Source organism: Urocitellus parryii, chromosome 1, assembly GCF_045843805.1.
Source record: "Urocitellus parryii isolate mUroPar1 chromosome 1, mUroPar1.hap1, whole genome shotgun sequence".
NCBI classification, from domain to species: Eukaryota; Metazoa; Chordata; class Mammalia; order Rodentia; family Sciuridae; genus Urocitellus; species Urocitellus parryii.
Window position 1 is genome coordinate 139305946 of NC_135531.1, and position 144179 is coordinate 139450124.

The 144179-nt window shown below is 42.1% G+C and overlaps 1 protein-coding gene across 2 annotated transcripts; it reads right to left on the bottom strand.

Annotated features, from left to right (window-relative positions):
• Nucleotides 1-257: 257 nt before the first annotated feature.
• Glra1 (glycine receptor alpha 1) lies at nt 258-83876 on the bottom strand. 2 transcript variants are annotated; one of them, XM_026388314.2, is made up of 9 exons: nt 83821-83876; nt 48333-48460; nt 42441-42508; nt 14629-14852; nt 12018-12100; nt 10632-10769; nt 8795-9009; nt 7210-7356; nt 258-545 (listed from the first exon to the last, which is right to left on the bottom strand). In XM_026388314.2, the coding sequence occupies exons 1-9, from the start codon at nt 83874-83876 to the stop codon at nt 258-260; spliced, it is 1347 nt and encodes a 448-aa protein (XP_026244099.1). The 2 variants fall into 2 exon arrangements, with proteins under 2 accessions (XP_026244099.1, XP_026244098.1); XM_026388313.2 differs by having other exon boundaries at nt 258-569.
• Nucleotides 83877-144179: the final 60303 nt, after the last annotated feature.

Genomic DNA, 144179 nt, shown 5'->3' on the forward strand with positions numbered 1-144179 from the left:
GTTGGTTCCTATATTAGAAAAGTCCCGCCCGCCCCATCCCCATCAACCCACCCCAGGTTAAATAGATAGTGCCACATTCTAGAATTCATGCATTAGTGCATTTTGCTATTGCACATATTGCAGAGAGAGAGAGGGAGACAAGAGTTGTGTATGTGCCCCTCCCTCTTCCCCTCCCTTCCTTAGGCTCCCAGATTCCTGTGCGCTTCCCCACTGCCCTGTCCCAGCCTCCCCCAGCATCCCCCCCACATCCCAGCCCTTCACTGGTTGTGGACGTCCTCTCTGCGGACAATCTTGTAGATGATCCAATAGAACATGTTGAAGATGAGGAAGGCCATGGGGAAGCCAATGCGGGATATTTTGTCGATCTTCTTGGCCCTCTGGATGAAGAGTTTTCGCATCTCCTCTGGGGACTTGGATGGTGCGGGAGGCGGGTTGGTGGTGTTGTTGTTGTTGGCGCCTTTGACCGAAATGCCATCCTTGCCTTGCAGACAGGCTGGGCCCATGCCATAGGCAAAGTTGAAGCGGCCCTCTCCTGCCTCATCCTCCTGGAACAGATTCAACATGGGGCTCTACTTAAAATAAGACAGGGGCTGGGCACCCTCCCTGCAAGGCACTCCCCCGGGGCCAGGCCATGCCCATCTGGCTCTCCCTGACCCCCACACTGTACTCTCCCAGGTGTCTGAAGGCTTTTTGGCTGGCTGGGGAGTTCTGCCTTATAGAGGGGCGCCACTTGCATGTGGAAACAGGTGCAAACCAGGGGATGGGAACATGGTTCAAATCCTGGAGATCCATGCTAGATCTCAGCGCCATCGTGGGCTGGCAGATCCCTGCCTTCTGTGAGTCTCAGAGTTCTTCCACTTTTTCCTGTTCTTACCTCACTACCTTTCAAGGCTTTGACCCTCAGACATTTCATTGGGTCAATACTCAGTGCTGTGTAATGGATTTTGGTCTGAAGTTCAGAGGACAATTTGGACAGATCCCCTGTTTTGCCTCTGTTGCTTCCTTGCCCTGGTCCCCACCCCCTTGTTACCCAGGAAGAGAACAAGAGCTCTCTACCTTCCTGTTTCACAAGCCAGGGAAGCCATAGCTTCTTCCTGCCTCATGTCCCCACATCTCTGGAAGTTGTAACCTCTGGGTTTTTATGATGATCTTGTTCATCATTTGGTTCCAACTTACCTTTTCAGGGTGCCCCTCCCCCATGTGCTTTGCACCTCTGCCAGCTTTGTTGGACTATTTCTGTTTCCCTTGTGCAAAATGCCTGTCTCCCTTATCCTACTGGCTTGTCCCTGCTCCCGGTCAGTGTGATCTCGCCCTGGCGTGAGTCATGGAAGCACTTTTGTCTGCTCTCGTCACATCCAGCCTTGCTATCTCTCCGTGAAAATTCTGCAGTGGCATTGAAACTCCAGTATTTTGGTTTCAGCTGAACTGTTTGTTGATTCATTGTGTGTTTCTGGGAACGTTTTATCAGCTCACATGGCCTTCCTAGATATGGAGCGCTTTTAGGATAGGAATTCTGTCTTTCGCTTGTCTCTGTGCAGGACAGGGCTAACCGAGAATAAGATATTCAATACAGAACTTGCCGGTGCCTCTCTGTCTCTACTTGTGCCACCCTAGGATGGGGCAGCATCTGGATTTGTTGCAGCAACCTTTAGCTTAGTCTGGAGGCTGCCAGCCTCCCTGCCCCCCCTACCCATCTGGATTGTTATAAAAGAGATCTTATTGGTTATCTTTTTCTTGGAACTTTTTAATAGGGCTGCCATTGACTTCAGGAAAAAGAAAATCCTTAACATGGTGAGCAAGGCCTCAGATGACCTGGATCCTGTCTACCTCCAGTCTCCCTGTGGCATTCTCTAGGTAGCTTTCTATGCCCCAGCCACCCTGCAGTATTTCCATATATTTGAAATATATCTGCCTTTTTTTCTTTGGATCTCTGTTCAAGTTGTCCTTTTTTTCCTGTAATACAACCTAGCCCTAACCCTTGCCTCTGACTCCTCTTTTTTCTTCTTCTTTTCATTTTTTCTTTTCTCTTTCTTTCATTCATTCTTTTTTTTTTTTTTTCCCCCAGCACTGGGAATCACCCCAGGGTCTCATGTACTCTAGGCAAGAGTTCTGCTACTGAGCTATGTCCCCTGTCTCTCTCTTTCTTTCGCCTAATTTCTTTCTCAGAAGTTCATTGGATTAGACAGAGGGGAATGAAGGGAGGAGTGGGGGGTGAGAAGAGAAAAGAGTAGAATGAACCGGACATCACTTTCCTATGTTCACCTATGAATACACGACCAGTGTAACTCCACATCATGTACAACCACAAGAATGGGAAGTAATACTCCATGTATGTGTAAAATATCAAAATACATTCCACTCTTTGGTCACGTGTAAATAAAAATAACAAGAAAAAATATTATTATTATTTTTTTAAAGCCTTCCCTAAGCTCCTAAGCATAGGTTAGCTATGTGCTCAGTAAAAGTGCCCCCGACTCCCCGGCACTTTTAAAGCTCTTATTTCCTGAGGTTTTTTGCCAAGAATGCAAGAGGCTCTAGGTTCCACCCCCAGCACTGGAAAAAAAAAAAAAAAAAAGCTCTTATTCCACTGTACCTCCTTGACCAATGTCTGTCTCTCCCATTCGATTGTCAGCTCTGTGAGAGCAGAGGGAAAGCTTGTCATGGTCACTACAACCTCAACACATGTGAACAGGTCCTGGCACATGAGCTCAAAGTTGATTGAATAAATAAATGGTTACTCATACTTCTTCATTGTCACCAGCCTTAGCTTCCTGGTTTTTGTTCATTTGTTTAAATGGGGTTGTATTCCTGGCACCGGGAGGGTCTGAGACGCATGATAAATGCCAGGGAAATGTCGGTCAAATGAATGAACCTGGTCCAACACCCGCACCACAGAAGTGGAGGAAAATAGGCAAACTCTGTTACACATAGGTTCTCAACAAATATTCATTCATGAGTAGGGCAATAGAAGAGGGCTTATTTCAGGCCCAGGAGAGTAGTACTCGTTGGCCAGATTACTAGGCTCCATACATGAAAGGGGTCTAGCTCTGACTCTGTGACATTTAAATATAAATCTGCCCTTGTGGAGTGATGAAGTACACTCAACATTTGGGCTGGATGACTGTATTTATATGTAGGGAAGTACCACCACATTAACTTTCTATGTATCTTAGGAATGAATTATTCTCTGCCTTTCTCATCTGTTAAACACTAGAATGGAAGGAGCTGAGGTTTGGAATTGAAAGTTCCTCTGAGTCAAAAGATTATCAATTTCACATTGTATCTGGGAGAAAGGAAATTCCTTAGGAATGACTGGAAAAAAGCTTGCTATTCCTATTATAACCAGCAGGTGGCAGGAAACATCTGCCTATCCGCTGTTGGGGTTGAGGCTGGGGTGTGGAGCTGGGGAATCTGGTAGTGTACCCTGGAACCTGGAGAGGTTGCTCATGAACCTGCTGAGTCTAGGCCTCACAGAATTTTCTAATAATCTGCCTAATGAGGCTGCCTAGGGATTGGAAGACTAGATGCTTTCTGCCCAACAAATGAGGTAACATGGGAGAATGGTGGGAGTTGGGGAGTTTGGCCAAGATCACAGTCTTCCAGAAATTTAGGCCTGTGTCTAGTTCCTCTCCAATCACAATCTGGGGCCTAAAATCCCTTCTGCATACTACTGCTAAAAGGAGATTTCTGTGACCCACACTTGGATACCTCTAATGTATAAACCTCAGCTGGAATGGCTTAACCCAAAGGAGATTCTTTGCTATGGTGAGGCCAATTCTGTGTCCTTGTAGTTTCTGAGATTTGGGCCAAGTTCAGAGTCCTTATGAATGAGGTCACATAAACTCAAATGTGCCCAACAGGACAGCGGAGAGAACTGCAAGTGCTCAAATGAACTGGGGCTGAACAATCTGTTAGAAGAGGCGGTGGTAACCTGGAGAATGCATTTTGTACCCAAAGACAGTTCCGGCACATGAATTTCATGTGGGATTGTGTAGCCAGTATGGCCAGATGCTGTGATTTTGTCAAGTGACACCAAAAGTGTGGTTTTAAAAAGATCTGAGCACCTTATTCTAGATTTTTTTAAACGCTGCTGGCTAAATCCAAGATATTTGCATTTTGGATTTAGCCTTCTTAGTACCAGTCAGTGACCTGTGCCTTGAGTTACGCCTTACTTCTTGTTTATTATCTCATAAATTCAGGATTATGTTTATCTGCTTCACTGCTTAACAGATAAGAGCTCATGGTGTATGGTTAATGTTTTGGAAAGAACACCTTGAGCACTTCCCCTGCCTGTGCCATTTGTCCTTGCAGTGGGATCCTGGGGGCTTGCTCTGTCTCACTGTGGTCAGTGTCTCTCTTCAGTTGCAAGAGAGGAGAGAAAGAGATGATTTCTGAGATTCTCTTGCAGGAGGGAGATGAGCAGGAGAATGTGATCAATTCTGGATAGCGGTTTTGTTCACACCTTACCTGGCTGGAGATAAAAGTTTTTGCTTTCCTCTAGGGGGGAATTGGGTATGGGGATGTTGGAGATAGCCTTTGGGAGTACAGTAGCCCACCTGGTAAACCACAGGGGACTCATTTACACTGTAGCCTATGCAAATACACCTCCTGGAGTTGTGTAGTGGTGGTACCCAATTGAAAGGTTTGGTTTAGTCACATTTTTGGACATAGTCTTTCCAAATAAGTGTTTCCAACAAGTGTCTTCAGCAGAGGAAAATGCAAAAAAAAAAAAAAAAAAAAAGTAAATAAAAATGAATCCCAGAGGACTGGGTATATAGCTCAGTTGGTAGAGTGCTTGCCTTGCATGTACAAACCCTGGGTTCAATCCCCAGCACCACATAACAAAAAACAAAACAAAACAAACAAACAAAAAAATTCCAGAGACAATTGTATTTGGTCAGTTTCTTTCTTACATATTATTATTATTACTTGGTGCCCAGGGATTGAACCCAGGGACTTAAATGCTGAGTCACATCCCCATCCCTTTTTATATTTTATTTCTAGACATAGTCTCACTGAGTTGCTTAGGACCTCACTAAATTGCTGAGGCTGGCTTTGAACTGTGATCCTTCTGCCTCAGCCTCCTGAGCTGCTGGGATTACAGGTGTGTGCCACCAGGCCTGATAGTCAGGGAGTAGCTAGGAATCTAGTGTACAGTATAAAAAGGACTAAGGCTAGGGATCTTTTAAGACTGTCTAGCTTGCAGAACCCAGGGTTCCCTTTCCCAATACATGGTGATGTCTTAACTCCAAGGGTTTCCTCTGTCTCAGAAGGGGTGCCTCTTCCCTTTAGCATACTGCCAAAAGTCAACTGAATCATGTCACTGATGTTTAAGAAACACATTGATGGAAATGTGTGTGTAGTAACCATTTTAATTCAAAAAAAATTTTTTGTAGTTGTAGATGGACAGAAATGCCTTTATTTTATTTGCTTTTTATTTTCATGTGGTTGGCGCTAAGGATCGAACCCAGGGCCTTGCACATGCTGGACGAGCACTCTGCCACTGAGCCACAGCCCCCGCCCTCATTTTACTTTTTGACACAGCTTCTCTGGCATCCTCTAATTTGATCCCCACCAGTCTCTCCCATTTGACACATTAAGTCCATTTTAAGGCTGGTGAAACTGGGCCCAGAAAGAGGCTAACTTGAAGTCATATTCTAAAGAAAATCCAGGAGACAGTTTTTTTTTTTTTTTTTTTTTTTTTTTTTTTTGTGATTGATAGCATTCAGTGGTTATTTTAAATAGGTCTGTCTGAAGCTTGTAAGACCTTGGTATAACACAGGTGAGTGGTGTGACCTGATAGATTATAGTGTCTGGGGTCCTTGATTGCCCTAATCTGCCACTGGAAGTATTTCAGGGCAGGCTGTCTGACTGGAAGGCTTCCTCTTTATCCATTAGTGTGTTTCTCCCTTTGTTCAATTGTTTAATAAGACTTATTGTACGTTCATAATACATCAGGCTCCGTGTTAGGTACCAGACATGTAGTACTGAGCAAAACCAGACGTGGTCTCTGTCCTTATGGGCCTTATAACTCAGTGACTAAGAGAAGGACATTAAACAATCACATGGTAGAACGTGTAACTATGGACCAACACAATGTTTAGAAGGATAGAAATCGAGTTCATTTGGAACATGGCCTTGGTTAGCATACACAGCACCTTTATGCTCATTCGGAAAAGAGGGGTCCCTTTCTCTGGGCATGTGCACTGGAGTCCTTTCAGATAAAGTGTCAAGCCAGAACACGGCTTAGGAAGAGTCCCTCCTTGGCTAGGGCCCTTGTAGGATACAAACTGCACGAACACACCTGATACCCTTATATGAAAGCCTTGACAAAGGACCTAGGCCTTCAGCAGCTGACAACTAGACAGGAGTGGGTTGATATCAAGTGTGGTGGTGCACTGGTACTGGAAAAGCAAGAAGAGAAGAGAGAATGAGATGTCTGATGTCCTTTGTGTATGAGGAGCTAAGAAAAAAGCTATTGTGGTTAGTGATCAGACAGCAAAGGGATGAGGCTAGAGAGGGAAGTGGAGTCTCTGATCCCCAGGAGAAAGGTCTTGTGGGGAGGTCGATATGGTCCAGGGCAGGGGGTGGTTGGATCCAACAGGTTGCCCCCTCCCCAATGGCATTTAATAACCTCTGAGTTAACAGATGTTGGTGACTTTTAAAATACAGCCTGCCAAACGTCCCTTTATTCAATCCCCACACTGGGAGGAGGATTTGCTTGTGGCCCCTCCCTGGAGACAGGCAATAAAGACTTGGAACTTGGACATTCTGATTTAAGATCCTGTCTTTTCTAGCACAGTTTCCTTCTGGAACCAAGCCCAACGAAGTAACGTAGTCTTGCAGAAAAAACAAACAAACAAACAAACAAACAAAAAACCCAACACACGTCTCCCACCCTCCCGTCTTTAGGTATATAGTTAGCTATTACCTTGACCCTTCAGCTTTTGCTCCATTAGTTCTGCCTTTAGGTAACCTGGTAATTTCTGCATGGTTGCCATCATGATTGTAGGAGTGACCGCCTGTTGACCCAACTAGGTCATTATGTGGGATGTGGGGCGTGAAACTAAAGATCTCTAGGACTTTAATTCCTATTTCTTGCTTGCCTGGCCCAATGAGAAGGATGGCCCAGGGAAAAAAGGTATCCCAAGACAAGACTTTCCACCCACTGCCAGCTGTCCCTCCTTAGGTAGTGACCCAAAGGCCTACCTTGTGATGTCTCCGCTTCCTCCTGAATCGGAGCAGCTCTTTGTGTTGCCGAGACACAAAGTTGACAGCGGCATACTCTAGCAGGGCTGAGAACACGAAGAGCAGGCAAACTGCCATCCAAATGTCAATGGCTTTCACGTAGGATACCTGGAGTGAGGGTAGGGAGAAACACAGCGGGGTGAGAGCCCAGGAGAGTGGAACAGCAGTCCCCCTTTACCTCCCATTTTATTTTCCACAGTTTCGGATGTGACCATGCTCCTAAAATATTAAATGGAAAGTTCCAGAAATAACAATTTATCAGTCTTAAGATGCACAGTGTTCTGAACTGTGTGATGAAATCTGGCATGATCCTGTCCCATCCTGTCCAGAACATGAAGCATTCCTTTGTCCAGCGTATCCATACTATCTGTGTTACCCATCCACAGGCCACTTGGTAGCTTTCCTGGTTATCAGATTGAAAGTCAAAATATTGATGTCTTGTGTTCAATATTTTTTTACTTAATCATTGCCCCAAGGCACAGGAGCAGTGATGCATATGCCAATTTGGATATCTCTCACCATAGCATATATGAGGCTGTCGTTTTAAAAAGGACTTGCTTGCAAGGTTGACCCAGGACTGGTGTCTGGGATCTTGCATTTGGGGACGGTTCCTACTTTCCCTAACTGATGAGCATGGCTCACTGTGCTGTAACTGCTTATACAAGAACATGCTTTATGCTGAATATTTGATTTCCACCAAGGAGTCTGAAATTTTGGTACACGCTAGGCAGAAAATACCAACCCCCAGTTAAAACTTTGGGTGCTCAGTACCAAGAGAGTCTCTGTCTCTCTGGACAGATGTATCATGCATCTACAGTTTTGTTGTTTGAATAAGTAAGCTCTTTGTGACTCTTCATGGGAGGGAGAGAGTTAAGAAGCCAGCACATGGATTCTTGTGTCTGACTATGTTATTATAATCTAACAGTGTATCCTTAGTTTGTTACTATGATAAATCTTAGCTGGGAGTGCAAGGGTATACTGAGTCCTGAGTCCTGTCAGCTCTCTGAATGTGGCGATGGTCTTGGAGATCCCTGACACAAGTATTTACTACTTACCGTGAAAGGAGAAGAATATGGTAATTAGCTCTAAATGTGCATGGAGGAGAATGCGAAGTTAAGAATTTGAGGTTTTTGGAGACAGGGTCTTGTGACGTTGTTGCTGAGGCTGGTCTGGAACTCCTGGGCTCAAGAGATCCTCCTGTCTCAGCCTGTGGAGGAGCTATATACCACTGCACTTGGCAAGTTTTAGTTTTCCTTTTGTGTGTGTGTGTGTGTGTGTGTGTGTGTTTGCAAAGTTGAGTTTGAATAGTAGATGAAACAGAGTGTGTGTCTAGTGATAGTAGAGAATGGAGCAGAAGGTGGTGTCTGGCAGCCTGTATGGAATGCAATGTTGAGCCTGGTGCAAGGCTGGATGGATTAGAACACTGGACCGTGAACATATAGTAGGTAAACACCACTGATAAGTTCCATATGCTCCCCTCGTCTCTGGCAGTCTAGACAGATGAGTGCTGTCTTTTTCTATGCAGGTGTTCTGCAGTGTCACTTACCTTGGGCAGGGATGCTCTGGAGCCAGAGCTCTGAGTGGTCATGGTGAGCACAGTGGTGATGCCCAGGCCCACACGGGCTGGTGCTGCATCCATGTTTATCCAAAACGAAATCCATGAGAGGATGACGATGAGCAGGCTTGGAATATACATCTGGATCAGGTAATAGCCCATCTGCCGCTCCAAATGGAACCGGGCCTCAATACAGGTGAATTTACCTGTAAGAAATTAACACAAGTTAGGCTGGTGGGTGGGAACAAAGGGTTTGGGGTCAAATAGCTTTGAGTGGAGTTCTGGTTCAGCCATTTGTTAGCGGTGTGCTTCCGCAAGAGTATGAATGGCTCTGTATCTGTTTCCTCATCTGTGGTTAATTGGGGATAATACAGTTTGTCCTCTATAACAGCAGGTTCTACATTCATGGATTCAACCAAATGTAGGTAGAAAATATTCAGGAAAAAAAATGCACCTGTATTGAACATGTATGGACTTTTTTTCTTGTTATCATTCCCTAAATGGTAAAGTATAACATGTATTTACATAACATTTGCATCGTATTAGGTATTGTAAGTAATTTAGAGATAAAGTACCCAGGAGGATGGGTGTAGGTTATGTGCCAATACTACACCATTTTATATAAGATTCTTCATTCTTGGATTTTGGTGTCCAATGGGGGTTCTGAAACCAATCCCTTGTTGATACCAAGGGATGGCAGTAATAGTAGTAGTAGTAGAGTAGTAATACCTACTTCATGTGGTTATTCGTATGGTTATTGTGAGGATAAAATGAGATGATGCTTTTGAAGAACTTAGCACAATCCTCACATATTATAAATGCTCAGAATTGTTACTTGTCTCCATCATCATCATCATCACCAATATCACCATCCTTGACCTTGGTCCCCACTCCCTCCCTTGTTGTGAGCATGTCCTGTACTTTCACTTGCTCAGGGATGAAGAGAGTGACTTTGGAGGCTCTGAGACTTCTCTGAGCTGACTCAGAAGAGGATCCCAGATGGACCAGAATCCAGGCTTTCTGTCCCTTCAACTGGGATTTCAAGTAGCACGAGAGCCTGCAGTGGCTTCTCTCAGTCCCTCCCCTTCACCCCTTCTTCTCTGTGACCTGTCACCAGTCAATGCCTTTCCTCTCAGCTGGGTTCGGACAGCAGCTCCCCACCAGCCTGCCAGCTGGCATGCCAGTTCACTGATTGTACCCCACAGTGCATCCGTGAGCTCTCTCCCAGTCTGTGACAGGGCATGCAAAGCTAGTCTTGATCCAACACCAGTTCATTTCCGTATGGATCTCCCCGCCAAGGCTGTGCTAGTCATGGAGACAGGGTGTGAGCTAAGCAGTTGTGGTTTTCCTGTCTTCCTGTGGCTCCCAGGTGAGTGGACCCCTTCTAACTAGTTACTGATCTGAGCCGCCTCCTTGTAGCTCCCTCTTGCTGAGGTCTCGCATGAGTATTCTCTATACTTTTGCCCTATCAGAAATGCCAATTCCTGGGTGATAGGGACTGTCCTCCCAATATGAGCTCTTCCCCTTCAGCCTTAGGAACAGGATCCATTCTGCTACCTGGAATAAAGACTGTATTTACCAGCTTCCCTTATAATTAGGTATGGCCTAAACTTAAGTTACTTACCCTAGGACTCACGGGGAGAAAATTTCAGAACCACTTTTTGGTTTCAAAACCTATTCTCTTAACCACTAGGTGATAAATACAGATCTGTGAGCACCACGGGCACTGTACAAGCACTATAGAATCAGTGATAGAATATGAGCATTTGAGATGACCTCTGGTCCTGGTTGGGGGTGGGATCTGAGGACAGCGACCCTGTATACCTACCTGTGTTGTAATGCTTGGTGCAATATCTCAAGTCCTTCTCTTCCTTCAGGATAAACTGGGGCAGGGTTAGTCCATCTGCCACCTGTACAGCTCCTTGCTCCTGCCACTCAAAGATGAGGTCATTCATGGTGTATCCAACTGGGATGGGATGAGAAGAAGTGACGGTGATCACCCAGGGTCACTTGTTTGAAGCACGTTGTGGTTAGGGTTAGAGGCTGGGCGAGCCATCAGTCACTCGATGGAACTCATGGGATCATGCAGCCTTCTCTTTCTCACAAAGGAGGGCAAAACTTTGTTTACAGCTACCCCACAACCCTTCCCTCTCCCTCTTTCCTCCTCGTCCTGCCTTAGCTTGTCCTGGTGCCCTCCCCCTCCAAGCTGCAGAGCAGTTGACACCTGATGCCTGTACCCCATCCTGGCCAGCATCCTCTTTTTCTTGCAGCAGATTTTCTTGGGGGCGGGAAATGACTCTACTGTTCAAGCTCATGGTAGGACTATCTGCTGGGAGGGGATAAGGTATGAAATAGTGACCCAAGCTAGACTAATCAGACTCTCTGCCCCAGGACTTTTGACTCTTGAGAGAGGTAAAGAAGGTTCTGAGTTGGCTGGTACTGATTCCCCTCGGAGGCCGTGCTCCAAGCAAGTGGTCCATTAGTTCCCAACACTTAAATACTGTGCTCTGGTTCGTGTACTTTTAAGTTAATCAGTTGGTTTCTATATTTGCAATGTAGGGAGTCAGGTTTTCTTTCTTTTTTTCTTTCTTAGCACTACTGGGAATTGAATCCAGGGAAACTCTACCACCGAGCTATATCTCAGACCTTCTTAGTTTTATATTTTGAAAGATTCTCACTAAGAATCTCATGAACTTGTGATCCTCCTGCTTCAGCTTCCAAGTTACTGGGCTTATACACATGGGCCACCTCACCTGCTTCCAATCTGTTAAAATCCTGGTCCTTCACAAAGCCTCCAATACCCTCTCCTTCCAGTAGAGGAAAGGACTCCTTTGCCAAGTGGCTGCAGCATTTGCATGTCTAACAACATTCTTAGCACTGGCTGCCCTTAGTAAGAGTTACTTATGCAGTCAGTCGCCTCTCCTCCGCTGAAGTGAACATCCCTGGGAGTTCATGGACCTTGGCCTACTCGAGATCTTTCTCCTCAGTTCCTGATAAGCACAGTCACAAGAGACATGGAACAATGCTTCTTTGGAGAATGCTGCTGACTCCAAACTTGGGCCTCGGTTGAAGAAGGTAAGGGCAGTTATATTTCTAGTGTATTTTCTAAAAGCAAAGCCCTTATGTAGTGTTTTGAGTTTTTACAGTGTTTTTTTTTTTTTTTTTGGTAAATGGGAGCCTGGTTCTCTAGAAAAGATGCAAGCAAAGGACTCACAGCTTTCCAGTTGCATGATACAGGTCTGGACATCCATGGGGAAATTCTTCAAGTCCATGGGGCAGGCCAGTGTCAGAGTGATTCTAGGAAGAGAGGGAGTTAAATGATGCTGAATCCATATTCAGAGAGACTGCGTCTCCATCCTAGTTACTAGCAGAAAAGCAATTATTCCGGACAGGGAAAGAAGATCAAAAAACTAGTGTTTATTGAATAAATGTATGTATAGTTCCAAGTTCCTTATATGGAAGTAGAGGCTTAGAGAGGCCAAGTAGCTTGTCTAAAGTCACACAGAGTCAGAGGAACTTACAGGTTTCTTTGGAGTCTGTCTGGCTTCTAGAGACCCATCTTTAATAGGTTGCCTGGAAGTCAGGGACTGTCCCCTCACCCCCCTATTCCGACTCTTCTGAAGAGTCCTCAGGTAGAGACCGAGTCCAAGTTATCAATGGAGCTGTACCAGGTTCAGGCATCCTCCCAGGGGCTGTAAGTGGATCCTGACTGCCTCCCCTCACATGCTGGGCTCCTTAGAAGTTATTTCAAAGAGGGCCCCTGTCTGCTGAAGATTCACACCCAGCTGACACATCTGTGGGCTTCTGCCAGGGTCAGGTGGCAGGCGGCAGGCTCCCCAGGATTCTGGGCCAGCTATTTATTTCGGGTTGTTCAACCTTTGCCAGGGCTGCAGGCTTTCCCCCCTCAGGGGAATGGACGCCTGTGGCTCGGGCTGGGATATGAGACTTCCGCTGGAAAGGCTTTGCCAACATCAAAACGCCCACTGCAGGTGGCAAGGAAGAAAAGCTCTCAGATCATCAGGCCAACTCCCTCTTCTGACAGGTGGGGACACTGGAGTGCAGGGGAGAATAGATTGGGACTTATCTAAGGTTGCAGAGCAAGCTGATGGCTCAGCCAGGAGGCAAAACCATGTCTCCGAGCCTTTGGACTCAGACTACCAGTGGGGTTGGCTCGTGTGTTGTTGGCTGGTTTTCCTGCAGCGCTGTCCTGAAATGTTCCCCGTCACACCCCAAGATGACTAACTGATGCTGTTCTGGGGAGACTTAGCTGTGTGCATCTCAGCTGTGCATGGGGAAAAGGGCCCTTTGTGAACCTTCTCCCTCCAGCTCACACCCACAGCTCTGCATGTGGGTCCCTTCAAGTACAAAGGAGAAGCAAGGAAGGGAAAGGGGGAAGGAAAAGGGAGGGGAGGAAGAGGGGAAAGGAGGAAGTGGGGAAAGGAGGGGAAAAACAAAGGGAAAGGGAATGCAGTGGAATTCTGAAGATAAAAAGCTCCAAAGTGGGGCAGCTGTCACACTGGGTTAATTTCCTGAAGTTGAATGACCTTGGGAACATCACTTTCTGCTGATTTGTCCTTCTGTCATGCAGCACTGGGACTTAGCTTCCTGGAGATAGGAAACTAGCCTGGCAGCAGCAAAACCCAAGCAGGGTGGCCCACTCCTCCCCCAGCCTGCCAGGGCCTCGCCATCCGTTTCCTAAAAACCCATGGCTCTCCCCCTCTGCATGCATATGGCGCTGAGGGAGGTAAGCCTGCCCCTGGGGGTGGGTTCCTCAAACCCCCTCCCCATCTGTCCCATGGAAAACTGGGTCTAGTTGCACCTGAGGGTTAGGTGTAACCTCTCCCACAGGCCTGACCTTGAAGGCTCATCTCCCAATGGAAATAAGGTCCATTCCCCTGAAGAACTGAGTCATTTCTGACCAGTGTCCTTTAAAGCACTTTGAAATAAACACATATTCATTCGTTGAATATTTAAGTACCTATTGAATATCATTCCCTGTTGTAGGCTTTGAGATTAGCCCAGGTGGGAATCTGGGTTCTGTGATGAACTAACTGTGGGAATTTAGGCATGTTATTTGAATTTTTCAGACCCTCACTTGCCTCATCTGCAAAATGGGCATAAGAAAACCTATTTCACACAGGTGTGGAAAGGATTAGATACATAAAAAATACTTAGTACAGTGAGTAAATTCTCAACGAATGGTAGCTGTTAGTTTTGCATGTGTCAGGCCATGTCTTTACCTCTTGGCCATTGGTCATTGTCCCCATGCCTTGGGGGAGGAGATTTGGGTCTAGGTGGGGAGGAGTGGCAGGGCACTCTGAAACCTTTGCCCCTATCCAGTGTCTTCAGAATACCCCGCAGCTGAGGAAGGGGGTCTAGCCTCTTGAGTGCCAGCTCTGTGGGAAGGGGGTTGACAGAGGACAGAGCAGCCCTGCCCGAGCTTGTGGCAGCATCATCCACCCGGCAGGCCACCAACTTCTTGGTTGCTATGATTTTTCAAGCTTTGTGCCATTGCTTCTGCCGATGACGATCGTATTTAACTCCTCTTTCTGTTCTGTTGAAATGCTGGGTTACTTTAACAACACCTTTTCTAGGATCCCTTCCCTATCTCCTTGGTTGTGAACCACCTGCCCCTGGGACTCCAGGTGGTGTTTTGTTCTTACTCATTGAGCTTAGTTTACTATCCTGGATGCCTACGCTGCAGAGGGATTGAGTTGCAGGGCCTGTTCTTCTCTGTCGGACCCCCACACTGATGCCTGCTTCCGGAGGGCAGTGGGCAAAGGCATGTTCTCAGCAGGGAGTGGACGGACCTGTAGGGAACTCACCTGATGCTGTAGAGGACATTGCCATTCCGGGAGATTCTCAGCAGTTTGTTGTCTGTGGTGATCTCGTGGAAGTGGGCCCCCTTCTCGTTGGCAAAGAACAGGTCAGGTTTCCAGATGGAATCCAGCATGGATGGGTCCAGGTCCAGAGAGTCATCGGGGTATTCATTATAGGCCAGACGGGGGTCGTTCCACTGTTGCCGCAGAAAGATGTTGACCCTATAGTCCTGGAGCCAGGAAACGAGGAGGAGGAGACAGGGTCAGGCCAGGGGACGCCAACTCTCAGAGGGCTGTCACCTTTCAGCCAGGGTTCCCCCCAAATCCCTCCTGGGGGACATTATTGGAGTGTGGTTGCATCTTACATGGGGTAAGAAGTAAAGTCTGTGCCTCAGGGACCTTGAAAGTTGGAATGACTCCGGACAATTCTCTCAATACCTGGCTAAGTATACTCGACTCTGAACTGAGGTTATTTAAGTGTTATTATTTCTCTTAAAATTTTTAAAAGGTTTTGGGGCTGGGATTGTAGTTCAGTGGTAGAGCGCTTGCTTAGCATGTGTGAAGCAGTGGGTTTGATTCTCAGCACTGCATATAAATAAATAAATAAATAAAATGAAAGTCTATTGACAAGTAAAAAAAATTCAAAAGGTTTAAAGTCTAATGTAATATACACCTGTTTTCATCATCCTCTTTTGTCATGTTTCCTTCATTTTCTTTTTGGATAAAAGAAATGACAGATCAAGTTGTATCATTTAAGCACGGTAACTTCTCTGGATCCCATGTGACCCAGCTCTCTGCTGAGGGCTTAACTGTCCCTGCTGATCCTGGTGGAGCTGAAAAGAGTCCATTTAGTTTCCATTCACAACTAGAGGAGGCAATAAATAGTGTGTGTTGGTCTCAGTGGCAGAAATCTGGGTAATGCGATTAAATCTTTCATTAGGAAAACTTTTGTATTTTGGCAGTGATTCATGTACCATGAATCTTGTGGCACTACAAATAGAATTTGGGGTTTCCCAAGGAAGAAGGGCACAGATTCTGTGTTGGATTCTCAAAAGGTCCTCTAGTTCCCCCAACGACTTTTTTTTTTTTTTTTTGATACCAGAGATTGAACCCTGGTGTGCTTAACCACTGAGCCACATCCACAGCACTCTAAATAAAATAAAAATATTTTATTTAGAGACAGGGTCTCACTAAGTTGTTTAGGGCCCTGCTAAGTTGCTGAGGCTGGCTTTGAACTGGCAATCCTTCTGCCTCAGCCTCCTGAGTTTACCACCACCCTTATATCTCCCAAATTAATAACCTCATTTAAGTCCAACTTTATATTCTTTCCTTCAAGAAATAATGTCCAGGGCTGGGGATGTGGCTCAAGGGTAGAGATCTTGCCTTACATATGCAAGGCTGTGGGTTCAATCTCTGCATCTCTGCCAACCCCTCCCCCCACCAGAAAAAAGAAAGAAATAATGTTCACACATGAGGGCTGTTATTGCTCTTTTTCTGAGAGTGATGTATTCATGAGGTCATACTATGTGGTTTTTTTTTTTGGTGTGCTGCTTCTAAATCCTCATTAGTTTCAGCCCATCATCATGGGGGAGGGCTAACAACCTTCCCACTGTGGCCCTCACCCCTGCCTGATTCCTCCCTCAGCACATGCCTCACTGTTTTTGCCTGCAGAAATATCAATAACTTCATAAAATGTTCCAAGGTATTTTATAGGCTTTTCCTCTAATTTAATCAAAGGCTCTCCCTCCAGCGCCATAGAAAGTGACATTTGGTCTCATAATCTCGTGTCTTATAAGTCCCGTGGTGGAGGGAGAACTTGAGGCCAGGCCTAGATGTAGGTACTTTGTGTTTTTTTGCTGATGATAATGGACACCTCTGAATCTGGCCCCACCTGACCAGGGGGTTGGAAACAGCCCCTCTCCCCCGCTGTGGTTTTACATGGTGTGTGTGTGTGTGTGTGTGTTATGATAAGGAGTGATGAGGAACGGGAAAAGTCCCATCAGAGTGAACAGAATATAAATGGTTCGGCAAAAAGAGTCTTCAGTCCCCAAACCCCTGCTGTACTTTTGATGTTCCTGCCAGTGACATGTCAAGACTGTTTATGTAGCTGGAAGGAAGAAAAGAAAGTGACATTTCTTAAAATGGTCTGTTAGGCACCAGGCGCTGTTCTAGATACTGTCACACACATTTAATTCTCACAAAATCTTTGCAAGCAAACATTCAGATTCCCCGCTGCGAGGGTAAGGAAGCAGGTTTGGAAAGGTGGAGAAAGTGTCTAAGCGTGGGGTGAGTGAATCGCAGGTTTGGGATCAGAATTGGCATGGGTGGAACCCTTTAGTGAGTACTCCCACCTGACCTCACATGGGTGCGGGGAGTCGATTCTTGCTGGGGACACCCTCTCTTGTCCTCATTGCTTGGGCAAATTCTGCCTGTTCAGCTTAAGCCTTATCTCCTACAGGAACCTGGATGCCCTGGCACCTGTAGGTTTTTTTTTTTTCCCCCTATCTGATCTCCTAGGAGGAGGGAATCACCAGAAGCATTTAGCTGAGCACTTGCTCCCTGTGTGTGACTTATTTCCTCAACTTGTTTGGTAGCAATTTGAAGGGATGTAGCAGATTTAGTTTCTCTTGCTCCATCCCTCCTACCCTCCCAGTCAGTGTGCCTATCAGCTGCCCAGACCCAGGAGAAGGGGAAGGAGAAAAAGTCAGAACAGGTTGGAGCATCATTTGATAGCTGAAGACCCTGAGACCCTGAGGGGGAAGGCCTTATTTAAGATCATGTATCATTTCAGGAAAGGACTTGGTATTAGAATCTGGCTCTGTTTCTCTGGACCTCATTGTTAGAAATTAGGTGAGATGGTCTCTAAGAACCTACCCAAATCCAATTGCTGAGTGTCATGAGTTTCATTTTACCCAAGAACACTTAACTTAGCAGCTACTAAGTGCCGGACACTGTTCTACATCCTGGGGAATCTTCTGAGAAAAAGAAAGGTCTATTTATTCAGTTACAGAGCTTACAGGGTAATAATGTTGGTACCATGCTGAGGGCTCTGGTGGGGGCTATATATGGTGTTGGGACTACAGAAAACAGGTGTTCTGCATCTAGATGCAGGGCTGGAGGTCAAAGAAGTGTCCAGGAAGAAGCAATGTTTAAAGTGAGACCAGAGGTTGAACCAAAGGGGAAAAGCATCTCAGTCACTCGGAAGTACATTTGTGAAGGTCTTGAGGCAAAATAAAAGGGTGGAAAGACTGACAGGTAAATGATGAAGGAGAGGAGTGGGAGAAAGCAGAAAGGGTCTTGCAAGCCATCCCGAGAAATTCAGATTTTATTGCAACAGTAATATGAATCTTTTGAAGAGTTTTAAGTATAAACGGACATTATTCCACTTGCATTTTATTAGTAGTATTTAAAAATATTATATTTTTTTTAATTGCAGAAGTAATGCAATTTGTTGACAGTAAAAATATTAAAATGTTCATTATCTACAAGAAAAAAATAGAACCTGTAGTGTCTCTTTATAAGATGACGAATGAAAATTTAAAGCAAGAGACCTGGAGAACATGCTCAGAGTCTGTCCCCAGGCAGCTTGACTCCTTCTGCGGTAGCAGCCGGCTCCTTCTTTCGGCAGCTGCTACCCAAACAAGTTGCCACCATTGATTTTTCTCCTCCCAAGTTGGTAAATAGCAGTGGGAAATGCAGTTCAGAAGAGATCAATGTAATTGGTGTAATAGGCTGAAAGCTAAATGCTGTATTGCTGACTTTGCCTTGTATTTCTGTTGGTTGATGTTCGACATGCTGGGGATCCATGTTCAAGTTCAGGGGCCAGAGAAGCAACATTTGAATTCTTCAGCCCAGAACTCCAGCTTCCATTTACAGTAGCTGGTTTCTAGTTCTCCCAAGGTAGCCTGTTACCCCGAAACAGGGAGATTTCTAGAGTTCAAGTCCAACGGTCTTTAGCATCAACTCACTCATCTTGCCTTGAGATTCCTTGATGTTCTGATTTCTGGTAACTGGGCAACTAGCTGTTTGGCTTCTAGAGCATAAGCTCATCATTTGTTCATTCTACAAACACATATCAAGGACTTGCTATGTGTCACCTGCAGTTAGATCCGTCCCCATCCATACACTTACTGTGTCTAATTTGAGATTCTAACTTCTAATAAGCTCTTAATTTAGTATTGCAGTAAAATAGAATGAAGCGCTTTTAATAGGAAAAAGCTACGAGTTGTGAGTTGGTGGGAAGGAGATGTGGAAGGAATGAGGCCTGTCCATTGCCCTCAGAACCAAGAGACATGGCACCGAAAGGTGGACCCCAAGAACCAGATTCAGAGACCTTTTGAAGTCTCAACTTCCAGCTCTCAAAGGGATATCTCTTCTCTCCACACCCAAATCCACAAGCATCTGTAAGACTGAGTTGAAGTACAACGGGGTGGTGTGTGGAAGTAGAAAGTCTTGGTTTCTACACTCAGAGCTCAAATTGTCTAGCAGGAGAGAGAAAATTTATTCACAAGTACTTGCCATAGAAGACGGCAAGCGACAAGGGTCATGAGAAGTCCTAACAAACTGCCGTTACGTATTCTCTCAGGTCTCAGCGATTCATTCCAGCCAGGAGGGGTGAATCGGGAAAAGCTCTTGGAGAGAAGGTGGTCTTTGAAATGCCCCCTTTCCATTTGTTCTTCTGCTAGCATCTCTAGATCTCGAATTGTTCACTGGGAAAGGAGCCCGGTGAGTGAGAGGAGAATGACAGAGGTGACACCTAGAGGCTTAGAGCAGGACCGGACAGAGGGAGCAGGGCCACAGCCTCAGAGCATTTAGGATTGGGATGCGGAGCTGGGGTAAAAGGAATCTCATATTTTAAAAAATAGGACAATTAAAACTAAAGCTGGGGGCTGGGGATGTGGCTCAAGCGGTAGCGCGCTCGCCTGGAATGCGTGCGGCCCGGGTTCGATCCTAAGCACCACACACAACCAAAGATGTTGTTTCCACCGAAAAACTAAAAAAAAAAAAAAAAAAAAAAAAAAAACTAAAGCTGCTCTAAAAAATTAAAGTCATGACAATAATAAAACAATGGGACAATCAAAGGAGTGGAGGCATTCAAGTGGCTCCTCCTTGCTCAGTCACTAGGAGTAGAAGTAATACCAGCACTCTCACTGAGGACCTAAGCACACGATTTAGCTTATTTTATCCTTAAAATAATCCCATGACATAGCTGTGTTCACCCTGATACTATTTTGTTCACATCCCACAGTGGTAATGGGTGAGGAGGGCTGGATATTGAACCTATTTTATCTCAAGATATAGAGTCCTTGCTTTGCACCACTGGGCTGTCATAAGGCGGTGAAATGAAGGGACGTGAGCTCTGGATATGGTTGATTGTCAAACCAGAGTATTTGCCTTTTATTTTGTAGCCCATTTGACACCGTTGAAGACTTACAGGGTGGACCGGTATCAAGGTTCAACTTCATAATCAGCAGGGCAGGACTGATCATGAGGTATTGGAAATGAGAGGAAACAGATACAGGGAGGTCTGGTTTGAGGCCGTTTGACAGTCCCATTGAAAGGTTAAGAAGAATCTAAACTAAGACAGTAGGAAAGGGAACTGGGCATAGGCAAGAGAATCGTAGTTATTGATGATGACGATCATCATCATCATCATTTGCACCATCAAATATTATAGCTAGAAAGAACCTTGGGGACCTCTGTCTTCTTCATTTTACACAAGGCTCAGAGAAGGAAAGTGCTTTTCTCCAGGCCCCACATCAATTAAGTGACTAAGATGGAATGCATAGGAAGTCATTTTTACTTCTATCCTATTTCTTTCCGTTTCTATATTGTATACTTTTGTAGGTAGCCCCAGGCCCAGGAGGAAGAGGACACAGATGAATCTGCTGTCAGGCTGGCTCAGCTTTCCTGGAGAAGTTTTAGCATGGGCTTGGCTCTGACAGGGTTTGGGATTAAGATGCATAAGAGCTGAGTCAGTCTGCCAAAGACCAGGAGCCATGGGGTTCATTCCGAGTGGGGATGCTCAGGCTTGGTTTATGACCTGTTGCTTCCTTTCTTACTCACTGCTCTTCTTCTCACTTTCCTGGACCTCTGAGAAGCACTATGACATGAGTGCTTTTTTTTGTTTTGTTTTGTTTTTTACCCTGCAAATATGGTAAGAGCCTCATTCTCTGCACTGTCCTTTGAGCATGTGAACCTGGCTCAGCTGGCGCAAGTAGGGTTTACTAAACCATCGCAGAGTGGCAGGTATGGTGTGAAACACTTTATAGGGAACTTCTCACCAAATTCTCACAGTGACACTGTTTTGCAAATAAACTGAGACCTGGGGATATTAAATGCTTTGTTATAAATTGAGTGGCAGAGCTGAGATTCAGCTCCAGGACAGTTGGACTTCAAAGTTCTATACTTTTAAGTAACATACTTATTGGCTCTTATTACTAACAATGTCTTATTATAATTTGCTACTTTTTGCTTTTCCAAGCCGTCCTCACATTAGATTTTGTCTGTGAAGTTGGTATAGAAAAGAAGATTCTTCTCCCCATTGAACATATGTGGAAATAAGCCCTCAAAGCTCAAGTTCCCATTGCCAGGTATTGGTAGATCCAGGACTGATAGTAACAAGGTAAATAAGACTAATACATCGAGACTTTACCATGCACAAGAAATAAGAACTTGTGTATGTGTGTTATTTTATCTTTACACTATTCCTGTAATGTATGTTATATTATCATTCCTGTTTTACAAGTAGGGAAATTAAGGCATTCATAAATTGAAATATCATTGCCGACATCAGACAACTAGTCAGTGGCAAAGCTGGAATTCGAACCCAGGATGTTAAAGCCAGAGTCTAGGCATTTAAACTGTAGAGCATCAAGCATCTCCCAGAATTGCCTTGAGAATTCAAGACACCACAGTGCTATCAGTTATGGCCGCTGGCTGCTGTTACCTACCTGTGGGTTTGTGGTCACCCACAAGTAGCAGGAAGTGTCACAAAAGGCAAAGAACAGAAAGCTTTTGCCCCAGGTTTAACAGTGCCTTTTTCCTTATTTGGCCCACAGATTTGACTCATGGTCTGGTTATACTCAAGTCCAGTGCTGGCAGACTCCCCAGATCAGGCCTCTTGTCTCCTTGTCCAGATGCCTAATTTGTGCTTAAACCTCTCTAAGTCACCATGCTGTCTGGTGCATGCTCATTTGGAGATCACACAGTCAGAGCTACATTTGTTGTTAAGAACTGTAGACATTTGGACCAGTGGAGCTGAGCATCGTTCTAGGTCTATAGGGAATCACTAAAGCCCAGTATGAGTTTAATAATCACATAAAAATGCTAATAGCTGCTACTTTTATTGGATGGCTAACATTTGCTAGAACTGTAAATGTATTTATAAACTTTTCATCAACCTAACATACTGGGTATTACTATACTCATTTTATGGATGAGTAAACAGTGAGGTTAAAGCAGTCATGTAGTTATAGGTACTAGAACATCTGTACAGATACATGACTTATGGTTTCCAAGTTCACACTCTTTTTTTTTTTAAATATAATTTTGTTCTGTTTATTTCCTTTTTTGTAAAAAAAAATCTAAGCCAAGTTCCATCTACTCTATTCTAAATTATCTATTTAAAATATTTATAATTATTATATTTAAATATTTATTTGAACTAAATATTTTAAAATTAAATACTATTTAAATAGTAAACATTTTATTAAATATTTAAAACATCTCATTAAAATTTTTATTCAATATTAGATATAAAATTTAAAACAGTCTCTGGGGTAAATGAAGGAAATATAGTAGACTGAGCTCATGTGACAGGTTTGCTCATAAATATTCTCATAGTCAGTATCAGACGGACAACTTTGGATTGTGATATTGAACCATGGGGTGGATTTATAATTGGTTGCCAAAGGATGCAAACTGAAGGGTAGATATTAACTCAGAAAGAGGAAGAATGACACTGTGGCAGTGAAGTCCACAATCATGAGACATGCCACTAGAAAACATGGAAGGAAAATCATCAAGAAGGCCCAACAGAGGCGCCCAGTGCTCATCTCCTGCAAAGAACCCCAAATAACAAATAGATAATAACTACACTGTGAGGAAGTGATCTAAGGAAAAACACTGGAATTTGGCAAGGGCCAGATGGGAACACTGTAGGACATGAAAATTCAGATATATAGGGAAGGGACCAAAGTACTCTGCCTCTATGACACTGGTGTTTTAGTCAGATTTTGGATTACTGTGTACAAAAAGACCAGACAAGAACAACTTAAAAGACAAAAAGTTTATTCTGGTTCATGGTTTCAGAGGTTCAGGTCATGGTTGTCCAATTCTGGACCTGAGGTAAGGCAGAACATCATGGCGGAAGGGTGTGGTGGAGGAAAGCAACTCAGGACACAGCAACCAGGAGGCAGAGAGAACTCTTCGCACCAAGGACACAGTATAAAAGCCAGAGGCACACCACCAGTGACTTACTTCCTCCAACTAAGTTCTACCTGTCTATAGTTACTGCCCAGTTAATCCATATCAGTGGGTAGATTCACTGATTAAGTTACATCTCTCATAAGAAAATCATTTCATCCTGAAAATTCTTGCATCTTCCTACCCAGAAGCATTTGGGGGGCACCTAAAATATAAACCATAATAACTAGTTTCCTAGATGGATCAGCTCAGAGGCGGGAGAGACTTCTTAATGTAGGGAAAAGGTAAGAAGGAGATTTCCAATGCTCCCCATTACTAGTGCGATCACTATAGTCCTAGCTATAGGAGAGTTCATTGGCCCCAAGCTCTGTTTAGGGAACTTCCTGGAGTCCATATAGCTGTACTGCTTCAGAACAGAAACTCGTATAAATTGTTCCCCTTACTCAGCGGGACTCAAACTGCTATAGCATAGCACCAAATTGAGAACACACATTGATTACGCTGAATAAGTCATATGGAGACTATGTTACTGTGATCACCCAGAACCAAAGCCACGGCACCCTACTCAATCAATACCTTAGTCCCTAACTACAGGAAAAGTCCCTACAAAAGCTAAAAAGAGATCACAGTTCCACCATATGTTCATATATCAATAAACACACACACACACACACACACACATACACACACACTCACACAAAACATGAAAAGGCAAGGAAACATGACACTTCTAAATGAACCAAATAATTCTCTAGTAACAGGCCTCAAAGAAAAGGAAATCAACAGATTGTCTAAAAGGAAATTCAAAATAATAATTTTAAGGAAACTCGGTAAGGTATTAATGAATAAAGATAATTCAACAAAATCATAAAATAATTTATAATATGAGAAACGAAATAAGAAATTCAACAGAGATCAATATCATGAAAAAAGACCTGAACAGAAATCTTGGAGATCATGATTGAAACTCATTGAAATAAAAATGTAAATTGAGGGCCTCAACAACAGATTAGATTAAGCAGAACAAATTGCTGAATTTACCAAAAAAAGAAAAAAAAGAAAAAAAAAAAGCAAATGAAGAAAACTTATAAGACAAAATGTAAATGTGTAAATGCATTATGGGCATTTCAGAAGGAGAAGAGATGGGGAAACGTGTAGAAAACTCAATGAAATAATAGCTGAAAACTTCCCAAATTGTGGAAGAGATGTGGATATCCGTGTTTAGGAAGCTCAAAAGCCCCCAAATAGACTCAATCCAAAAAGGTTCTTTCTGAGGCACATTATCATCAAACTATCAAAAGTCAAAGAGAAGAGAAAATTCTATAAAAAAACAAGACAAGCGGCTGTGTTTGTAGCTCAGTGGTAGAATGCTTGCCTTGCTTGCATGAGGTCCTGGTACGATCCTCAGCACCACATGATAAAATAAATAAATAAAAAATAAAGATACTGTGTACATCTACAACTAAAAAATAAATATTAAAAAAAGAGTCAGGTCTTACATAAGGGAATCCCCATTAGATTAACAGAAGATTTCTTACCAGGAGGGAATGGGATGCTAAATTCAAAGTGCAAAGACAAACTTGGAAATACAGGAAAGAAGGTCACTTTCTGAAAGCTAAACTGATAACAGAGATGAATACAAACTAGAGGAATTTGGAGAAGGCCCAGCATCAATCAAAATGGTGCACATGTAATCTCCATGTTTTAATACAGGCACTCATTTTAATTGAATAAGGGGAACCCTAATTTTTTATACTGCATCTCATTTAGAGATCTATTTTATAAACATGTGTGAATTCATAATACGGTACAAGAAAGGGCAGATCAAGAAGCAGAAATTTGTAGTTGGAAATCTAGCATTATCTGGGGGACAGCATGGCCATGTGTAGAGGAACCAACTTTCTTGTCACTGGAAAGAGGGTATCTGTGTGGTGAGTTCAGCATGGTTTCTTAGATCTCCCTCTGGCTTGAATCCAATTTCCCTCGAGGAGGTTTACCTCCCTTTCCTCCACTGGTAAAAGCAACTTTTGCTTGACTTTCCTGGTACCGGATAATGGTACGGGGCACACTTATAGAGGACATGAACGTTCCTATTATTAGAATGGGAAGGCCCGTTGTAGATTGAAATAACTCGGCAGTCTGATTTCACCACCTTAGTCTTTTTGTGGATTTGATTTCCTGAATTTGATCTCACGGAAAGCTGCACTCTGACCTGCCATAAAGTCATGATTGTGATGCCTTCTTTGGTGGTGTACTGAGATAGAGTCATCCAGCAGGGGAGGCTAAGACTCCTCTTAATCCAATTTTCTTCCTGTAACAGAATCTATTGGCCTTTTTGAGGGCTTACTCCTCGGCCCTCATTTACCAAGGCTTTGTGGAGTTGAGCCATATATATGACTGAATGCCATTTAATAGACTTTCTCTTGGATCTCCCAAATCCAAGAGTATCGAAATAAGCTAATAAAAGCTGTGTAGAAAGGTGGAAAGGGTAGCGGAAAAAGCAACAACCAAAAAGATCTTGTTGACAACAAAAACCAACCTCACAAAATATCTAGAAATAAACCTACACAAGAAATGTGTGCATTGTGTACATTAAGAAACCCAACAACTACAAAACTTTATGGAAAGCCATAAAGGAAAAACTATATAAATGGAGAGATATACCATGTTTATAAAATATTGCAATGGTATTATTTCTCCCCAAGTTAACCCATAAACTCAGTGTAATCCCAATCAAAATCTGAGGGGATTCTTATAAGCCTCAAAAAGCTGGTTCTACAGTTCATAGGAAAGAGAAAATCGACTGGCAAGTTCAAGAAAACCTTGTAAAAGAACAACGGAGGGCTTTTTCTATCAGATATGGACATAAAAGTTTAAGTCATAGTGATTAAAGGATTGGTGTTAGTCTAGGAACAGGTAGAACAATGGAGCAAGGTTGCGTTATGGTTTGGAGGTGAGGTGTCCCCCAGAAGCTCATGTGTGAGACGATGCATGAAGGTTTGGAGGAGAAATGATTGGTTTATAAGAGCCTTAACCAAATCAGTGAATTAAGCACCCGATGGGATTAACTGAGAGGAAATTAAAGGCAGGTGGGGTGTGGCTGGAGGAGGTGGGGACATTGGGCGTTTGTCTTTGGGCATATATTTGTATCTTGCTAATGGAGTTTCTCTCTGCTTTCTGATCATCATGTGAGATGCTTCCTTCTGCCACACTCTTCCGCCATGATACTCTGCCTCACCTCGAGCCTGGAGGAGTGGAGCCAGCCTCCAAGGACTGAGACCTCTGAAACCATGAGCCCCTAAATAAACTTTTCCTGCCCTCAGATTGTTCTTGTCTGGTCTTTTAGTCACAGTAGCAAGAAAGCGGACTAGAACAGGAAATAAACTGGAACTAGAAACTAAAAATGTATATATGGGGATTTAGTGGATGAGAAAGGTAAAATTTCAAATTGTTGGAGAAATAATAGCTATTTTACAAATGGCATTGGAATAATTGATATCTAATCAGAGAAAAATAGAATTAGACAACTAACTCCATAGAAGATTAGATTCCAAATGGAGGTACATATAAAAATCGTCTCTATTATTCAAAATGCTCACTGAACTTATGCAAAGATACTCAAATTCACTAGGAATTTGGAGTATAAATCAAAAAAGACAATCATGCACCATTTTGAAATCACATTTGATGAAAAAAAATAAAGCTTGATAATGTCTTGGATTGGCAAGGATGGAGAGTAATGAACACTACTGAAGGGAATGTAAATTATTGAAGTGTCTCTGGAAGGGAAATGGGTAATAATATCTATCAATGCACATTGGAAATTAACATAGAATTATGCAGCAGAATGTTCACTGTGGTATTGTTCATAATAGTAAAAATCGAGATGGACCTAAAGGTGCACCATGGGGAAAGTATTTGAAAACCATGAAACAGTGGTGTGTCCACACCATGGAATGTTATAGGGCAAAGTCCAGAAACATAAATGGCATCATTATATCGTGTACTTAATGTAATATTAATAAGTCATTTGTTACGTCCTCTCCCACATTTCCAAATTTCTGACCTGAAGAGAGTTAAAGAGAATGAGGTAGACCTAGATGTGGTGATGTTGACAGAGATGCCCAGCCAGGGTGGAAGGAGGAAAAGCAAATTGTGTTATTGAAAGGCGTGCATGTGTACTTAAATGTATGTATATTCAAGGGAAAGTGACTGATCGGGTGTACACTACATTTTATTTGTAGTGGTTACCTCAGGGTAAAAAAATAGGAATTGAGGGGAGGGTAGACCAGGAGTGTTCTTATTTCTCTCTTGCTCTATTTTCCTTCTTTCCTTTCCTTCCTTCCTTCCTTCCTCCCTTCCTTCTCTCTTTCTCTCTCTTTTCCTTTGGTACTAGGGATTAAACCCAGGCATGCTTAGTCACATCCCCTTTTAATTTTTTATTTTGAGATAGGGTCTCACTGAGTTGCTTAGGGCCTCACTAAGTTGCTGAGACTGGTTTGAACTTGCGATCTTCCTGCAAGGAGGGATTACAGACGTGCACCACATTGCCTGGCTCTTGCTCTATTTTCTTTTCTTTTAATTTTTTTTTGTAATTGTAGATGGACAAAATGCCTTTATTTTATTTGTTTCTCTTTAAGTGGTGCTAAGGCTTGAACCCAGTGCCTCACACGTGCTAGGCAAACACTGTGCCACTGAGCTACAGCCCCAGCCCATCTTGCTCTATTTTCGATTGGATTAATTGCAAATGATTGTTTTCAAGTATTACTCAGGTACATATATAATGGAGTTCTACTCAGCCAGAAAAAAGGATGAAATTATCGCATTTGTTGGTAAATAGATGAAAATGGAGAATATCAAGCAAAGTGAAAAAAGCCAAACTCAGAAATTCATATGCAGAAGCTAGAGTACAATGTAAGAGAAAGGGAAGGATAGGATAATATAAAGAACCAATCAAATACAAATTAATAGATGAGTGAAAGGAAGTGGAGTAAAGGAAGGAGAATAGGAAGGGAAGGTAGGACAGGAGGGAAAATGGAGGGGCGGTCATGAACTGAAATCAATTTCCATTCACGTATGAGTCTCTCAGGATGAACCCAATTCCTATGTAAAGCTATAAAGCTCTAATAGAAAAAGTAATGCTTTGCACAATTTACAATAGCTAAATTGTGGAACCAATCTAGATGCCCTTCAGTAGATGAATGAATAGGGAAATTGTGGCATACATACACAATGGAATATTACTCAGCATTAAAAGAAATAAAATCATGGCATTTGCCGGTAAATGGATGGAGTTAGAGAATATGATGCTAAGTGAAGTAAGCCAATCCCCAAAAAACAAATGTCAAATGTTTTCTCTGATATGTGGATTCTGATCCATAATGGGGACTGGGGGGTGGGAGCATGGGAAGAATGGAGGAACTTTGGATAGGGCAAAAGGGAGGGAAAGGGAGGGAGGGGACATGGGGGTAGAAAAGTCAGACATCATTACCCTAGATACTTGTAGGAAGACACAAATGGTGTGACTCTACATTGTGAACAACCAGAGACATGAAAAATTATGCTCTTTATGTGTACTATGAATTGAATTGCATTCTACTGTCATGCATAACAAACAGAATAAATAAATAGATTAATTCAATATACCAGAATAAGGATGATGATGCCATCCCTTTGCTCTGCTCTGACCACTCCCGGGTGTCATGGATGCAGTCTAAGGAGAGGGCCCCACATGCATGGTGAAGCGATTGATATCTAGAGAGAATGGTTGAAGAGGCCAGGCTTGGGAGGTGTCCAGAGAGCCAAGTTCATTGACTTAAAGGGTCGTCAGGTAAATAGATTGTTTCTGTGTAGCGCCTGGGTCAGGACTCAAACCACTGGTAAGTAGAGATTTGAGAGTTGTCCAAAGAAGAAAGGGCTGCTGTGTGAGGTAGTAGAGTCTCTATCACTGGCGCTATGCAAGCAGGAACTACTTGGCCACGATGTTTGTGGCAGGGATTCCACCAACAGATGAAGGTCAGACTAGAGAATGTCCAAGGTTAATTCTTTTCACAAACACTGATTAGCTCCTATGATTCAAGCCATGTGTTGGGCCCTGGAAATGTAGAGCTGATTAAGAGGAGAGACAAGGTCCCTGCTCTTGGTAAAAAAAAGTAAACAAGTCAATGGATGGACAAATAAGAAGCTTCAAAATTTTAGGTATTGCTCTGAGGATAGAGAACATGGTGGTGTGATAGAGAGTAGCTAGGAAGGGGAGCAATTTTTTAGGCAAGAGGGTTGGGATACCTGAGCTGAGAGCTAAAGGATGAGAAGGAGCCAATCCTGCAGAGATCTTTCTGGGTAGAGGGAACAGAATAAGTAAGAGAATTAGGAGGCAGGAGAATTCTGTGATCTGACCTGGGGTTTCAAATGAACCCCCAACCAACAGTCGGAACTGGAAGGGGACAGGAGGAGCAGACGGAGGGAAGTCAGGCGACTGTTTCTGTCAAGCAAGAGAGAGAGATGATGTCAGTTTTAACCAGAGTTGACAGCAGCAAAGATGGAAAACAACAGATGGATTCCAAGGATTCACAATATCTCTTTCGCTCAACCCAGTTGAATGGCAACGGGCAGTGAATGCTTCCTAGCCAAGTGTTAATATTTGTGGTTGGGCTGAAGGGGTTTAGTCTCCCTGTGAGGAAGCCTTTTCCTATATCTTTTTTTCCCCCTGTTTTTCCTATATCTTGAGGTCTTGTTTGCAAATACCCAAAGGGATGGATGGGCAGAGTCTTCTCATAATAAATGTTCTGATAGAATTAAATAAATACCATTTAGTATTTTATTGGAAAAACCCTGGGGCAGAAGACCCGGGTGGGGTTATGTCGTCATGTGGTTCTGCCATCTCATCTCATCTCTTTACCTTTTGTGGTACTGGGGTGGGAACCCAGGGCCTTGCACGTGAGAGGCAAGTGCTCTACCCTGGCACTACACGCCCAGCGGCCACCTCCCTCTTGCCTCATGCTTAGCAATGGTCCCGGCCAAGGACAGGCCTCCAGGAGTCAGGGGGCCTGGACATCAGAACTGCCTTTTACCAAACTTAAGAGTCATTGGGATACAGGAAGGCACAGAGCTCCAAACCAAAGGATTAAGCAATCTATTCAGTGAAATAATACAAGAAAACTTCCCAGACTTGAAGAATGAGACAGAATCCCAAATCCTAGAAGCCTACAGGACGCCGAATGTGCAAAATCATAAGAGATCCACACCTAGACACATTATAATGAAGATGTCCAACATACAGAATAAGGAGAGAATTTTAAAAGCTACAAGGGAAAGGAAGCAGATTACATTTAGGGGTAAACCAATCAGGATAACAGCTGATCTCTCAACACAGACTCTAAAAGCTAGAAGATCCTGGAATAACATATTTCAAACGCTAAAAGAAAATGGGTTCCAACCAAGAATCGGGTATCCCTCGAAATTAAGCTTCAGGATGGAAGATGAAATTAAAACATTCCACGACAAACAAAAGTTAAAAGAATTTGCAGCTAGAAAACCATCTCTTCAAAAAATCCTGGGCAAAACACTACAGGAAGAGGAAATGGAAAACAACAATGAAAACCAACAGTGGGAGGTAGGACAGTAAAGGGGGGAAAATAATCAAAGAGGAAAACAAATCAGGTTTAATAGCATTAATAAACAAACTATGGCTGGAAGAACAAACCATATCTCAATAATAACCCTAAATGTTAATGGCTTAAACTCACCAATTAAGAGACACAGGCTAGTTGAATGGATCACAAAACAAGACCCAACCATATGCTGCCTTCAGGAGACACATTTGATAGGAAAAGATATACATAGACTGAAGGTGAAAGGTTGGGAAAAATCATATCACTCATATGGACTGCGGAAACAAGCAGGAGTGTCCATACTCATATCAAATAAAATAGATTTCAAGCCAAAGTTAATCAAAAGGGATAAAGAGGGACACTACATACTGCTCAAGGGAACCATACACCAACAAGACATAACAATCATAAATATATATGCCCCAAACAACGGGGCTGCTATGTTCATCAAGCAAACTCTTCTCAAGTTCAAGAATCTAATAGACCACCATACAATTATCATGGGAGACTTTAACACACCTCTCTCACCACTGGACAGATCTTCCAAACAAAAGCTGAATAAGGAAACTATAGAACTCAATAATACAATTAACAACCTAGACTTAATTGACACATATAGAATATACCACCCAACATCAAGCAGCTACACTTTCTTCTCAGCAGCACATGGATCCTTCTCAAAAATAGATCATATATTATGTCACAGGGAAACTCTTAGTCAATATAAAGGAGTAGAGATAATACCATGCATCTTATATGATCACAATGGAATGAAACTGAAAATCAACGATAAAAGAAGGAAGGAAAAATCATGCATCACTTGGAGAATGAACAATAGGTTACTGAATGATCAATGGGTTTTAGAAGACATCAAGGAGGAAATTAAAAAATTCTTAGAGTTAAATGAAAACACAGACACAACATATTGGAATCTATGGGACACATTGAAAGCAGTTCTAAGAGGAAAATTCATTGCTTGGAGTGCATTCCTTAAAAAAAGAAAAAACCAACAAATAAATGATCTCATACTTCATCTCAAAATCCTAGAAAAAGAAGAGCAAAACAACAGCAAAAGAAGTAGAAGGCAAGAAATAATTAAAATCAGAGCTGAAATTAATGAAATCGAAACAAAAGAAACAATTGAAAAAATTGACAAAACTAAAAGTTGGTTCTTTGAAAAAATAAATAAAATTGACAGACCCTTAGCCATGCTAACGAAGAGAAGAAGAGAGAGAACTCAAATTACCAGCATACGGGATGAAAGAGGCAATATCACAACAGACACTTCAGAAATACAGAAGATAATCAGAAATTATTTTGAATCCTTATACTCCAATAAAATAGAAGATAGTGAAGGCATCGATAAATTTCTTAAGTCATATAATCTGCCCAGATTGAGTCAGGAGGATATAGACAACCTAAACAGACCAATAACAATAGAGGAAATAGAAGAAACCATCAAAAGATTACCAACTAAGAAAAGCCCAGGACCGGATGGGTATACAGCAGAGTTTTACAAAACCTTTAAAGAGGAACTAACACCAATACTTTTCAAGCTATTTCAGGAAACAGAAAAAGAGGGAGAACTTCCAAATTCATTCTACGAGGCCAACATCACCCTGATTCCGAAACCAGACAAAGACACTTCAAAGAAAGAAAACTACAGACCAATATCTCTAATGAACCTTGATGCAAAAATCCTCAATAAAATTCTGGCGAATCGGATTCAAATACATATCAAAAAAATTATACACCATGATCAAGTAGGATTCATCCCTGGTATGCAAGGTTGGTTCAATATACGGAAATCAATAAATGTTATCCACCACATCAATAGACTTAAAAATAAGAACCATATGATCATCTCGATAGATGCAGAAAAAGCATTCGACAAAGTACAGCATCCCTTTATGTTCAAAACTCTAGAAAAACTAGGGATAACTGGATCATACCTCAACATTGTAAAAGCAATCTATGATAAGCCACAGGCCAGCATCATTCTGAATGGAGAAAAATTGAAGGCATTCCCTCTAAGATCTGGAACAAGACAGGGATGCCCTCTTTCACCACTTCTGTTCAACATAGTTCTCGAAACACTGGCCAGAGCAATTAGACAGACGAAAGAAATTAAAGGCATAAAAATAGGAAAAGAAGAACTTAAATTATCACTATTTGCAGATGACATGATTCTATATCTAGCAGACCCAAAAGGGTCTACAAAGAAACTATTAGAGATAATAAATGAATTCAGCAAAGTGGCAGGTTATAAAATCAACACGCATAAATCAAAGGCATTCCTGTATATCAGCGACAAATCCTCTGAAATGGAAACGAGGACAACCACGCCGTTCACAATATCCTCAAAAAGAATAAAATACTTGGGAATCAACCTAACAAAAGAGGTGAAAGACTTATACAATGAAAACTACAGAACCCTAAAAAGAGAAATTGAAGAAGACCTTAGAAGATGGAAAAACATACCCTGTTCATGGATAGGCAGAACTAACATCATCAAAATGGCGATATTACCAAAAGTTCTCTATAGGTTTAATGCAATGCCAATCAAAATCCCAACTGCATTTCTTGTAGAAATGGAGAAAGCAATCATGAAATTCATATGGAAGAATAAAAGACCCAGAATAGCAAAAACAATACTAAGCAGGAAGTGTGAATCAGGTGGTATAGCGATTCCAGATCTCAAACTATACTACAGAGCAATAGTAACAAAAACAGCATGGTACTGGTACCAAAACAGGCGGGTGGACCAATGGTACAGAATAGAGGACACAGAAACCAACCCACAAAACTACAACTTTCTTATATTTGATAAAGGGGCTAAAAGCATGCAATGGAGGAAGGATAGCATCTTCAACAAATGGTGCTGGGAAAACTGGAAGTCCATATGCAACAAAATGAATCTGAATCCCTTTCTCTTGCCAAGCACAAAAGTTAACTCAAAATGGATCAAGGAGCTTGATATCAAATCAGAGACATGGCATCTGATAGAAGAAAAAGTTGGCTACGACCTACATGCTGTGGGATCGGGCTCCAAATTCCTCAATAGGACACCCATAGCACAAGAGTTAACATCTAGAATCAACAAATGGGACTTACTTAAACTAAAAAGTTTTTTCTCAGCAAAAGAAACAATAAGAGAGGTAAATAGGGAGCCTACATCATGGGAACAAATCTTTACTCCTCACACTTCAGATAGAGCCCTAATATCCAGAATATATAAAGAACTCAGAAAATTAGACAATAAGATAACAAATAACCCAATCAATAAATGGGCCAAGGACTTGAATAGACACTTCTCAGAGGAGGACATACAATCAATCAACAAGTACATGAAAAAATGCTCACCATCTCTAGCAGTCAGAGAAATGCAAATCAAAACCACCCTAAGATACCATCTCACTCCAGTAAGATTGGCAGCCATTATGAAGTCGAACAACAATAAGTGCTGGCGAGGTTGTGGGGAAAAGGGTACACTTGTACATTGTTGGTGGGACTGCAAATTGGTGCAGCCAATTTGGAAAGCGGTATGGAGATTTCTTGGAAAGCTGGGAATGGAACCACCATTTGACCCAGCCATTCCCCTTCTCGGTCTATTCCCTAAAGACCTAAAAAGAGCATGCTACAGGGACACTGCTACATCGATGTTCATAGCAGCACAATTCACAATAGCAAGACTGTGGAATCAACCTAGATGCCCTTCAATAGACGAATGGATAAAAAAAATGTGGCATTTATACACAATGGAGTATTACTCTGCAGTAAAAAATGACAAAATCATAGAATTTGGTGGGAAATGGATGGCATTAGAGCAGATTATGCTAAGCGAAGCTAGCCAAGCCCTAAAAAACAAATGCCAAATGTCTCCTTTGATATAAGGAGAGTAACTAAGAACAGACTAGGGAAGAAGAGCACAAGAAGAAGACCAACATTAAACAAGGATGAGAGGTGGGAGGGAAAGGGAGAGAGAAGGGAAATTGCATGGAAATGGAAGGAGACCCTCAGGGTTATACAAAATTACATACAAGAGGAAGTGAGGGGAAAGGGAAAAAACAGTACAAGGGGGAGGAATGAATTACAGTAGTGGGGGTAGAGAGAGAAGAGGGGAGGGGAGGGGAGGGGAGGGGGGATAGTAGAGGATAGGAAAGGCAGCAGAATACAACAGACATGAGTTTATCAATATGTAAAGCAATGAAGTGTAACTGATGTGATTCTGCAAGCTGTATACGGGGTAAAATGGGAGTTCATAACCCGCTTGAATCAAAATGTGAAATATGATATATCAAGAACTATGTAATGTTTTGAACAACCAACATTAAAAAAATAAATTAAAAAGAAAAAAGAACTGCCTTTTATAATCTTCCCATGTTTTTTTCCCTTATGTTTTTATCCTTTTCATGTTTTCATCAGCTGGAAAAACTTGGGTGTATCAAGACTCTCTGAGCCCCATTTTCCTCATCTATAAAATGAGGCTGTTGTATTATATGACCTAATTACCATAATTCATTAACCACAGTTATCTGGCTTTCAGAAAAGTATTCAATACATGACAAACACCAATACAAAACCTCACACTCCATTCACCACAGAGCTTGTAGAAAGACCTTATCTGTATGCCGTCTTTGTATTCATTTGCCTTTTGCTTTCTTTATGCCTCTGAAATCACTTTCCCTAATTTCGTACATGTTCCCTCCTCCTATGTCCCTCTGCCAAACCTACGGATGCTGTTCTCTTTTCCTCTATGTATCTATTTATTTTATTCATCCATTCGGTGTTGGGGATCAAACCGAGGACCTCACCCATGCTAGACAAGTGCTCTACCACTAAGCTACATCCCCAGCCCTTATGCTATAGTCTTACTGGACCTTCCTCCTTTTTTGGCACTACTGAGCACAGACCCGTTTTTTCAAAGCCCTCATCCTTTGAGTCATCCCCTGAAACTGTTCTCTCTTGGAAGATTTTAACCTGGAGAATAGCACGATCAGATTGCTCCGGTAGCAAAATTACTCCAAATCACAGAGCAGCACTTTTCACAGTGCTTGGCACATGATACGCATTCAGTAAGTACTAGCTTGTGGTACTTTTGGTTATTAGTATTCTCTGTGTTCTATAACACCCTGTGCATACCTCTGTAATCTCACTCATCAGACTCTACTATTATCTTTGGTTTCTTTGCCCAATAGATTCCTTGAAAACGGAGACCTACTATTCCCTGATGTCTTGTTCCTGTTTATTTCTAAAAACTTGGGAGGAGTGTACTCTTCAGGCAGGGCCATGTGTCTTTATTTCAGTGGTAAAATGGAAGCAGATGTGGCCGATGTCACTTATAGGTAAAAAGCATTTACTTGTCTCTTGTTATGGATTGAATGTTTGTGTCTCTCCAAAATTTATAAGAGGATTTTCTGACACCCAGTGGGAATGTATTGGAGAGTCTTTCAGGAAGTGAAGTGAGGTCATAATGGTGAGGCCCTAATCTGATAGGATTAGTGTCCTTAGAAGGAGATGAAGGGGTGTGTGTGTGTGTGTGTGTGTGTGTGTGTGTGTATGTGTGTATGTGTGTTGGTCTGTCTGTCTGTCTGTCTTTCTCTGCATGCAGAGAGAAGTAGCCCTGCAAGGACATAGTGAGAAGAGAGCTGTCTACAAGCCAGGAAGAGAGGGCCTCGCCAGAAACCAACATTGATGGCACCTGGATCTTGGACTTGTAGCCTCCAGAATGGTGACAAAGTAAATTTCTATTGTTCGGCATTTTGTTACGGTGGCCCAAGCGGACTAATGCACCCGTGCATCCTGCCTTTAATGGAAAATGTGAACTTGTGAGTTGATGTGGAAACGCAGCGCCGAGCCACTGCCCTGAGACAGTAGCCCTGGGGAGTCCTCTAGATCTGCAGCAGGCTTTGTAGGAGGGGTGAATCTTTGTTGTTTTAAAGCACTGAGATTTGGGAGTTTATTTGTTTCTGTGAAAATGCTTAGCTTAAAGACCGAATTGGAACTCCATCCCTAGAGCCTCAACCACACTGAGCACATATAGAACCTTCATAAGTAGGGTGAAAAGAGCCCCGGATTGAAGAGAGAATAGCAAACAGATACAACCAACCAACCAGAAAGGCATTTCCCCATGTGTATGGGTTGGAGCCCTTGTGTGATTAGTTCCGTGGATAATAATGTTCTACATCTCTGTAGCAGTCACCGAATGCTTACATCCCCATTGCTCTGGGTAATCTACACACCATTGTTAGAACAGGGTGCCTGGGGGACCCGAGCCTCATAGGTGGCGGCAGGGCTACAACTCAAACCCTGGTGCCGGGGGTTTGGATCACTGTCTCCCAGGGCACACACGACGGCGCCTTCGTAAGCACACGTGTTCAGAGAAGCTGGCTTCTATTTCTAGATCAGGACTCCTTTCTTCCACTCTCTTATGTATTCCTGCATGTACTTTTATCTACTTTACATTTTTAAAATCTTTTTTTAGTTGTTGATAGACCTTTATTTTATTTATTTATATGCAGTGCTGAGAATGTCTCTCACATGTGCCAGGCAAGTGCACGACCCTGAGCCACAGACCCTGCCCATGGACTTTTACCTTCCTATAGGGCAGATTCAAAAAGAGCCCTGGGAAGGTCAGATGAAGGACAGGCCAAGTCAGGCTTCCCTGGGATGGGAATGGACCAAGACCCCGTGGCTTTGCTGGCTGCCTCTCTCTGCTCTCAGGTCTGCTAGCTCCAGTGAATAGAGCCAAGCCCTGGGAGGCAGACACTTAGGCCTGGGGACTCCAGCTGTCTCTGGAGCTGCTCTGCATCCTGCTGCTCCTGGGAAGCAAACCCAGTCTGGAAAGTTTCTGACACTGGGACTATGTCCATGTGCACAGCCAGATCTGTGTGGGTGGAGAGCCAGAACCCAGGGCTGACCGCAGCACCTATTAGCTCTGGGTTCACGGGCAAGTTCAATCCTCTCTCCAGCCGCCTGTTTCTGTGTCTGTTCAAAGGAGTACCCTTTCTCTTCTAATTCCCTATAATCGAAGGAGACAAGCAATGGCTGGGAAACCCCAAACATCCAGGAATCAGATATTTCTATTTGGGTTAGGAAACCCTGTGCTGGGGTCAGAGAGCTCTGATTTCAGGTTCTACCTCTCCTATTCGTTAGCTATGTATCTTTGGGTAAAAAACCTAACCTTTCTGATCCTCAGTTTTCTCACTTATAAACTGGGTATATAACCTTCCCTACTTTCTGGGGGTTATTGTGAGGCTGAAATGAGGTGATATACACAGAATTGCTTCACACACTGCCTGACACAGGGTAGCATCTGAAATGTTCTTTGAGAACAAGCTGTTGTTCGTGTTGTTATATGAATACAGGTGCAGCATTGCTCCCCAAGCACACTTTGAGTGACAGGTGAAAGGCCCCAGTGGGAAAGTGGTCCAAAGTAGGTTGGTAGGGTCTTGGGGAGAAAGAAGATGAAGGGAGGAAAAACCTAGAGAGCATGGGGCCTGGCTTTCTGTCCCCCTGTTTCATGCCATGTGACCTTGCTCAAGGGACTATATCACACTAGCCATCAGATTCTCTCTGTAAAACTGGGTTAGACAGTTTCTAAAGCCTCCCCCACCCCCAGGTTTGAGATTCTAGGTTTTTTTTTTTTCTTCTAAATTGTCTGCAAAGAAAATGTAACACATACAGGTAATTAAGAAGCTAATGAAAAAATTCACAATATCACCAAAGGTGCAAGCTGGAAATGGCGCCCCTGCCCTGCCTTGGATTACCTTAATAAATAGGAGGGAGCAACGTGAACCGTGAACCTCTCCTTAGGGAGCTCTCACTGCCCAGCCTTCAGTTCCTCTCTAAAGATGATTAATCTTCACCAAAGGGGCCATCTCCTCTGGGCTTCTTTTATTGGTCATCTCCATTATCAGTTGGTGTGTGAGCCGGCATAATCTGGGGTTAGATTTCTTTTCCTTCTCTTTCTTTTTCTTTTTTTGTTCTTTTTTTTTTTTTGGCGGGGGGGGGGGGTGGATAGTACTGGGGATAGAAGCCAAGGGTGTTCTACCACCGAGCTACACTCCCCAGCCCTTTGTATTTCATTTTGAGACAGAGTCTTGCTAAGTTGCTGAGGCTGGCCTCCGATTTGTGATCCTCCTGCCTCAGTCTCCTGAGTAGCTGGGATTACAGGTGTGTGTCACTGTACTCACAATGGATTTCCACTTTTGAGAACCCTTTGGTTTTTGCTTCTCTGTGATTTGCAGGTCTCTGGCCCCCGGTTCCTTGAGCTCTTCGCTGTTGTGGCAGTGTGGTAGAGAACACTTATCTATGGGTTCTGAACATCAGGGCTCATTCTTTCTTGGTCTCTAACTGCCTGTGTGATGTAATTTCTCCATCTTGGCTTCCTCAGCTGTAAAATGGGGTGTAAGCCAGGTCCACTTCACAGAGTGGTGGGAAGACCCAGCATTTGGTGAAGGAATCAAGTGAGCAGGTGAATGTGAAAAACGTGCTGATGAAGGCAGGTGACGTTTAGTAACAACCGCCGACTTGCATTGCCTGTGTGCTTCAAGTCAGGTCCTGTGCTTAGCACTTTTCACACTGTCTCCTCTGACAACAGGTCACGAGATGAGGCCATCTGTATTTCCATCTTACAGTTGAGGAAGCTGACTTAGGTGGCCTTGCCCAAGGTCACAGTGCTGAGTCTCAGATTTTGTCTGGGTTTTGAAGACAGTGCCTTGATCACTGTGCTATACTGTCTCTCTAGAAAGCAAAAAGTGGCAAGAGGGAGCGGGTAGAAGACATGGGGGTAGGGAAGGGAGAAACCAAGGCTCAGAGAAGTCTAGGGATTGTTCAAGATCACACAGCTAATTAGTGTAAGTGTTGGGGCTTCAGTGTCCAGAATCTCCACCACCATCATCATCATCGTCTTTGACATCGTCATTATCTTTAGCCAAAATATTTAGTAACATTCATAAAGCATTTACTGAGATGAATACTTTCCTGCATATGGTACACGTAATAACCTGATGAGGTCGGTGTGATAATCACCCCTGGGGTTTTACAGATGAGGAACTTGAGGCTTAAAGACATGAAGCAAATAAACTCCTTGCAGATGGAGAGTGAATTCAAATTCAGGTCTGTGACTCTACAGCAGGGGCTTTTAATCTCCACCCAGACAGAATAAGGATATGCTCTTATTCTTTCAGGAATCTGTAATAAGGAGATAAATCTGTTGGGTCATAAAAGGAAACCAGTGTGAGTAGGGGTGGGAGGGTGGCGTGCAGATACCTGCCCTGACCTCAAAGAGCCAGGCCCCTTACATAACCAGGCGGTCCAGACTGTGACTTGGTTTGCTAACCATCTACCATGGAGGAAGAAGAGTGCAAAGGTAATGGGTAGTGCAGGTGCCAACATGTTTCTGATTTGGGAGGAGAGGAAGGGAAGCAGAGGGCTCCTTCACAATTTTTGTGAGACAGTCTTTCAAGGGGTAGAAAAACTCGGCTCTTTGGCCTGGACACTAGGTGAAAAGCAGCCACGGTTATTCCTAGTTCACAGCTGCCCTTCCTGTACAGGGTCTTCTTGATCGTATCCAGACAAGTCTCCTTGCAAAAGAATAAACTCTGGGGACATTTGCTCCATGACCTGCAGAGCCTAGTGATTTTTGCCAGTCTTCGACTAAAAATTTAAATCTAATCTTCATAAACGTTTTTAGGAGTGAATAATGGTTGGAACTCACAAACAATATATCCTATTTGCTTTATTTATTTAAAAATTATTAAGTGCCTACTATTGAACCCTAGCTAGATGCTGAGGTGGCTCCAGGAAATGGAGTAGATTCCAGCCTGCAAAGAACTTACGTTATAGTCATAGGAGGGACAAAGAATACAGATGGATACAGTGGCAAGTGCCATTGAGGGAGTAGTAAAATGTGTCTTGACATAACAGAAGAGACCCCTGGCGTCTAAACCCACACACGCATGCACACATATGTTGGAGAGGGAAGGCGTCCTGTGGAAGGACTTCTAAGCACTGTCTTGAAGGAGAATAGGAGTTGGTGAGGGAAAGATGTTGAAGCAGGTGCTTTAGGCAGAGGCCTCAGGACATCAACCAAAGCCTGTGAACCCGAGAGAAGCCGTCTGTGTGGCGAACGCTGAGCAATGGGCATAACTAGCGTGCGGTGGGCGAGAGAAGAGATGAAGCGGATCAGGATCACAAAGGGCCTTAAAGGCTTTGCAAGGAATTTGGGTTTAGAGCAGAAGCGGGTGGGCAGCCACCAGGAAGGCTTAAGCAAGGGAGTGGGTGGCTAGATTTGTGTCTGAGAAATGCTGCTTTGCGGGATCGACTGGAGTGGGGCAAGAAGGCTTTGTAGGAATGTGCGCAAGCCATGACAGACGCTTCAACTGGAGAAGGGGCAGGTGGGTGGAGAAATGGATGAGTTCGAGAGCTCGGGGCAGCAGTATACTGCCGGGTTTCTGATAGCGACTAAAAGGCTCAGGGGTCACTCCAGTTGAACTGGGCTGACTGGGCTATGCAAAATAACCACACAAGAGACACAAATACCTTTTTCTTTGGGGTCGCTGTGACGGCTCCTCTGACCTTAAGGGTCCGCAGGAAGAGAGAGAGCGAGAGCACGCGCTGACCCCTTTTATTGAGAAGCTATTCAAATGAGGCAAGGGGTCAGGTTTCAGGGGGCTGAGTATCTTCATGATGTCCACTGTCAGCAGGTTGACTGACACCTGGGTAAGCCACACCCAAGGGCACAGTAAGAGGAGGGGACACACACAAGGCACTTCCTTGGAAGATTCTATCCTAAACAGGGCAAGGGGTTAGATTACAAAGGAACAGGTGAGCGTAGCTCCACCCAAGGGCTGTAGCAAGACACACCCATGCACGAGACACCGACCCTCGAACCCAAGAAGGGTGGGGAAAGCTCTGCCACATTTCTGCGACTGAGCACCTCAGCACCCAGCCAGGGAGTGTGACTCAGTCAAGTGCAAGGTTGGTCTCCCACAGTATACATGGCACTTGGCTTCACTGGCTGCCTGTCTCTCTGCTCAGAGGGTTGATTTTTGGTTGCTCTGATTATTTTTTCACATTCTAGATCATTCTGTTCACATGAGTACAATTGATTTATTTTTTGTTTGTTTCCAAAGGTTGAGAAAAATGTTAGTCATTCAAATATATCTGTGATCATTAATGTAATATTCACTCCTTGTAGAGATTTGAAAAATACAGCAATACTGAAAGAATAAAATAAAAATTATCTGTAAGTCAGTGATTCGGAGACAATTGCTATTAACACCAATTTTTGCTTTATGGTCTTTTTTCTTCTTGTATAATTGATCTATTTTAAGCTTTTATTGCAGAAAAATTTTAAATACTTTAACAAATGGAGCAAATCGCGCAGTTAACCCAACATATCATTTCAGCTTCTAGAACCAGAAGTCTTCTGCCATTCTGCAGTCAAATTTTAAACATATGACCAGGTTTTCACATTTTCTTGTAATCTAAAAATTTAGCTTGTTGAATAGTTTTTTTTGTAATCCTGGATATTTGGCAAGTGTTAGCCCTGTTATTATCATTATTATTTTTTTTATCCATTTTCATATGTTATGTATATACCCACAGCTTTGAATAGTACAGTAAAAACACTGGAGCCCTGTGGTTTACCACTGAGACCTGACAATAAAACACTGAGTCTCTACCTCCTTGGGGAAGATCAATACAGAGGATAACTGTTTCCGGGAGAGACATATCCCCAGCGGGAAGGAGCAGCTTGTATTTTGACTCACTCACCATGGTCGTCTCAGCAATGGATCCGAAGCTGTTGATGAAAATGTTGCAGCTCACGTTCACCGGAGGACCTGCCAATCAAGAGAGATTCCTGCTTAGCCTCAGGCCATGGAGAAATCCACAGTTTAGGACCAATTCCAGAACACTGACTTCAGGGACGGGTCCCCTTGATGGAAGACCTCCTTACTTGCCTGCTACCCCACCCTGAAGCACGGGAGGGGTGGGGGTGGGCTCCATTTAACATCTCTATGCCAGACTTCCTTGTCCCCAGGTGAGCAGCAGGTATAGAACACCAGAGGCTGAGCTGAGATGTGCTTTCATTAACACAGGATGATTCATCATGCTGCCATATGGTTGAAATCCCTTCCCCAAACCCCACTGGCTGCCTCCTAATTTATGTCTGAAATGTATTTATGGCTCCAACATTTGGAGGCCATCTTGGGAATCGCAAGGAACAGCAAGTTCCTTGCCTTGAACTTATGAACTAAGAATGATTGCCTGAAAGGGCGATGATAGGAATTACCAGTGGAGAATCCAGAGGGAATCTCAAGGAAAGTCCACATATTTGTTAAACATTTTCAAGGCAAGTTTTTTTTTTAAATTAAATTAAATTTTTTTTTTTTTATCTTACAGCCAAAGATAGGAAGGAAGTGGAGGAATATTTACTGCATTGGTATCTCCTTGTTGGAGAGCATTCTGTCTAGCTGGAGCCCAATTTCTTTCCTTTATCATATTTATTATAGCAGTTACCACTTACCAAGCAATATTGCATTTGCTGCTGTGCTAAGTTTTACTAAAGATCATCTCATTGCATTCTCCCAACAACTTCATGAGAAGGAATGGTTATGTTCGCTGATGAGGAAACAGAGGCTCTGAGAGGTTAAATTATTTGTCCAATGGCCACCACTGTTAATCAATGGTTGAGCCAGAGTTTGAGTTCAGATTTGCCTTTACCAAAGGTGGTCATCATAATGTCTACACTCTAGGAGAGATTCAGGGGAAGGAAGAGGCATGCTTGAGTTACAGACAGTGGCAGAATCCAGAATTTTAATCACTGGGCTTCCACATTTGCTGACAAGAGCATCAGTGTAAAATAATAAAAGAGGAATGCAAGACCTTGGGTATGGGTGATAAAAACAGCAGGAGTCAGGCTGGAGTTTGTAGCTAGAGAGCTTGCCTAGCATGTGTGAGGCACTGTGTTCTTGATTCTCAGCACTGCATGTAAATAAGTAAAATAAAGGTACATCAACAACCAAAAAAATATTAAACAAAACAAAGCAGCAGAGTCTAGGTGAGAAAGGTTCTGAAGATTGAGACAGGGAAGACTTTGTAACAGTGATGAACTTGAGCTGAACTTGAGGGTGGTTAGAGCTTCCATAATAGGTCATAATCCTTCACAGGATGATTGTAATTTGCAGTTTTTGAAAAATTTTTAAAGTCCAATTTCATGTTGATCCCCATGAGGGACTGAGGTAGGCAGAAAGGAATCATTGTCCCCACTTCATTGATGAGCACAGAGTTTTAATAATGGCCTCAGTCTCATTTAGCTAAAAAGTAGTGGGGGTGAAACTTTGGACTTGAACCAAAGTTTGCTGAGAGTGGAAAGAAGGAAGTAAATCTCTGTTTGTCCTCTGGTATCCAATCCATTCTGTTCTTCTTTAAAAGGTGCCCCCAATTATTGTACCCAGACTTAGCCAAGATCTCCTCCTGTTCTGAGACCTTGGTGCATAGGAGGAGACTTAGGCTTGGGTTAGAATCCGGGTTCTTCCTCTGCAGGAGTGTCAGGACCTATGGAATTTAGGCATGACTCCAAGCACTCATTGGCTGTTTGACCTCAGGAGAGCCCCTCCCATTTGACAGGCCTCAGTTTCCCTATCTATCTGGAGAGAGAGTAGCTCTTGAACTAGGTAGCCATTCTCAGCCCCAGAGGGTTGGGATTATCTTAGGGAAGCTCTCCACTAAAAATTGCTCTGCTTCAAGATCCTTTTGAATTTCAGAGTTACAAAGTTTCAGGGCTGGAAGATTTCTTACAGGTTACCTCATCCTTGTCTTTTAAAACAAATGTGCAGACCAGACTCTAATGGGCAGTAGAATTACCCAGGAAACTTGTTATATTGCAGAATTCCTGGCCCAAACCCACACTTGGTGATGCCAAATCTCTGGAGATGGGCCCTGAGGCTATTGTTCAATGAGTTTCCTGGGTGATGCTCATGCATAGCCAGGTTTGGGGACCAAGGCAATTCAGCAGCTCTCCTCTCAAGACTGATACCTACGCACCCCCCAGTAGGGTGATGCTCATCCTGTCTTGAGCCCTTTTCCTAGCTGGATAGCTCTCTGTGTTATTTTTCTCCCCCTTCGTTGAGTGGAAATGTGCCTCATTGTTACTTCCACGTAAACAAAAGCTTGTTCTTTTTTTTTTTTTTCTCTCCCTTGTTTAACCTCAGACTTCGGTTTTTCTTTTCATTTTAGCCTCATACCATTAAGATGCCCCAAAGAGTTACTGCCCATGGCTAGAAATGACATGCAGGGTTCCCACCCAGGCCCTGCAATTGTCTGGTACTGTGAAGCCCATATAAATTAGATCCTGATTTATGTGTGCGAGAGGGCGCCTGCCAAAAGGACCCCATGGGGAGGTGCGGTTCATTGACATAAATCTGAAATTAAATTATCTCAAGAAAATTGCAATCAGGCTGCCTTTGGCAGCAGGATAATGTATATATTTCATTAAATATTAAAGTTTAATTTTGCTTTTGTGTGAGTGTTTGCATCGGGCTGTGCCCCTAATCCTGGGAGCCATCGTAATCCACGAATTCTTAGAAAAAGAGGCAGAACATCAGAGCTGGAAAGGCCTAGTCCTACTGGCTAATTTTACAGATGCTGAAAAACAGAGGCCCAGATACAGTGAATGATTGATTCAGGGTCACACTCATCATGTACATGGAGGAGGATTACAGTCCAGTTCTAGTGCTTTACAGCTGCAGTATGATTTGCATTACCGTTGGGCTCTGTGGACCATGCCTGTGGTTCCTGGCCACCCCTAGCTTTAAGAGCTGGGAAATTTCTGATGCCTTAAGGAAGCTGCTGAGTGATTAATCATCTGTAGAGTTTTTTTTTTTTTTTAAATGCTGGCTTCTCCCTATGTGTTGAGATCATTGGGGGCCTGACCTACGTGCCCTTTTCAGGAGCCCTTTGGGGAACCTTTTTTGGGCCTAAGTGGAAATGCAAAGGAGATTGTGGGGCTCAGGGGTGGGATATCGCTTCTTACCAGCTTTTTAAACTCTCACCACAGAGAAAGTATCAAACCCGTCCTTCAGTTCCTAACGTGTCGCTCCAGAGTGGGAAGGGGAAGGGCCCTGATTCAGTGGTCTGGATGAAATAAAGTGTTATTTCTTTTCTTTTTCCTGTGGTACTGGGGATTGAACCCAGGGCCTTGTACATGCTAGGCAAGCACTCTACCAACTGAGCTATATCCCCAGCCATAAAATTTTTATTTCTTACAAGTATTCCCGCTAAGTAAGTAAATAAATAAATAAATGAGTAAACAAGCGTTAGATAAAGAAGGGAATCATAGTAGCTGGATTAAGATCCCTGGTCTTGACAGCATGGATTGGGAAAGTCATTTTACAGCTCTAAGCCTTCACCTCGCCTATGTGTTGACTCATTGGGTCACTCACTCATTTATGGAGGGTTTATTGAGGGCCTTTCCTGTGCCCGGATAAGTGACCCACCCTGGGCACACCCACGTGGAACAAATGAAGGAATCTTTGTTAGGAGAGCAAGACCATGACCCCAGAGGATGAAGTTCTGAGAGAGTCCACCAGGGGGCGTGGTGGACTGGAATTCCTAAGAAACCTCTAGTGGTAAAGGACAGGACCTGGTGGGGAGGCTTGTAACTCATTCCCCGTGGGTTGGGTTTAGTCAATGATGTTTTTAAAGGTGGTGACTTAATTGTCAATTTAGAGAATATTGGATAAAACCCTAGATTTAAGTCCTATGTCAAGGCCTGGCATCCCAGGGCCCACATTTCTTCCTGCCAGGAGCCACAGGCAGGAGTTAAAGAGAGGCCACCCTTCGATAAGCTTGCGTCTTCTGATATTTTTTTTCTCCTCATCCTGTTTCATTCATGAAAAATTCTTGCCTGCCCCATCAGGGTATTTGAGATTGTGACCCTGGTGAAGGAACTGGGTCAACGGATTGGGTCAACTGTGCTATGCCTGCAACCTCAGGCCTGACTCACCCGTCTTGCTAATGATGATGGAAAATATGGCCTCAGAGGCAAGGGGCAGGGGCAGGGGTAGTGTAGGAGTGTTAAGGTGAACAGGGTTGGGGGGGGGCAAACACAAACCTGAGTGCATCTCATGGACTGTTTTCTATTTGCAGAGACTTGTGGATAGAGCCCTCTGAGAAGGGGACTCAGAGAACAGGGGCAACCTGAGCCAATATCAGAAAGCCATTACAGTTGTCACATCCCTTGTTTGCTCTTGGACTGGAGCCCAGAGGAGCTGAGGAAGGGCATCTGGAATCAGGAGTTGGTTTGGAGGTTGACCTGCAGGTCCCTGGAGTAAGATGTTTGCAGGGGTGCTAGGAGGAAGGTCATTAAGACCCCCAGACTTGAACGAGGCAGTTTAAGGTGATTACACCTTCAAGGCCTCAGTAGACATAGAGAACTATTCTCTTGTTATAGACATTGAGATCTCAAGGCCCTATGAGAGCTCAGAGAACCTTCTCAGATCGCCTGGACTAGAGTTTGCAATTTGACAAACCACAGGTGTATCTAGGTCACAAACATGCTTCATTTGCATTGACATGTTTTAGATTAGGAAGTCTCACGTAGATCTTGATTTCTGGTTCTTCTCAGACGACTGGGTTCTTTAGTAACACGGGGCCAACATTCCTACAGGACCTGCAGTCTGGGACTTAGGGGAGGCCTCTCCATTCAGAGAAGACTGCACTTCATTTTGTCTATGGTCTGCACACCCCCTATTTTTTTCCATGGGAACCTTTCAGCAGATGAATTTGAGTTGGAAGACCTTTATCCAAAACAGACGGAAGTGGAGCTGCTTGGGAAAAGGTGAGGTGGAATTGATGATTATACCCTCTTGTTTCTCCATTTTGGGGTACCTGATGATAACCCCAAAGCTCCACAAAGCATATGTTTTAAAAGCTGCAGGTGTTGTCAATCACGTCTCCCAGAGAGGGGGAGTGGCTTATTCAAAAATAAATTTGTAGCTGGGTGCAGGGGTGCATATTTGTTTTTTATTTTTTAATTTATTTTTATTTTTTATTTATTTATTTTTATTGGTTGTTCAAAACCTCACAAAGCTCCCGACATATCACATTTCAAACATCAGCTTCAAGTGAGTTATGAACTCCCACTTCCAAGGGGTGCATATTTGTAATCCCAGAAGCTCTGGAGGCTGAGACAGGAGGATCGCTAGTTCAAAGCCAGCCCCAGCAAAATCGAGGTGTTAAGCAACTTAGTGAGACCCTGTCTCTAAATAAAATACAAAATAGGGCTGGGGATGTGGCTCAGTGGTTGAGTGCCCCTGAGTTCAATCCCTGGTACCCCCTCCGCCCCCAAAGAGTAAATTTGTGCCTGAGCCAAAACTAGAAACTATTTTTCCACATTCTGTGTTTATCCTCTGTCTACACCAGAGGTAGCAAATAGATATTAATGTACTTATCGACTTCTAGTAGCCAGAAGTACAGTTGAGTCAGATTCTCTGAGGTTTTGTCTGGGCTTGGTGGGAGAGGAGACTGAGGAGACTGAATTGATGAGCAATGTCTGTCCTGGGTACAGAAAGAGTCATGGGATTTTACCATCTGCATAAATACCATGTTGTAATTTGGGAAAGCATTTTCTTATGGATCTGAAAGGAATTTTTTTTCCTCTACCTTTAAAATTGGGCCTGATCCTGGCATCATATCCAGAAGTTCTGCCCATCAGCTTATCCAGGAAATCCGAGGGTGACATCGGCTTGGGCGCAGAGCGGGCGGCTTCAGCCTCCTTAGAAGCAGCAAGGCTAAGAAGAGCAAGAGAAAAGCAAAGGTTAACGGTGACCCTTTCTGCTGTGGTGATCAGATCCCAGCCTTGTCCAGCCCTGTGGGACCTCTGGAGTGTTCTAGCCCCAGAAACAGTCATATGGTCTCTAATGAAGGACGGCCCAGGCTACATTGTTTACCTAACCCAAATATAAACCACTGTGGGATTCTGGCAGGCAGCCAAGTGTCTGACTGATGCTGAGAAACTACTGACTCCTGTAAGGTGTCATCTCTGGGATTTGGAGGAAATCACACTTGGCTGCTGTGTTTCCCTAGGGGGTGAGATTGAAGGGTTAACCCCTTGACACCCTTTGCCTGGGTATCTGCCCTCTCATAGGTCCATGGAGCAGATAGCTGAATGAACCTTGGACAGGGAATTATCCAGGCTCTCTCCCCAAGGCATCTTTTTAGAATCACTGAGTTAAAAAAAAAAAAAAAAGTTGCCAATGTCAAATGCATTTGGCAATACAAATCGAACCAGGCATCCTCACCTCAGGTCTACACAGAGCTTTTAACAAATTTATATGTGTGTGCTTCTGGGGCTACTATCTCATGCAACACGCATTTAAAAAAGTGCTTAATTGGAAAAGTTGAGACCCAGCTCACAGGAGAAACTAATGTAGATTCCAGAGTCAGTCAGTGGTCTTTGTCTCAAGAGTTGGGTACTTTGAACTCAAACTCTTGGGAATGCCTCACATCATTTCTGTCCCCCACTCCCTCAGCAAAGCAGTTTCACATCCTCACAGTCTGAATCACTCATGTCTAGGAACAGTGACCTTCCACTTGACAACCTCTCAAAGGTGCACAGATTTCAATAAAGTCAAGATCGGAGGCTCCAGGTTGAAGAACAATGGTTGGGTTGCTTGGGCCACTGAACTCTCCTAATCCTGAAATGACCCCCAGGGCAGAGCCGGAACCAGGTGCAACCCGGAGCTCTGTGCTTGCGGGGCTGATGGGTTGGAGGGAGCGTGGGGAGAGAGGTGTGTCGGGGAGTTAAGTAGGACATGGCGGTCCCCAAGGATTCCTTCTCAACTTGTTCTTCAGGCCAACTCCCTTTCTGATCTCCTCAGTTGTAAGTGTTCAAGTGGTCTGCTCTAAAGGATGACTCACACGTCTCTCTCTCGACTCTGGGCTCTCCCTTGAAGGCCCCTTTCCTCAGGTGCGAACACCTGCAGGGCCTGTGCCTCGAGTCCACCTGTGACTGCCACAGTTTCCTTCCCAAACTTGCCCTTCCAGATCCCAGTTTCCCCAGAGGACGCCAATGATCCCTGTTCTCTAGGACTAGAAGACCCTCTCTTGTCCCCCTCTCCTGGCTCATCCCTCCTCTAGCAGGTCCCTTCAAGGCACAAGCCAGGTCACTTTGCAGCATCAGTATTTGTGCTTGTCTTACGAGAGTGGAAATCGTGGTGGTTTTATTTATTATTTGTTCTCTTAACCCCCCACTGTGTCTACCATGATGTCTCACCACACTTAGTTGGTGCTGGGTAAGTGCACGGTGAATGAATGAATGAATAAGATGCCACTTTAATCAAATATCCTGGCTAGTAGGAAGCGTTCATAAATATTTATATATGGATTAACGATTTAAAAATAATGACACTGTTTTACACAGTCATGAAAACACTGACACCATCTGGTATTCTTTTGAAGATTCAGAAGGTATTCTAGGATTAGACAATCTGAAGATACCTTATGCATACCCCGAAGAGCTAGTTTTGATGGACAGGATGAGGGAAAGGTGCATTTTTCTCTGTGTGTGACTATGGAGGCAGGTGAGTTTCTGAGATGTGGGTTTCTAGGTGTCCTGGGTATGATGTGCGTTATGTGTACAAATGGACAGACGTGCAGTATGTGTGCCGGGGTTAGAGCATGCACAGGAGTGTTTGTGGCCGTGCGGTGGGTTGTTACATAAATATGTGCAAAACTATGGATACCTGTGTTTGTGATAAGGGTGGCATTTCGTATGGGCATTTTTGTGTGTGTATGTGGGGTATACAGTCTGAATATATAAAATGCCTCTGTAGATTTTGTATCTTTGGTGTGTTTGTTTTTGAATGGACTGTGAGATATAAGATAGCGCAGAAGAAGAAAAGAACAGGTGATTTGAAATCAGTTCTACCTCAGTTATTAGTTAGGTGTGTTACCTGGGGAAAGCGAAGTAACCTCTCTGAACTTCAGTTTACTCATCTATCACATTAGCTTCATACAAGGAGTATCTGAAATAGCACTGTAAATCATATCCAGGACAGTTCTTGGCACACAGGAGGCCCTCCACACAGTCTTCTTTATGCTGTGTGTGTGTGTGTGTGTGTGTGTAACAGTTCAGAGCCAGCCTGAGGGCTTCTACTCTCACACTGCTCCCAGGTGCACCATGGACCTGCATGGCTAAGCCCTCTCTCCAGGTCTGGCCATCAGCCCCACAGTTTCAGCCTTTCCCTATTCAGCAGGAGACTCCTGGCCACTCTGCAGCTCTGTGGAGCAAAGGAGTCCAGGCACACAGTGGGTGATGTGAGACTCTTCTGCTTCCGATTCTCCCCTAGAACCTCTTTCAGAGTGGCAGTTTGATAATCAGATTCGGGGACACAGCACTCCTCCCAGCAGCTACTAGAGCACAAGCCATCTCTTGGCTCTGAGGCCTCTTTCATAAGCCTGAATCCTATTAGGCGGTACAGTGGGAGAATGGATTCGTCCCCAATTATCCCAGACCGTTTGCTATTAGCATAACGTGCCATTTAATACTGGAATCCTCCACCGCTGGCCGCCGAGTCCTCTAGTTATTCTAGCTCGCGCATCTGCAGCAAGGTATTTGCAGTCTGGTCACCTGGCCATTGGCTCACTGAAAATCCTGACGCTGAGGTGAACTGGAGGGGACTCTGAGAGGTTAAATAACTGGCTCGGGTCGCACGGCACTTTCTTTCTTGATTTATTTTGGTACCAGGGATTGAATCCAGGAGTGCTTAACCACTGAGCCACATTCCCAGACCTTTCTTATATTTTATTTTGAGACAGGATCTCACTGAGTTCTTTAGGGCCTCACTGAGTAGCTGAGGCTGTCTTTGAACTCAAGATCCTTCTGCCTCAGCCTCCCGAGCAGCTGGGATTACAGGTGTGCACCACCGCACCCGGCCACACAGCACTTTAATGAGAGAAGGGATAAGAACTCAGATTTTCAAGAGCTGACTTATAGAAATGCTACGACATAAGGAAAGGCCTTTTGTAAATGGTGAAGACTGTAAATCAGGATAGCTACTATGATTGTTATTTGTTTTTTAATTTTCTTTTTTTCCATATGTTTATTGGTGCACTGTAGCTGTAAATAATGGTGGGATTTGTTGTGTTATTCCGTCTTCATACATGCCACAATAAGACAATATGATCTGGCCGATATCATTCCCCAGTATTTCCCCTTTCTCTTTCCTCCTCCTTCTTCCTGGACTCTTTCCTTGACTAATCTCCCTTCAATTTTCATGAGATTCCCCCCAAAACCTCTCTTTACCTTTTTCTTCTCTAGCTTCCCCATGAGAGAGAAGACATAAGACCCTCAACCTTCTGAGTTTGGCTTATTTCACCTAACGAAATGGTCTCAAGTTCCATGCATTTTCCTGCAAATGACATAATTTCATTTTTGTTTTTTCATGACTGACTAAAATTCCATTGTGTATATGTACCACCTTCTCTTTATCCATTCCTCCAGGGATCAGAGGGCTGGTTCTGTGGTTTAGCTATTGTGAATTGTGCTGCTCTAAAGACGGGTGTGCATGTTATCACTGTAGTATGGTGACTTTGATTCTTCAGGATAAATACCAAGGGATGGCATAGCTGGGTCATATGGTGGCCCTATGTCTAGCCTTTTGAGGAAATTTTATTCTGATTTCCATAGTGATTGTACTAATTTACAACTCCACCAAGAGTGTAGAAGTGTACCTTTTCCTCCACATTCTTTCCAGCATTTATTACTATGTTTTAAAATTTGTTCTTTTTAGTTATACATGACACTAGAATGAATTTTGACATATTATATATACATGGAGTGTAACTTCCCATTCTTGTGGTTGTACATGATGTGGAGTTACACTGGTCGTGTATTCATATACGAACATAGAAAACTTACGTCTGATTTAGTCTATTGTCTTTCCCATTTCCATCCCCCTCTCCCTTTCCCCTGTTTGGCCCTGTCCAATCCAGGGAAACCCTCCCCACCACCTCCAGCCTCTTGTGGGTCAGCATCTGCATATCAGAGAGAACATTAGGCCTTTGGTTTTGGGGGATTGGCTTATTTTACTTAGCCTAATAGTCTCCAGTTCAATCCATTTACCAGCAAGCACTATCATTTCATTCTTCATCGCTGAGTAGTACTCCATTGAGTATGTGTAACACATTTTCTTTATCTATTCATCTATTGAAGGGTACCTAGGTTGGTTCCGTAGTTTAGCTATTGTGAATTGAGCTGTTATAAACATTGATGTGGCTGTGTCACTACAGTATGCTGAGTTTAAGCCTGTTGGGTATATATATTGAGAAGTGGAATAACTGGGTCAAGGTGGTTCCATTCCAAGACTCTCCATCTTTCTTTCCAGAGTGGTTGCACCAATTTGCAGTCCCACCAGAAATATATTCCTACATCCTCACCAACATTTATTGTTATTTGTATTCTTGATAATTGCCATTCTGACTGGAGTGAGATGAAATCTCAGTGTAGTTTTAATTTGCATTTTCTAATTGCTAGAGATGTTGAACAGTTTTTTAAATATATTTGTTGGAACACTTCTTCTGTGAAGTGTTCCAGCATCTATTATTGTTTGTGTTCTTGATGGCTGCCTTTCTAATTGGTGGGAGATGAAATCTCAGTGTAGTTTTGATTTGCATTTCCCTAATTGCTAAAGATGTTGAACATATTTTCATATATTTGTTGACCATTTGTATTTTTTCTTTTCAAAAGTGAGGGGATTGGGGTGATCTCTTAAGAGTACTTTTCAAAAGAGTCTGTTCAGTTCATTTTCCCATTTATTAAGTTCTAAGTTGGTTTTTTTTAGTTCTTTGTATATTCTGAATATGAATCCTCTGTCAGAAGAGTAGCTAGCAAAGGTTTTCTCCTATTCTATAAGTTCTCTCTTCACATCCTAATTGTTTCCTTTGCTGTGCAGAAGCTTTCAACTTGATGCCATCCCATTTATTAACTCTTGGCATTATTTCCTGAGCTTTAGGAGTCCTATTGAGAAAGTCATTGTGTACACCTATATATTGGAGAGTTGACCCTATGTTTTCTTCTAGGAGTTGTATAGTTTCTGATCTAAGTCCTAGGTCTTCGATCCATTTTTAATTGACTTTTACGCAGGGTGAGAGATAAGGATCTCGTTTCATTCTTCTACATATGGATAACCAATTTTCCCACCACCATTTCTTAAAAAGGCGGTCTTTTCTTCAATGTATGTTTTTGGCACTTTTGTCACAGATCAGATAACTGTATCTGTTATTATTTGTTGTTGAAGCTTGTTAGATCCTGTTGTATCCCAGATCATCAAAACACACTTCTGACTTCTAGTGATCCCGACACGCACAGCTGTGACTGACAACACTTGAAAACGGAGAAGATACAATCGCCAGATACCAAAGGATCCTTTGTTAAGATTCACAGCAGAATTCTTTGAAATTTTGAGATTCTCTGGTCCAGACTTTCCCATGTATCATTTACCAGTGGTTTCCGTGATCCTTTTATAACTCATGTTCTGTTTGTTTACCACCTCTACTATTTACTTCACTTAAAAAAAATTAAATGGTCTCACTTCTGTTAAACGTACACTCTTTCTTTGTAAAAAAGGAAACTACATTTTACTACTCATAAGTGGAAAACTTGTGTCACTTCCTGTAATAGAAGATAACAATAATAGCAAGTGTCATGAGAATAGGCAAAAAAGAGAAGCATTTAAGATGCTGGGCTGTTGCCGCCTCTTGTCAGTGTCCTGAATCTGCAGGCTGCTCAAAGGAAGATCAGCAGTGTTCGAAGGCGTTAGAGACGTACTGACACCTCACTGAGACTTGTTTAGATGCAATGATGGTTAAGAGGATGGGTTCAATAATAACTCAATGTTATTTGTGTATATTCAATGATGATAAATCACCCCCACCCCATTTCTCACAGTTCTGGTTCAAAAGTTCCCCAATGTTTTCCCCTGTGAAATACAAAGAGTCTCCTTTAATGACAAAATAGCCGTTTCCCTCACTTGATAATCCTATATTTATTTAGACAGTACAATTTGCACAGGATTATTTTAAGCCTCCCTCCACCTATAGGGCCTCTGTGTTCTGTGCCTCTATGTAGAGTAAACACGAATCAGGGGACACTGAGACACATTTGTAACTCTGTTGGACTTAAGCATTTGCTCCTAGACTCTGAGATGCTGAGCAGAGAAGCTAGGAATGAATCTGAGAAAGCAAACACTCACTAGGATTTTCTGACCTTATGAAAGTATTTGGAAATGATACAAATTGTTTCAGGGATTACTGAACGTCGTAGGTGGGTCAGGCTCAGTTTAGACAGCTTTGATTAGTAGTAATCTTTGAAGGACAGCGAGGACTTCTGGGATCAAGTTTTCTGTTCCCCACTGACGGCTTATGGTGATAGGTACATTGGGTGGACCATTAGATGGCTGTCACCTCTAGTTGGGATTTGTCACATGGAGAGTGTGGTATTTAAAGAATCATGACAAAGACCACAGAAAGGTTTAGGAACAGATTTTGACAGAGGCCATGGGCTGTCATGAAGTGGGGACTGTGTGACTTTGGGTGAGCCAATTCCCCTCTTGTCTTCCAGCTTCCCAAAGTTATAAAGTGAGGGGATTGGGATGATCTCCTAAGAGTCCTTTAGTTGTAAACCAGCATTTTATGAATCTGTAATATTCTCTCTTATTGTTCATGCATCTGGTCTGAGAATCTGACTTTGCCTGAACTCCTGTGGGGAAATATGTTTATCTTGTTTCTTTCTCATCCAGTCTCAAGATCTCTCTCTCCAGAGAGCCAACTGATTTCTCAAGAATTTGGTGGAAGAAAGGCCAGATCGATGCTCAGATTCTCATTCTCCAGTTACAACATCAATTGGAAACAGAGAGTCCATGTGAAACTGTCAATGTGAATTTCAGATGAACTGGGGTTTGCCAAAAGAGTGGGGAGTGACGATTTCAATTCTACCATCCAGGGCATCACACCTCCCAGAACCACTCTGGCTTCCCAGATTCCACTGGCCTCGTTCACTTTGGGTAGGAAGTCCTGGAGGTCAGGTAGGAAGAGGAAGGGAAGGATAGGTGAGGGGCAGAAGAGGGACCGAGAGGCTGAGGGTAACCAGAGGTGGGACTTATGGGGCTAGAGACTGAGGAGGAAAGGAGGCAGGAAGTGGGGAGGAAGAGGAGAGTGTGACCGAGGAGATGTCTGAGGCATGCGCTGTGCTGTTACTGAGGAATTGGGTGTGCCTAGAGGTTGTGCACTCAACTGCTGTGGATGGAAGGGCAGTGATGGGGGTTGGGGGTGAGTCCAAGAGGGTTTGGAGGTGCAATGGCTTTTGTGGCAAAACTTGAAGCTTGGTATGGACTTGGCTTGGAGAAATAGGAGAGAAAGTTTGCTTTAGGTAAAAGGAGCTGCTGGTGTAAAGTCTAGAGGCGAGAGAACTTGGAAAAGTGAAAGAAGTTTGATGCATGTACAAGACGTGGGGAGGTGGGGACCATGGTAATTGATGAAGATGGAGCACTAGTGTCCGCAGGAGTTGCAAGGATGGGACCCTCTGGTCTGTGTCCTTATGGTGTGTCTGAAAGTTCAGGTAAGGTTATCCTTCCTCAACCCATTTATGGTAACAATACTCAATCTGATGTCTCATCTGTCATCTGGTTAAACTGAACCGTGGCCTGGCCAAGCTTGGGGAATGGGTCCTCCAAAGACACCACCCAATGGTCAGTGTCTTTGGTTTCCACGCAACTTGTCCTCTGACTTGACCCGCTTTGCCTCGGCAGGGAGGTACTCAATGAACTGGAATTTATTCTGTGCTGAGGATGCCTGGTCAACTAGTCCAGCGTTGTTGGAGGGCCCGCTCTAGGTCACCCTGGGCATTTTATTAATACACAACTATCAAGGTGGCTGTGAAATTGAGCATAGAGCATTGAGGTAGGAACCAGGAACCCTGGGTAGCTTTGGATGGATGTCCAACTTTCTCTGTGAACTTAGTCCCACTACTTTTCCTAGGTGGACCTCGGTTTCCTTGAGTGTAAATGGCAGTTTTTGATTAGGTCAGGCATGGCAAATAGTTTTACCTGGAGCGCTGATACCACTGGTTTTGACTGCTCAGAGAAGGATTCTGGGGCTGAACCAGAGGGAGGAATAGTGGGGTAGATTATCAGTCTCTGCCAAGGCCCTGTGCTGGGGAGTAGTGGCACTTGTGGCTTCCATGGGTTCTCTTGCTCCAAAATCCTATGACTCTTTTGATTTGTTCAGCACTCCTTGTATGCATAAGCATATGAGGGTGGGTACAGGTTAAATATGTTACTGTCTACCAGAAAAAGTGCCCCAGGTGGATGGAATTTGTCTGTCTTTTTTGGTGCCTGGCATGTAGTAGCAATCCGTAATCATTTGTTGAATAACATTTGCCCTCTAATTATTTCTTGTTCAGTGAACAGAATAGATTAGGTACTTTAGCAATCATTATAAGAGGTGGTCACCTGTTTGAGGTGGCGTAACTGGACAGCTCTGGTGTTTTGGAGGAGGAAGGCAGTATTTAGGAGGTGGGGTGGGGGCGGATTCATTAGAGAAACTTTGAATTTTGCTGATATTAGTTTCTGTGTAATTTTAAAAAGATCCAACATATGGCCTTGTTCAAGTTGGGCATTTGAGGGAGAAAGACTTCTCCTGCTCCATTGCAGGGGCTCTGCTTTTGGGAAAGGAATTGGAGGGTAGAGGACTAGGTGCTGTAGGCCCCTGGGGATAGGTGGAGCTAAGCCAGAGTGGCTCTCTTGGTCTTATGGAAGGAACCAGTTTCCTGTTCCTGGTTGGTACTTGCCGTGCAGCTTGGGCCGGCTGGTTACCCTTGTTCTCGCCTGAGTTTTATCATCAGATCAACATCTGGCTTCCCCCAGCCAGCTGTGCAATTCTGATTTTGTTTGATTTCTGTAAGGGGCTTAGGCTGGCAGGGGAGTGCCTGACATTTTATTACTCTTACTTCTTGATCTGCTCAGCACCCCTGGGAGCACAGTGTCACAGTCGGCATGTCCTGAGCCCAGGGTCTTAGGGAACAAGACACACTTCTCTCCTTCTTGTTCCCCCTTCCACAGCTGAATCTCCTCCTACAAGGGGCCTTCTCTGGTTAAGGAGCATATGCACTTTCACATGATTCTCTTGTGATAGCAAAATACAATCCTGGATTCTCGGAGCTGGCAGGAACCTTGAGATTCTATCTGCTTCTGCCCCAGATTCTCTAGGGATCCCTTATGCTATCATCAATTCTAGTCTATTCCTCTAGACGAATAAGTTTTGTGATTTATTTTATGTACCCCACAAAGCAGGGCCAACAATAGAATGAGGTGCATGAGGTGCCTAGCAAAACTCCAGGAAAACTCTCAGGCTTGTGCAAGTACCAACTGTGCCCTGGCAGGGACCACAGGCTGAGTGTGTCCTTAAACTTGGTGCCTCACTTGCCTTCCCTGAGTCCTGGTCTTGCTACTGCATCTTAGAGCCTCAAGCCCCACTCTTCAGGGTAGGGATTTCTTGTAGATTGTCTGAAGAGGACACTCTACCTCTCATACAACCCATTTTATTTCCTCAAAGCTTCATTTTGGTTTTTCTTCTTTAGTGATAAGAAATAATAACAACTGAGCACCTACTATTTCTATTATGCACTCTAAAAGACACACTCCACCCCCCTACACACACATATTGGGGGATACTGAAGATTAAACTCAGTGGCACCAGACCACTCAGTTTAATCCTCAGTATGGGTGCTGAGAATTGAACCCAGTGCCTCACACATGCTAGGCAAGCGTTTTACCACTGAGCCATAATCCTGGCTCCAGCACCTGGCTTTTGCTGAGGCTGGCTTTGAACTTGGGATTCTCCTGTCTCAGCCTCCTGAGCTGCTGGGATTATAGGCATGCGCCACCGCACCTGGCTCCCACTATGTATTTTGTCTCATTTCATCCTCCAAACAGCCTGAGAAGTGGAGATGTTTGTTCCTATTTTACACATTGGAAAGTCGAGGCTTGATTGAGCAGTGATTTGACCTGCCCAGCTCTGGTCTTCCACGCTGCACTGATGCTTTCTTTTCTCTTGTCTCCTTTCCCCTTACTCCATGTGTATGTGCCAAGCCTAGACGCATGGAAGCCTTCAGTCTTTTCTGGTTCAAGGGCAACCTTCAGTTCAGTAACCTTCCTTTTCCTCAGAATCAGGGTGTCAAGCAAGGTCTTGTATAGACAAGACCTAAAGCACGATTCCCACAGTCTTCTTTTTGGGCTCTTTGTAGACATGGTTTTCATGAAACACAGAGCCTGGTGCATGATCATGGCTTCATAGATTTTGTTGACTAGTTGCTATGTACCTGTAATTCCAGATTTAGCTGGGCAGCCATGTAGCATCAGTGATGTGTTTGGATGGAGTCAAAAAAAGCCCTGAACTTTGTTCCTGGTACCCTTCACCCCTTAGGGAAAATACTTAATGTCCTCTGGGGAAATCTAAGGTGGGAAAGTAGGGAAGAAGTCCTCTCTCTCTCTCTCTCTCTCTCTCTCTTTATTTTCCCTAAGAGAATTGAGCCTTCCTATGCAATGACTTGGGCAACTGACCTAAGCCAAACCTATATGTCTGTTCATAAACTCCGTGTTCCTGCCTCTAACGTCACTCCCTATAATCCTACAACAACTATGTCACTTGGCCCTGATTGCCCCTATATGTCTCATTTGGGGAAATCTTCCTGTGCCTCTGACTTTCATTGCCATTCTGTAGTCTGATCATTTGGTGAAAAAACTCTCAGTGCAAGCCTATCTGCATTGTGCACCCCCATGTGGTACACCGTGAGGGGTCCTGGGGTTTTCCAAAGGTGTGAGTGCTGGAGGCCAGGCCTATGGGGCTTATTCTGCCTGAGTAAAAGCTCTTAGCAGGCCCTGCGTAATTAGCATGCATGCCACGAGCTGGACAGAGAGAGCAAATGGCTCTCATTACCTTCAATGCAGCGTTCTTTTTAATCAGATAAATCACACTACAGAAATGCATCTTTGCAGAGGATGGAGCTCAGAGCTTCTGGACAAAAAGTTTTGGGAAAAACAATGACAATGATCAGCAGGGATTGGTCACTTGAAGCCTCGGGGAGAGGTATAAATAATGGGAAGAAATTGTAATAGCATCAAAATAGATGGAGACACTGGATCAGCCAATGAGAGGAATAGCTAGCTACCACTGAGAATTCACGATGGGCTGGACACGTATCATACGTTACCATATGTAATCTTCCTAGTCATCCCCATGATGGCATCATTATCCCCATTTTATAGATGAGGAGGCTGACACATTGGTTTTCAGATATCTAGCCAAGATCTTGCAATTGGTGAATGGCAAGTCCATGAGTCAACCGGTCTCTAAAGCCCACACGATGAACTACCACAGTCTATTGCTTCTTTCAAGTGATAGTGATCTGCAAAGTCCCTCTGAGGAGCTGCTCCAGTTCATGATAGAAATGTTCCCATGACTTTTTGGAATTACAAGAGAGAATCTGGAGCAGGAGAGAATTGGAAAGTACAGGTTGGGAGCCATGTGGCAATCGTTTGCACAACATATAACACTTTCCATTTCTATGACATTTTCACATCCACAACGGTCTTTGATCCCCACAACCTTGTGATAGCATCTCCATGTGCAGATGATGGTGATAAGGCTCCGTTGGAGGATGAGGGACTTGCTTGGGGTCTTGGATGGTTTAAGCATAACTTAAGGGGGGATCTCTAAATGTGTCTGAGACACCTGCTTGACCACCTGGCCACCCCCCCCCCACCAAGTGAAGCATGGGGTTGGGTAAACCTTCTTGACTATTTATTAAATTGATTCTATTAACATTTCTCTGAATTCAACTGCCTTTCATTTTACCCCTTTCTGTCCCAGTTCTCTCATCCTTAAAATAGTCTCAGTCTTTACCAAGGGCAGGCATTGTTTGAATGGTAAAAGCATTTCCACAGTGCTTTTACAAATGCTGTGGAAAGAAACTCTTCTTTTTCAGATTTGTTAACTTTAAAAGGCACTCTGAGGGAATGATCATTCCATCTCAGTTTATTATTTCTTTTATTTACTTATATATTCAAAATAACAACAACAACAATAATAATGATAATGACAAAATGATTACAGAATGCCTATTATGTGTTCAAGTACTAGGTGCTAGAGCAGGATATAAATAAAAACAACAACTGCTAGTCCTTGTTGAGTGGCTCTGAAGTGCCATGTATTATACTAATAGTTTTGTGTGTAATAATATTCAATCTCCCCAATAACTCTGTGAGTTGGGTATCATATTCCCATTTTACAGATGAGGAAACTGAGATTCATAGGATTAAATGGATTATCCAGGTTCACCTGCCCTCACAGCCTTCTCTTTTACCTTTATCAATGATGAACATGTGATAACCATTGCTTCCCAGGGACGTTCCAACTAGTAGAGGAAAATCTCTGTGAAGACAAATATGTGCTTGCTTTTCTGGGCCTATTAGGAAAAAGTACATCACTTTCCCCTCCCAAGTCTACACTATTTCTAACCTGTAGTATAAAAAAGCCAAACTGCAATAAACCCATGGGAAACGCATCAGCACAAATGGTGCCACTGATCCCCTCCAATGGTTTTCATTGGAATGAAGTTTGTGTGGTCTTCAAACATTCAGAAGATTATGGTGCAAAGGATGATGTCCAGAAAACAATCAATCCTTGCTAGGCACCAAGGAGGAAAGGATCTTAAATTGTGGAAAGAGCAATTTTCAGCAAAACTCAATTTTCAGCAATTTTCAGCTGACTTTAATAAGCTCAGGGACAGGTCTTCAGAAAGTGAGCACTTTCCGATGAGTTAGGAGGGTTTCGCTGAAGCAGGTATTTGGATATTAACATAGAATTGTAGGGAAGATCCAGGTCTCTAGTTCTCCAAATTGGTGATTCCCTTGAATCTCCAATCCAGAATCAAAGCTACCGCTATTCTCAGTAGGGTAGAATCTGTCTCATGCATCAGGTTCCAAAGTCTTGGGAATAGATGGGTAGAAGGGTCAGACTTCAGGGACCTAGTCACCTTGTGCATTAAAAACAACAACAACAACAACAAAAGTTTGTTGACCATCTGCTATTAATTAATGACTGTATATCACAGTCCTGCAAGGTCAGTAGGGACTGTCATTTCCGGTTTATATATTATGCAAGAGATGATTCAGAGATGAACTGAGAATAGTGATAGCTGTCAATGGTCTAGTAGTTTCTAGATGCCACACACAGAGTTAAGAACCTTTTCCTAGGAACTTTTTAATCCTCCTAACAACCTTAAGGAACATCAACCATGTTCTTCTCTGTTTTTCAGATAAGGAAATTGACATTCAGAGAGGTCGACTGAACCAAGGTGACATGGAGGCAGAGTCGATACGTGAATCCAGCTGAGGTGGAATTTTGGCAGAGGCTTTGGAACAGCTGTTCAAATCTGCTAGAACAGCTCACTCAACTCAAATATGCATTGTTTTAGATTTCGGCTCCTCTGTGGTGTAGTATAAGCTTCTATACAAAGTCCCCGGGGAAGCCATGGGAGTATTAGGAGAATTCAGGAGAGGTGTTACGGACAGCTAGTAGGATTCAATGAGTTGGAAAGAAGATCGATGTCTGATGTTGGAAGAGCAAGATGCTATGTCCAGGGCCCCTTCCTGTTTTCAAATGAAAAGATATCAAGTCTTTTCATCTTGGGGTTTTATTCCTCTTTACTTCCTGCCTCCAGGATTCCCTAGTAGGGTCACCTCTTTATAGCTCAGGGGGACAAGATCAGAGCCAAGTTCTCACTGCCTCCTGCTTTTTTTTTTTTTAAACTTTTATTTTATTTGTTTTTATATGGTGCTGGGGATGGAACCCAGTGCCTCACACATGCCAGGCAAGCGCTCTACCACTGAGCCACAACCCTGGCCCCTCCTGCTTCTTTTTGCATGTCACAGAGGCCAAGGGAAGTGACTCGAGGACTGGGACAAGCTCTGGGTGCAGAGGCAGACATCCTGAGTGTGACTTCTTTCTACCTATTGTGATTCTTTCCCTTATGATCTAGGACAAGTCCCTTGTTATTTTAAACATCAGCTTCCTCACCCATAAATCGTAGGTACCCTCTGTGTTAACTTGTAAAATACAAGTTGAAATCATGTCGAGGACTGGGGTGTAGCTCAGCGGTAGAGCTGTTGCCTAGCATGTGTGAGGCCCTGGGTTGGATCCCCAGAACTGAAACACCCAAATCCACCATGTCAATGAAAGTGGAAGATATGAAGCAAACAGAAACTCATTTTTTGGTGGAAGGCTGAAATAGTGTATGTTCCAGGGTTCATCAGGTGGTCTCAGGGATCAAATCCAGGCTCTACCATGTATTAGTTATGTGGCTTGGGACAAGGAACTTATCCTAAGTCTTTGCTTTTATGTTTGTAAAATAGAGAGAATAATAGTTGCCTCTCACCACATTGTTAGAAAGAACAAATATTTTTTTATAGTGCTAACTTTGGTACTTGGTGCATTGTAGATGTTCAATATAACTCTTATTGATTTAAAGAGAGTTGGTTGAGCTAGGCTTTGTGATAGGGAATAAATATATGAACTTCTACAGGGTTTCTTTGTGCGCCACACTGGAGTCTATGAGGAGACTGGAGTTCACCCACCCACACACCTAGAAGAGTCGCACAGCACTCTCAGGTAATTCTATTGCTTTGCTCTTAGTAATTTACCACTTAAGTAGTAAATTAATAGCATTACTTTGGCATTTTAATCAATAGGATTAAGATGATCTGATGGTAACAGAGTAGTAATTGCTGCTACACAGATGGACTTTGTCCAGTGGAAACCTGATCTTCCTGAGCTGGCTGGCTGCCCTCAGACCAGATTCTTTCAACCCTTTAAGAAAACATCATTTTCCTCTGATGATTAAAGCAATAAATGCACATTGGAAAAATTCAATGAAGTTCAAATTAAAAAATAAAACCCACTTGGAAATCCCATTATCTGGATACCTACTGTTAACATATTGGTCGATTATTTTTTAGGTTTATTTTTCCCCTCTATAGATCATAATCAGTTTTTGTTTCCTTCTTTTTTATGAACCAAAGATTCTAAGTGAGCATTTCCTCTCATTATTAAGCCTTTAGAAACACACTTTTAAATTGCTACATATGCCGGTGTGTGGCTGCTTTAGTGTTCACTTAGCTATCCTCCTGTGGATGGCCATTTATACCGTTTTCAATTTTTAGTGGTTGTAAATTATGCTGTGAAAAACCCCCTTGGTGACAAACCTATGTTCATGTCCTAGAAGCAAAAGTGCTGAGTCAAAGGGTAGGAATACTTCTGAGGCAGAAAGGCTCTACCAGTGTGGCAGTGCCCCTCCTAGCCCCCAGGACCAGTAACTTGGCGGGGGGTGGGGGGAAAGAAAATAAATTCTTCGTAGTACAGAGTCTGTTACAGGCAAAGACCAAAAGCAGTGGTGAGAAGTGAAAGTGAAAGAAAGTGAAAGACTGCTTCTACATTTCCCTCTTTCCCTTACTGACTCATATTGCCCATGGAGCCACGACATGGGGACACACTAGGGGGCAGATGGGGACATCTTTGTGATAGGTTGTTCAGAAGCCCAACATTGCTCCATGCCCTGCATCTCTTTGAGGATTAAATTGCTTTGCTGTTGTCTTCTGCTTTGTGTCATATGTCATCCCTGAAAACCCTTATATCTTCTAAATGCTTAAAATGGGAGGTGGGGATAGCATGGTGGGCCCGATGTTGATTGATGTTGATTGTGTCACTTAACTAGATGTGACCTTGGGCAAGTCACTTAACTCCTTCAACTGTTTCCTTATCAGTAAAATAAGGGGAATAAGAAACCCCCCTTCCTAGATTGTTGGAACTACCTGTGAACATATGTTATAAGGGCTAATCACAGTTGCCAGGCACATACAAACCATGGAGTATGATAGCCATTTTTCGCAAATATAAAAATTAAAGTATCTCTTCATTGGTTTAGATATTCTTCACTAAAATTTTAGCCCAGCCTAGGTGAAAAGAAATAATCCTGAGCAGGAAATACTGGATGTGGGCTGTACTTTAAATCTTGGCTAATTTATAGTATTCAGTTGTAGGTTCTGCATTTTAAGAGGGACATTAACAGCTGGATCAGGTCCAGAAAGGAACAACTGGGCTGGTAAACAAACTTGAAATTGACCTATAAGGAATAATTAAAGACTCTGTGGGTGTTTGGCTCAGAAAAGATTCAGGCAGAAGGGATCCGTCTGCTGGGCTGTTGTGGGGAAGAGGGAACAAACTTAATAAAATAATGATCTTGAGTATTTTTCTATTTTTCCAGGCATTGAGCTAAGCCCTCTGCAAATATATGTATTTTTTCATCTCCAAGACACTGTACATAGAGGATGCATGCATCTGTATTCCTATTGTACAAACGAAGCCACTGAAGCATGCGGGTGAAAGTGACTTGGTTCAAAGTTACCTGGCTAGTAGGTAGCAGGGCAGGGATGGAACCAGATCGTTCTAATTCCATAGTTTGGGCACCATCTATAGCCCATGGACTGTTCCAAGTGACCAGGAAAGGCAAGTCTGACTTTCAAAGGGTACAGCTGCCTGATACTTGGTAGCCGGGGAGGCTGCCTAGGTAGATGCTGGATTTCTGGCCATCAGAAATGTTCAAGTAGAGGCTGTAAGGATGACAGCTGGGGCGTGTGATAGGACCATGACTCTACTGAATGCTTGTGCCTTCTTGAAAGTTGCTTAACCTCTCTGAGCCTCAGTTTTCTCTTCCATAAACTGGGAATACTGGCTAATTCTAGAAACAGTTGGGGAGAATTTAAAAAACACAGACCAAATTTTTAGCTAAGAACCTAGTATACATTATACATTAAATGAATAATTATCTATGATTTGCATATTTTCATCTGCAGCTCTCATTTATGTGGTGACACTATCCACACACTTCATCACGGGGGTCAATTTCTGAGCTGAGCAGGTCTCCAGCAGCATGAGTTTTCTGAGGCAGGTAACTACTAGTTTCTGTCTCCTCTGGCCAGTGAGAGGTTGGACTTGAAAATAGGGGCAGTAGAATAAATAAAAGAATGTTAGACTAAACTGTTAGGCAACAGAAGAGATATTATGAGAACAGAGATTAGAATTGCTTTACCCATTGATCAAATATCAGATGGATTTCACTACGCTGTGTGGATCAAGGGACGTTCAATCAATGAAGGCAGTGTTTGTCTTCAAAGGTCTGCAGGCCTGAGATGGCTCAAACAATCACAAAGAGATTAGCGAGTATCAGTCCATGCTGAATCTTTTGGGTTGGATTATAGCCCCATTGGCAGTTAGATGAGGGTGGTTGGAGGCAGTGGTTTTGAGAAGATGCCCTTGGAAGATCTGTTTCCTGGGACTTTCTCCTTTTAGTGGTCCCCAGGGTTTGTTTTAGCAGGCACAATGTGACAATCTTGCAATTTTGGGTTTCTTGGGACATATTTCTAGTCATTTCACTGGGATATCTTCCAGGGCTTGGGAATATGCTAATCATAACAATAGATATATTGTTGGGCTTGGAGGAGGAAGACCCTCCAGGCAACCTTCTTTTCTCAGAGGGAACAGGGCAGCATCCTGCCTCCGATCCGGATTCATTCAGGCCTCTGTTCTGTACACATCACTTTAGGCTGATTGTAAACCACCATCAGCCGTGGGCCCCACCAGAGGGAGGCATGGAGTTGGCTGCGAGAGGAGGAAAGCTTTAATTGCTGAAGTTCTTGATGCTTTCTTCCTCCTCCTTTTTGCAACAAGATAAGCAGATTCCAGTTGCTCTGGAAGATGCCTTCTTTTTTTTTTTCTGGTTTCCTCCTCCTTTCATCATTCCTCCTTAGCATTTACTTCTTCTTTTCTGTTTTTTGACCTTCCATTACCTTCAATATGGCAGACCTGAGAGAGATCTTAAAAGTCATCTAGTGCAAGCTACTCATCCACTTTACAGATGAGAAGACTGTGGTCCAGAGGAGACTCATACAGTGAGTTCCTGGTTGACCTGTGTTTAGTGTTTACTAATTATTACTAGGCTTATGTTTTCCTTTCTCTCCTCTTCCCTCTTTATTGCTCTCTTGATTTCTCTTTCCCTATCCTTTCTTGTTCATTTTTAAAATTTTCCATTTTATTTCTTGCCCAATATTATTATTATTATTTTTTTGAGACAAGGTCTGCCATGTTGCCTCTGTTGCCTTGGCTGGCTTTGAACACTCAGTTCTTCTGCCTCAGCCACCTGGGTCTAGAGATCAAATTGCGCTCAACTCCAACATCTTTATTAATCTCATGTTTCTTCATAAATCCCATGGTGATCAATGGAAAGGAAATCAGGATTTTGGGCAGCAGAAATGAGGGGGAAATGTGTTGACAGGTTCCCCCCACCTCTGTTTCCCCACTGGGAAAGGCTGTCATTTGGGGTGAGCACCTTTATTTTCTTCTTCACATCCTGCCCCACCACATCCCTGCAGGAGTTTGTATGTCTTTCTCATATGAAACATCCTTCATTTGCACTTGGATTGGCAAGGTGGCCTAAAGGGGTCCCAAGTTGGTAAGATTACTACCTTAGTCTATCCCTGAATGGAGATGATAATAGTACTTACTTCATGGGGTTGCTATAAAGATAAATATTTAATACATCCAGAGCTTTTAGCCTAGTTCCTCACATAAGCTCCAACTACACCTTATTTGCTAACCTTATTAATTATAAATATTATTAGAGGAATTATTGTCCATAAGGCAATGTTGGAAGTCACAGATGTCATTCTAACATAAGGAGGGAATCGAAGACTGTGAGTACATGACCCACCAGAGAAGCAATTTGGGTTTAAATTTAAAGTTAGGCTTGCTCAGAACTGGCCCAGTTTCACAAGTCCTTGTGATAGTTTTCACTTTCTCCAAACCCGAATGAACCACTTGCATAACATGCCACAAGTTTTGCTTGATTCACATACTGTTATTTATTTATTTATTTAATAAATACCAGATTTTCTTTATTTATTCATCTATTGACAGACAACTAGGTTGTTCTGCAGCTTGGCTATCGTAAATTGTGCTGCTATAAATATGAGTATGCAAGTATTGTTTTCAATATGCTGATTTTAATTCTCTGGGGGTAAATATCAGTGAGTGTATAGGTGGGCCATATATTCCTAGTCTTTTGAGGAACCTCCATACCAATTTCCATAGTGATTGTACTAATTTACAATCCCACCAACAGTGTATAAGTGTTCCTTTTTATCCACATCCTCTCCAGCACTTTTTATTGTTTGCATTCATTATGATAGCCATTCTAACTGGAATGAGGTGAAATCTCAATGTAGTTTCTTTTTATTTATTTATTTATTTATTTTGGTAGCAGGGATTGCACACAGGGGCACTCAACCACTGAGCCACATTCTCAGCCCTATTTTGTATTTTACTTAGAGACAGGGTCTCACTGAGTTGCTTAGTGTCTCTCCTTTGCTGAGGCTGGCTTTGAACTCACAATTCTCCTCTCTCAGCCTCCCAACCCACTGGGATTACAGGCGTGTGCCACCGCGACCTGCTCAGTACAATTTTGATGAGCATTTCCCTGATAGATAAAGACATTGAACATTTTTTTTCATGTATTTGCTGGTTGTTTGTATTTCTTCCTTTGAGAAGTGTCTATTTAGTTCATTTGCCCATTTATCGATTGGGTTGTTTTTATTAGTTTTTTTATGGTAAGTTTTTTTTTTGAGTTCCTTCTATATTTTGGATATTAATACTCTGTTGGAAGAATAGCTGGCAAATATTTTCTCTCGTTCTGTAGATTCTCTCTTCATGCCCTCATTTTCTTTGCTGTGCTTTTCAACTTGATGCCTTCCCATTTACTGACTCTTGGTTTTATTTCTTGAGCTTTAAGGGTCTTGTTAAGGAAGTTGGCATCTGCACCAATATGTTGAAAATGATGACCCTATGTTTTCTTCTAGCAGTTGCAAAGTTTTTGGTCTAATTCCTGAGTCTTTGATCCATTTTGAGTCAACTTTTATGCAGGGCTAGATAAGAGGGATCTGTTTTTATTCTTCTACACATGGATATTCAGTTTTCTCAGTATCATTTTTTTAAAGGCCATCTTCTCTTATGTGTTTTTTGTTCCTTAGTCCAACCAATTTATGCTTTGGAGAATTATCACTTTTTTATTGTACAACTCACATCTTTTTATGTTCTGGGAAATGGCTTACTGCAAAGAAACATTCTTCCTTATGACTTAGATAAGACTCACAGATGATGCCCTGGTAGCCTATGACAAAGCCAGACCTCCAAATTCCCATTCTTTGTCTCATTCGCTAATCTGAACTATTCTCATTTACTATTCTGGTTGGTCAATGTCTGAGATTTGACCTGCTATTTATTTTTTAATTTGACTTTTATCTTAAACAATTTAAACATTATTAATATTATAGTGGAATTGGTAAATCTTCTACCAAAATAAAATTCATTGCGATTTACCTCGCACACTATCATTGGCACACTTACTGGATTTTAGGGAACCTTGTCATGGGCATAAGAGACTCGGAATCCTCAGTTATTTTGGGGGCTGAGATCTAATCCACTGTAAAATTAAGGAATTGGGCCAGATAATTCTTTTCATGGCTAACTCTCTCTTCTTTTGTGACTAGGAGGATTTCATGAATTGCATATGGAATTGGTGGCACTTATCCCTCTGATGAGACTATGTCCCACTCATCACTTTGTTCTATAGACACAAATAGCCTAACTCTGGCCTTTTGTTTTATAGTGATATTTTACTTCCAGAAGGATGACATCAGTGGGAAAAGCAGCTTCTAGTTGCTGCTCAGAAAACTCCAATGACCACACCAAATGGTCTTGGCCTCTAGGCTCATTTGTGCTTGAAGAAAACACAATCAGCTCGGCCAGTTGGCTTTCTTTGGATTTGTCATTTTCTCCTACCTGGTTCAGGTTGTCTTTTATTAAGGAGGGCTCCAAATTTGTATGTCTCCAACTTTGTACTCTCTGACATCCTCTTTTTTTCTTTTTACAAAAAATATTTTTCATCTTTTAAAAGTAATATATAATATTCAAGCATTACAGAAATATTTAATGCAGGAAATAAAAGTCCCCCTTAGTCTCATTCTCAAGAGGTAATAAAAAGTATAAACAGTTCTGAGTCCATTTTTCTAGGTTTTTGTCCTTGTATGAGAACATGAATCCATATAAAAAAGTAAAAATGGGATCCTACCAAAATACTCTTTTGCTACTTGCTCTCCCCAACACCCGCCTGATTTAATCATTCATCCAGGATATTTTTGACTTTTCTGCTTGGAATGAGGTCACCTGGCATGGCTCTGACTGATCATGTGATATTCATTACAAGGTCATTTTTCTCAGGGGTTCAGTTTCCTCAACTGTAAAAAGAGCAGCCTCCTCTAACTCCCTGTGATAGAAGGCTGAAGAAAGAGAAAGTTGTGTTTGAAAGTGTAGGTACCTGGCCAAGGGGTAGACCCTGGTGGACAATTCTCTGTCCTGTTCTACTGTGGTATTGAGTTTATAGCACTTATCGGACCCTGAAATTCTAGCTTCCCAATTTGTTTAGTTGTCTGAACCTCCTTCTAGAGTTTAAGCTGTACGAGAGCAGGGACCCTGCTTATTCTGTTTGTTCATCGATGCTTCTGTCCTCAGAACTTAGAACAAACTATCTACTCTCAGTTGGGCTTCTAGTTGATAGATCCACCGAGAGAGAACAGGGCAGAGCAGAACTGGGCTGAGCCTGGGTAACAGGTGGACAGTTGCCCACCATGTCCTGGAGGTCAGCATCATCCTGCAGGCCTCCCCTGCCAGCCTTGTTTCTGCATAGGTATCGTTCTGTGGGTACTCTTGGCCACCTGGTGAATTAAACGTCCTCTATTGTCCTGATTTTCTACAAAATTGTCTTCAACTTTTTGCTATATGCTCGACTCCAGACAGATTAGTCAGACTTTCTTTAAACCTTCAACCACACTTTGCACCCAGCCCATTTTAATTATAGTAATAACAGCGTTTTCTATTTTGTACAGTTATGCACCAAATGCTGTGCCAACACTCTTCTCTCATTTAACACTTAGGGTAACCTGTCACTCCCATTCCACAGATAAGAAAAACTGAGGCTTTGAAATCTTAAAAACAATTTTGCTCCAAGGGCATATACCTAGTAAGTGGTGTAACTAGAATTTCAGATTATAACTGATTCCCAAGATAGTTTTCCACTGCTGGGTCTTCTGTGATCCTACTCAACTTAAGGATTACACATCAATGGCTGGAAGGACCCATAGCCTTTACCTAGTCCAATATCATTTTAGGCCTGGGGAAAATGAGACTCACAAAGTCAGGGGAGAGCCTGCAGGGAAAGGAACATCTTGCTCTGATCTCCAGATGGTCTAATTTTGAGGCAGTATGGAGCATCACGGCTTCGCCTGAGCCTCCTCAGCCTATTTTTCAGGAAGTATAGATTTTTTACATTCCAAATTCTATGAGTTCCTTCAAGCCCCCTCTCTCTGGGCATGATGCAATCTTTTTCTTGGCTCCTGTGGAGAATTTTTCTCTTCTCCTAGATGTTTTGGGTCACAGTGATAAAACTACCTCCAATGAAATTCATGCTTTTTTTGCAGAAATAAAGCCATTTTAGAAAGTTTGTCTTGTCCTATGGAAGAGGCCTCTCTGCAGGCCTGGCTTACTGTGGGAAGCAACCCTATCTGCAGTGGCTCAGATATTTGGAAAGGCCTAAAGTTCAGACATAGCCTGTCAGGCAGCAAGGATGGGGATGAACTGCTCACTGCAACACTGAGAGAGCCAGGACTGAGCTGCCATAGCTAGCGTACTCTCTCACTGGGACTTATTTCTTGGAGCAAAAAGAGGTCATGGTAAGACACATCAGAGTTTCGGGATTGGTGGGTTGGATTTCTTCAGGTCCTGGGTTTCTGCAGAGCCAATAAGAGGAGGACGGGAACAGGCATATGGGGACAAATGAATTTGTTTAAGAAACACTGAGTTTAAAATATATGAACCACTGGGATGATGCTTTGTGAGAGGAAATGGAGCCAGTTGAAGACTGTAGGAAGTATCAGGGATATGTCCCTTGTCTTGTTTGCCTTTCACATGCACCAAGGAATTCATGAAGTTCTTAGCCTTTGAGAGGCTTACAATTCCATCAGGAGAGCTGCAAGTCCCTCCACAAATATATGGAAAGTCACTTTGAGCAAGCTAAGAAACAACAGTAATACCTACATTTCCAAGGAAATTTAATATAGAAAGGAGAGTCTGTGACCAATTGTGGGAAGGGACAGTGGCAATCCAGGGGATACCAAGAAGGAAGCGTTGCTAGAGATGGGTCTCCATACATCCATGGGATCTCAGAGACATGGAGAGGGAATTACCACTGGTTAAGGGCTTGTGTTCTGCTAAGGAAAAGCATTTAGAATGGAGCTTCATTATTTATCAGTGAAGTTATTATCCTTAGTCTTTAAGATGAGGAAATTGAAGCTCAGAAAATGTTGAGCCAACTGCCAAGATCCTACGGGAAGCAAGTGGATCCAAATCAGATTAGCTTGAAACCAGAGCTGGCTCAGAGGTCTTTCTAGGCAGAATTGAAGGGAGGGGGGTTTCCAGATTTATGGTGGGGGTAGGAAACACTGCAAGCGCAGAGGTGAGACTTACAGACAATGAGAAATCCGTTTTTGGGTTGGAATTTGGTTTGTGTGAAGTAAAGCAGCTGAAATAGAGATGGGGGTTGCAAGGGTGACAAGTTGAGTTTTGTGTTATTCTCAAACCTGGTGTTCTCAGGAGAAGGGCAGCATGGCTACAAGAGGCATGGGATGCATCTGTAGGTACTGTGACAAGGTATTGCTGAGTGATAAAAGGAAGACGAAGAACACGGTGTTTAGAGTAATTCCCCCCGCCTTTTTTTTTTGTTTTTTTGCTTTTTTTTTTGGTAACAGCACAAATGGCTTATTACTGTAGCACAGAAGTTAAAAATGGTTCCTGGAGCCACACTGCTATTTCCAGGCTGGATGATCCTTGGGAAATTCTTTAACTTCCTCCCTACAATGGGATGAAGAATACTGTGTGCTTTATGGAACTGTTCTGAGGATCAGCATGGGTTCAGAGTCACTCAACTTCTAGAATGGCATCAGGCACATGATTTGGGTTATTATTATGTTATTCCAATCATCCGGGAGCATGAATATCCAACTGTTAAATGATTTATCTTAGGGAATAAAATTCAGTGTATTTTGTTTTGAAACATTTCTCCCTATGTTGTTTTAATATTTTACGGCAAACAAGTGTAATATTTATAATGTAACAAACCAAAAGACAGGAAAACAAAATAAAAAGCCAGCAGGTCTATTTCAAGAGTCGATATTGGGAGACTTTATTTCTACTGTATTTTTTTCTTCTATTAGCAACAGGTCTGCTAGGGACGTGTTGGGAGGTATCTCTGGTGTCAGTCAGAAAGCTACTGAAAACCGGAGTCTGAGACAGCATTGTCCAGGGTCCCACATCTGGAGTGATGCTTGTGGTCATAAAGGAAGACTGGCTTGGTCCTTGCTCCCTCCCCCTTTATCCTCACCCTGACACATCTGGACTGGGTGAGGCTTCCTGCTCTAGACAAGTTCTGAGGTGCCCATTGGGTCTGCTTTGGGAGTGGCCATCTTGGACATGTGGTGGGATCTCTGGCACTGGGGATGGGACTGACTCTCTGACCTCTCATACAGAAGATAAAGGGAGACTGGGGTTACTTAGTCCTGTGTTTGTAAGGTTAGTGGTGAGACTGACAGATCCTTGATCTGAGTACAAGGGACCAATAGTTAAAAAAATTCTGTTCCAGGTCATGAAAACCAAAGATTGACCAGTAGAATAGAGGAAAGGAACCAGGGGAAGGAGGAGGGGAGAAAGGGGGATGTATTGGGGATTCATATTGGCCAAATTGTATTGTTATGTTGTGTGCATGAATGAAGATGTAACCATTATATACCACTATAGTGCACCAATAAAAAATGTGAAAAATTGTGTTCCTGGGCCAGAGGCAATGCTGTCCCTCTTCCTGACTTCCCAACTCAGAAATTTTCTCCCATAATCCTAAATAGCTCTTTCAATTGAATGGTTTTGTCCACAAGGCAGCTGGGACAGAGAAGAAAAGATGCCATGTAGTAAATCATCTCCACCTTTTGACTGAGCTCTTCATAGATGCCTTCCTAATGGGCATGAAAATTAGTGAAATTCTGTGCAAAGGGTGGAGATAGGAAACACACGTCTATTATAGATGCCTCTTAGGTTTGTCATAACCTGGAACAAGCTGGAAGAGATGAGCTCTTTATTACCCGGAGAGGCAAACTCATCTCCACCAGGCAAACTTCCTCGTCCACCTCAGGCTCCTCCCCCTTCTACTCTGCTTCATTTGTGGAGTTGTGATGACAGCGGAACAATTCAAAGAGTGATTTCTAGAGTCAGACTTGGTTTTCAATCTTGGCTCTGCCTCTTACCAGTTGTCTCACCTTGATCAAGTTACGTGACCTGTTGGTATCTTCATTTTGTTGCCTATAAAATGGGAACATAATGCTATTTACATCTCATTTTTTTGTGTGTGTGTGTGTGTGTGAGAATTATGAGATGAGGCATATGATGTTGTTAGTAACAGTACCTAGGATTCCATAAATATTCAATAAGTACTAAGGATAATTACTGGTGAGTCGTTGCAGTCTGGGCTGAGCTGGGTCAACATGAGAAGGACAGAAGAGAAGGCTCAGGAAGAAAGGGATATTTGGCTGCCTGTGCTATCTATTAACATAAAAGATACATATGTTCTGTGCCTCAGCAACTCCATTTCTTGTTTCTGTTATCTGCCTGGAGAAATGCCACATGTGTTCACAAAGATGCATGTGCACCGTGACTACTGTAGCACGGACTGCAGTGGAAAAATTAGGGAAAAAAATGTATAAATGCCTATCAATAGGGAGATGGCAGAATACAATTAGACCTCCAAAGCATAAAATGCTCTGCAGTGGCTAAAGGAATGAGGTACTTCAACAGGTAAGGCTTCTCAAGACACACAGAAACAAGAGCAGAACAAACTGTGGAATTATGTTGGCAAAGTGAGTTCAAGAAATGAGTGTGTGTGTGTGTGTGTGTGTGTGTATGTGTGTATGTGTGTGGCTATACACACGTGTATTTGTATGTAGTGTATAATGGATATGAATAAAAATGATAGAGAGGGATAACAGTTGGAGGGTCCCGGAGGTCATTATCAAAGTGGGTTTTGGGCTTAAATATAGTATTAGAATTTCTTTAAAAAGTATGCATATATTTTACCATTAAGAATGATCAAGAGGGCTGAGGTGTGGCTCAGTGGTAGAGCACGTTCCTCCCATGTATGAGACACTGGGTTCGATTCTCAGCACCGTATATAAATAAATGAATAAAATAAAGGCTCATCAACAACTGAAAAATTTAAAAAAGAAGGAGAACACAGGAAGAAAGGCCTTTCTAGTTAAAAACAGGAAGACCATGGCTCTCTCAAACCAAAGTCCTCATGGGAAATTCTCCCTCTCCTCTCCTAATCTTCTTTCCACCTCTGTGGCCCACTGGCAGAGAGAGAGGGGACTGTTTTCTTGATGTCCGTAGCAGTTCACAGGAGCTGCAGAGTGTGGGTGTGTATCAGTGTATATCCACCTCTGTAATCTATCTCTCTATATTGATAGATCTATCAGCGTATATCTATCTATATAGATATACTGTATACATACACACACACAGACACACACAGACATATTTCAGTGTGGTGGGTTGGGAGCAAGGAAATCTGTATTTGAATTCTGGCTTTACTGTGAGATTAACAGCCTGGTTACTTATGATTACCAAGTGGAAAATCACTTTTCCTCTCCAAACCTCAGTTTTCTCAGCTCTAAAATGGGCACAGTGACCACAGTCTGCTGTCTACTTTTCAAGATGATGGGCTTGGAGCTATGGGATACTCTAACCCATAAAGAGCTTTGGTAAGAGTACAGTAGATCTGCCTGGCAACCAGGGTTGTGGTGGCCTTGCCGCAGTTCTGTGGAGCTGGGGAGGGTTGCAGAATGCAGTGTGTAGCAATAAACACGCAGCTATCAAAAAGCTGGAGACCACGGCAGTTAATCTATTTGGTGTGTAAGATACTAACATGCTTTGTGGAAGTGCAGACAAAGGGGTAAAGAAAGAAGGACACGGTCCTGAGATCAGATAAAAGGGACAGTGGCCTCTGGACATCTGGGAGTCCTAAGCAATCCTCCTGTTATGCAAGTTTGATGGTACAGTGTGCACAGGAAGGCTGGTAAGTGAGCTCCTTGGAGAAAAAACAGACTTCCTTCTTTTGACTATCTTGATTCACCTCCTCTGTTGATCCAGGCAGGCCCTCACTGCTATGACCCAAGGCCCCAGGGGGCCTGGATTAAAGGTTGATTCCTTGGGTGGTCCTTCTCTCACACAGAGTTCCTAGCTATGTAAATGAGAGCTTTTGGTTCACTAGGTCTTCAGGGACCAGAACCAGTTCAGGGATGGAGCTAGCTCCCTGAGGAGTCCTCTTGATGTGCAAGGGTTAATATTTATGAGACTGACGGTGTTTGAGAGAACTGAAGGAAGGAAAGTGCAATTGTAGTCAGGGCATAGGGACCAGTATACAAATGCTACGTGTGCCATGTCTGGGACATGACTTTGAGGGTCCTGTCACTTCATAACCTTGAGGGATTCATGTATCCTCTCTTCCTCTAAAAAATAAAAGGTTTGATTTATGTCAGGGTTTTGGTCAGGGTTATTTAGAGTCTTTCTGCTCAAGCCTAGCATTAGCATCCCCTGGGAGCTGTCAGAAATGCAGATTCTCAGGCTCCCCAGGCCGACTCTGCCAGCAGCTGCATCTTTGTTACACTCTCTGTGATTCCCATGCACACAGGAGTTTGGAAAGCACTGACTTAGGGACTCCTCTTGACCTTGCAGGTTTTTCTATTCTCATCCTGGGAAATTCTGTTTCAACAATTTACAAATCGGTATTTTACTTTATTTAATTTTAATTTTAAAATATTTCGCAGTGTTGAAGATCAAATCTGGGGCCTTGCCCATACTAGACAAATGCTTACACCACCGGCCCTGACTTTGATTAATTTCTAAAATCACTTATTGTGATATGATTGACATATATGAAGCTGTACATATTTCATGTAGAGAACTTGACGAGTCTGGAGTTAAGTGAAATCATCTTCACAATCTATGCCATAAACATATCCATCACCTCCAACGGTTTGCTCCTGTCCTCTCATTTATTGTATTTATTGTTATTTTTGTAATAAGAATATTTCAGATTTACCCTCAGAAAATTTTGGGGAAACTGTCTTTTTGACAAACCCCTCACAGTGAGGGACTACTGAATTGTAGAACTTTCTAGACCTTTTGCTGCCCCGAGACTCCAAAGGACAGTGTGATATCTGGTGCGGGACAGGTGGGTAAGTAGAGAATGTACCCAGAGGGGAGCTGAGGCTTCTTCTCTCTGTGCCTGGGGGTCTCCCGTCTATGGGGCTAGACAGAATGCTGCCCAGGAGCCATTGCCCATTTCACGGCTGGGATTAACGTTTGTTGGCAGTTCCCTGTTAAGATGGTAAACTCATTTAGCAACGGACACTGAAAAACAGCCGAATTCAAAGGCGGAGAGTGGTAATCTAATTGCACTGAATTAGCCTCGGGAGACACGGACAATCTCAACTTCAGGAAACCACAAAGGGCTCCTTTATACAGAGTTTGAAAAGCTCTGGGGTCTGGCAGCCCTCATAAGGGCCTGCGGTACAAAGCCTGGGCCCTGTTAGCTTTGTTTCCTTCAATGTGCTCTCTGAATGGATTTGCTGGCTCCCCCTATGGTGTTTTCGGTTGTGTTAGGCTTAACGGAGGTTGCTTCAGGGGAGCCGGCTGGAGTTCAGCATAGAGTCCTGAGGACTGACCAGGTCTGAGGGTTCGTCCTTGGACCTTGGCATTTTCCGGTGGATCCTTCTGGCTTATGCTGAGGTGCTTCTCATTTCTTAAAACCAGGCTTTTCCATAACCGTGGTGATTTACAATTAATAATTCTTTGTCACATTGTGTATGTTTATTGCCCAGTTTGTTTATTTTAAAAAATTAAAAAAAAAATACCCAAAGAGGATGTGTTGATGGTATGCTTTAGTCAGTTTATACCCATCAGATGGTCATTTGGGAATCAGGGAATGGGGAGCATTAGCACTGTGAAGGTTTGTCACTAACCTGCATTTTATTTATTCTTCTGCAGCAAATGATAAACCTCAATTTACAAAAGAAGGATTTCTTCTAGGCTTCTCCTGGGAAGCAGATTTCCAGTCTCTGTTTGCACACCTCCACTGACAGGAACCTTCACTACCACTGAGGAAGCCCTTTGCACCATTTGACAGAGCTACCAGAAAGTTCTGAATTACATTGAGCCAGAATTTATGTGTATGCATTTAAAAAAAAAATCTACCAATTCTTCTCTTGTAGTTACATAGAATAAATCTAATGTTTCCCAATATGGGGTCCCTGGGCACCTAGGAGGTGCATGAAATAGTAATGAGGACTCAGAATCCATCTTAAACAAGCCAAAGACTGACAGACTGCATGTTTACATCTGGCAAAGCTTTATGGATTATTTCAAAAGCATCACATATCTTTAGTTTTGTTTCTTCTTAGGTCAATGGAGTGGCGTTGTGCTGTGATATTTGGTATTTATGGCAGTTATGTATGCCTTTGATTAATAAAGATGGAAAAATAAGTTAATACTGAATGGGATTTAGTAAATAAATTTCTAAAGCGTAGGCTTTGTGGAGTAGTCATGCTAAGAAGAATCATTGATAGGAAGTACGAAACTTTGGTCTGTCTGTCTTGCATCATTTTTTCAGACTGAAGACAGTGATCAGATATCACATTTTCTCAATATTCTAAGCTTTTCTTGGGGGAAATTGACACATTTATAGTATCTGTCTTTAATCATGTCCAGGTTAGGATAATCCTCCAAAGAGTGAAGTGGCTTTGTGAAGTTCTCAATTCTTTCAGGTCTTGACCTGGGATATACCTTGGTATGGCTATATATTTTTTGGTAGTAATTAAAATATTCTGCAATAGCTATAACCCAAACTGTGCTGTGATGGAAGAGGTTGAACGATACAGCTAAAAATAATTTTAGAGAGAGTGATTGATCAAATCCTTTCATTTTACAGGTGGGGAAATCGAGGGCTGGAAAGGTCATAGAACCCTCTCAAGGTCACACTCAGCTAAATTCTAGATCCTGGGTCTGCGGCCTTTGGGCCAGTGCAGCTTTGCCTAATGCGTACTTTAAAACCCGCGAATAGAATCAAGATGGCCATGCGGGGAGACAGTGCCATCCATCTTAAAAATCATTCTGGCTTCTGCCAGCTGATGAAGGAAATAAAGTTAATGACGCCCACATAAATGTGACGCTGTTGCAGGACGCATGCACTGGCTGCCTGGAGGAGAGCTCTGTGGGCCTTCTGAAGAAGGAGAAGGATGCTTTTAGTGTAGCTTTAAAGGAAGAAGTGTCTCCTTTTCTGCAAGGACAGGGACTGTGACATCTGCCCTGCAGAGAGCCTAGCTTTGGACTGGACACGTATGCACATGCTAAGTAAGTGTCTGGTGAAGAAATGAAGGCAGGGCCACCACTAGAACCAATTCATCCTGAGCCTTTGTGGGTCTGGGGCCCTGTCTTTGATAAAGAGCATGCCAGAGGCCGAAGTGGACTTACAAGGGTTGGATTCAGTCATTTGAGTTGCAAACTGAGTCCTCACCATGGAAGAAGCTTGTTATGGCCAAGCTGTAGGATGGGAGCAGAGCTGGCTCTAGAAGCAGGGGCTCTCAGATCACTGCCACACTGCTCTTTCACGGCACCATATAGTCACAATCTCTTTCATAAGATAGTCTCAAACACAAATTCCCTAAATGTCCCCTGATAGGTCATTACCAGTTTGGCAGATATGCAGATGTTCGTGTGCTGATCCATAACTCCATTTACTGGCCTCGGGTCCCTGTCCAGGCTGACACTTGGGAAGGAAAAAAATGACTCCCCCCTCCACCCTTGTTAAGGTTTCTAAACCCAAAAGGAGGGTGTACTGATTGACATTTTTTGTTGGTCCTGATGCAAACTTGCCCAGCAGCCTCCCCTTTCCTTAGGAAAAAGTCCTTGGCCTATTTCAGAAGCTCTTAGACACTTTCCGCAGTATCAAAAATGCAGCAAGTAAGGCTCAAGGCAGGGTATAACTATGTCACCAAGAGAAAAAGATCAAGGTGGTCGTCTGCCCCCTTTTTAAAAAATATTTATTTTTTAGTTGTAAGTGGACACAATATCTTCATTTCATTTTTATGTGAAGCTAAGGTTAGAACCCAGTGCCTCACGTGTGCTAGGCGAGCATTCTACCACTGGTCACATCTCCAGCCCCCCATCTGCCCTTCTTGACAAGCTCGGAGACCCAGCTGCCAGAAGAGCCACCTCAAGGGAAGTTTATTTACTTTTCAACTGGGTAGTTATTTTTAGGACTGCAGTATAAAACAATGTGTTTATCATGTTCCTTTTGATCCTAGTGTGTTTGAAACATCTCCCCTTCAAGCTCTAATGACTTTTCTTGGTAAATGAGTACCATATTTAATACAAAACCCGTGCGAAATACCATCTTACTGGAATGGGAGATGGAAGGGGCACATGAAGAAAACCTGATCATGTTTTGGGAGAGCCACACATAGATTAGACTACATCTATCTTCCTATCTTTATTCCCTTCTGAAGCACAAGCTAGGTCCCTTTTTTTTTTTTTTTTGTTTCACTGGGAGGGTTTGTATATCTCCTTGGGGACATTTTTCTAAAGGAAGCTGGAATTTCTTATTTTAACTTCCTTATTATAACTCAGATGTTAAAGCAAATCATTAAAAATTTGGTCATTTCAAATGGCAGATCAAAACTTGGGCAATTGAGTCTCCTTTTCCTGACCTCCCCCGCATGTCTGGAGATATTTTTGATTGTCATGACTGGAGGTGGGAGGGGAAGGGAAGCTACTAAATATCCTACAGTGCACAGGTCAGCCTTCGTAGCAAAGAATCGTCCAGTTCAAAATGCCAATAGTGTAGAAGTGGAGAAATGCTATTTATTGTGGGTCTGTTTGACTTGTTGATAAAGCAAAAGAATTTTGGGGTCCTACCAGACCTGTCCTGGACAAAAGCCTCTGTAAGGGCTCTGGGGATTAAAGCCAAGTTACCTCTGGCTTGAAAGATGGTTTGAAAGGAATGTGTTCCCATCATCACAACAAAATGTTTTTGTCTGTTATTTTTGGTTTGTCTGGATATAAGACTCCATCTCCCAAATGAGAAAAAAATTTAGTTTATTGAATTCTAGAATGCCACCTGCAGTATTTTAGAACCTCAGGCTTTACAAAAACCAGAGCAGGAACTTCTGCCAAATCACCTCCTTTTTCTTATAGGGACACAGTTGATGAGCGCCGCAATGCTGTTGGTCTCCTAGGACCCCAAGTCTCCCTTTCTAAGGCTTTGATTCGTTCTCTGTGTTGGCATCACATGAGATTCTGTCCGTACTCTCTTCAGTTGTTGTTCTGTTTGTTTTGCTATCATTTTTGCCATTTCATTGCTTATAGGTTGCAGCAGCAGCCCCTCTGTTAGTGAGTGCTTTCTGAGACCCCACGTTTTTTCAGCAAGGTGGGCAGCTGGCATATCTTAATCTAAGGAGTGCCTGGGACAATTGGATTGGTTCATCCCAACGCAGCGCCTTAGGGGAGAAGGGGGTATTCAACCGGGGACTGCTAGGGAGCTGCCAGCACCCATTTACCCATTTTAATAAGTCTCCAGGTTTTAATACTTCTCTATTTTCATCTAAAATTTGAAAAAAATAAAATAATGAGAAATGAAAATACCTATTGAAGAAAGACAATCTACTCAGTTTGCTTCCTTCTGACCTTTTATTTTCTTTCGTCTGTCTGAAAAAATTGCTTAGGGTACTCCCCTGGTTCAATTCCCCATATTTATGATTCTGAAATGGAGTTGCTCCTCAAATGAAGTATCTATTCCTATATTTTGAAAGTGCCATGGCACCACTGCTTTTCCAGCCTGCTATAGTTGTGACTCATTTTTTTTCCTGATAAACACATGGAATTGTGTCTTACGTCCATTGAAGCTCATGTGTGCCTTCACACACGTAGGGGACAGAGATGTAAACTGATGCTTCCTGATAGGCCACTACCAGTTTACTTGAAGAATTAATGCAGCAGTAGATTCGTAACCTTATCAAAATGATTACAATGCAGACCTTTTAGAATGAGTCTCCTTTTTGTGAAAGACAATGTCTGGGAATGGAAAATCAGGCATTGCATACTGTTCATCAAGAAAAAAAGGAGTGTGGAGGGGGTAGAACGATGTGCTTGGTCCTATTAATTTGCTCTTTAATCTCTCTGGTTCAGTTCTGTCTCGGTAAGACAAACAGAGAATCAATTTGCATACAAATGTTACCAAGTACCCCATCTCTACAGCATTTCACAGTTCTACCAGGTATAAAGGGGGGACAGGATCAGATAGTATTAAGAGGACACTTTCTGCTTTAAAGTAAGTAAAATTTACAAGGCCTTGAACTACTGTACTTTTTTCATTCTACCTGACAACTTGACTATTTACATTGTGAGCTGTGGTCAGGATAGTGACCTAACAACTAATTATTCAAACCAGAGATTAAAAACTGTAGCTTTGGATACCTCAGAGAAGAGGGGGATCTTGTCTTCATCTGGACAGAAAGACATAAGGAGAGAGAGACTTACATATAGAAATTTACAATTTTGGGGGGAGGTGTCATTCATTTAATAGCAAATCAATGGAGTAATCAAACAAACAATTTTTATGCAATGCATTAAACAAGAATTATTTGCTGTTTTATGATGGGAGAGGATAATATTTGGTGGTCACTGAGTTATTTGAAACAACTGTAGTGGGGTTTTTCAAATGTCTTAATCCAATGCCATGGTAAAACATGAGAAGCAGGCATCTAAAATGAGGAAGATTAATGATCCCTGCAAGCTGTGGAAGAAGAATAATTTTTTTCAATTCATATAAATGGAATTTATCATAACCATCTCTGAAGATGGCATGATTCACTCACTTACAAAAGGCCCATCTATTTCAATACTTCCTAAAGAGATGATTTTTCACTTTTCACTTGTACTAAGACAAGAATGCCAAGCCTGTAGGCAGAAAAAATTTAACGTAGGAGACAATGGATAGGGGAACTCAGCTATAGAGTCAAGGATAGGGATAAATTAAGAAACAAAACAAAGAGGCATTATCCATTAGTTCAAGATCTGCTGCTAACAGAGTAGTTTGTAAAGGTGGGTAGGGGAAAGGAGGGAGTCAAAGTTTGATAGGGGGAACGTTTCACAGTATCTGTTCTTAAATTCATTCTGCACCCAAGTTCAGGGCTTTACAAACGGAGGTCATAACTCTCTTGTTTCCTAGCACTAAGCCTCAGTAAACGCCTCCCTATCCCCCGCAGAAAAAAAGAAAACAACAACAACAAAAAGGATAGAAAATGGTATGTTTTGTGTCCAGCGAGTTGGAGTGCAACCTTCCCTATCACCGCTAGTTGTCACTTGGCTCCCAGACGGGAGAGCTGAGGTTTTCGGCACTGCGGTTACAGAGAATGCAGTCCTAATTAAACTGAGTAACTCCTAAAGCTTCCCCTTAAAGTCCTCAACCGAGTGAAAGCTAATATGCACAGGGGGCCTGGAACCAATGTCGGGGTGTAGCAGGCAGAAGTACAAAAAAACCGCAAGAAACAGGCAAACAGCTGCCAGAGCTGAGACTGTCTCAGACCTCCACGCACAAGCCAGACACCCTGCGGGCGGGGGGTGGGAGGGGAGAAGGGGGCGGGGGATGGAAGGACCCGATTGCAGCGGTACACAGCAACCCCCTCCCCCAAATGATGGGACCACGGGCAGAGTCAAGCGTCTGTACTCCTTCCCCCCATTTCCAACAGAGCGATATGGTCAGTAGAAAATTGCATACCTGAAGAATACAATGGTCTCCCAAAGGTAGAGTCGAAGAGTATTGAAGCTGTACATTTTTCAGGTCCTTGTGCTTTGTAGTCCACGAGTTACGGGGGCAAAAAAAATGTTTCAAATTGGCACTTACAAAACCAGCGAGAGCTATTGGAAAAATAATCCAGATGTTAAGGGGAGGTGAGGAATAGGGGTGCGGAGAGAGAGCCTCAGGGGAAATTGGAGCGAGGAGGCTGTAGGTACCACGGACAGCGGCGGCCGCCTAGCGTTTCAGCACCACGGAGAGCGTCCAGCCCCGCTTTTCAGGAGCGCGAAGAGTATTGCTGTTTGTTAAACTCCAGCGTGTCTGTTGGCTCCCTGCGGCGCTGGGGAGGCACGTTTGGGGGTGGGTATATTTTCTTTTTTTTTTACCCCTGTTTTTCTGTTTAAACGGCCAGCTCCGTGAAAGGGCAAAATTCTTCTGTGGAGATCAGAGGGCTGGCCGCGGACCTTTAGATTGGGCGAGCATCTTAGGTAGACGCAGCAAGGCTTGATGGCTCTGGGCTGGCCTGAGGGGGTCAGGGGCAAGGGGAAAGCGGTGGACGGCGCAGCCTTCAGTTAAATCTCGCAGAGTGTGCCAGGCTGGCGCATCGCGACCGAGTCCCAGAATCTTGCTCCCCTGTCTCCGTTCCGGTCTGCTGTCGCTGTGCAATCCCTGTTCTCTGGTCCCCGCCGAATAAGTTATGATCGCTGAAGGAAAGGTGTCCCATTGCTTAGGATTGCAGGCGGGAGAGAGCCCAGGGCAAGTTTCTGGGGCTGCTAGGGTCCATGGCTACCCCGAGGGGCTCAGGAGCCCAGGGTTTCAGATGCATCGCGGTTCTCTGGGCTCGCCCATCTTCCTTTGGCCAGGACTCCTCCAGATCTTCAGACTTTCTTACTGCATTAATTTAACAAACTGACGGGGTAGGGGATGGAGGGGCGGGCAGGGGGCGATGGCCGATAGGAGGGGGTGGAGAGGGGAAAGAAAAGGGGGGAAAACTCCTTAGTATCTTCAAACCCTCCCACTCGAGGTGTTTATTGGCCCGCGGCTGCGAAAACCAGATCTTCTCCCTGTATTTGGCCAATCGCGTGTTAGACCTTGGATTGAGTTTAACGCTTCGAGTGCTGGGCGACATCCACTTCCCCCATTTCCCCGGGCCCCAGGGTCTCTATGAGCATTCGGTGCGGGGTGAGGGAGGTTACGGAGTTAATCTCTTGAGGCCTCTCAAAATCCTACCATTTACAGAACATAGTCGTTAAGTGTGTAAAACACCCTGGGTCCCAGTTCGGATGTGCTTCTGATCTCAGTTTATCATTTCAAAAGGAAAGAGTTGAGCCAGATCACTGAATTTCTTTAGAACTCTGAAGTTACAATATTTGGTTCCGGAAGGAAAGGAGAGGCTTTCAAAAAGAAGTCTGGTGGATAGAGGAAGTCCCCATCCAGGGTCACTGCAGCAGAAAAACACAGGAAAGAATTCTTAAATAGTTTCCAGGGTCAAGAGGGAGCTGTCCTCTCCGGCACCCCTTTGGAAGAGAAGAAAAATAGCTTTCCTCCAAGTGGACAGGAGACAGTTTTATTCACATTTTCTAAGCTGAGTTTCTAGAGCTTGTAACTTGCTCCAAATCAATGTCAGGGTCAATCTGTACCCACAGGTATCCAACACTTCTTGCTCCCTCTTCCTATTTTTTTTTTCTTCATCTCACCTCTCTGTTTCTCCACCTTGTTTGAGTCTCAGCAACCAGATATACATTTCACTTTAGAGCCCATCTGGAGAGGTGGAGTTAATCAGATTTTCTCCAAGCTATTCGACTTTGGTGGATTAATAGCCTCTGCAGGATTTTCTGGCTGATTTAAACTCCCCAGGACTCTGGGGGCTCTCCCTTCCAAGGCTACTGAGGGATAGCAACCCCTCCCCCTTACTCAGTAACTTTAGGGACACCTTCTTCGGACTGTTTGGAGACTGATTTTTCCTAGAGTAGTTCTCAACAGCTCAACCCTCTCCACATCCAGGTCTTCTCTCTCAAGCAAGGACGTCTGGAAAGCTTTGTTTACCAGCTTTCTACCAGCAGGATTTCCCTTCTGTGCTGTAACAACACACTCTATACTACTGCTTCTTTTATTGGCTCCCATATATCAGAATTTCCATGATGCTCTGCATAGAGACTGAAAAGGAAATTTTGCTTTGATGATGAGTATTCACATGAATCTGATTCAAATATATGTATAGATAGTAATATCTACTATTAAAAATATGTAATACATAATCAAAAGCTAACCTTTTATGTGCCTGGCACTCTTGTGCACTTGATGTAACCTCATTTACATTTCACAGTCATACCTTGAGATAAACATTATTATCTCTGTGCATATGTTTGTGTACATGCATATGGGTACATTTCTAAGTATAAGTGTACAAAATCAGCATGTATATATTTTTTCTCTATATAAATTTATTTGTGATTTGTATTCTGCCTAATTCTGAAGAGGATTTGAAGTATATATATGTATTTGTCCTTTTGTATTTGTCAATGGGTCTTCCCCTTGCCATATGCCCTACTTACATGTAAGTTCCCCCGACCTTATGTGTGTCATTGTGGTGCCCCAAAGGTACTAAAACACACTGGGAACTGGCAAGGTTGTCCTTGCCCTCAACTAGATAGGAAGCACCAGTGCAATCAGATGTGGATGCACAATGCGTAGAGGTTTCTTTTTCTTCTCCTTCAAGTGAATCTCTCTCTCTCTCTCTCTCTCTCTCTCTCTCTCTCTCTCTCTCTCTCTCTCCCTCTGTTGGTGCTTGTGACTGAGCATGACTCCAAGGTGGTGGTCTGTGAAGAAGATGAGGATATTATCTGGAGGGAGGAGTTTTTGTTTTTCAATAGGCTCCTCTTAACTATGAGGCTGATACTTTCATTTAATCAGCACATCTGAATTGAACATGGGCCAAGCATTGGAGGAATAAAAATACATAAGATGAACAGTACTTTGAACCCCTGATATATGCAATTGCTTCAGTGAAAAAAGAACCTCATGGTTGTTAATCTACACTTTTTACTCTGTGCATCATCTTATGCTCTTAAACACTATACCCAGATCTTCCCGTTCTTATGTAGATCAATGTTGAAAATAAACAACTTGTGGAATTGGTAGGATATTTATGTCCTTATTTTATCTCTGCCTCAGAAAGGCTGTATGCATTGGATGAATGACCAAATTTTAGGCTTAAGTCAAATGAGGGCAGTAAGGCCTACTCTTCTCACCGAAAGGAACTGCATAGAAGAAATGACATTGAGAACTTATCTTACTATAACTCATCATGCGACTAAGCAAAAATTTTTATGGAATGGAACAGATTGGCTTCAGGTTGTGGTCCACTTTTATTGGTAAGTATTTTGCATAACCCACTATACAGTGTAATTTCAATATTTGACTTGTCTCTTTAGGTTTCAATAGCCAGATTTGAACCCTATTATGTATGGATAAATTTGGACACACAGTGAAACTTATCTTATTAGTAGAAAAATTTATTGTTTTATTCATTCAACAAGTATTTATTGAACATGTATTATGTGTCAGGCACCACTTTAGGTACTGGGGATATAACTGGCAAAGATCCCTGTTCTAATGGAGTGTATGTTCCAGTGGAGAGAGACAGAAGCTAAACAAGGAAGTAAATGGTGTGTTAAGCAATCAGGAAGAGTAAAAAGAAAACAGCAGGGTAAGGGCAGAGAGTGATATGGAGATGCTACTTTATGTGGCGTGATCAGATCTGGGAATGCCTTCTGGAAAGGGGGACACCTGAGCAAATAATTCAAGGAAGGGACTGAACCATGTGAATCTTGGAGAGGGGAGGAGAGTTTTCCTGAAAGATAGAAAGGCAAATATAAAAGTTCCCAGAAAGGAATGTGCTTGGAGTGTTCAAGAAATAGCACGGAGGCCAGTGTGCCTGGACATAGTGAGTGGAAGCAATAGTGGTGGTGGGCGAGGTTGTGTAGTTACGGGATGGACTTTGGGTTTTTATTTTGAATGAGACAGGAAGCCATTGGAGGGTTTTGAGTAGAGGAAAAACAAGATCCGCTTTAACATTTAAATAAGATTTGTCTGGCTACTATGTCCAGAGTAAAATGTGTGTTTGGGAAGGAGGTAAGTATGGGGTGCTGGGGGAAGAACAAAAGGAAAGCAGGGACTAGTTAGGAACCACTGAAAAATCCCATGTGAGAAATCTTTAGTGGTCTTGTTCAACAATGTTATTTGCAGAAGGGAAAAATTATTCCCAGAGAGATGAATCTACTTATTGGTTAGACTTGTAGAATGGCTGGTAGAAGAACACAGGAAGCCTAATTATAATTAAAGTGTCTTTCTACTCTACTTTAGCTCCAACTAAAGTGAAGGACATGTGAAAGAAGATTGTGAAAATCTACAAGGGCAGGAAACTTATCTGGCTTATTATTGACATACACATTCATTTTATATACATATATATATAAATTATATACATGAATAAACACACACACTTTGACTCATGATGGGGTTATATCTGATAAACTCATAGAATCTTGAAAATATAATAGGTAGGAAATGCATTTAGTACACCTACAAAACATCATAGTTTAGCTTAGTTTATTGTAAATATGCTCAGGGTACTTATATTAACCTATAGTTGGGCAAAAACACCTAACACAAAGCCTATTTATAATAATGTGTTGACTATCTTGTGTGATTTATTGAGTACAGTACACTGTGGAGCATTGTTTGTTTACACTTGTGATTGCATCAATGACTGGGAGCTGTGGCTTACTGCTGCCACCCAACATTATTAAAGAATATGGTATTCCATATTGCAAGCCCAGAAAAAGATCGAAATTCAAAATTCAAAGCATGGTTTGGTTTCTACTAAATGTGTATCTCTTCCCAACCATCATAAAGTAAACAAAACAAGACAAAAATGATAAGTCAGGCCCATAGTGAATTGGGGACCACTTGTATATATAAAGTACCTGGCACATAAGGGATATTCAGGAAATATTTCTTGCAGGGATGAATGAATGGATTAATAAAAGGGATGAATGAAAGAAAAGCAAAAATGCTGAGGCAGAGGGCCTGGAGAGAGGAGAAGGACAACAGGAAAGAGTAGTGATAATCAGGTGAGATTACATTGTTCAGCTTATGTAATTAACATAATGCAAGCCTCTGTCCATAATGACATTCACAGAGGAGAATGCTGGGTGCTTCAACATTGCTTTGACAGGCTTCAATGATAGTTTGTAAAGAGAGATGGATATTTGGAGCAACTGAGCAGCTTGCCTAATTGTGCTGAAGTATGATGATGAATTTGAGACTGAGAATGGAACTGTGGAAGAGCCTTTCTTCCAAGGAGCTGAGGCTTCCTGCCAGCCTTTCCTAACACAAGTTAGAGAATGCCCTTGCTACCTTTTTCTGCAAAAATCTGTTCTTTGTTTTTAAAGAAGGGAGCTTAGAACTACTTGGGAAATCTCAGTGCACCAGAAGACTCTTTAGTCATATGGAGTAGATGAGTAGGATATGAAGAAAACTTTTCCTCCCAATTTACTGGCTAGTCACCTAGTGCCCCGGAGAGTGAGATGGCTGGCTGGATCTAGGTCTCAGGATTATCAGGAGATGGCTCCTAATCCCTTGACTCCAAGGCCTAAAATAGAAGAGAAGGTAGGATCAGTGAGGAAGAAATGAAGGCCTCATATCAGTGCCGATCACATCCTGGCTTTCTTCCCAGAGAAATTCCCAATTTTCTTTTGAAGTCAAGTGTATACTTGTATTTTGGGCCCTAGTAGGTTGACATTCATTGAGAATTTTCATTGTCTTCTTATGCTTCACTTCCATCTTTCTCTCAAACCTCTTTCTCCTTTTCTTCCTACTTTCTTCTGTGTGGCCTTCACTTGTATTTCATGTTTATTCAGTCATTTCTTACTGACCCTCTTATTGGGTGTCTAAGTGCCTCCACAAGGACTTTTGTTGTTAAGAAGTCTTGGCAAAGGGTACCATTTTCCTGAGTTTGTTCCCTCATCCAGGGGTTCATTATTTATTCATTTAAAAAATACACATGTATTGAACATCCATTGTGTGTGTCTGACACTGCATTGAGATTTTACATGTCTAACAAAAGGTTTGTCCATTCAGTTTGCAACAAATATTTATTAAGTGCTTTGTATGTGCTTGGAACTGCAGTGAGAGCATAATATTCGTGTCAGTTGAAAGGAGGAGGAGATGAAAAAAAATTCTTGTATTGCATATTTAAAAACCACTTACGATTGAAATACACATGTACAAGTACATGCATTGTGATGAATTATTTATAAAATGGTCAACTACTCAAATCCATCTAGAGCCATCACCCAGGCTCATCTAGCTTCTCATTATTCACCCAAGATCTCTACTTTCTGATTTCATTATATATATATATATATATATATATATATATATATATATATATATATATTTAGTTGGACACAATACCTTTATTTATTTATTTATTTTTATGTGGTGCTGAGGATTGAACCCAGGGCCTCTCACTTGCTAGGTGAGAGCCCTACCCCTGAGCCATAACCCCAGCCCCTACTTTCCAATTTCTATTACTTGCTTTTGACTGAAAGAAAATGTTCATGAGGAGAGGGATCAACTTGTTACTTGCCTTTTATGGATTGTCTTTTTTCAGGTTTTGACATAAAAAGATTGTGGAGATGTCATTAAGTTGTTAATTTTTTTCTTTTATTCTTTAGAAACATCTAGCAAGATTGGGGTAATTTCATCTTTAAATATTTAAAGATGGTGAAGCTACGTGGGAATGCAGATTTCTTAGTGAGAGGTTTTATTTACAGATTCAATTTATTTACTAGATAAAGAACTCTTCAGATTGCATCTCCCCTTAAAGCAGTTTTTCGAGGCATTTGCCCATTTTACTTAAAATTTCACATTTATTTGCATAAGATGTTGTAATCCTCTTATTTTGTTAGTCTATAGACCCTGTAGTGATGTGGTCTTTATCTTTGTCATATTGTAATGTTGGATTTTTTTTTCTTTTCTTGATTACTCTTTCTAGGGGAGTAGCTGTTTTATTCATCACTTCAAATAACCAATTTTAGATTTTTCTGTATTGTCATTTTTTCCAATTATTTTGGTTTTAATTTGTGTGTTTTTCAGGAGATTAAATGTCTTTTTTTTTCTGACTTCAGATGAATACTTAGAGAATTGATCCTCAACCTTTCTTTTTTTCTAGTTCTAAATCTTTTGGAGTTTCCCCCTGAGTTTTGCTCACATACTACAAACTGTGTTGCTATTTATCAATATTATTTAATTTAGAATATTTTCTAGTATCTACTCTGCTTTATTCTTTGGCATTTAGAAATGCACTGTTGAATGATGTTATTTCATTGTTTTCTGGCTTGCATGATATATGTGAAAAGTCAGGAATGACTTATTCATGGTCCTTTTAAAGTAACTATTCTTTTAACCATTTACCCAATGGTTTTTAAGATTCTTTGGTCTTTATACTGAGCTATATCCCCAGCCCTATTAGTTTTATATAATTTATCGATTTTTTAAAAAATAAACATCCTGCTTTGGGCTTATGGAGCTTTTTTTGAATTTGTGTCCTGATGTATTTTATCGATAGTACTTATTTTTTCCCCATATTTTTACTTTATATTTATACTTCATTAATAGTGGATTTATTGTTACATATTCATACATGCACATGATATAACAGTCTCATTTGGTTAATATAATTCCCCCAGTAACTTCTTTATTTTTTTCTCACTCCTCTTCATCTAAGTCTTCAATTATACATATGTTAGATCTTTTCATTATGATCTTTTGTTTATGGATTTTTCTATATTTTTGTTCTCTTTGTTCTTCTCTATCAGTTGGGATCATTTCTACTCTTTACACTCATTTCTTCTGGTGCATTTAATCTGGTTTTACATTTATTTATTGAATTGATTTCAATTGCTTTAATTTTTAGTTCTAGCTGAAAGTGCATTAGCACTTGCCTTTTTTTCCCTAAAATAGATTCCAGTTCTCTGTTCAGAGTTATCATAATTTTATCTATTTTCTGGAACATATTAATTATGATTATTTAAAAGTAAAATCTGGGCTGGGCTGGGGCTCAGTGGTAGTGCACTTACCTGGCATGTTTGAAGCACTGGGTTCCATTCTCAGCACTGCATATAAATAAATAAAAGTCTATAAACAACTAAAAAAAATTTAAAAAGTAAAATCTGGATCATCTATTGGTATATTTCTATTATTTGATTTTTTTTTCCTTTTGTATCTGTTTTCTAGCATGTTTGGTTCTTTTGGAATGAATACATTAAATTGTGTGTGAAAAAATTACAGTGGCTCTGGATCACATTATCTTCTGGAGAGAACTGAATTTCCTTTGGTTGGTAGATAGAGTATGAACAGATTACCTTGATTCCAATCATGGATTGGGATTTTGTTGTGTTTCAAGTTCTGTGAGGGATGTCTATTTTTAAAAATATTTATTTAGTTGTTGATGGACCTTTATTTACTTATTTATTTATATGTGATGCTGAGAATTGAACCCAGTGCCTCACATATGCTAGGCAAGCACTCTGCCACTGAGCCACAACCTTTTTTTTTTGGCTCTGCAATGATATCAGATACTCTGGGATGTCTCTTTCTGATTTAACTTATTCTTTGAGCATAGCTCATTTATCAGGGTCTCAATTGAAAGCTAGCACCCCTTCTTTGTTGGACCCTGGACTCCAATTTTTGTTTGTGTGTCTGAGGGAAACTGCCAAAAATATTGTTTAGCTTTTCAACCCTTTGCAGCTAGCTTTTGAAACTATTTTGTAATTAAGCTTTCCCTGACCATTCTCCTTGAAGCACTATCATTCATTTTGCTTTATTTTTAGATTTCTAGAAAAATTTCCAGATACCCCTTACCTAGTTTCTCTTAATATCAACTTTTTTCTTAACCTAGTACAGTTGTCAAAACTAAGAAATTAATACAGGCATATTACCATGGACAAAGCTACTGATTGATTTGGAATTTTTCCAGTTTTTTTTTTTTTTTTTTAAATCCCCCTTTACTGCTCTAGGTTCCAATCTCAGGTGCAGCATAACATTTAGTCATCCTGTCTCTTTAGTTTCCTATTAACTGGGACAGATTCTCAGTCTTTCCTTGTTTTTCATGACTTCAGCAATTTTGAAGAGTGTTGGTCAGGCATTTTGCATATTGTCACTCCATTTGTCTTTGCCCAGTGGTTTCCTTTTTATTAGATTGAAGTTAGGAGTGTTTGGAAGAATATCACAAAAGTGAAGTGCCTTTGTCCCATGATGTCAGGGGATGCATGTTATCACCATAACTTAACTCTGTTGATTAACATTGATTGTTTGGTTTAGGTAGTATCTGCCAGGTTTCCCCGTGGTCAAGTTACTATTTTTTTTTTCATCCCCATATTCTAATCTTCGGAAGTGAGTCATTAAGTCCAGCTCATATTCTAGGAGAGGGAAATTAGCTCCACCCCCCTGGAGAAGGTTCTCAGCTACCTTTGCTGGACTTTTCAGCCTCTGATCACGTATATGGGCAGCTGAGAATTTGGCAAATCCATTGGAGAGAAATTACATGCACAATGTTGGGCTCACTTCTTTGTGGTTCTTTTTTCTCGGAATCTAGGCTTCTTAGTTTCTGCCTATTTTTAAATTTTTGGTCTTTCTAGTTCAGTGAAACTTCTGTTAAGCTCTTGATTACTGTTTTCTGCTTTACTTTTTTTCTTTTTTTTGTTTGCTCTGCAATGAAATCAGAAGAAACCCTGAATGGAGAAAGCACCAATTTAGGGTTCACCTCAATGCATTTTCCTTTTTCATGGCCCTTCAAGTCTTGGATGTCACGGCTGCTCCCCCATTGCTTTCAAACACTTAATTTCATTTTTGATCCAGTTTTTATCACTGTTCACAACTCCTCCTAGGTTTGTTGGATGCAGACTATTTCCTGGCTACGAGGCAATGGGAAGCCACTGAATATTCCCACCTCCACTCTACACTAGATCCATGGCTTTTTTTTTTTTTTTAAACGAGTGAGCTGCACACCATTCATGGCTCCATTTAACTGGCTTCCTTTGGACCCATCTTTCTATCTCATCCATGCTTTCCTTATGAATCAGCTGTTACTTTTCCACTTCTGTTCCATTAAGCATTTTTTCCCTTCCCTAGCTGTCTTTTCTACTTTTACCCAACCCATATTCTGTTCTTCACACAGCACCCAGAGTAAACTTTAAAAAAGTAAATTTTAGCCTGTGTGCTGAATTCCTTTTGCATTTAGAATGAAACACAATTACTCACCACTCACAATCAGCCCTGACTGCCCTCTCTGACCACACTGTCACCATTCTCCTCTTCTCTCACCATGCTACAGATGTCAATTCACTCTTTGTCGAGTTCAGACATTTGCAGTGTTGGTTCTTTTGATCAGCAGGGTCTCAGTTAAAATTTGACCTCCCCAACAAAGCTTCCCCTGACCTTTCTCCCTGAAGTTCTTCTTCCCTATTACTACTATTCTTTCAGTCTAATTTTTCTTCATAGAAACTATACTTACTATTTTTTAAAATTTTATATACTTACTTTTTATTTTAGAATACAAACAGCCTAATAAAAGGGCTGCTCCCAATGTATTGCCAGTGTCTATAAGAGTTCTTACACATGCTAAGCATGAAATGAATGAATGAACTCCTACTAGATTTATCTGCTGTATGACATGCACTGTGTCTCATGCTTCTGATACACACTCATTAAATTATCACAACAATCCTGTGGAGCAGTCATATCCCCTGTTTACAGAGGAGCAGCAGTAAGGTGCAGAAAGATCAAGCATCTTGTTAGTTATAGCAGGTAACAAGTGGAACTGGGATTTAACCCCTAACCTACATTTTTAACTCCTAATGTAATTTTTTAAACTTATGGTTTGTATTGTACATTTTCAGTTATTTGCTATAATCTATTATGTTTTTTTTTAAAGAATGGTTTCTTTGATAACAAAAGAATTAGTCACTGAGTCACATCCCCTCACCCCCCACATTTTAATATTTTATTTAGAGACAGGTTCTTGCTAAGTTGCTTAGGGCCTTGCTAAGTTTCTGAGGTTGGCTTTCAACTTGTGATCCTCCTGCTTCGCCTCCTGAGGTGCTGGGATTACAGGCATGTGCCACCACACCAGGCCCCTTTATAGGTTTTTGCCAGAAGAGTTTTGAGAATTGATATCTATTATTTTCACTCCCTTAAAATTCATAAGATATTCTTCTTTTAACAGTATCTGGGCTTTCCTTAGGAATATTCTTCTCTCTCCTAGTGTTATTTCAGGTGTTTTAGTTGGAATTAGCCCAAGATACAGGGGTGGCAGGACCTGATACAGGACCGCCTAATGGCTATGCTCAAGTCTCTAAGCAGGTATTTATTCAGAAATAAACACATGACCCAAGTCTATCCAAGTGTAGCTAACTGAGTCTTTACTAGAAAGACTTTGTTTTTTTTCTTTTCCTTAACTCTTAACTCTTTGAGGATTTAAATAAGAGATCCTAATATTCCCCTTCCACAACCAAAACAAAACAAAACAAAAATAATGAAGCCAATACAGAGGAAATAAAAATTGAGAATTGGAGAGAGTCAGATTTCTGATGGTATGATTTGAGTACCTATTTCCAGTCAACCTCAGACCGTGATATCCTCTTGTCTTTTTAGTTAAATGGACTAATGAGTTTATTTTGTGCTTAAGCCAGTTTTAGTTGGATTTTTTCCCTCCTTACATAAAAAAAAAAAAATAGCCCCGACTCATTCGATGCTTCATCAAAGCCCGCTGATGGCTGATCATGGGGATTCACAACTGGTACTTAACCCCAGAGGGCAGCCTGACATGAGGCAGAGGGGGGTCTTTCATGACCTTGAAGCAAACCTCACCGTGCATCTCCTTCAGCTCTCTGCTTTGAGCCCTTGATTCTGCATGAGGGCCGTCTCTTGTTTCTCAGGTGGTGGTAATCATGAGCCAGATGGAGTGGTTGCTGATGCTTGGATATCAATTAGCAAAGTTCTAACTGCAGGGAAACCTCTCAGACATGTCCTCAGTGTCTTAATCTCTCAGTGGGCCTCTCCTCGAAAGGCTTAGGTGGCTGATAATATGTTTGAGCTGTTGATCCTTTCTTTGATCACGTCTTATAGGATTATTCTGTAATGAGATGGTGCTGGGGAGAGCCGGGGCTGTCATTTGGTTGTCTGGGCTCACACTGGAGCCATGTTGCTTGGCTCTGACATTTGTTTCCCTCTCTCTTCTGCTTGTTCTGGGTGGAAGCCTCGCAGTGGGGCTCTCACCGAGTTTCTCCTGATTCTCCAGAAACGTGGAAATGTCAGGCTCATCTTCAGATATAGGAAAATAGGCTTGAACAATTCTCTTGCACAATGGGGAGCAAGTCCCTCTCCTTGTCTTCTGACTTCAAAACCTTTGCACCTGATCCTTCTGGCAACTCAGGGATCAGCAGGGCAGGTGTTGTAAGTTCCATTTTACAGATGAAAAGGAAGCGTGGAGAGATGCAGTAGGAGCGTGGCAGGGCCACACAGGGCCTCGCAACCCTCCAGCCGCCCAGTCTTTTTCCAGAAGCAGATGGTCAGTACTACTTCTTGTTCTCCAATACCAGGCCTGACGAGCAGCTCCTGTGTGTCATCCCCACAAATCACCCAGCTGGAGAAGAATTCTCCTCTGAACTTGCACAGCACTCCGTCAGGTAGCCTTACAGTTTCATAATTTCCTACCTTGTAATATAATCATTTGTGTGTATTTTTATCTTCTCTCCTAAAACTTACGCTCCACGGTCCCCTCGGCACATAGAGCGTTTGATCTGTGGTAGGTCTTCTGGCAATGTTTATTGAGAGTATGAACAAGTAAATAAATGTTTTAATAATTTTTTTTCCCTTTGGGTATGTGTGGGGAGTATAGGAAGATAAGGTGGTAAATTTCAAGCCACCAGAATTACTGTTTCTGGGATACCTAGTGGAATGTTATGTGGAAGAAGGGTTGAATTTGTTCTGTGTTATCCCAAAGGGCAGAAATAAGACCAGTGGGTAGCCATTTCAGGGAGACATAATTCAGCTCAATATAGGATTTCCTGCAGCCAAAGCTGTTGGTAGGAGAGGGAGGGGTTGTCTTCTAAGACAGAGGTGTGTGTCATTGAAGGCATGAGAGGAGGTTCTTCGTATCACTTGGCAAGGAGACTGCCCAGGAGATTCCAGCCTGTTAGGAGGCTTTGGGCTTTCAGGGCTCCCTCCTGATCACACAGTAGTATTGAAAAGATCTTCAGTGCGAATGGTTTTTGAATGCTCTTGGAAGCAAATCTTGTGCTCACTAGGTGAATCCTCACTCATTTAATATAGATATAGGCAGTGACTAAGTTCATGGGCTTTTGGGTTCCAATTCTGGTTCCCCTCTTCAGGAATGGGTGACCTTGGCAAAGTTATTTCACAACTTTGAGATTCGGTTTCCTCATCTGTAAAATGGTGGTGATCCTAAATACCCACATCATGAGAATATGATGTCATGCACAAAGAACATAGCACAACACGGAGGAAGAGCCCAGTTATTTTTGTTGTTAGGGCCATCACTGTCCCCTGTTCCACGGTGATCATTTGTCTGTGTGTCCTGGGCTTCCTGGGGGCTACCTCAGTCTTTTTCTCCTGGTGGTATCTCAGGCTTCAGGCAGCAGAGGTCAGGAGAGGTCCCTCAGAGACCCCAAACTTGTACTTCTGAACAGAGAGCTGACAGCTGACTGCGAGACTGGAGATCTGAGCCTCCAAGGCCTCCGGCCACTTTGCAGAGCCAACAATACAAGATGAAAAACACAATATCATTTCTCCAATTTCTTCTGGGACTCTAGCTACGGGCACTCATTAAAGGCAGTTTTCTCCTGGATTTCAGAAACTGTTTTAAAAGCTTAAGAGTCTAACACTGAGTTCCCAAAAGGCTGACAGCAGTTTCTTCAGTTTCCCCCCAAATCCCTGACCTGAATTTCCAGTGGCTGGGCCATTAGTGCATCAACAAAACGTGTACCCCGGGAATAGAAAAATCCATTCTTGTCCTTTGGTCATTTGGGGAGCAGCAAGGAAAGATCTCCAGTCCCCAGCCCACCCCTTAAAAATTGAGAGAAAAGTTGCTCCCAGAGCAGTTCTCTGTCCTAGAAGTTTTGAGATCGAATGAGGGTGGAACTAAAGTGACTCAAAACTTCTCTTATGTAAATTGTTCTTTTATATGAGTGCTGATAGGTTATACATAGCAGTCATTTAATAATTATGTTTTGTCTACTTCATATGAACTCCATTTTAATGAAGAGAAATATTATTTCTGCATCAGAAATAAAGAAACAGGTGCAATACCTAGCTCACCCCACTAGGAAAGGATTGAGTTAAGATTCTGAGGCAGATCTGTCTGATCCCAATGCTTGGACCATGGATGGTAAATTATGATGTCTTCTGTTAGGTGAACTATGCTAGGGAAAGGCATTTATTATTTATGTAGTTTAACAAATTAACAAAACACAGTGATAGATAGTCTCAGACATAGCAGTTATAATGAGCTAACATATCCATGCAGCATTCAGGTCAATTGTGAGAAGTTGATGTTCATGTCTCTGATGTAGAGATAGGGAAGTAGATTCCAAGGTAACCAAGCTAGGATGCAAACCCTGTTTCTTGAACAACTCGGGGATGCACTTTGTACCACATGGCAGGTGTAGTTCTACCAGAAATACAATCCAAATTATGTCCAATATACAATGAATCCTTATATATAATTATAATGTTCTAATTAAAATAATAATAATAATAATAATAATACAGTAGAAAAAGGGAGGCTAGGAGGGAAGGTGAAGGTACTGGGGAAAAAGATTGATCAAAGTGTCATGTGCATGCATGAATTATGGCATAATGAATCCCACTATTACATATAACATAATGCACCTATAACATTATAATAAAACTGTAAAAAAAAGTCAGCCTCAAAATATACCTTTTTTATCTTTTTCAAAGTAAGTTTTTTGGGGGGGTCTGTCAGTGGGGTCCACAAATTTGGAAGGAAAGGCTTTTGGTATCCTGTTTAGAAATGAGAGAACTAAGGCCAGGAGATTTACCTAATGTGAAAAAGGGGGCGGTGGCAGCGGCGGGGGGCATGTAAGCAAGACAAAAGCAGTTTTTTTCACATGAAGCATAGCTTTGGTTTTCTATTTAATTTTTTCCCCCTTACCTGTCCAATTCTTTGTTGTGTGTGTTATGGCTTTCCAGTCCAGTGTTTTCTTGAGTGTCCCCTATAAGGTCATTTATTCCGTCAATACATTATATGCCAGGCACTGTAGTAGTTGCAGAGGAAAGAACTTATCTGAAAACCAGGCATCCTGTGTCTCCCTGTTACTTTTGTACTCCTCCACCCCACAGGGGCCTCTCCTATTCCTCAGTGACCTCATCCCTTATAGCAAAGTTTGTCTTCTGGATATTGATGGCAACCTGAAGTGTTACTCATGGTGGGAAAAGGCCAATGGAAGGTTCTTGGAGACGAGAAGAGCGCTCAGCATTAAGAGCTCTTTAGAGTCAGGTTGTGTGTGTTCTGGTCCCTTGTTAGCCATCTGACCTTGGGCAAGTTAATTAACTCATTTTGGCGTTGATTTCCTAATCGGTTAAATAGGGTTATTGTGAAGATCACAGGAGATAATTAATACCAACTGTTCAGAAAAATATATGTGCTCTTTTATTATTAATTGGAAAGATAAGATTTATATAAACACAATTAAAATACAAAGCAGGTCCTATACTTTCATCGGTGCAGGATCCCTTGTGGCTAGCTCAGTGACTGGCATTCAGTTGAGGTTCTAGATCTACAGCTCTGGATGCCATCGATGGAAGGCTTTTTTTTTTTTTTTTCTTCAGAAATGAAGGAAAAGAGTTTGTTGGTAGTATTAAATGACATAATAAATACCAATCACCGAGGAGGGTAATCTGGCTTTCTTGCAGATATTACAGAGGATGAAGCTAAAGCTTGGAGAGTTTAGTGACTTAGCCAGGTCACAGGGTATGGAGTAGTAGAGTCGGGGTTTGAAAACAGTTTTATCTGATTCCCAGGCCTGCATTCACTAACTTATTCAGTTAGTGATTAATCATCCAGGACAACGTTCTTTGAGTATCTCCACTGGGGGAAGAGGTACTGGAGCAAATTCTGGGTATGCAGTGGGGGAGGTGGCATAGTGCCTGCTCATAGAATTTATTATCTAGGAAATGAGCTCCTATAATGGAAGAGAGGACGGGATGAGCACATTAAGAGGAGCCATGGGGGTGGTGTTCATAGGCACACTCCAAAGGGACTTATGCCTTCTCTGTTTCTAAGGAGGGTTGGAGAGGGAAGAAGATGGTCACTATGATCTAGACACCTGGAAAGACTCTGGAATTCAGATTCTGGGATTAGAGATGGGCTGGAGGTGGCTCGTGGACAGGAAGGCATTCCAGAGAGCAAGATTAGTTGGGGTGGGAGTGGAGCTCCTTGGGAGACAGAAAGCTTTGGAGTCTCAGCAGAACTGGTGGGGATGAGTCAGAGAAATAAACACCAAACTTCAGAAAGTGCTGAAGAGCAGATTAAAGAGGTCGAAGACAAGGTAGGCAATGCAGAGCTAGAAATCTACACAGGAGAGGAAGGAAAGGGAAGGGCCTGGGCAAGGGGGTTGATCAAAGTATGAATGTGGCATAATGAATCCCACTACTATGTTGAATTGTAATGCATCAATTAAAAAAGAGTCTACACAGGCTTGGTTAAACGTGAGAGTCCCAGACTCAGAATTTGCTATGACACCTGAAGGCCATGATGAATTTGTAGGTGGGAGCAGGGGATGGGTGGGGACGGATGGATAGACAGACAGACAGAAAGCCAGACTCTTTCAGACTGGAGCAAGAATCTTTAGATTTCAGGTAGGTGGTAGGCACAGAGTCAGAAGAGGTCATTTGAAGAGGCAGGAGTTTTGGAGTTGCCTCTCACTGGGTCCTGGGACTCACAGGTCTTATCCCACTTCTCTTGATGGAGGGTGGGAGATTGGACTAGGTGAGGTGAGCCTTTTGCCAACCTCTGAGTCCTGTGTGCATTAGGAGATGACCATCACTTCAGAGGTACAAGAATGGACCTTGTGTCTCTGGCTCTGCCAAGGGCCAGTCCTGCTGCTTTTATAGGAGCTCCTGAAAGAGGCTCTGCCTGATATTTTCTGCAGCTGTTCTGCAGCAGCATTGCCTTTCACTGTTTCTTCACCCGCCAACAGTGAGGTTGTCAAGTTATCAGACACTCTGGGAGCACTCCTGGGGAGGGGGAGGCAGAGCCTGCAAACTGCATTTGCCTCTCTGTGATCACCTGGTAGTCTAGAAAAGAACAGTGTCCATATTTATTTATGGGCTTCCCAACAAAGGTGAGACCTTGCAGGTGAGCATGGATGTTCTCTGCTTGGTTTCTTTGCAGAAATTATCATCAAGCCTGTTCTGCTCCCATTCCTGTATCAGGTTTTTCCTGGTGTATTAGAGTCTGTGGTCCTGGGGAACCCACTGGGAATTCACATTCAGCCTGTGGTGCATTGAGAGTAGCATTGAGACCAGTGAAATCAGACTGGGTTCACAATGATATGGTTGCCCAAATTGGACCACTTATATCAGTTCCCCTATCCAAGCTCTCCCTTGACTGTTTTTTTTTTTTTTTTTTTTTGGTAATGGGGATTGAATCTAGGGGCACTTTAACCACTGAGCAACATCCCTAACCTGATTTTTTTTTTTTAACTTTTTACTTTTTAATTTTGAGACAGGTCCTTGCTGAGTTGCTCAGGGCCTTCCAAATTGCTGAGGTGGGCTTTGAACTTGCCATCCTTCTGCCTCAGCCTCTTGAGCTCTCTTGACTTTTAACTGGAATCAGAACAATTCAGTATGGTCAATCCCAGTCTTCCCTGATGACTTGGAAGAATGTATATGGTAAAGGAGGTCAATCACCAAGATTTAAATCATGCAATTTAGTGGACTAAAATATTTCAAAGCCAGAGTGCATGAGGGTCCTCAATGGCAAAGTCAAGAACTCTGCTCCTAATTGTTTTCTCTATCCCAGTGGGCCTTCTCTAGAGACCCTGGATCACATTTCCTTATTCCCTTGGGTAGAAGAATCTAAAAATATAACCTCAAACATCCATTAATCTGGAAAACACTTCATAAAACAAGAAGGATTGGATCCAGAGCCTGTGGCATGGTATTTCAGATCATTCACAGTTTAGAGTACACGTCTCTTTTTTAGTATTACCTCCCATCTACCCATTTATTTGGATAGTCTGGAATGTTCTTCCTGAATTTACTATCTAATGAAATCCTTTGGCAAATCAAATCCTCTCTGAGCCTCATTCTATCTATAAGGTGGAGCTAATGGTCTCTGTCTTACAGGGCCATTGAGAGAATTCAGTGCATATGAATCTACTTCATAAATGTTGAAATATTATAAAAATGAGATTTTTATTTCTCTCACTGGTTCTGATTTTTGTTTTGGTGAAAAATGTGTACTCATACATACGGACCCCAGCTCTTCATGTTTTCTACTGGAATTTGGAGGTTTTAGCTAAGAAGTGATTGTTCTCTCAATTTTTTTCTGCTTCTAACACTTCCTATCCTCCTATTTTCCCTCTAGTTTCTTGTTTTTACTTTTTCCACACTGGTTAAAAAAAAAGGAATGATTTCCTCTTTTCCTTAGTCCGCTTTTTCTTTTGAACAGTCTAATTTTCACCACTGTAATTGACTAACCCAACATGAGGATTCTTCTTCAAGAACAAATTGTACTTAAGGAAATGCTATCAGATCAGAAGCAATGAAAGTATTTCTGTTCTGTTTTGTTCTAGATCTGGGATCTAGAATAATCTAGAGTGTTACAGGAATATACTTAGGTTCTCTTTGCTGTTTTCAAGTAGAATTGGCTCAGGTCAGGCAGGGATGTTTGCATGAAATTTCAACTATATAAGAAATGGGATGAAAGGTGATGAGAAAGTTATTTGGCATTTACTGGGCATTTACTATATGTACTGGGCACTTTGCCAACTAACACATTTTTTAAAAAGATATTCTTTTTTTTTTAGTTGTAGATGGACACAATATCTTTATTTACTTATTTTTTATGTGGTGCTGAGGATTGAACCCAGTGCCTCACATGGTTCTGTGAGGTAGGTACTCTACCCCTGAGCTATAGCCTCAGCCCCCCAACAAACACATTTTATGCTCATTGTCTCATTTACTCCTTTCAGTAATATTAAGAGAGAGATCAAGTTGTCTCCATTTAATTAGGAAACTGAAGTGAGGGTTGAAATCACTTAGCCAAAACTCCCAGCAAGAGAGTGATGGTGTTGAGATTGGTCCCTGTGTGTGGCTGTACTAGGGCTGGTGGGTATCACCATGCATTACATCGCCACTCTTGGTTGGGGACCTCTTGGTTCTGCTACAAGTGTCACGTGCCCCCCCCTCCCACTTCGTTCAGCACATGTGACACTACAGTGCAGTTGCCAGTCTAATCCTCTCGCCCCAACTAGATCCAGCTGGAGGAAGGCAGAGAACTTATCTTACCTGTTCACTGCTCTATCACAGCACCCAGCACAGGGTGCTACGATAGATTTAATATTTATTAAATATTCATTTAATAAATATCAATTAAATGAATTAATGAGTATGATGAGCCTAGGTGCGGCTCCAGGCATTTCCCTAGAATCTCATGGGAAGGAACATGAGATAATGCTCAGCAGACACAAGTTCCTCTGCTGCTAAGGAAGCTTTGGAAAAAGAAGGAAAAAGGAAGTGGGAGAGACAGAGCATTCATTTTAATTGGAAAAACAAGGCAACAAGATATATTATTTAATTTGAGAAAGACGGAGGAAAAATGTACATGCCATGCATTTCTTTCCAATTAATCCGGTTTTCCAAATTTAGTCTCTCCTATTTTATCTTTATGATTGTTGCCATATCTGTGAACCAACTATAATATGATTTACTTAATATTTTTCTTAATATCAGCCCACTTTTCAAAACATGCATTTTTTTTTGTAAAAGAAATCTTTATAACACTATGATAAATGTGAAGCCATTATTACTTGCTTTAAAAAATAGCTGATGTGAAAACAGGTATAACAATAACGGAAAAAGTAATTAGATTCTAGCAGGTGCTGTTGCCTGCTAACACACCCGAGTCTGGGCTGTTCTTTTTTTTTTTTTTTTTAAGCTAAGAAGCATGATTAGGAAATGGTGGAACAGAGTTAAAGACACAGTAGTACCACGCTCAGACTTCTTTCTTCTTCATAATGAGAAGAATTTGAAGAAATAACTTCCTTACTACATGACTCCACATGCCTTCCTGTTGCATCTGAGTCTTGCCTGACATCATCTCCTGCCCCAAATCGGGTCAGTGTTACCTGAATGGGAAAATGCAAAACCAGTGGACATAGCCTTCTCTCTTGAGCATCATATCTTAAGACAATTCTTCTAAAAGCTGTCTCATACCTGAAAAGAAACAGGAGGGTTTATTTCTTCCTGTCTCTGCTAACAGCCCTGTTTGCAAGGGGGTGGGAAGAGATCAGAGCCAAGTTGCCAAAGGTCAGTGCCCTTCTTTCTGTCTGGAGCTGCCTCGGCTCCAAGTCTTAGGAGGCTCCCCACAAGCCAAACTGGAGATCCTGGAGTTGAGTAGCAGTCTTGAGGAGGAGCAGGTAAATCCAAGGGCCTGCGAACCTCTCTCTGCAAACAAAGCGAATCTGCTTGAAGTCACCTCTTCAGCCCAGAACATTTTATTCTAGTGAAAGCTCTCTCCTGCCCCAATTCACTCACTGTGAAAACCAACATAATTTATCTTCTGGAGGGAAGGGTGCAGACTCCAGCTTGGTGGTGTTTTTTTTTTTTTGGCTCAAGCAACAACTCAGCTTAAGTCACTTGAAGAAAAAGGGGGAGAAAAACCTACAGAAGACTGCTAATTTGCAAGTTTAGAAATAAAAACATGGGCATTATGGCAAAGGCTGGGGAGAAGGTGGCCTCAGTGTTCTTGAGAGGCAGTCTGGGTTTGCACATCAGTGTCGTCTTTGCCCTGTTTCTGTTGTGATCACAAACATCTTTTCCTTTTTTGGGTCTTGGTATCAGAAGACCTTGGAATTCTGGATGCTCCCTTATTGGAAGGGAGGGAACTATTATTCACTGAGCACTTTCAGATGCAAGGTATCTCTCCTCTCATTGTTATTTGCTCTCCACAATAACATAAAGGAGTGCGGGGAGGTCAGCCCTGTATGCAGACCAGGAACACCTCCTACAAGGTCACAGAGCCTCAAAATAGCAAAGCCAGGACTGACCTGGACCATCCTGATTCTAAAGCCTATGCTATTTATGTTACTGCCCCCTAAGAATTGTGGGAATAGAACTGGAGATTTGGAAGGAACTCTTAGGCCTCTATTTAATGTTCTATCCACATATAATCTTTTACAGGGTCCCCAACAGACTGAGCTTCCGTTTGATTCATTTTCCTGTGGCGGCAACCCGTTCCATTGAGGAAGGACATTAATTATTAATGGGCTTTCACTGAAGCAGAAATCACCCTTTTCTTTCCTTTCCCTGGGGACCTCTTTACCCTCCATGGACATCTAACCTAAGACCCTTGGAGTGACATTAACATATTTAGCTTTCATAGGAAGGGACCCCAAGAGACTAGGCATTTGTCTTATTTTGTATAAAGTCGAAGCGAGACGTGACAGTTTTCTTTTCATATCTGTAAACCCTATAGGATTTGTTCCATTCTTTTTTTGACTCCATGATTTAAAAAGTATTTCCTGGACCAAGATAGCTATTCATTAAAGAGCAGATGAGAGGATTCTGAGGTGATTTATTTAGGCCATACAGGGCCAAAGGCCTATATGTTAGGGCAGTCCAAAGATGCTTGCTTTCTGGGATAGACAAACAGCTTGGCCAAGACACCAAAAAATTACAGCCCTCTCATTAAGACTCTGCAAATGGTGCCACCCACCCTTTCTGCCTGTGGTGTTTGTCTGCAGGGCCTGAGGACATGCTGGGGCAGAAGCCAGATGACTGGGGTTTCCCAGGCTGCCTGTCCAAGGAGCAATGATTCCCTGTCAGTGGGTTACCAGGTACAGCAGAGGACATTTCTGAGGAAAAGAGGTGGAAGAGAATACCTGGATTTGGTTCTTTGTGATAATTTACTCTTGTTATCTTGGCCAAGGCTTTATTCTCCCCAAGAAGGGGATGACAGTAGTAGCCCTTTAGATGTTGCAGTCCCTGAGAAGAGAAACCCACTGAACCTCTGTCCTTCATTGGATGCTTACCTGTGCAGCCTTGGGCTGAGCACAGTAGCTTCCTGCCTTCCACTGGAGTAAAGGGGTTGTCAGCGTTCACTCTGCTGGGGCTTGCCAACACCCCTTTCCCAGATTCCCATTATTGGCGTCAATTTCCTAGCCACTCTTGGGCTTTTCTTGGTCCCTGGGGGGGGTGGGGGTGGGGCAGCATAAACACAGTTCTTTGGTAGTAGCTACACCACCTCTGAGAAATATTCTGGTGGTGGTTGAATGGCCAGAATCCTGGAATGATTATTTCCTGGGTGCATTGCTTTGGTATGTTTCCTGACTTACAAGTTCACTGCTCTCTTAGAAGATTTCCTTTCTTTTTGCATTTGAGGGTTGTTAGGAGTCTGCACCTGAAATGAAAATTGAGACTGTTTGTAAAGGAACAAAGAGGTGGTTAGGGATAAAGAATATGGCTGGGACAGACTTCCTGTGTCTGGATAATGTCCCTGTTGTTTCTGAGCTTTGGGGACAGGCTATCTAACCTTACTATCAGAGTGGGAGAGTGATGGTACTCACCTTACAGTCCTTGTGAGGAATAAATTGTATGCAAATTAAGCATTGGGAACAGGGCCTGATGTGCAGCTAGAACAATTCCACTGTTGGTCCTCATATTTGCGATTACTGTTGGAATGGGCTGCAGACTGCTGGGAGGGAATGTCACACGGGGAGAGAGAGGGATGAGTTAAGCAAGACTTCCTGAAGGAAGGAGGCTTTACCTGATTTGAAACCTGGCTAGAAGGAAATTCTAGGCAAAGGGAAGCTTGCAAACAAATGCCCTAGATGGAAAGGTTGATTTTGGACAATGAGTAGGATGCCCTAGAGAAAAATCAAACTCTGAAATGCTGACTTATCAAGGGCATCACTTTTTTTTGGAGCCCACACACATATTTAAGGCATACTGCTGTGGCCTGAATGTGTCTTCCCCAAGCTCTTATGTTGAACCTTAATCCCCAATGTGCCCCTTTGGTGGGGGTGCTTTGGGACATGGGATTAGTGGCTTTACAAAAAGGGTTGAAGAGAGCCTGTGAGCCTGTTCCGCATGTGAGGGCACAGTGCGAAGGTACCATTTTTGAAGCACAGAAGTGGCTCTCTCCACATGTGGAATCTGCTGCTGCCTTGAACTTGAACTTCCCAGACTCCAGAACTGACCTCGTTTGTGTCATTTAGTGATAGCAGCTCCAGAATGACAGACAGGTTCCTTTTTGTTTTTCTCAGTGAAGGCAGAACTTTCCCCTTTCATGTTTGGGAGGGGGGAGATGTGGAAGAGGAGGAGATCCAGAGCTTTGGGTTTGGATGAACTGGGATTTGAGTCCTGGCTTTCCTCTTCACTGGTGGAAGGACTTTGAGCTAATTATTTAACATCTTGAATCGCAGTTTCCTCACTCATGGGTGTGTCCATTTAAATGAAGAGGTTTCTTTCTTGCCTCCTTCCCATCTTCTTTCCTACTCTCACCTCGCTCTGGGAGAAGGAAATCTCTTGGGCCGCTCTCGAGCTGCCTCCTGTGAATTGATCTGGTAGCCAACTCTGGCATAGGGCCAAGGAGACGGCATCATGGGAGAAAATTTTGTTGGTGTCATTGAAACAAGAATTTTATAGAACTTTATAGAACTGGGAAAGTCCTGAGTAGCTCTTTGGAATGGGTCACAGGCAGGTAGATTTGTGAGAGCTTGTTTTAAGCCAGGTGACAGTAGGAGCAGCTGAGCACCATTGCCCTCTGTTCACCCATTAGGTAAACTGCTTCCTCAGGTCACCCCCATATCACTTAAATTTGTGCACCCCAATCTTGCTCAGCCTTCTGAGAGATGAGGAAACTGAGGTCAAGAGAGCAGAAGTAACTTATCCAAGGTCTCACAATGGCTGGATTAGGCTACCTGGGTCTCATTCTCCCACAGAGAACGGTGTGTAAAACAGTAGGGTAGATTTGGGGATGTAAGGAGATGATGCTTCATAGACAAAAATGTCTTTTTTTTTTTTATAGGAGAGGTCGATTTTTCTTAGATTGTTTTTACTGTTTACTCCAGAATGAGAACTCCTTGTTGGATCATGTTCATGTTTACAATATCCTGCGGATTGGATGTTGCTTACTCTCCTTTTAGGCTTGATGTAAAAGATAAAAAAAAAATATACAAAAAACCCCCCAAAAACCCACCCAGTCCTGAATTTCCCTGAGAATCGTGACGCTGGCTCCCTTGCCTCTTTCAGGGCTCCTCCCGAGGGTGAGTTTTTAAACATGATGAATTACTGTGGTCAGTGGCGGCGGCAGCATGCCGTGCCCAGGGGAGCCAAGCTCTGGGTTCCTTGGCTAGCCTGCGTCTCTCCGGCAGGCAGACTAGCCTGCTGCATGCGTCCCTGCGTAGATACTGTCACTACTGCTGCATTCCCTCTGTCCCAACAGAGGTGTCACAAATCATGGTGAGGATGTGTCCACTCCCTGGCCAGGCAGCGTGGAGAGCCAAGGTGGGTATTGCAGAAAGCCAGGGGAAATTGCTTGTGGTCCCTGGGGGCTTGAATTACCTCCACTGGACCTGCTAGATTTTGCAGCGTTTCTTTGCTCTCCGTCTTTGCTGGGGTGCAGACATGCCTGGGGTGCTAGTCATTCTGTCCTATAGACATAGCCAACACTTGGCTATTCATTTAGATATTTCAGCAGGCATTTGTTGAATGAGTTGCCAATCTCATGCTGCATGCTATGTGGGATGCAGAATTGAAAGACAAATTCCCGTCATGCTGATGTTCTAGTTGAGGATTTGTAAGCATATGGGATGGAAATCACCAGAAACTGTATTGATTCATACATTGCACGTTTAATGTCTGCCTTCTGCATGCCAGGAGTTGCTTTATCATGGTTGCAGGTCATTGGTCATTGAACTCAAGAGATCTGGAGGATGGAAACAATCTTATCCATAGCAACTAATACTTATTCATCAGCTACATAACATAGAAGCCAGGATTCCTCTGTGAAGGAGGAAATGTCATCATCCTACTTTGCAGATGGGTCTGAGGCACAGAGAATCCCAGAACTCCCCCCAAAGCCACTAGCTGATAAATGGCAGGGCTCAGATGGATTCTCATGCCTGTTTGACCCCAAGGCCTCAACCATGAAAGATTTGGCTATTCTGGTGAAGTTGAGCTGGAATTTGAAGAACAGGCAATACCATCAAGGAAGGACTTTTATGGGTCACAATCAGAGGCTTGATCTTTCCTACATGTTTCAAGATTCCCTCCTATTTTAAAGATAAATGAAAACTGGTACCAGCATATCATAAATGTGCCCTAGATCTCTTGGTCTGTGTACATCTGTTGAAGTGTTCACCCCCCCACTTATTTTTCCTAAAAGTTGTAAAGTTTCTGGTCTTTTTCTTTGCTTTTCTTTTCTTTTTTTGTGTACCAGAGATTGAACTCGGGGACACTCGGCCACTGAGCCACAACCCCAGCCCTATTTTGTATTTTATTTAGAGACAGAGTCTCATTGAGTTGCATAGCGCCTCACCATTGCTGTGGCTGGCTTTAAACTCGCGACCCTCCCACCTCAGCCTCCCAAGCCGCTGGGATTAAAAGCTTGTGCCACCCTGCCAGGCAAGTTTCTAGTTTTATACTTAGGTTTTGGATCCACTTTGAGTTGACCTTTGTGCAGGGTGAGAGCCAGGGATCTAGTTTCATTCTTCTACATATGAATATCCAGTTTCCCCAGCATCACCTGTTAGAGACTTTTTTCTTCAATGTATGTTTTTGGCACTTTTGTCAAGAAATGGATGACTATGTCTGTGAGGTCCATCTCTGTTTTCAATGCTATCCAATTAGTCTATGTTTTTATTTTTGTGTGGGTGCCGCACTTTTTTTGTTATTATGGCCTGTAGTATAATAAATTGGAATTGTGTTCCAAGAGTGTTCTTTTTGCTCAGGATTGCTTTGGCTATTTTGGGTCTTTTGTTCTTCCATATGAATTTTAGGTTTTTTTTTCTAGTTCTATGAATAATATCTTTGGTATTTTGATAGAGATTGCATCAACTATATTGCTTTTGGTAATAAGACCATTTAAACAGTATTAATTCTGACTATCCATGAACATGGAGGTGGATCATTCTAACTTTTAGTATCTTCTATTTTTTCAGTGTTCTTTAATTTTCATTATAGAGGTCTTTCATCTCCTTAGTTTTATTCCTAGGTATTTTATTTTTAAATTTTTTTTTATTGTAGGTAGACACAACATCTTTATTTTTATTTATTTATTTATTTTTATGTGGTGCTGAGGACCGAACCCACGGCCTCATGCATGCAAGGCAAGCAGTCTACCACTGAGCTACAACTCCAGCCCAAGTTATTTTATTTTTTGATGCTATCATAAATTAAATTGTTTTCATGATTTCTTTCTCAGTGGATTCATTATTGGTGTATAGAAAAAGTATTGACTTTTATATACAAAATCAATTTTGCATTTTGCTCCATGGCTAAATTTGTCTATCGGCTCCAGAAATCTCCTGGTGGAACCTTTCTGTTCTCCTGAATACAGGATTATATCATCTGTAAATAGGGATAACTTCACTTCTTCCTTCCTTATTTGTATCCCTTTTCTTTCTTTCTCTTGCCTAATTGTGCTGACTAAAATTTCAAGTACTATGCTGAACAGGAATGGTGAGAGTGGATTTCCTTGTCGTCTTCTTGATTTTGGAGGAAATGGTTTCAGTTTTGTCCCACTCAGTATGACATTGGCTTTGGTTTGTGATATAGAGCCTTTATGAATTCGAGGTAGGCTCCTTCTATCCTTTATTTCTTCAGGGCTTTTATGTTAAGGGGTGTTGACTTTTGATGAAGGCTTTTTCTGCATCTATTGGACAATCATGGGATTTTTATCCTTGATTCAGTTTTTGTGGTGAATTATATTTACTGATTTGTGAATGTTGAGCTACCTTTGCTGGGCCTTCCAGACTTTCCAGTTGCTCAAAACATGAATACCACTTTCTCTGTCATTGCACTTACTCCTGCAAAGAAATAAGCAAGAAATTATTTCATCCCCCTATCCCCTGCCCCAGGTGCTTTTGCTCCAACTTCCAGGCTTAGGCTGCCTGGCTCCCCCAGGTAAAAACTGCATCACTTTAGATGAATTACTTTACTCTGTTGAGGCTCAATTTCTTTATACACGGAGATGATAAGAACAGCTACCTGGGAGGATGCTGTGAGAATTACATAATACTAAGAGCATAGTTCCTAGAATGGAGTTAAGTACTAAGGGAAATCAGTTCTATGTGTGTTCAATGCATATTTTATGTGAATATATTATATAACCATATTTATTTACTTTATTAGAGCAATATAGTTATACATAATTGTGAAGTTGATTTTGACATTCATAAATGCACATAAAAAATTTGCTTCATTTCAATCCTCAGTATTACTCTTCCCTTCCCTCCTAACATCCCCATGACCCCCTTCCTCAACTCTGTTGGTGTTTCTTTTCATTTTTTAATAGGTGGAATTCATTTTGATATATCAGTGTATGCACATAGCATAGTTTGGTCAATTGCATTCTGCAGTTCTTCCCCTTCCTATTCCTTCTTCCTCTCCCTCAATCCCTTTCCTCTGCTCCAGTTTTCTCCAGATTTTCATGCACTCTTCTTTTAGAAGAATTCCTTACTTCTATCTAGATTTTTCATATGAGGGAAAACACTTGGTCCTGAACTTCCTGAATCTGGTGTAGTTTACTTAGCATGAGGTTCTCCAGGTTCATCCATTGACTGGCAAATGATTATAATTTCATTCTTCTTTATTTCATTCTTCCTTGGCTGTGTGTAATATATATCCATTGTGTGTTATATATGTATATAATATATACAAACTCCATTGTGTGTAATATATAAAAATCACATATATACATATTATATATGTACATATATAATATACATAATTATATATATAGTGTGTATAGATGTATATGCATATATATAGTTTCACATTTTCTTTATACCTTCATCTGTTAAGGGATAACTAGGCTGGTCCTATAACTTGGCTATTTGTGAACTATACTACTATAAGCACTGATGTTCCTGTATCACTATAGTGTGCTGATTTTAGTTTTTTAGAATAAGTACCCAGGAGTGCGATAGCTGGATCATATGGTGGTTCCATTCCTAGTCATTTTAGAAATCGCCATACTGCTCTCCAAAATGGTTGTACTAATTTGCAGTCCCACCAACAATGTATGAGTGTACTCCCCCCACCCTCATCCCAGCATTTATTATTTATATTCTAAATGATTGCAATTCTAACTGGAGTGAGACGAAATCTCAGTATAGTTTTGATTTGCATTTCCCTAGGGATGTTGAACATTTTTTTTTTCATATATTTGTTGGCCATTTATATATATATTTTTTTGAAAAATGCCTGTTTAGTTCATTTGTCTATATATTGACTGGATTATTCTTTTTTTGGCATTAAGTTTTTTGAGTTCTATATTTATTCTGGATATTAACCCCCTGTTGGAGGAGCAGCTGGCAAAGATTTTCTCCTATTCTTGTAGGCTTTCCTCTTATTTCCTTTGCTATGCAGAAGCTTTTATATATAACCACATTCAAATTTTGATGTTTTCTTAATTTTTACTGTGTGCATTATATTTTGCTTTTATTTTGACCCTTTTCCTGGTCTCTAATCTCCCCATGGTATTTTTTTCACCTCATAGAACTTAATATAAGGCCTGAAGTACAATAAGATTGAAGGTCTAAAGGAAATGTTTTCAAGTTTGTGTCAGACAGTGCTGAGATGAAGCTCAGTCTCCCATTTTTTAATCATTTATGTTTTTAATTTGTTCATTTTCACTCATATAGCTCACTCACCAATAATGGATTCATTTCCTCCTAGGCAGGTGTGATTGAAAAGAAATTTTAAAAACTTATGTTGCAGATGTTTAAAAGTACCAAAAAAGCAGAGACCTCTACCCAGTCTTGGTAGGTATCAACATTGTTCTAATCATGTTTTTACTGGTCCAAAAAGAGTTTTTTTTTTTTTTTTTAATTGGAGCCTTTTAAAGTAAATGCCCAAATTATATCATGTACCTTTAAACACTTCACATCTATCTGTAGTTGATAAGGACTTAAAAATCACTGTGCCACCCGGTATGGTGGCACATGCCTGTAATCCCAGCAGCTCAGGAGGCTGAGACGGAGAATTGTGAGTTCAAAGACAGACTCAACAATTTAGTGAGTACTTAAGAAACTCAGAGAGACCCTGTCTCTAAACAAAATTCTAAAGAGGGCTGGGGATGTGGCTTAGTGGGCGAGTGCCTTCTGAGTTCAATCTCTAGTACCTGCCCCTCCAAAAAAAATCACGGTGCCTAGTAACATTTACAATTGCCCTTAATATTATCTACAACTATTTGAATTTCCCATGTTGACTCAGAATCTTTTAATAGGTGACTGATTGAAATCAGGATTTAAATCAGGTTCACACATAGCATTTCATAATTATCTCTTAAGTCTATTATTTTCTAATATTATCCCCTTCCACCCACCTTTTAATTCCATTGATTTGTTAGATAAACTGGGTCTAAATTAATTAATTACCCATTATTATGCATATGGATTTAGTTGATTACTTCTTCCAGTGCTAAGTTTTTTTTTTTTAATTCCCACTATTCCTATAAGCTGGTAATAAGTCAAGAGTATGATTATATTCTGCCTCAATGTGTCTGGCTAGCTAACTGTAGGTTTGGTGAGTATTATATTTCTGTTTGTACTACATCCTGGACATGTAATGTCAGGTTTTCTAATTTCCATGACATAATCTGGTCCCACCATGACCAAGTTCTCCATCAACAGTTCACCTAATGAGTGTGGCATTGACTGATCATCTAGTCTAGATCCATCTTTTAATTAGAGGTTGCAAAATTGCAATTTTATAATTATTTTATTCCTTCTAAGTCTTCTTTTTAATTTTTAGATCCTTTTTGGAATCCCTCTTCTAATCTTTTTTCTTAAGTGATATTCAGGAAACTTCAAATATGTATAGGTCTGGGGTTTCCCAAATTTTATTTATATGGACTGTCTACATAAAAAATCAATGGAGCTCTTTAGAAAAATATAGATCTCAGGATTCCATTCCTATTGATTCTGACTTGAGATCTGGAGAAAGATCAGGAAAAGCTCTTTGTTTTTAAATTAAGTTGCTTTAATCATTCAGCCAGTTCAAACAAAAAGAGGCTTTTGATCTCTCACCACTTACCTTGCTAGGATTGCTGTCTGCAGCATGTGTGTGTCCTTTGGAAACCAGACATCAGATTGAGGACAGGGGGGGTGAGAGACACTGAAATGAACTGGGAATGTTCCTTGGATATTGTGGTTCCCCATGATGGCCCTCACTTGGAATTGGTGGCTACACTATTCTTTGCTGATCCTGGTCTCCTTCATTGCATGGACCTAGGAAGCCTCAAATCCTATGACTGATTCCTTTGTGCCTCTCCCCAGTCAAGATCTAATTACTCTGAGCTGTTGGGGCTTGAGCACGACAGAGGATTTTCTAGGATTATGCTCAACATGCAGCATTCAATTACTGCTCCCCAGGAGGGTAGGGGTTAGCAAGGCAGGGAGTTGGCAGGATGGATAGCATTTCCAGATGAGAATGGCAAGGGGCCTGGTTTCTCTAGAACTTGAGGACTCTATAGTTGAGATGCCTAAATTTAAGTGCCAGCCTGGTGAAAAGCAAATCCTAGGCTCCCAATATCGGGTGACGGATTTCAGTGCAACTGGGATGAAACCCAGGAGTTAGCATTTGAATCAAGCTTCCTGATGATTTAAACTTCCTGATGATTTTGATATCTGAGGTACATGGATCATCGTTGTAGATTACTGTAATGGGCCTTCCAAAAACTTGGGAGGCTGGAGGGTCAAAAGTATCTCCTTGGATAAAATAAGGGGACAGAAATTTAATTTTTAAAGAATATTGGATGACTTTTGCCATTTCTATATTTAAATGAATTAAACGGGGACTGCTCTGGTGGAAACAGGCATAGTCCCTTCAGTTTACCTGTTGGCTTCTCACCAGGCTTTGGGATTGCTGCTGTAGTTTCCACGGGCAGCCCCCAGACTCTTGTAGAACCAGTTTGAAAACTACTTGCACTGGGCAAAGGCTGACGTTTCTCTGCACTCTAACATTCAATGACTCTGGCCTTGATCCTTCTGTACAGGAGCACAGACTCAAGTTCTAGGCAGTTGTCCTCTAGTGAACTTAATGAATGAGGATGCTGGGGGGCAGCTGATTTCCCACTGCATAGAAATGTCACCTCAATGCCCACCTGCTGGGGGTGAGTGGATAGGGTGGGGTGAGGCATTCTGAATTCCAAAGGGACAATATTAGAAAAGAATTGCAGATGTATAGTCTTTCCTTGTCTTTATTCCTTAAATACTACAGTATACTATCTATAAAGTATTTGTATTATGTTAGAGATCAGATGTAATCTAGAGGTGATTTTAAAGTATGTGGAAGGATTTGCATAGGTTATATGAAAGTACCATGTTATTTTATATAAAGGACTTGAGCATTCATGGATTTTTTAGTATCCCCTAGGAGTCCTGGAACCAATCCTCTCTGAATACTGAGGGATAAGTATATATGGTAAGATGGTGTACAAAATTGGAGCTATAAGCAGAGAAGAGAGTTTTGAGTACTACACTGATAAAACTTGAAGAATGGATTGAGTTTACTTATTATTTATAAAGAGACTATACATATCAGGGTGTATTTTTTTTTTAAAAGAAAACTTGTAACATGTGTTGGGCTCATTACAGAAATCCAGTTTTATAGAGGGGATGTATTAGGTCACATACTGGAAATTTTAGAGATCAGAAATGGCCAGATCCATATTGTCACTAGGGCTCTCTCTCTACTTCCTGGCCCTACTTTCTGCTGTGTCTCGCCTTCATCCTAAGCCATGACTTCTATATATGAATGTCTCCCAATAATGCTCAGCTTATTATGATCTTTTCAGCTGAAATCTCAGAGGAAGAATGAAACCCTCTCTGTGCCATGCTCAGATATTCAGTTTGGGAGGAGACTCGGGGTCAGATTAGACCATGAACTCTCCTTTGAGCTACTCTGTGTGCACAGGGGAGGGAGTACTTTCCTCTGCTAGTCTGAGTCATAGTGCAGTATTTTGAGGGATGAGAACAATATGATGGCCCTGCACAACTGGTGGGTGGATGAGTTATTCCTCAAAGGAGAAATAGTTTTCAGGCATGCAAAATCAATAGCTTTCCACCCCAAAATATGGGAGTAGGAAAGAACAAAATCACTGGTCATTTAACACTAAGAAAATACACACACACACACATACACACACACACACACACACACACATCTGAGTGTGAGAGCAGAAAGGTTCACGCTATTTTATGTGGAAAAAGAAGACAGAACACAGTTAATAAATAATATCCTGTTTAAAATTTATAAAGCACATATTCTATTTGCATATGCATTAATATAAGCACAATGAAAATATAAAAGTGAAATGCACTATTGTATTTCCTCTTGATAGTCATGAACCTCTTTTCTTACCATTAAATATCTTCCTTTATTAGCCCTTCTCAGGACTGTGTTGTGTTGTATGGTTGTGCAATGATTCAGCTGCTATCTGGACTTATTTAGGACAGCCAGGCAGTACTGTTAGAGCAGACATTGGGAACTGCTGTCCCAGATGTCCCATTTACTTGTTTCTTAGGTCAGAGGATATGTAGCTAGCATTTCCTTTTTAGGCCCTATCTAAAGGCCTGTAGCCACTCAGGTTCCAGACAAGCTTGGGAAGTTGAGTGGGACCTTTAAGGAGGGAATCGAAGCCTCCGGAAATAGATATGTCAAGGCCCAGGCATTTATATATAGCCTTTGCCTCAGCAGCCTTGTGCATAGCTGGCATTTGGGGGGTCAAAGTAGGAAAGATCAGGGACAAGTAAAAGTTGCAGGAATTGGTTAGCGGAAAGGAGTTTGTCCCAAAGCTAAGGTTTGGATTTGGGCTTGTCGATAACTGAGTATGACTCCAGAACAGTCACCAACGTGCTAAGGGTGGGGTGCTAAGGGTGGGGTTTTGCAAAATTGTTATGCATGAAACATCAGCAGATGCAGTGGACCAGCGGAGGAGAAGAGTAGCCTTTGCTTTGGGATCTGGAGAGCCCTTATTGGACTCTGCAGGGGCTTCACTCACGGTGCGTGGCCCTAGTATAAGACCTCTCAGGCAATGTGCAGGCCACTGAGGGTCACAGCTCTAGTGCCCCTCAACCCCTCCTACATTCCCTGAAGAAAATTGGTTTGTTTGCTGTCTGCCTCACCTAAGACACAAAGTGAAGAATTTAGAAAAGAAGCCAGAGTGGTCTCCTGCACCTCAGAGCAGTCTCTTTCAAACAGGGGAAAAAATAAACAGAAGAAGAAAAAATTATAGACAGGCAGTGAGTGCCATTATTTGTTTTTAAAAGTTGAGACATAATTGTGTATCTTCATAGAGTACAGTGCTATATACAATGTGTAATGATCATATTAGGCTAATAAGCACTTCCGTCTCCTCAAACATGAATCATTTTTATTGGTTGGGAACTTTCATAATCTTCCAGTTATTTTGAAATGTAGATGATTATAATGAATAGTTACCCTACCACACAGTAGAAACCGGAAATATGTCTTCCTCTTTGTGCTATGGTCTCCCTTATCCAACTTTTTTTCAATCCCCCAATTTTCCTTGTCCTTCTTATCTTCTGATGACCACATTTCCACTCCATTCTTCAATGAAATCAACTTTAATTTCCACAAGTGAGTGAGAACATGTGGGATTGCTAGATCATATGGTAGCTCTGTTTCTGAAGACTCTCTCCATATTGTTTGCCGTAGTGTTGATACTAATTAGATTCCCACCAAGACTGTAGGAGGATTCCCCTTTCTCTGTAGTCTTATCAGCATTTGTTATTTTTTTTGGCTACATAGTTTTTCTAACTGGGGTGAGATGATCACTCATCATGATTTTGATTTACATATTCCTAATGATCAGTGAGATGGAGCATTCTTCAGATACTTGTTGGCTATTTGTATGTCTTTTTCTGAGAACTGTCTATTCAGATCCATAGTCTGTTTTATAGTTGTGTTATTTTCTGTGTTAATGTTATCTATTCATTTATTCATTTTTATTTATTTATTTATTTATTTATTTATTTATTTGCTTGTTTGTTTGTTTTGTACCAGGGATTGAAGCCAGGGGTGCTCAACCACTGAGCCACATCTCCAGACCTTTTTTATTTTTTATTTTGAGACAGGGTCTCTCACTAGGTTGCTTACAACCTCACTAAATTGCTGAGGCTGGCCTTGAATCTGCAATCTTCCTGCCTCAGCCTCCTAAGCCACTAGGATTACAGGTGTTTTGTGTTAATTTTTTTGAGTTTCTTATATATTCTGGACTTCAATCCCTTGTCACGTGACTAGTTTGCAAATCTTTTCTCCCATTTTATAGGTTTTATCTTAACTCTGCTAGTTGTTTCCTTTGCTGGGCAGAAGTGTCTTAGTTTGATATAATCCTCTTTGTCTACTTTTACTTTAGTTGCCTTTGTTTTTGGAATCCCAAGCAAAAGGTCTTAGCCTATATCAATGTCTTGAAGAGTTTTCTATGTTTTCTTGTAGTAATCTCATAGTTTCAGGTTGGTGGATCTCTTTTTTTTTTTTTCAAAGGAAATTGTCCTTTGGAAGTACCTGTGGGATCATTGGAGGCCCCTTGAGTCAGATGGCCTGGATCTGACCCCTGCTCTGCTTCTTTCTGACTGTATAGCTTAGAACATGTTATTTAATCTTTCTAATCCTCACCTCAGTTTCCCCCATCTGTAAAATGGGAATTAAACTAACAGTACCCTCATAGACTCCATGGGAGTATTAAATGAGATAATGCACATAAAAACTCTTACACAGTATCTGACAGTAAGTGCTCAATAAATATTAGCTAATGCTATTACCATATACTCAAGACAAACTCAGACTGTCCTTGAGTGAAGCAGAGATGAGTTTTGTTCCCTTGTCTGATCTGCCACTTTGTCCAGGTGTTATGGCTCTGAGGAACATAGTTTGAAAGTCAGTTTCTAGAAATTGTGTTTTGTTTGAAAGGGAAAAGAACATGCCTCCCAGCATGTCATGGAAGAAGGTGCACTCAACTGGGACCCCCGAGTCCTGCATTTGAGAATGGACTCTGCCCTATACTCACTTTGAGACTCTTAAGTTGCTTATGTTTCTGGGCCTTGGTTTCCCAACTTGAAAAGTGGTCCTTTAGATGGCTGGTCTTGAGATGGATGGTACCCGAGTGCACTCAGGTTTCAGAATGTGCTGGTGATTGCTGGGAACTGGGGGCACGAACAGAGTCACACCGACTGTAACCTGGCTCGTTGCCTTCTTTGAGTGGGAATTGGGCCTCTATGGGGGCAGATGGGATTGGGCCTCTATGGGGGCAGTTCTGTGCCATGGCATCGCTATGCTGCTGGCTTGACCCATCTTGTTTGGAAGCTGAACCAAGGCAGACTCCAAGGGCTCAGGCAGTGGGCCAAAGACCAGGAGCTGGTGCTGCTGCCCCCTGCACATTCCTGGTTCCCTGCATCCCACCCCAGGGCTCATCTCTCTCTGTCATCCTACCTTTGGTAACTCCTGGACATGCACTTTATAAAAAGGGGTTGCCCCAGGCTGGGAGAATTCAGTGTGTCCCAAAAGCCACCTATCTTAAAATATCACCATCTCTCTGCACTCACATCTCAGACACATTTGTCAAGAAAGAAGGGCAGATAGGCTGCCAGCCTGCATCTGACCTTTAAATTACCTCCTTCTTATCGGCTGTGGCTGATCAGCTGCTCTCTTTTTGAGAGCAGGTAGGTTGACATGAGATTGATTGGTTTTCTCTGCAGGGGATGTGACTTGGCCCTCTCCAACCCTCTGACCTGTAGAGACCCTTTGAGCTCTGAGCGTTTCTCTGTCAGAAACAAGAATATGGATTAATAATGCAGGGTGGGGCCCTCTGTCTGAATCCAGGAAGAGGAGAGAATAACTGTTAAGAACTCAGAAAGATGACCAGTCTTTGGGACTTAGTTTCTTTTGTCCCAGCATCTTAGGATGTTTGTGACAATCAAATGAGAAGTTGGGTAAGTAGAGAGAAATTCAGGTGCCTGATGGACCAAGGAAGGATGCTTTGAACTTGGCAGCCATTGTGTTGTGATGGGGAAAAATGCAAGCTTTAGATCTTGCAGAGCTGGGTTTGAATCTCCATCCTGGTACTTATAGGAGAAAGAGTATTAAGGTAGTTGTGCAACCTTGGACAGATCACTAAAACCTTGCTTGCCTTAGTTTCTTCATCTGGAAAAGGGCAATTAATTATGTCAATGTCAAACTTGCAGTATTATCTTAAGTATTAGGATAATCAACTTGCCTGGTGTGTCTGCCTTCTAGCTAGCGATCAAAACAGTAACCCTTGTTATTGGTGTGAACATATTTTGTATAACAAAGGCTAAGGGCTTGCAAGGGAGGTGGTGATTTTATTGGTTAGCTGTGTGATATTTTCCCATTGGATCAACTGATAACCTTTAGTTGGTTCACACACAGGAAGGGCATTGAGTGGAGTTGAACACTGGAGTTTTTCTGGCGGTTTAGTCTGGTGAGATCTGTTTAATTGCATTCTGCTAAGACTCAATTAATGAGAAGTGGGGTTGAGTCACACTGGCCAGGAGGGCCATGTGTGTAATAGGTCTAGGGATTTCTTTGGTGTTTGGAAGCAAGCCCAATTTGAACCAGTTTGTGACCAGTCTGCCAAAGCAGATACTGGCTTAACAGGATGCAAACACAGAAACAGAAGCAGCAAACCTGGAATAAGGAGGGGAGACCTTCTTTCATCTCTTCCGGCTGTGACACACTGAGAAATCTGGGTTCAGTTCTCTAAGAGTCTCATTGTCAATCCTATGTGCATCCTGAAGAAGCTGATTCAGATACAAAGGGTCTGGAGCCCTTGTCAAATGGGGATCAAGGAGGAGAATGGGAGGTGAGGAACAATAGGAGGATGTCAGGAAGATTAGTGGCTTTAATCCTCTGATGCACTCCATGGGGAAAAGGGAGCTGTTTGGTCCTGGACCCTAGGGTGGTGGGTGGGAGAGGCAAAGCGAGAGCCTGTGTCTTTGGACACATCCTCAGCTTCATTTAAGATCATGCCTTGGCTGGGGATGTGGCTCAAGCGGTAGCGCGCTCGCCTGGCATGCGTGCGACCCGGGTTCTATCCTCAGCACCACATACCAACAAAGATGTTGTGTCCGCCGAGAACTAGAAAATAAATATTAAAAAATTCTCTCTCTCTCTCTCTCTCTCTCTTTCTGTCGTGGTAGAGCACGGAGGTTGTGAGAACAAGATTCGGTGTTAGGTCTGGGTTCACATCTCAACTCTGCTGCCTGCCAGGCCTCCCTAGATGTGGTTTGCTTAGCAATAAAATGGAGATAGAGACACCACCTGCAGATGAGGACTACGGAGGATAATCCACGTAAGACCCTTCCAAGCTGTGGTTGCAATGGCCCTTATTAAAGATGCATTCGCCAGGGTCTGCTTCCCACTCTGCCTCTGAGGCAGGGAATGCTGTGAATAAATAGGCCATGGCTCTTCTGCATTGTTCTCCTTTATTCTTCACTTTGAACCAATTGCTGTCTCGCTGCATTTTGCTAATATAATTCTAAAGAAAGCTGGCTCCGTGTGATTGTTTTTTTTTTTTTTTTTTTGAGTGTTTCTTCTTCATTAATTTAGCCCTTCCTCCCCAGCTGATGAACATTTTTGCTTAGTGGAAGTTCATTAATTCTCCCCTCCCCCAGCCATTCCAGCAACACAATTTAAACAACATTAATCCGGTATTTAGTGAGAGAATGGAGTTTTATAATGGGAAGCACTCAGTTTGAGAGTTAATCTTTTCTCTCTCTCTTTTTTTTTCCTTGTTAAACATTTCAAAATTCCCAATTTAATGACAAATCACCATCACTTGTGTTGGAGGAGGGTTTAGGAAGAGAAGGGATAATAGAGAAGGGTTATGGGATTTTAGAGCCAGATTCTTATGCGGTCTCTGGTTTTACAGATGAGGAACTTGGAGGTTGAGTTATGGGCTCCAGGCCATTAAGAAGTAAATGGCAGAGCTGCTTGGATGTGAATCCCTTCTTGCTGTACCAAGCTGCCTTTTGTAGGCTGTGGTTGCAGTAGGCCTGCTCCTGTTCCCCCACTGTCTAGCCTGAGCTTGGTGAGTTTATTTTATTTTATTTTTTTAAAACTTCAATGAAGTTCAGTTTTGTGGGCTGGATATTGCCCATGTGGTAAGACTAGTTCCTTCCCTGAAAATGTTACGGTAGGATAATGTACATAAAGCAATTACACAACTGTTGTTACCTGTTCGTTATTCGTTGAATGAGGAGATAATAATTCGAGACTGTTTAACTATTGATAGCTGCTATCATCATCATCATCACTGCTGATTTTTGTCATCCTGGCAACAGAACACAAGGCCGTGGATGTGCTAGGCAAGCGGTCCATCCCGGAGCCAGGCCCTCAGCCCCTAATAGTTACTTACCTTTGAGCTTCCCCTGGGCCAGGCCTCTGCTGAGCCTTGCTACCAACTATGTATATCTAAGTAATATAATATGTCACTTTATTTCCCCATTCCTGTCTTCTCTCTTGCTTCCCAAACCTCATCTATTTCCTATAGGAATTAACAGTGACACCCTTAAAATGGAAAATTCCCTGGGTTGTGTTTGAGAGCAGCAGAGAGTCAGTTCCTGGGGAGCTGTGTCTTAGGGCACAGCTGGGGGTGGAGATACCTCTTCACTAAGGTGGGGCTCGGCAGCTGTGAGCAGCAGAGGATGGTGGGGGCTCACTGTGAGTACAGGAGGAGCAATCTGACTAATCCTCCAGTACACCAGGGGTTCTCAGTTGGGAACAATGTTGTACCCCAGGGGAGGCTTGACAATGTCGGAAGGCAGCTCTGGGAAGGAGGAGGGAGGGATGAGTCTTGCTGCTGGTCTACGGTGGGTAGAGACTGGGGTACTGCTGAACACCCTGAGCCCAGGGTAGACCCCACAACAAAGAACTCTCTGACCCAAAGTCAGGGTGAGATGACCCTGCCTTATGCCTATCCTGTGGCTTGATTTTCATAATGAAGAATAAAGTAGAAGGAATGGAACTAATTTTTTTTTTTTTTTTGGTACTGGGGATTGAACTCAGATGTGCTTAAACACTGAGCCACATCCCCAGCTCTTTTTTATATTTTTTTTTACAGGCAGGGTCTCGGTGAGTTGCTTTAGGGCCTTGCTAAGTTGCTGAGGCTGGCTTTAAACTCTCTATCCTCCTGCCTCGGCCTCCTGAGCTGCTGGGATTATACACATGTCCCACCACAATCAATGGGAGCTAATATTTAATAAGAGCAGCAGGACCTCTTTGGTGCCAGCCTCTGTATTAGGCTAGAGCTGGGAAACTGGATTTTAACCTGCATGGTAACTCGATCAATTGGTATAGCTTCTTGGATGGAGAAGGAATTGAAGGGGATTCATTCTGAGGAAAGAAGTTTGCAATCAATTGGCTCCTCATATTGTACTTTTTAGCTGTGCAACATTGGGCAATTATCCAACCTTTCTGTGCCTCAGATTTCATAGCTGTAAAATGCTAATGATAGTAGTTTTTACTTCATTGGATTGCTACAAGAATTAAATTACTATATCTGAAGAGCTCAGAGCAATGCCCAACATGCAGTCAGCTATCATCATCATTATCATCATCATCATCACTGGGGACAAAACAGTCTTACCATGTAAGACTAAATTCAAATTATATACAATACTAAGTAGGCAAGGCGTGTAGAATTGACCTTATTTTTAGGTTGAGGAAATGGTGTTTTAAATTGGACAGAGAAGTGATCCAGATTTAAACTAGTGGGTAAGGTTTCGCAGAGTGTCATCCTGATTCATGAAGTGTTTTCTCAACCAGCTTTGTACCTGGCTTGGCTCTGGAGTGTGAGTGCAGCTCCCCAGGGCTGGTCTCCACTGCATGTTTGTGTTGCTCAAGTTGGTCTTGAGTATCCTCCTGTTGCAGGCCATGAAGGGTGCTTTGGCACTTGCTGCTATAACCTGCCTGTGGGCTTTTAGACAAAGACAGAGTCATTGAGACCCAAGGTTCACAGGTAGGTAGTCTGTATGTGATGTATTTTATCTGTTCCAATTATTAAGTTTGAATCTGTGGTCAGCATTTAATACTCAAAATTGATAGCACATAAAAATGTAAAATTCGAGTGTTTTTGAAAATGAGATTATCTGATTACACTGGGACCCAATTTACTGCAATGGGTCAATCAGAAATTGACCAGGGCAGCCTGTCTCCTCCTTCAAGTGCCGAAATGTGCTACTTTTCTCCACTCTCCACCCTGCCTTGTTGGGTTCCTCAGCTTCGAGACTGAGTGGCAGCTGGTTGGTTTCCCTTGTTCCATTGCCTGCCCTGCAGCCTCCAGAGTGCTGACCCTTACAGTCAAATCACTTTCACATAAGTTGACCTCTTGTTTCCTGGGAGGGAATCAGGCTGGGGATTACTGCCCCCACTTTCCAGGTAGGGAAAGAGAGGCTCAAAGCTAAGCCATGTGCTCAGGATTACACAGTTGCCTTAGTACTGAGGTGGGAGAAGGGTTGCCGATGCTCAAGCTTTTCATTTGGCTTAAAACAGATGGCAAAAACTTGGAAAATGCGAATTCATAGAGACCCAAATTAACATCATTGGCAATTTTTACCTGACCTGCTAAGAATATTAAAATAAAACCATAAATGAAATTATCATCATTTTAAAAATCAAGGGTACATTATGACTAGAAGTGAAGGAAGGACAAAAATCTCAGTATAAAGGACTTAAGAAAATCTGTGAACAAATTTGCACATATACAAATAGAATTAAGCATTTCCATATATATATATAATCTCCCCATAGTTTTTCCCTTTCACCATGGCAGGACCAGAGAGTAGTATTTGAAAAATCACAGGCTTGGTAGATCCTTCAGGTTATTTCCAGTAACTCAGCTCACATATTTCTTCTTTCCAATGCTACAGTGAGGGCCAGTTCCCAAATAGCTGTCAGAGTGCCAGGAAGTGTCATGTTAAGTGACTGCCTTTTTGGTCTTCATTCTGCTCCTATTCCAGTGCCTCTGGCTTGGATGAGAGGAAAGAAATCACCTGGTCCTTGTGTTAAAATGGTTTCTCAAGAGGTGAGTTCCTTCCTGGACAGGATCTAAGTCAGACTAGAATTAGGAGTCCCCAGGTTAGGGGTGACACAGAAACTGGACATTCAGGGCCTGTCTAAACTTAGAGAGCACCAGTCTTTTCACTCTTCTGAAAAGAGTCTTGGAGAACTGGAGAAAAGTGCCATGCAAATTAGGGGCCAGGAGACAAGCGGTTGTGTTCCAATTTTGTGACCAAGTTATGGCACAACCTTGGAACAAGCTACTTCTCTCGGTGCCCAAATTTCCTTCTTTATAAGGCAAAGGGATTAGAGTAGATGGTGTTTAAATTCCTCCCTAGTTCTGACAAGCTATGATTCAACCTAATTCAATTCATAAAATCAAAATATAAGTGGGGAAGGCCCTGAAAGTTCATCTAGTAGAAGCACCCTTCTTCCCCCTGCTCTATTCAATTAAATGCAAATGAAAACTACTTAGCCACAAGCTTCAAGGGACACCAGATTGTCTCTTCTGTTCCCAAGAACAGTGCTTTGTTCTGAGAGGCAGGGCGGTGGAGTTGTGGGAGTTTGGAGGTGGTCAACTCCCGTCACTTCCTGTGACTTTGATCCTTCACTGGGCCAGGGGATTCCCAAGGCAGGGAAGAGTCTGCTTGACTTTTTCTGCTATATGTGTTATGACTTGAATTTCTCTTTCCTTCTTCTTTTCAGCAAGGAGCCAATTATGACAGCCTCTGTCTAAATGTTTCCTTTGGAATGCCAGGGAATGAGGGTTAGGGAGGGGGGCTGGTGGGATTCAGAGGTCCATAGGATATTAGGGTTGTGGGGCACAGAAACGATTCAGCTTAGTTTCCCATCTGAAGCTTGAATCTGTCCAGGTTCTCTCCTATCAGGTGTTTACCTAGCCTTGGGTTCTTACCCAAGGGAAGCCGTCTTCATGCTGTGGCATGATACTGAGCGATGGTCTTTTCACTGTCTCCTTTCTGTGCTTTTTTCCTTATTGTTTCTGGCTCTGCCTTCTGCAGCCACTCAGAAGAAATGTTTTCTTCTGAATGCTCCGGGTCTGCCCTGCATCTTTTGGCTGAGTAGCATGCTCTGCACCGTCACCCGTTTTCCTTAGGATATCATTCCTAGATCTCATCACCTGGGTTATCGCCCTTGGATTGTGGGTGACCTGCTGACATCAGAGTCTCACCCTAAGTGACCCACTTTACAAATATATATTAAGTGCCTATTATGTGCCAGGCATTGTCCTGGGTGCTGGTGACAGAGGGATGAAAAAGATCTGGTTTCTGGCTTCTGGGATGTGGTAGGGAAAACATATGCTCAGGAAGCAATTCTGAAGGCAGTATTCCAGCTCCACCCTTTACCATTGGGTGGCATTGGGAAAATTGATCTTTCTGGTTTTTAACTTCCCTATCTATTGAAGGGGGGAAATAACAGGTCCTTCCTTCATCAGGGTTATTCGTAGTTAATAAATGAGACTACTCAGAACCAAGCTTGGCATGCTGTTAACACCGAGGGAGCATTAACAATTATTCCTGCTATAACAGTATGGTGCAGGGAGATGCTCAGGGGTGTGGAGGGCAGAGTTGCAGAATCATGGAAGGTTTCTTTCAGGAAGTAACAGGGAAGCTGAGACTCAGATGGTGAGCAGGAGCTGGTCAGGTGAGACGGGAGAGGAGGAGGACCGTCCATGAAGAGGAAATAGCAGGTGCAAAGGTTCTGGGGAGGGGACGATGCTTTGCAGGTGGTAGGAGCTGAGAAAGTCCATGGAGGTAGAGTTTTGTTAGTGAGGGGCCAATAGCAGATCATTTTCAGATGACTTGGGTCTCCTAACAGCAGTGGCCAGCCACGGAAAGACCTCACATAGTGGAGAAGTGAGACAAAGATTTGTGTTTTATTCTGGCCACTCCATCACTCTCAAATACATCTCAGGGATCCTCATCCCCTCTTTGAATCTGTACCCTCTTACTAACGCTGCCAAGGATCACATTTGCTTTTTAGGGCCTGACAAAACCAATTGCTCCTATCCAGGGTCTCATTCCATAAGGCCTTCCTTTTGCTCACGAGTCTTCAAACTCCCTAAAGAATTACATGCTAAGAGCTTAAAGTATTATCCCACACAGAAGAACGAAAATCCTTTAGGCTAGAAATCTTTAGATTACAAGTGCAGAAACTCCAATGGCCCAGTGTCAGGCATAATAACCTGTGGTGTAGGGGTGACTGCTTGGGGAAGGGGGGCTTTACATGGTCCCGCAATCCCAAGGTTAGTCCTAGCCCTCTGCTCTCCAGGCACAGACACTATAATTATGGGCCATCTTGAGACACTCACAGGTATAGCTGGACCTTTGATTCAAGAATCAGTGGAGAGATGATTCTCATGAAGCCCCTGCCCTTACTCTTTTCTAAGATGCTGAAACCTCTGCCAAGCATCTTTCCCTCTCTCTCTCTCATATGTGGCACTAAAATAACAGGGCAGGAGGTGGGTGGATTGTGAGTGACCTGCTGACATCAGAGTGACAGATCAAATAATTTATTTTCTTCTAAATCCGGATTATGGTGCTGTAGCTCCTGGGAACTATTTGAGTGCCCATCAGTTGTGAGCCTTTATTGAGGTGTGCACACATAAGCACAGACACAAATGGAAGCAGAAAGGAGCCCATATTCACAACATCACCAGCCATGAAACGTCCGGGCCCTTACGATGTCTCTGGTTCACCTGTCGGCCCACATGTCCATACACATCTTAGCTTTATTTAGGTCCGATTGACAAAGTTGTGCATACTTATGGTGCATAATGTGATATTTTGATATACTTTGTTAAATGATCACCATAATTAAGCTAATTAACATACCTGTTAACTTATCTGCTGTTTTTTGGTGGTGGGAACACTTAAGATCTACCTCCTTGGCAAATTTCAAGTATGCCATATGGTGTTGTTAGGCACAGTACCATGTTGTACGTTAGATTCGCAGAACTTGCTCATCTGGCGTAACTTCGGCTCTGTATAGTGTGCCAACCTCTTCCTGTATCCTCCCCCCACCACTCCCAGCTCCTGGCATCTGCAGTTCTACTCTCTGCTTCCGAGTTTGACTGAGATTCTACATAGAAGTGAGGTCATGCAGTATTTATCTTTCTGTGCAAAATTCATTTAGTATAATTCCTCCAGGTTCATCCGTATTGTCACAAATGCCGAACTTTTTTTTTTAAAGGGCTTAATCATATTCCATTGTAAATGTATGTAGATAACCTAAATGTCTGTCAACAGATAAACTGTTTCCCTATCTTGGCATTGTGATTAATCCTGCAATGAGCATGGGAATGCAAAGATTTGAGACCCTGGCTTTATTTCCTAGGTGTATACTCAGGAATGGGACTGCTGGATCACATAGTGTTTTTAATCTTTTGAGAAACCTCTTGCTGCTTTCCACAATGGCTGTACAATTTGCATTCCTACCAGGAGTGGGCCAAGTCTTTTCTCTGCAACCTCACCAACACTTAACATCTCTTGCCTTCTGATAAGAGCCACTCTAGCAGGAGCTTACACCCATACATTAACTCACTCCAGTCTTTCCTTCAGATCTGGAGAGGCCATTTCACCATCTTGGGCTTTCTCTTGCATCCCCCGTCCCACTGAACGGCCTGACAAGTGTCTGGGCTCTTGTGCCCAGAGTGTGCTGATGGACAGCGTCATCATCACCTGGGGGCAGTCAGAGAGGTAGAATCTGGGGCCTCACCCAGACCTCCGGAGTCTAAATCTCTTTTAATGTGATTCCAGGTAATTTGTGTGCATGTTGAAGTCTGAGAGTCCTGGGTAAAGTACTTTCTCCCTTGGCAAACAGAATGGCGGCTCCAACCAAAGCAGCTCTATGCTTAAGTTTGACTTCCCTGGTTCTCAGAGAGGGCCTTACAGGAAGGAAGGGTGTCCCTCCCAAGACGAGTATGAAAGCGCCAGCATTGCCCTGGGCTGGCCTTCAGGCCTGGGGATCTGCATCCCTTCATGGCCTCCTGCATGGCCACAATTTTCCATCAGGACCTTCTCGTATATGCTTCCTATTTTCTAGAACTTTCTCTTCAACTTCCCCTCCCTTTGCCTGGTGAAATCCCACGCAGCTTTCGGCTTTAATTTACTCCTCCTGTGGCCTCCAATTTCACAGTGAATGCTCTCTTCCTAACACTGAGTACACTTCAAGAGATTATAGATGCCAAGAGGTATTATCAATAAGTATTCATTAAAAGAATGAATGATGTAGGAGCAGAGGTCATCCCTTCATCTGTTCTTGTTGAAAACGTTTCTTGAGCATCTACTACATGCCAGGCAGTGTGTTAGGTCTTGGATACACAAAGCTCAGGCCTGGGTTCTGACTCCAAGTTGCTCAGTGTGCAACAGGTAGAGAGGGCCTGCGAAGCTCTAGGCACAGTTGGAGCCCACCTGCTCCCATGAGACACAAAGAAAGGTGCTGGAGCCTCCTCCTGAGAGGATTATTGACAGCTCAGCTAGGGCTCCTCTGCTTCTCTCTCTGTGAGGCTTAAGCTGTTTTAAGGAGTGTCCTCAGAGGAAACCCTTGGCTCAGAGGACAGTATGAATCTTGATTTTTGATTTTTTTTTCTTGATTTCCATGAGTAAATTTCTCAGGCAGGATATGGATTTTTAAAGACGAAATCTTTAGGCTTTATTTATTTATCTACTTATTTTTAACAATGTTCCTGTGTTTCAATTTGTTGGTTCCCTAATTCTTCAGTTCTTCCCAGAGGTCAGTGGACGTGTCAACCTAAAGAAGAAGAGAAAGCAGAGCCTGGAGGGGGGCTCCGGACAGCAGGGCCGTGACCTTGCTCGCCTCCTGTTCTTTCTGGTTTCTCCTCCTATTTCACCCCTCCTCCTCCCTTTCATCCTTTCTTAGACGTTGGGGCTACCCCGTGCCTGGCTCACCACCTCATGGAGCAAGCAGATAAATAAGCAATCATAGCAAAGTGTGAAAGGTACTCTGGTGGGCAGGGCAGGTGGTCCAGGGAGGTATGACAGAGATATCTGTCCTCCTCTAGAACTGGGAAAGCCTTCTTGGAGAAAGTGGCATTTAAGTAGAGGGTGGCAGAGGGGTGATGAATAAAAGAAGTGCCGAGGATGAGGCCAGTGGGGTGGCAGGAAGTGGGGAGAGTCTGGGTGGTAGGGATGTTTCAGGGAGCAGCACAGAGCATGTGCAAAGGCCTGGAGCATGATAGGGCACACTATGTGGGAGGAACCAGAGAGGAGGGCTGGGACACAGAGCTCAGAGAGATGAGGGGTAGGGATGGGGGTGAGTGGCAGACCTGGGTGTCAGGACTGGGGCCTGGGGATTGAGCCCACTAGTATTTCAATATGTGTGGGAAGTTGAATGTTGAGTGTTTCGTTGACACTGACCCTACTTGGGGCTTCCTTTTTCACATGTGGTTTCTTCAGGCTTATTTTAGTATATTCCATCATTTCAGCGATTTATTTTTATTTTTTTTCCATATTTTTATGGTGCATTATAACTGTATATAATAGTGGGATTCATTGCTACATGTTCATATAATATAACAGATGGACCAGTCTCATTCCCCAACATGCCCCCTCTCCCTCCCTTCCTCATTTCTGCAATCTCTCTCTCTCTCTCTCTTTTTTGGTACTAGTGATTAAAATCAGGTCCTCTTTACCCCTGAGCTACATTCCAGCCCTTCTTATTTTTTATTTTGAGATAGAATCTTGCTCAGTTACTTATGGCCACACGAAGTTGCTGAGGCTGACCTTGAATTAGAGATCCTCACACCTCAGCCTCCCAACTCGCTGGGATTCCATGTGCGCACAACCGCACCTGGCTTTATTTCTGCAATTTATAACCATGCAAGTGACATAGAAAACTAGAAGCCTTTTTATTTGTATTATTGCTTTTTATCCTACCTAGTAGAATTATTGATTTTTTGGGGGGATATGTGTATAATCTTTGCCTGCATATACTATCTATTTAAAAATAGTTATTTCTTTTTAAAATCTTTTATTTGTTTTAATTAGTTATACATGACAGTAGAATGCATTTATGCACTTTGATGTATCATACATAGATGGGATATCATTTCTCATTTTTCTGAGTGTACATGTTACAGAATCATATTGGTCATGTAGTCACATATATACATACAGTAATAATGTCTATTTCATTCTACTCTTTTCCTATCCCCACATCCCCTCCCCTTCTCTCCTATCACTTCTTCTACCTAATCTAAGGTAAAGCTTCCTGCTTTATTGTGAATTAGCATCTGAATATTAGAGAAAACATTCAGCCTTTGGTTTTGTGGGATTGGCTTATTTCACTTAGCATGATATTCTCCAACTCCAACCATTTACTGGCAAACACCATAATTTTACTCTTCTTTAAAGCTGAGTAATATTCCATTAATAGATGAATGGATAGATAGTTATTTCTTATGAATTACATATGTGTTCAAATTTACTTTTGATTCCACCAAAACTAATTTATCTAATACAAATACTTGTATCAATATAATTGTGTAGGACTCATCAGTCACTTTATTTGCACTCGATCTTGGAAAGGGGCAGCTAATAGACTGAGGAGTGACATGACCAGACTTGATTTGGTACGAAGGCTAGTGTGGACAATATCTTCTAGGGCTAAGTCTGAAGGCAGTGAGATTAGTAAGGGAGCCATTGTCATTGCTCAGGTAAGAGAATGGCATTGCGATATCCCTGTGGAGCTGAGCAGGGTGAGTGCTTCTGCAGACTGGGCTTAGCAGTGCTAAAGACCACCTCGACTCTGACCACCACTCAGGCAGCGCAGTGCCATGCCTGTGCTAAGTACTCATAATTTTATTTCATTCAATCCTTGCATACATCTTGTCAAATATGTTAGAAGGGGACAGGGATTGACACCTTGCATTTCTCTAGGGGGTCTGGTAACAAATCAAAATAAGGTACTGCTTAGAAAAGGGTTTTGAAAAATGCAATCTGTACCATAAGGATGATTCTGAGAAGTGAACTGGTGATTTCCTAGGACTCTGGACCACACTAGAGGGGGTCCCTGTGTGAGCCAACTGGGCTGCATATGTGTAGGATCTCAGACTTCAGAACGGTTCTCTTCCCTGTACAAATCTCCCCTGCCACCCCACAGATATCTAAAATCCTACCAGAGTCCTTGGTGAAAAACAAGCTCCAAGAAAACTCTACCATGAAGTTAAGGGGTAACAAGTGGACTCAACGGTGCACACAAACCCTGTTCATGGATGATATGGTTACCGACTTTTTGTCCTGTTTCTTGACCACGGATATGAATTTTCACACCTTTTTCTCCCATTGATCTACAGTCCTTCTCATGAAACCCTTTAAGAGATTGGTGGAGAAGTCTGGGATGATTATTTCCATCCAGGAGATGAGGAAATGGAAAGATCTGGAAGGGGAGAGAGGGTTTGAGATAAATAGCAAACTAGGACCCGAGATCTTCCCACTGCAGGGAACTTGCCCTGGCTCAGGCGGAAGTCTGGAGTTAGCTGAGACTGGGGATGGGTTTAAGCAGAGGACAGGAGACGGGGAGAGAAGGGAGCCGGTGTGCCTCTGGTGGGAGTCCATGGCACTACTTGGAGCTGCAGTCTCATGGGAGCGAATGCTTCTCCTCCTCCCAACCTGGGGACTTTTGTTGGGCACATTCATACTATTTGCTTTCTGCTCTGCCTGAGGGTGACAGAACACGTCCATCTCTGCTGTGTCACTTTCCCCTTTCTAGTACTTTCCTGGGAGACTTGCCAGGGATGGCGGGGGGATAAAGTGAAATAAGGATCCAAAGCAGGTTGTAGGTGGCATTCAACCATCAGGAGTGGCTTCTGCCCTGCTCTTCTTCTTTCCTGTCATAAAACTACGAACAATACTTAAAGAAACATTAACAATGGCTTCCATATATATAGAAGATTGGGTGTAAGCAGAGGGTGAGCCTGGACTCTTTTTTAAATTTTTTTGTTCTAATTAGTTATACCTGACAGTAGAATGCATTTTGACACATCATACATAAATGGAGTGTAACTTCTCATTCTTCTGATTGTACATGATGTAGAGTCACACAGGTTGTGTGTGATCATATGTGCCCACAGGGTAATAATGTCTGATTTATTCTACTGTCTTTCCTACCTCCATACCCTCTCCCCATCTTTCACTCCTCTCTGTCTAATTCAAAGTACCTTTATTCTTCCCCAGTCCTTCCCCCTTATTGTGAATTAGCATCCACATATCAGTGAAAACATTCAGTCTTTGGTTCTTTGGGATTGGATTTATTTCGCTTAGCATGATATTCTCCAGCTCCATTCATTTACCGGCAAATGCCATCATTTCATTCTCCTTTAAGGCTGAATAGTATTCAATTGTGTATATACATACTATAGTTTCTTTATCCATTCATCTGTTGAAGGGCATCTATGTTGGTTCCATAGTTTAGCTATTGTGAATTGAGCTTCTATAAACACCGATGTGGCCATGTCCCTGTAGTATGCTGATTTTAAGTCCTTTGGGTAGAAACTGAGGGGTGGGATAACTGGGTCAAATGGTGGTTCCATTCCCAGTTTTCTGAGGAGTCTCCATACTGCTTTCCATAGTGGTTGCACCAATTTGCAGTCCCACCAGCAATGTATGAGTGGACTTTTCCTCACATTCTCGTGAGGTTGAACTCTTTCCAAGGCCATATCCCATTAAATCTTCATAAGAATCCTCTAAGAAAGGGACTATTGTTCCTTTTTAGATGATAGTACAGAGGTTCAGAGAAGAAATTTGCTCACTAAGGAAGCCCAGCTGGTGTGTGTGGAAGAGCTGGACAATGAATCACAGCTGTCTTCCCACTCCCTGCTAGTCCCTCAGCCTCCGTGAAGCTTTTTTTTTGATCTTCTTCGTTTGGTTTATTTCACTTAACATAATGTCTTCGTGTTCCATAATTTGCCTGCAAATGACATAATTTCATACTTTTTTTGACTGAATAAAACTCCATTGTGTATATATACCACATTTTCTTTATCCATTCTTCCATTGATGGACACCTGCCCAGTTGGTTCTGTAGTTTGACTATTGAATACACCACATTTTGTTTATCCATTTATGTACTGATAAACAGTTGTGCATTTCCACCTCTTTGTTATTGTGACTGGGGTTGACAACAACAAGAGAAAAAAAAATTAAAACACACATAACCCAATTCAAAAATGGGCAAAGGAGAGCTAGGGATGCAGCTGAGTTGTAGAGTGCCTACCTAGCATGCACAAGGGCCTGGGTTAGATCCTCACTACCACTAAGTAAATAAATAAGCAAAGGGTTTTAACAGACATTTCTCCAAAAAAGAAATACACATGACCAACAAGCATATAAAAAGATGCTCATCACCTCTAATCATTAAGGAAATGCAAGTTAAAACTACATGAGACCTCACATACATTAGTATGGCTACTAGCAAAAACAGACAACCAATAAACAGATCATGGCAAGTGTTTGTAAGGATGTGGAGAAATAAGAACACTTGTGCACTTTGGGTGGGAATGTAAAATTTTGTGGTCACTACAGAAAACAGTATAAAGCTACCCCTAAAAATTAAAAATAGAATTACCAGGTGAACCAGAAATTTCACTCCCTGAAGCTTTGACCCTGTTCCCAACCTCAGGTTGTTCTGCACCCTTTTTCCTAATGTGGAGGCTCGCAGCCTTGGCTACCCATTGGAGTTCCCTGGGGAGCTTTAAAAACACCAATGTAATTGATCTGGGGTGTGGCCTGGGCCTTGAGATTTCTAAAAGCTCCCCAGGTAGTTCCAAAGTGTAGCCAGGGGTGAAACTCACACCCTTAAAGTGTTAGTAGCCTATTTGCCTCCCCCTCCTTTGCACAGGTTGACTGGGTTCTTGCATAATCAAGGGATATTAGAGTCCATTTCCTGCAGAGCTTAGGCAGTAATGTAAAAACAGTTTAGCAGTTTAAAAATAATGCAGTGGAGGTGTGATTCAAAAGGAAAGGCATTGGCTTGGACCTCAGGGTGGAGGGGATGCTAGGGAGCCCTGGGACCATCGTAAACAGCCACCTAAGGAGGAGATGACCATAGCAGGGCATGGGGCTCAGGGGTATTCCTCTGGCCTACTTATTGCCATGTGGGCCCAGTGTGGCCAAATCTTAGTTCACGATAAGATGGAAGCCAGGACTTATTAAAAAAGATATCCCAATATTTAAAAGTGTGTGTGTGGGGGTATCGGGTCTTGAACTCAGGGGCATTCAAACACTGAGGCACATCCCCAGGCCTATTTTGTATTTTATTTAGAGACAGGGTCTCAGTGAGTTGCTTAGAGCCTCAATTTTGCTGAGGCTGACTTTGAACTTGTGATCCTCCTGTCTCAGCCTATCGAGCTGCTGGGATTTCAGGCATGGGCCACTGTATCTGGAAAGATCTCCCAATATTTAAATGTGAGCAATTATTTGTCATCTGGATTAAAGATGTTTAGGACCCAGATGTACCTGTGGTCCACCAGTTTTGGTCCTCCACCTTAATTATTTGTCTCTGCAAACTACTCAGAACCTTGGTCCTTAGGATTTATCTGTGTGTTTTTATCACAAACTGCTGTGTTGTTAACTAACATTAACTTGTAATTTTAAATTGATAGATAAAATAATATAGGCACTCACTAAAGAAAATGCAAGACAAGGTCAAAGAACCCATAAATATATCCTTTCTACCCAGAAATAGGCATGTCACATGTACCTCAGTCCTTATTTCTCTATTATTTATGGATCTTTACTCATAGAATATGTAAAAATACAGGTCTCAGTTTTGCTTTTGGGCTGACTCAGTATGTTTGAGGTGAAATGTGGAATCCACTGTTTAGCATTTTGAGATAATTGTGAATTGAGATGCTCTGTCATTAAAAATGGGCTTTCACTTGAGCTGCAATGGAATTTTTCTTAAGGCATTTCGTATGATATGTAATCAATGCTTGCATACTTCATCATTTGAATGCCTCACAATTTGTTATACTGTTGAATGTCTACACTGCTTTACTTAATAATATTGGATGAACATTCCTCTAAGGAGTTTTGTGTACCCATTTCATTAGGTAAATTTCTACAGTAGAATCATTGGATCAAAGAAATGTGCATTTTCATTCCCATATGTCAAAATATACTCTATTGTCATGTATAACTAAAAAGAACAAATAAAAAAGAATATGTACATTCTCAGATTTGTGATGTAAATGGCTAGAAAGACACAGATTATTAACAATTTTCATGTTTGTCTTCTGTAGAGAAAATCTGTTTCTCCATTCTTCCATTGAAACTGAATTTTCATCTAAATGATCAGCGCAATAGGAACAAATATCTTATTTCCATTTGAATTTGATTATCGTATGCTAGTGAGGTTTAGTGTTTTTCCCATTTTTTGGTCATTTTAATTTATGTCACTGATTGTCTATTGCTTCTTGTTTATATTGAAGTTATAACTTTTTCTGTCATGGATATTGCAAACATTCACCCCAATTTTTAAATGTCCCTTTCAAAGATGCTTTTTTATAGGGAAGCTGTAGATCAGTGTAGTAAAATCTGTAGTTTTCTTTTCCTTTATGGATTTGGCACTTATATGGATGAGGGTTTATCCAATCGCAAGTTAAATAAAATTCATGTGCACTTTTGCTTTTAAGAACTACATTTTAAATTTAATTCTTTAACCCATAGCAAATTAATTTTGCCAGGTAACAAAAGACAGGATCAAATTTTCCTTTCCTCCTTTGGCTGTTTAAATAGTCAAATTTTGTATGTCTTTTTGAGCGAATTTTGTTAGTTTATCTCCTCCTACAAACAAATCGATTTCAATGAGATTTTAAAAATTTATTAGCACGTACACAGTGTTCTTTAGTAAAAGAGAAAAATCTCATCTTGAGCAGTTTTTATTTACTTTGATTTCTTTTGCCCCTCAGTCTTCTAAGAAGCATTTTTCAAAATTTAATGATCTCTTGGATAATTTAGCAATTAAATGCATTGAATTTTGCTCGTGAATGTATCAGTTCTGCTTAGTTTGTTCTTTTTTTCTAACACCCTGTCTTTGCTTACTCCATTCGTTTCCACCTTGTGAGTAATGATGTATGTGAAGTCACCAGTTTTAGTGTACAGCTTTGATTCCTCCCCAATATTTCAATATGCAGTATTCTAAAATTTTATTATTTTTTGAGCTAATTTATAATAACAAGTTGACTTCTATTTTTCACTTAATTATTAGGAGAATATTAGTAATTTTTAAGTTGGTATTTTAAAACTTTTTAATTTCATTGTACTATGCTCTGAAATGTGATCTCTCAATTTATTTTTAGACCTTATTCATTGTTCATGTGTTCATTGTGGCTTAATAAATGATGGATTTTAAGGCTCTGAGAGCTAGAAGGGAGCTGTACTCCCTTACTGTAAACTACCCAGTGTAAATCAACATAATTACTTTATATTATTTGCATCCTTAATTTATGTTCACTTTTCTGGTCAAGGGTATAGGTGTATTTAATTATCTCACTATTAATTTTTCTTAATACTTATATGATGCCACTTATGTATTTCAAAGAAATTGACTGGCTGATTAAAAACCCTAACTTTTCATTATGTGTTTTATCCTTTATACATGATTTGTTTTGTCTTCTTTAAGGCCCTTTCAACTTTGCATTTGACTTTTCTCATAATGTGACTTTGTACCTTATATCTTGCTGTTTAAATTGTCTATGTCTTCTTCCATATATATATTTTTTTAATTTTTAAGCTTCTTAGGAATATGTATTGCTTTATTTTAGAGATTTCTTTTAAATAGAAAGGAATTAATGTGTGTGTGTGGGGCACCATGAGAGTGTTTTTTGGTCATGTAAGAAGTCAGTTGTTAAACTCATTTACATTTGTTTTGTGTTTTTTTTTCCAATTTTATTTATTTATTTTGTTATAACAGTAGAATCTACTTTGATATATTTATACAAGCACAGAATATATCTTATTCTAATTAGGATCCCAGTCTTGTAGCTGTAGATGATATTGAGATTCATTGTGATGTATTCATATACATAGGAAAATTATTTCAGATTCATTTCATACATTTACTTTTTTAATGTTTATAACTTTGTCTTTTTAAGCTTTATGTTACTTTATGTTTCTTTGCTTTATTTTTCATCTTTTATGAATTGTTATTTTTTTTCTGGTGTTTTAAGTAGTTATGTTCTATCTGTGATGACTTTAAATGTTTTTGAGATCCATGTTTTATCTACTTAATTTTCAGTCAAGAGCAAAATTGTCTTTACTTTTAAATATTTGAGACACTTCTAGTAAATTTCTGACCTTCTGCATGCAATGTCATTTTTCATTGATATAAGCTTGGAGTTTAGATCTAGATTACTTATATTAAATTAGTAATTTTATATTTTATAAGGCCTATGTTTTATGCTTTAAAAATTACTAGTTTAATATAAGTACTCTAGATCTAAACCCCAAGGTTATATAATTTTTATATACATTATTTTTTCCCAATTACATTTATTGAGATTCCTAGGTGTTACCTGATTTCAGTGTTCACCATCAATTTTGTTATATGATTGATCCTCTCTGAGGTCTTTTTTTTTTTTTTCTCTCATTTTACTCTTTGTGGTTGTTCTTTCAAGTGACTTTTAAAAGAAATGACTTAGAGTCTAGTGGCGTACCCCTGTAATCCTAGTGACTCTGGAGGCAGAGGCAGGAGGATTGCAAATTTGAGGCCAGCCTCAGCAACTTAGTGAGACCCTGCCTTAAAAAAATAAAAAAAAATGGCTGGGGATGTGGCTCAGTGGTAAGGCACCCCTGGGGTTAATACCCAGTATCCCTCCACGTACTGCCCTCTAAAAAAAAAAAAAAAGTGACATGGTTAGTATGTTTTCTTTTTTCTTTCTTTCTTTTCTTTTTTAGGGATAGCATGTTTTTCTTAGTGCTGGCCTACCTAGTATGAATTGGCTGAGTAAATGGTTCTTGGTCTTTTTCTCATTAGTGGGCAGAATTATGAGACTTGCCCAGTTTTGTTTCTTCATAGAAATCTCATTTTTTATTTTAAAAATCTCTGCATGCCTCTAGCTTTCCTCCTTTTATTCATATAATTTTTTCTGGAAGAACGTGCTATTTTCATTCCTGTTGGTACGCATAAGTCTTCTCCATTCAAATAGATTGTGTTAATACTTGATCTTAGGGTATTCTCTTTGTGTTGTAATGACATTTTCTGAGAGTCCAGACAAGTTTTCCACACTACCGTTGGGACTTTCCGTTTTATCGATTCTGCTTACTAACTGCTTCTCTTATAGATTTTGGTTCTGTGATTATATTTTTTGTTTTCTGTAAACAATAAAAACTCATCTTTTCCTTCCTTCCTTTTATCTCATCATATTATTCGTCTGTCCTATAGCATTCTGCTCATTTCATGAATGTCAGATTTTTTTTTTCTCTCTATTGAGAATACCAAACAGTTTTCTGAGAATATCTCCTGCATCTTACAGTGGATTATTTCTGGAGTTTTTAGGAAAAAAAATATCTTCTTTCTCCCTTGTTCTGCATTTTTTTTCACCTGAAGCCCAAACTAGTTATCTTCAAAAACTTGTTATCTCAAAGCCTACTCTTTGTCAAAATTCTAGGGTGAGATCTTCCTAAGCTTTTACCTAAATGTTTCTGTGGTTGCTGGTCAGCTGTACATCCAGAGGGCAATGTGACGTGAACAGCTCACCATACAGTCCCCATGTGGCTTAAGCATTCATTTATGACTATGGTTCTCACCTGGGGCAACTTCCCCTCCAAGGAACCATTGGCAATATCTGGGGACATTTCTGGTCACTGCCTGGGGTGGGGGCTATGGTATGTGCTACTGATTGATCTCTAGTGGACTGAGGCCAAGGATGCTGTTAAATCCCTTACAGTGCGTGGATGTTCTCCAACAAAAAAGAATCGTCTGGTCCAAATATTAGTAGTGCTAAAATTGAGAAGCTGATTGATAACATCCCATTCTGATATGGTTGCATTTTGTCATCGTTCCTCTACTATCTTTATCATACTCTGAATTCCTGGGACACATGTCAAATCCATTATTCAGTATAAATTATTATCAAAATGATTTTTTTTCTCCCAGATCACAATTCTTTATGAAAATGACAAGTTCCAGGATGTGATTTGCTATTTGCAGATCTCCTTCCTTCATGCCGAGAGTTACTGTCTTTCAAAAGATGTAGGATTCTGGTATTCCGAATAGTCATGTCAGAATGGGTAGATCACAGGCTACTTTGTTCATTGATGCTGTGAGTAGGTATCGATTATTATGTACCAAGTATCTACCTATGTGTTCCATCCCCCGTCATAAAGGAACCTGTGTGTAAAGTCAGCTGTTTGTTGAGTTGCTTGAGTCTCAGCAGACAGTGGGGCGTGCTTCTGAGGGTCTCATTAGAAACCTGAAGGAATTCTGAAACCAGACTTTGGGAATTTTTTCCTAACAACACACATGAACACACATTTCTTGTTTGATTTACAGTGAACACACTAGATCCTGTCTTTATTTTTCTTTTCCTTTTACATTATGATTTTCCTCTGTCTTCTCATTATTTTAGTGGAAAGTTGGCAAAGGCTGCTTCAGAGGCTAATAGGCAAATGCACTTTGAGTTCTGGGATTTTAATAAATATGTATTATACCTCTCCTTCCAAACGCTCAGCTCCTTGAGAGAAGCCAATACATTTTATTTATGTTTTATTCCTCACAGAATCCCACACATAGTGATGTTTGGCAATTGGCTGTTAAAGAATTCGATTTTATTTGCATTCGTGACATAAGGATCAGAGACAGTTGGACATACATCTTTTTGGACTTGACACTGTGACTGGAGTGAGGGTCAGTGATTTGGTTCCAGAGGTGGGGTTTGGAGGGAATCTAGGCAGTGTTGCCTGTAGGTCCATCATGCAAAGTCGTCTCTGCAAAACATATTAAGTTGTTCCCACAGCATTAGCTGCAGAAAGTCCTGTGCAAAGGACATCAGCAGCATTTAGAGCTGCTTCCTCTTCCCGTTTTACTGGATAGAAATATGTTAACTCCAGGACCATCTGGCCATTGAGGAAGACCCAAGGCAGATGCCATAAATGGTAGAACAGATGATCTTCTCATAGTTACCGAATAACTGTCTCTTTGCCTCTTAGCTGTGTCTGGGACCCGGGGTGAGTGCTGCAGTAATTATCTCAAGGGCATGCACATCTGGAGCACCTCAGGGTATGGGAACATCATACAAGGTTGTGGTCAGGCGATCTTTCAGGCATGTCTGCCAAGTGCCTGGGCACAGAGGCCAAGGAGAGACAGCAGGGAGGATGAAGGGTAGATAAGCTTTGTTCACAGGATGGAGGGAGAGGAGTTGCATGTATAATGAACTGGTCTTTCTAAGCACTTCCCTGCACATTTTCCTCTAAGAAGGCCTGCTTTGTGGTCTGACTGGGTCTCATTGTATTGTGTCATGATTTCCATTTCTAGGTACCTAGTGAATATGACCCAGGACTTGGGGTTGGAAATCCCCATTCTAGTCCTGGTTCTAGCCACTCAGCAGCTGTGTGATCTTGGCGAAGTGCCTTTCCTTCTCTGAGTCTCAATAGTTTCATGGATACGAAGTTAGATAAGAAATTCATAAAATTGTGATTTCGTGATATGGGGAAGCATTTCTTATCCTCATATAGAAATGGGTTTCAGTCAACAACTTTGGCAGAACTGTTGAGAGCTTTGGAAAATAGATGAGGGTGGGGTCACGCCAGCAGCAGAATCCCTGTATGAGAACAACATGTCTGTCTCATTTTGCTTTCTGTTTGTCCCTCCACAACCTCTTTCCTTCTGTCTGCCCTCGGCACACTGGGAATGTGACTGCATTCTAGGCACCGCTCCACAGATCACTGGAAATCCTAAATGTCTTACTCCCAACTCTCTGATTTTTAAGCACCAGAGTCATCCTCACATGATGTGGGTAGCCACTGTTGTAAAGAAAATTCTAGAAGTGTGACACTATTATATATTTGGCCATTATAGTAATGCCTTTATTGAACACTTACTATGAAATGAGTGGTTCTCAGGGCTTTATTTAAATAATGACATGATTAGTAGCTAATACATTAAGCCTATTAATGTGCCAATGCCAGTTACTATTATAGATTCTTTACATATTATTAAATCAATAAATCCTCACCACTACCAATCACAGTAAGTACTATTTTTTTTTTTAAGAATTCTAGTTGTAGATGGACACAATACCTTCATTTTATCTATTATGTGGTGCTGAGGATCTAACCCAATGCCTCACACGTGCTAGGCAAGCGCTTTACCACTGAGCTACAACCCCAGCCCCAGTAAGTACTATTATTATTAGCATTTTGCAGAAGATAAAACCCAAGCCCAGAGAGGTTAAGTAACTTTTCCAGTGATCACATGGCTAGTAAATAGTAGAGTTTGGCTTAAATGTACATAATTCTATAATAGAATCCATGTTTTTATAGGCACTGTAAAATAGTCTCCCAACTATGCCAAGTATTTAAAATTTAATTATCCTGTTTTTAAGCCAAGCCTTAGGACAGAAAACTGGCTTTAAGTTACAAAGATAGTGCTAAATTGAAACTCAGGTGTGGGTGATCTTAATCCCAGATTTCTAACCACTGTATGTTGTCAACAAACTCTCCTTTAATGAAACAGTTTCTTGAGATCTGCCAGATCTTCTTGTGCCCACTGGTCAGATAAGGCTGGGAGAAAGAAGTATTTGCTTAAGGTGTCACAAGTCTCTGTCCTTTCTTCTGGGTGGTCATTCACCCCTACCTTTTCCTATGACCCCAAAGAATGACCTCCTTGCCATCCACATTGAGAGGGGAGACCACACACAGCCGAGAAAACAGTGGCTGACATTCTCGGTGAAGGGACGGATATGAGATGCCTTTTCCCAAAGCTGCTTTTGAAAAAGAGAGGATGACAGTATGAAGACTTCAGGTCCCTGGGTGGGAGGAGAAGGCATGATGGATTGCGGAGAGTTTGTGCAGAGCGAGCGGGGAGGCTCAAGTTGTTGACGTCAAACCTCCAGCTGCACAGTTCTAACTGGGATTCGGCTCGGTTTTATGCACACCTTTTCTGCATGGAAGCAATTTTCTCTGTAAATTTGGGCTTCCTGCTGCAGAGATATGTTTCCAGTCTAGCTTCATTGCCTAGAGTCCAGTAGCCATCCAGAGAAGGGGCAGGGCGTTGGACATTCACACAGCTCGCTCAGGGCAGGAGAGCTGCCCATCTCAAAGCTGAGACTTGTGCGTACGTGCGCTGGAGGAGACTACGGATTGGGTGGCCACGGGAATGCGGCAGATGGAGGTTGCTGGGCTGCAGTTGGGGCTGGAGGGGAGAGAGAGGCCCCTCAACCCGCATCTGCATCCCTACAGCCTTCTCCAGCCTTGCCTGGTATCTCCCTAGCCCTGGGGCCAGGCAAAAGAGCGTTCTGTGCTGATGCTCCTGGCGCGAGGGAACAAGCCGTGGATAGGGCGGGGAGTCCAGAGAGGACAGACGCAATGCAGAGGCGGCTGAGGCAGCCCTCTGGGCTCTGGTGCTGGGGGTGGGGGAAGGCAGAATAGAGTAGGTGGATGACCTTTCCGGAGTTGGACTATCGGTCAGCGATGGCTATCTTTCAACCCATTTTCTTTTATGGGGTGAGAGACAGATGGGGGATAGGGGTGGACAGAGCTGTT

Excerpts from the sequence above, each read along its gene's own strand:
- Glra1 (XM_026388313.2), bottom strand. The coding sequence starts at position 83,876 with ATGTACAGCTTCAATACTCTTCGACTCTACCTTTGGGAGACCATTGTA. Across the intron at positions 10,770-12,017 it reads TATCATGCAACTGGAAAGCT|TTGGATACACCATGAATGAC; the intron begins GTGAGTCCTTTG and ends ATCCCATCCCAG. Across the intron at positions 7,357-8,794 it reads CCAGAGCATCCCTGCCCAAG|GTATCCTACGTGAAAGCCAT; the intron begins GTAAGTGACACT and ends CCCTCACTCCAG.